A 144179-nucleotide genomic window follows, 5' to 3' on the forward strand; every position below is an offset into this window, starting at 1 on the left:
ATAAGGTTTCCCATCTTTGTTCACAATCTTGTATGGTACCAGTTTCATATCCCTCTGAACTTCTTTGCCTTCAAACCTATATAAAACAAATGTTTTCATTTAATTGTGCTCATCAAGTAAAAGTTTGAAATCATTTTCTTGATGTTTGGACAGGGCAGAAATCAAATCCTGATCTGACCCCAACTAGAATGTTGCTCGACCCCTAACTTAACATGCCAATCTCATGATTGGCATCCTTGTGGGTTCAATATCAAGGCAAGAATTGGACTTGCAATAAATATAATTGTCCAATGAATGAGAAAATCAGAGATCAGAGTACTTACTTTCTCCCAATGAGTCTCTTGACATCAAAGATGGTTTGTTCGGCATCGCTCAAAACAAAGAAGCAGAATTTAAACCAAAATGAGGGGAAAGAAAACAGGATCTGCGACTCAGAAATTGCAATGAGCTCCTTGCTGAGCCACTTCTGGTTCGAAGGCGGCGTAAGCAAGCTGGCACACTGTTGGAGATCCCTGGTATCCTTGTGCATACTCTTGGCAGCGTTCTTCCTGGCCAGCGCAAATACGACAGCATCCATACCATCCTCATTCACATAAACCTCAATATTTACCTCATCCCTACAAGGCACTATAGAATTATACATCCTCGAGATCAAATCATGCCTGCTCTAAAGCTCCATGGTCGCCAACAAGCCCTGGCAATATCGGCGCCCACTGGCATAAAACTTGAAGACATTCTGTCCTTCTTTCAGCAGCAAGGGAGTATCGTTTCCATCCCCGGTACCTAATAAACTAAAATTTTTCTCAAAGACCCCGTCCTTCGTTGCAAATTACGTTGCCCAGGCTAAGGTGATTTGCTCGTTTTGCCGTCGGCCCACGAAGTCACGAAGTAATGGACAACAAAGGCGATCAGGAAAGTGACACAAAGGAACTCTATGTAGTAACACTGAGGGCCTTCAAGGGATCATAGTTTTTGTGTAATAGGGCCAGGTTCAATGCACCGCATAACTCGGAGGTGAAAAGAAGGCAACTCAACCAATATTTGGAAAAAGCATTCGAAGTATAGTGCATGCTTGCCAGATGACACTTCAAATCAACGGTTGAAAGTGTCTCACTTGATCGAACGACGCAAAGTAAAAATGTTGACAATTGTTGATGCATAAAAAGACTTATCGGCTAAATAAACTAATAATAAATCTAAACTACACTAATAAGTTTGATAAATCTGTATAGCTTTCGAGATAATCCTCAGCTCTTATAATCTATGCGATGGTTTCAAGTCAAATTAAAGTAGTAAATAATTTTTGTGTACTACCCTCTTTCCCTGAACGTTCTTTCCATTAGGCAAGGGCTAACCAGCTTGCCATAGGGCATTAAATGCCCAGGTATATGCATGCTCTATAACAAAATAACACAGAGTCCTTGGTGGCTACATAAATTAAAAGTAAAGACTGGGTGTTATTTTGTTATAGAGCATGCATATTCCTGGGCATTTAATGCCCTATGGCAGGCTAGTTAGCCCTTGCCTTATGAAGTATCCTGAAACCACCTCTTCCCATGTACAGCTGGGTACACATCGCTTTTTGGTTTGGCTAAGTACACCCAACACTTTTGCTGGTAGGACGTCGCGCACCCCTACCTATTTATCCGCAGTCCTTATTGTTTAGCGCTACTCCAGGGCCCCCCTATTTCCTGTAGGTCATTGTTTTGTCGGAAATATCCCTCCCTCCAACCTAGGCGATACTCTTAAAGGTATCGGATGTCTTAAGTATATTCTGACATATTTCACAAAATTCTGAAGACCGTGTCATGTAAAAAGTTGTACAATTGCCAGCAATATAGAGTACAAAAAAGGAGCTATTCCATTTGTTTGAAAATATGGATTTTGTCAGAAAGTGGACTGCTTGTTTTCAAGAATGGGCTTCAGATACAACTAGTCTCTTAAAGGTCTAATAATGAGTTTGGCATATATGACGCTGCCATTAGAAATTGGGAGGGAAAGATTCTCCTTGTGTCTTCCATGGGCAAGTGTGACTGTGGTAAAGAATGTATCAATTTTCAAAGAGAAGGTTATAAACTTTTGAATTTTATTAATTTTAGATTTTTTAGAAAGATACAATTAGTTTTTTTCATCTTCCTGAATGGAATAATCTGTTCTAAATGCAATTATAATGAATCTAACAATATTTAACAAGAAGGTTATAAGCTTTTGAATCCTATTCAATATGAAACCACTCTCTAAACTAAGATTTGGGCAAAGAAACATAGACCGTTTTGACTTCTTCCAGAATGGAATGGGAACAACCCTTTTAAGGGGACATTGAAAATTCGTACCTGGAAGATTTGAAGCACGAATATGACGAAAATACTGTGTCTAACATTTTTCCATGCTCTCTCTAACATTTCCGTTTCTCCTCTCTGCACTAAGCATTGTAGATATTCATAAGCAAATGATAATACAAATTTTTGTTCACTACATCACTGAGGCGGATTGGAAGTGTTCTATTACTTAAAAAAACACACAAATAAATTTTAGTGGTAAATAACTCAAATATAAATTATCTTTCTGCATCTATGATTAGTTGCTTTAAACTCATTACTACAATAAATAAATTATAAAATTGATTAAAAAATTCATGGATAATAACCATAACATTTATAAAGACAACCAAACCTATCAATTATCTTGAGAAATAACAATAATCCATTGTATAGTCTCCATCCATCATCCACTATCCTAATAGAAAAAGAAAAAAAATACATACAAGTCCAAAGGCTGTGAATGAAATTGTGCATATATGAAATTAGTAATTCGTTAGGCTAAGGAGCAACGTCCATATCCATCTAGACAGCTTTGATGCTCTTGACATAACCAAGAACAATCCCCGATAGAAAATATATTTTCTTAATGCAGACCTTTTAGTATCTGTTTTTAACATAATCATAAGCATATTTCAGAGTCTTCAATAAAAAGGTTCTAAGTTTTTGAATTCTATTCAAAATGAAATTAGTTCTTTTTTAAACTAAGATTTACAGAGACACAGGTAGGCAGGTAGTTTTTGACCTCTTCCAGAATAGAATGAGATTAGCCTTGTTAAGCAAGGTGAGACATTGACAGATAGCTACCAACCAGAAAATAAAAATATTAAAGACTATCCATCATCTTGAACATAAAACAATAATTCAATGCATATAGTGTTTGATCCATTATCTTTATGGAAAACAAGTTTCAGAAATCCCTGCATGTGCATGTCTAAAGGCTATGAATGAAGTTGTGCACCTATAAAAGAAGAAGTAACATGGATATCAATCCTGACATCTAAATAAATATAAGATTTATCCAAAAAGCAGATAGCTACCAGCTAGAATTTAAAAATATTAAAAGCTATCCATTATCTTGAACATAAAACAATAATTCACTGCATATAGTGTTCGATCCATTATTATAATTATTATTATTATTTTAATGGAAAACAAGTTTTAGAAATACCTGAGGCGGTGAACGAAGTTGTGCACCTATGAAAGCAATAAGGCATAGCGAGAAGCAGCAACCATATCCATCTTGATATCTACCAGTGAGCGTTGCTTCCTCTTTTTCCCGGAAAAAGAGAAGAGAGAGGAAAAAATATATATATATATATATATATATTCTACAATCCTCTATATATATAAAAAATCTAACGATTTTCACAAACAAAAAAAAATCTAACGATTTTCACACAAAAAGTTATAAGATTTTGAATTCTATTTAATTTTAAACTAGTACAGAAACACACAGGTAGCTTTTGACTTCTTCCAGAGTGGAATGGCTTCAGTCAAGACATTGACAATTCATACACGGAATATTTGCAACAGGATTTCCCAAGACATGCTACTATCGGTTCTTATTGCAGCTGTAAAGGATCCAACAATTTTCAGTAACGTTATAAGCTCTTGAATTCTATTCAATATGGAACTGCTCTATTTAAACTAAGATTTGGACAAAGACACAGGTAGTTTTGACCTCTTCAGAATGGAATTGAATCAGAAAGAAGTGGTGACAAGGATGGACCACCATATTGATGTATTCATGTCGGTTGTTTTGAGGGGACAGAGCTATGATCTGCCTTTAAGGAAAATCTGCTGAATACAGTTATAAAGAATTTATCAATTTTCAGCAAGAAAGTTATAAACTTTTGAATTCCTATTCAATTTGAAACTATTTTTATTAACGTAATATTTTTACAAAGATACAGAGTGGAATAAAAGCAGCCATGTAAATCAAGACAAATTTGAAACACGCTTCCCAAGACCTGTTACTATCTGTTCTAAATGCAATTATAATGAATCTAACCGTCTTTAACAAAAAGGTTATAAGTTTTTGAATCCTATTCAATATGAAACCACTCTTTTTAAACTATGATTTGGGCAGAGATACACAGGCAGTCTTTTACCGACTATAAAAAATTCAATCAACCCGTCTATAAGAAGAAAACCCCGTCATTCGAATTGGATTTGTTATGGAATCATCAGATGCAAATGCTAATAAAGTCCCAAGTTCCAACTGCAACAACTCTCGAGAAACTCGTCCTAGCACTATTACATTTTTCCCTTTCAGTTTTCTTAATAAAAAATTTAAACGCTTTTCAAGAAGGGCAAAAGGAACTCTATGCAACCGAATCCTGATGAAGATGCTACCTACAGTATTAATATTCACTTTCCGACAAATAGAACAAAAATGATATAAGCTTTAGCATCCGCTTCTGTTCTGGAAAAACATTAACAAAGATCAACAAAGACCAGCGTAATAGCATTTCAATCTAACATTTTTCTATGAAACAGTATCTTTATTAGAGGCCATCCGTGAAGCTACCATTAAAAGTTGTTTGAGGACCAATTTCATGCATAAATCGAGATTTCATCGATAACAGCCCAGCCCGATGGAAGTGGCGTTGAAATCAAATGCAGAATATATGATAGTCACATTCAGTGATAAGCTGTGCCTAAATCGGTAAATTTTGTCCAGCTTCGTCAAATAAAATTTTAAAAATAAATAAATATATAAAATTAAAGAAGGTAAAAATAAATATCTGGCCAGAACCAAAAGCACAGAACATATTTCCAAGAAATCTTCCAACCTTTACTCAAAGATCTTAAGCGTGTATTTAGATTTCCTCTAAGTAAATGCTTTGAATCCGGTTCCTTCTGCGTAGTCTTTTCTTCAAATTAACATTTGCATGCAGGTAAAACAGTCAAACAGGTTCAGTTGCTCAAAAGCCTAAATTTTCAAGCATTTTCATCCACTGGAACACAATTCTTCCAGAGTATTTCCAGGAAATTTTCAATATCAAACCTTTAAACACATGATCGTAATCGTGCATTTAAATTTTCTATAACTAAGTGATTTAAATGCATCTTCTGGTTCATAATATCTTGAACAGGGCATTTGCATGCTGTTAAAACTGTCAAAGTAAAAGCTTCAACAGGCGAAGCTGCTCGAAAGCCTTCACCTTTGCTCCGACAGGCGCAGCTGCCAGAAAGCCTTCCATTTTACAAGGACTTTCATCCACTGGAGTGCATTTTCTTCCAGAAATCATAAAACAGAAAATAAAGAAATATTTCCTCATTATGCGGAGTTTTAAACCAGTCAGAAGCATATTGAGAGGTGTAGAGAAGAGTTTTTGGCTAATCGAAAACATATGGAGAGGTGTAAAGAAGATCATACCTGCAGTGTTGTTGGCCTTGCAATGTTTCTGAGATTGTCTGGCAAGCATTTACAGCTACTCCTGGATCTGAAAGTCCACCATCCAGCCAAAAAGCAAAACAAATATTTTATTTAACAAAAAAAATAGCGCAAACTCTGAGTTACAGACCTATATTCATAAGTATCATCAGTGTATTTATCTGAGTACTGAATTTGAGGCATCCTGGTCGAGCGAAGGACCAGCGCGCAATAAGTGTATTTATCTGAGTACTGAATTTGAGGCATCCTGGTCGAGCGAAGGACCAGCGCGCAAGGGCAGAAGGAAGGAATACAAACAGGAGAATGACAAGAAAACTGCTTTTGATTGTTCGGCTTCCCACGATATTCGGCTTCCCAGATCAACAATCAAACTTTGTTCGATCGTCTAACACCACAAATCAACGGCTAACAATAGGACACCGTGTCAGCTGGGTCAATTCATTCCAAAGCGAAACGCCTTACGGCGTAAAAATAACAAATTTAATTTAAAAATCATTCATTTCAACACCCTTTAAACCCATGTTAACATCTTCCTGTACGTTGCAGTGAAGAGTTTTTCCTATCTATGTATCTGCACGCAACTTTAACGAGTCGACTAAAATTGATATTTACATCGAAAATCTCTATAAATACCTGCGCATCCCTATAGTCGATCCACAATTCAAGCCCTTCTCGGTAGTCTTCCCTTTGTTAACAGAATATGGAATTAGGGCAATCAGTTTCAGTTGATGAGCAGCGCCCCCGCCATGCCCTGTTATTTCCATTTCCCTTGCAGGGCCACATAAAGCCTTTCATGAACTTGGCCAAAGTTTTGTCCTCACGCGGTTCTTATATCACTTTTGTGAACACCGAATTTGTTTAGGAGCGCCTGGCAGAGTCTGGTGGATCTGTGACCTACGATTCTTCGATGAATATAAGATTCGAAACCGTGCCCGACGGCCTGCCTTCCCAACACGGCCGTACTCATGATATTACCGACGTGGCCAAATCCATGGAACATAACGCTCATATTCACTTGCGTGAGTTAATGAAGAAGCTCCAGAATCGTCCCGACATTCCTCCGGTCAGCTTTATAGTGTCGGATGGGGTTTTTATCAAAGTTGCAAAATATTGCCAACGATTATGGTGTTCCCAGAATAGCCTTCTGGACGACCAGTGCCTGCGGGTTCATGCTTCATTTCTTCATGCCTCAACTCATAGAAGAAGGATATCTTCCCCTCAAAGGTAACTTCATGCTTTATTTCTGTCTATATACATGTGCTCATATATATTATTCTTGAACGATATATATTCGTGTCCTCACATAGGAAGGATCTTCCGCTCAAAGGTCATCGGTGATTTTTATACCTATAGTAAATTTTCATCATTAAAGTAGTCTGGAGAAAACGCACCCAGTATGGAGTAAAGGTAACGATTTGTTCATATTGCCAGTTACGTTAACACAAAATTTACAATTAACATAAACTAACACAATCTCTAATCCAGATAAACTTGAGTAAAAAAATAAAAGGCAAGTGAGAATATTTGATCGTTCTCATCGGTAAAACATAACCCTTTTTCATCCTACAACCAGTTGGCCAATGAGTTGCCTAACTTTAAGTTCTGCGGGTGTTTGAAGTCCTGCGGGTGTTTGAAGTCTGATCTGTGATGTGGGTTTAATAGATAAATCAAGATGGTGTGGGTTTGATAATAGATAAATCAACATGGACTTTTTTTTATTATATAATTTTAATTAATTTTATTTGAAGTTGTAGAGGATTTGTTTGATAATAGATAAATCAACATGGACTTTTTTTTTATATAATTTTAATTAATTTTATTTGAAGTTGTAGAGGATTTGTTATAGTTATAAGTTTGAATGGTGTAGTTTTTATAATTTAAATATTTTATGATTTTTTAAAATATTGAATTTATTAATATATTTAATTTGTTTTGTAAGTTTGGTCATATTTTTTTATTCATTCGTTCATTTCAAAGCATCAAGCAGGTTATAATTATAAAAAAAATGATTGGGAAATTTGGCCATCTAATGACATTGTATGCCATTCAAAACTTAAATAGTTTGAGTTTATCTATTATAGCTTTATAGACTTTAACACCTAGAAACCATCTACATACCATATAGCTATAAATGGAAATTTGAGTCCACATATACATCATAAAACAAAATCAAAATTGATATCACACATTGTCATTTAGTGATCTATTCATTAGATGACTCCATTGGAGCAGGGTATTTTGTGCTTGAGCCTGGCACTTAAGATTGAGGCTGGCAAGGAATGTGACGCTCAATTTGACCAAGGCGAGCATTCTGCTGTTGGATTTGAAGTTGGATCAATTGAAGTTCTTTTTGAATAACCTAAAGACTCGGGTTGGAATTTGCAGAAATAGCTGGAGAGGACATAATGACTTTGGCGATGATGCTTTTCATAAGACATAAGAGATGAAATGATTGCATGTACAAAGTAATATGGTCATGATTATGACCTGGATCTAGAATCAACCCACTCCAATCCTCTATTGTGACCTCAATTTCTGCCTTATGGTTCAATTCTTCCTCCCAAGAAGAAATGAATTGCTTCACCTGGGTCAGAGTCCCACAATGATAGGCCTGGATGGTTCCCTGTAAAATTTGGGCACCAGATTTTATTCCTTGTTGTCTTGGAGGCTTTCTTGAAGTCGATCCCCTACTCTTTCCTTTACTAGCCTGAGAATTCCTCCACATCCAAAGGCCCCAGCAGCCGGATAAGACTTGACCATAGTGAAAGAGGATAGACGACCCTTCGTCCAATTCCTCAACCCTCCACCTGCCCATGACCCAACCAGTAGTGCAAAGGACGGCGAGATAAATTGTTTATGCAAACCTGGTGCAACAATATGACATGAAAGCAACATCAATTCACATTAATCCTAAGCCTAAGAAGAGGACCGTAAAACTGGAATGACACCATCCTGTGCTGCACGACACCAAGCAGCGATAGCCCGAACCGATATACAGAGGAAAGCATGAAATTTCCAAGAGCGAAAGATCTCCACAGCGAATTGAATATTGCCCCCATTCTCGCATTCACTCCGATGGTATCACAAAATTCACAGACACGGCTCAACAAAGCTTCCCTTACTCTTCCCTTTCACAGGGTTGGCCATATTATATTACTCCCAAACACATATAAACCGTATCAAGAATACAGATTACCTAAAACCCATAACATACGAAACAATCCAATATGAGATAATAGAGTGTTGTAAAAAACTGAAATCGGTGTAATGTGAACGAGAGTGCCATTATAGATAGTCACAGAAACTTTCCAATCCACCATTAACCCTTTTCCCCTCCTTAGCAAGGCACATAGAAAATGGCAGTCCTCAACCTAGGGAAAAGGATAAGGATAAGGACATACCAGGCCGAGTTCACCATCCGCTTCTGCTTGCAAAGACTAGCCGCAATTGAGGTTCCTCCCCACAGTACAGACTCCTCGAACTCGAGCACAACTATCTAAGACCACTGAATACCAAAACACTAAATACCACTGAAACCATGACTTTCAAGCCAGGCTAAATACCAGACAAATGGGTTCATGAATACCCCAAATCTCACCACCTGGTATGCTAAATCGTTGCTAGACCTCACTTCATTGTTCTGCTGAAGGTTGCGGTCGTCCCTTCCCTTAAGGTGACAAATTGTGTGAGGACATGGGTGATGCCGCTCACTAGACCTTTCATAAATGTGATTAAACATGTCAACAATCCCTAGACGGATCCTTAGGTGGCTCTCACCCCGATCGAGGATATTTAAAATAAATTTTGAAATAACTAAAAAACACAATTTAACTAACAATTATATACTTAAGACAATTAGATTTCATCTATAAATGAGATATTACATAATTAAAAAAGATAAAAATTCTTAATCATATTTAATAGAACTTGACAACATAGAAGATGAACATTTGACACTTGAGAAGATGAAGATTCTAGAACATATTTAGAAGAACTTACTTGATAATGGATGTACTTTTCTTTTATTATAATTTTTTTTCAACTTAAATTATATATATATATATATATATATATATATATATATATATATATATTTATTTATTTATTGAAACTTACATATGTAAAAGTAAGGTAAGGAAAAATAATTAATTTTAGTTATTTATTTATATAATTGATTATGAAAGTGTAGATAAAAAAAATAGAAAATATGAGGAAATCTATTTAGTGAGGAGAATAATTTGTTTTTAATAATTTTGTTATGTTTTTATACAAATTTATTCAAAGATATCTTCTTTTTATTGTACTTTATTTTTTTATGGGTATATTCTCTATTTTTTTAATTATTTTTTTTCCAAAATTTTATAATAATTTTTGAAATTGTAAATTTAAGTTAGGTAAGTTATACAATTTGAATGCGATAAATTTTATTTTCAAGTATTTCATGATTACTCACATTTACATGAGTATGGCTCATAGATGTACCACACTTGCTGGTTGGTCATATGAGTAATCGTGACATATTTGAACATAATCACTCTTCTCACAAAAACATAAGATCTGAAGTGATATTTCAAAATAAATAAATCAATTTTATATTTTAAATAGAAAAATAAAAAATAGTTAGGTACAACATTTTATTTAATTAAAATAAGGATAGAAATAAAATTTATTAATAAAAGTAAAAGCATAAAATAGATATTAAAATTAAATAGAAAAGCATTTGTGTATTTCCTCTTTCTTTATTATCATTAGAGGTTAAGTAAAAGTTAGGATATGGATTTAACCTCCACTAAATATTTAAAAATATTCTTAGTAGTACTTACAAAAGTATTTATGCTCTTTCTACCCTTTTAATAGAATTGATTAATTAAAAAAGAATAATGATATGAACATGAATCATGGTTTTTTTTGGGCATGCCGTAATAGTAAACTATGGTACTGATCCATAGTATTACAACAACCTCTAATTGAATCTCCATAATGAATTTAAATGTAGATTTTAATGACTAAAAATCTTGTTACATTTTTTCTCAATATATAGATTTAATTTATATATTATTTTTTTGTAATTAATTATAACAATAATAATTTAAAATATATTATAATTTAGCTAATTTTTATATTTTTTAAAATTAAGATAAAGTGAGATATATTATGATATGGGTGTTTTGTTACTTATAAGTGTTTATCAACCATTTAATTTATCTATTTACATTAACATTAATATATAATAAAAAATTAATTTTTTTTTTTTTTTTTTTAAATTTCTTTAAAATTAATAAATTCTTTCCCGGTTTATCTGTTTTAGGGATATATTTTCTATTTTTTTAATTAATTTTGATTATTTTTAAATATTTAAGTTATTACACTTGTACCATTTGAATTTGATAAAAAAATTCATATTCCTATATTTTCCAACAAATAAAGACATTTATTTTTGAAATAGAAAAATAAAAATTATTTAATTAAAACATTTTATTTAACAAAAATGAGAATAGGAGTAAAAATTATTAATAAAAGAAAAAACATAGATATAAATATTAAAAATAAATAGAAAACTATTTTTTACATTATCATTATTATTATTTCTAAAAGTTTAATTCAATTACTAATAATTATTAAGTAGATATTAGGGTATGGACTTAATCTTCACTAAATATTTCAGAATATTTTGAATAGCAATTACAAATCAAATGTTCAAATTATCTTAGAAATAGATTATACTCTTTCTACTTTTTTAATTAAATTGATTAATTAAAAAAATTACCCATGAATCATGATTTTTTTAAGTATGTAATAGTAGTAAACTATAATATTAATCTTAATCTGTAGTATTATAATAGAGTCAATTTATAAATACAAAATCTTCCTCATAAAACTAAAAATAAATAAATCTTAATAGTTAAAAATTTTGATTATATATATATATTAAGTTTTTAAATTAATAATGATATTTTAAAACAAAATTAGTAGTTTATATCCATGTGTTTTAAAGAATTTGTTTGGGTTAAATTTATTTTTAAATGATAAATTTATATTACTCAGATTTGAACACTGTACTTGCAAATCTATTCTAAACACCGGGCCCAAATTGGCTATTGACTTGCTTTTTATTATTTAAAAGGAGAAAAAAAAAAAAACTTTGTTCTGTTTTTTCTAATTTTCCATGGTGCTCCATGAGATACTGTCAAAACTTCAATGAGGTCTTTCTCATATTTCTCGATCCATTGAACATGGAGGCGGGGAAGAACGATGTGCAGAACCTTTACTACTAACGCAGACTGTAAACCTATTCGTATTCAGCTTCATTTTTATTAAGAACAATATGCTCGCTTGTGTACTGGAATAGAAGATTGCTTATGTTTAGTTTATATTGAGAGAGAATATTGTTCATATTTTACAGATGAGAGCTGCCTCACTGAGGAATCTCTTGACGAAGTGATAATAACTTGCATCCCGGGAATGCCCCCGCTTCGGTTGAAGGAGCTGCCCAGTTTCCGCCTAGTTACTGATCCTTCGGATTTCTTCTTTCAAAATGCAATAAATCAAGCCCAAGGCACGTTAGCAGCAGATGGGTTAATACTCAACACTTTCGATAAGCTCGAAGGCCCAGTCTTGGAGGCACTCTCACTTCACTTCCCTGTCTGTGCCATTGGCCCTCTGCTGCTCTCTCAGTCGTTACATTGTAAGGCTAAGGATGGGTTCCCAGATGAATTGAGTATGTGGAAAGAAGAAAGGAGCTGCCTCACATGGTTGGATACTCGGAAGCCATGCTCCGTCATGTATGTTTGTTTGGGGAGCCTGACAGTTTTGTCTAATGAACAACTCCTGGAATTTGCATGGGGACTGGCCTCCAGCAACCAATCCTTCTTGTGGGTTATCAGGCCAGATATAGTTCATGGTGAATCTGCCATTTTACCCGAGGAATCCCTGGAGGAAACAAAGGATAGAGGTCTGCTGGTGGAGTGGGCGCCCCAGATAAAGGTATTATCACACCAATCTGTTGGGGGGTTTCTAACTCACAGTGGTTGGAACTCCACGTTGGAGAGCATAAGCGCAGGGGTGCCGATGATATGCTGGCCCCTCTTTGCGGAACAACAAACAAATGCGAAATTCGTTTGTGAAGAGTGGGGAATTGGAATGCACTTGAAAAAGACGGTGAGGAAAAAAGAGTTAGCGTTGTTGGTGAGGAATTTCATAAAAGGAGAGGGAGCAAATGAAATCATAAGGAGAAGAATAGGACAACTGAAGGAAATTGCCAAGCGAGCAGTGCAGGAAAAAGGATCTTCTCATAACAATTTAGACAAGTTACTAAGCCATATATGCATCAAAAGGATCCAGAAAAATGACAGTACTCGAGCAGACCGTTTTTACTGAACAAGTTGAATTGACTGTGGATAGATAGCAGTATCATGTGAAAGGCTTGTAGTTCATTGCATTTCTCGTTGAATTTACTTCGTCTGTAACATTTCCAGCACATCTGTAAATTGTGGTTGTAACTTGTAAACTCAATGCAGCTTAAATTTTCTAGCGTTTAAGCTCATTTTCATTTTCAGCTCAGTCGACATCTAATTTCTTGTTGGTCTTGGTCCGAAACGCAATTAATGGTTCGTGAGTATCACCGAATGGCTTGAGGAATAATATTAAACTTGAGCGTAAGGTGATTGTGGATTTCCAAATATGTTAACCTTATTGGAGATTTGAAAATATTAGGAAAAGAAGGAGATTTGGAAATATTCGGAAGATCAAGTGGAATAGTTTATTTTTCTCTTTCATATTTTTAAAATATTTGAAAATCTATTAAATTCCCTGAAAATAACCCAATAAAAATACTAATAATAAATTTAAACATTAATCAAATCCGTTAATTCAATCCACATTAAATTAACTTAAACTTGATTAGGCTTTAAGTCAATCCTTATATCAGGTAATTGAGGTTCCCAATCCATATGGCATGGCAATGCAGGCTTGAAGTTCAAAATGATTTTTGGGTTTTGAAATAAAAATGATAGCTTTACGGTATTTTGCCTTTTAAATCAATTTTTAAATACTAAGAAAAATGGTAGTGTCTAAAACACTATTACTAAGATTCCATTTGTAATTCAAACCAATTAACATGCAGCTTTTCTCTTTTTAAATATGCTATATTAAGATGAATACTATTGAATAAATCATGGGTTTTCATAATCCTAAAACAAAAAACCTATTACTAAATTTACAAAGTCAAGTCTAAGAAGGTTTAAATATGCTATATTAAAGATGAATACTATTGAACAAATTATGGGTTCTCATGATCCTAAAACTAAAAACCTATTGATAAATTTACAAATTCAATTTTGAGAGGGCCATTGTGAGGGTGCCATAACTTCTCTCAATATTTCATGATCCTAACATGATTAGCAATTTGGCCTTCACATTCTAGTTGTGAGAGCATGTTAGAGATGTTAATATATTTTGGAAGAAAAGTGAGATGTATAGTTGTCTAATAATACCAATATAGATCCATCTTAAATACTGATCTAACATGAACTGAGAGGGATCCAATTTCTTCACGTGTAAATTTTTTTATAAACTGACATTATTTAAATATTTTGTACAGTTATTTATTTAATTTTTTTTTAGGTCAACATGAGTAAAATTTCAACTTTGATGACACAAAATTACACATTATACTGAGCTGTAAAATAAGAATAATTTTTTCTCAACCAAATTATGATTTTGAATTAAATATATTTTATTCAAATATTTTTTTTAATATTAATTTTTTTTATTATTTTAATATTTTTATTAATAAATATTTGAAAAAAAATTATAAATTAAATTATAAAAATATTTCACTACTATTTCTTTCTTTATATTAATAAATTAATAAAGCTATATTTTCCAATTAAAAATATATGATCATATTTAATAATCCTATTAACAAAGTGTTTGTCTATGCCTTAGTGGTGTCTATGCCTTAGTGGTGTGTCATATTCAAGGAAATGCGTTAAGGATTGCATTACAAAATGTTCATCCACCATGCATTTGTTTAAGAATGTCATGTTAAAATACTAGGATGTCCAATAAGAGAAAAAAATCAAATAATACAATATAGAAATCACTCAAATTCATAACAATTAGAAAGAATATAGCAATTCATAACCATTAGAAAGATTTTCTAATAGTAGTAAAGAAAATTGTGTAGTATTATCTCTTCTATATAACAAAATTTTAATCATATAATAATATGTTATATAGATATGGATATTCCTTTGTATTAAAATGAAGATATTACATACACCACATAATTTTGTTAAATGATTAGATATAATTAAATTTGTATAATAGATACTAAAAATTCAATTCACATCAATACATTATAAGCACAAGGAGCTATGTCTCGAGCTAATCTATTTTGGACATATAATCTCTTGATTGAGTGAATATCTCAATCACACACCAATTTAGGAGGCTAACTATTTGGAGAGAATCTATCTACCAACTAGGCCTTAATAAACTCCTAAAAACTAAGAAGAAACTCATGTATATAGAAAACATCACAACCAAGACAAGTAGGAGATATATTTTCCAAGTCCACCCCTTAATGACTATTTGCCTCGATCTCAATCAGCAAAGTCTAGGTGTGGTCCCGATGTTTACAAACATGAAAAAAAAGAATATTTTGATGTCCATATAAAAGAACAACCATCTATGAGAATGCATGGGTACCAACCATTGCAATCGCCACTCTACTGGGATGTCCTTCATGTACATGGTTCAGTCAACCATTATATATTCATTCTTGTACATGTACTTATAAGTCCTTCTCCATCATGATCAACTTTGGTTTCCTTGGATTACCCATAACCATGCACTAGGTTTTATCGTCTTACGTTAAACCATGCCCACGGTTTTTTCGGCTGACCCTAAACCATGCATGTAGTTTTCTCGATTGAGCCTAAACCATGCTACAAGAATCCCTGCCTACTTCACTCTCACACTTGTGGTTTCTGGGCTACCACAAACCTACACTACAAAGTGGTTTCTGACTTACCACAAACCTGCACTAACATACACTCTCTAAAGTGGTTTATGGCTTAGCACAAACTTACACTTCCAAAGTGGCTTTAAGATTACCACGAACTTCATAGGGGCACACACAATTATAGCTACATAATATTACGAAGTTTGAATGAGCACTACAAAACATCATAAACTTTCTTATTAACACATGAATGTGACAAATAATAGATTTTAATCGCGAATCTATTCCACAAACTCACCAACTTTCAGTTGGTTGTCCATCATCCTTTAATTGTTGTTGCTTCTCATAAATTATTCATATCACTCACAACATTATCTTTGACATCTTCAACATGATTTTCAGTAATTATCTTAGATTTCGATATTCACATATGTGTAATTTGCTAAATTAACCAACCCTAACAAAATCACTACACTTCGAATTTGTTAAACTCAATAAAATTATCTTCCATAATCCAAAATGCTTACCATAAATCCATTAGTAGGCAACGACATTACCAATCACTTATTCTCTAACATAGCCATTAAAGAGATTGTATGCTTAATTGGTTACCACACCTCAAAAGAATACCACATCGAATAAAGCACTCCCATTAAAATGTCGTAATACCTTGTAAAGAATACCACATCGAATAAAGCACTCCCATTAAATATTGTAATACCTTGTAAATTCTCTTTTATATCCAATACCTTGTAAATTCTCTTTTATATCCAATGAGGTATTCACCTTCATACCGTCGAAGGTTTTTTTTTCCATGCACACAGGTTACCACAGATCCACGACCACACGAACTCAACAACGCTGGTTCGCCTCTTCCACATACGTCTTCCAACACTTCAGCAATAATCATCCATGACACCACTGACAGTGTCTCCATAGAGACGTATGCCAAGCTCAGCCTCCTTATGCGCACAACTCTCCACCTAAGGTTGTAGTTGAAAATGGGTCTTCCGCATACCACAACCTCCTTTGCATGTAGACTCCTCTAGACAGACTGGTGTGCTTATGTGCTTCTCCCAACAACTGTTAAAAACACACCAGATTCAGTACCTGCCTGATAACTGCACCATGGAAAGCAACAACTACAGCCATATTGGCTCTCCTCATGAGCATTAGTAGCTCGAGTTGTCCACACCAGATTCAGTACCTGCCTGATAACTGCACCATGGAAAGCAACAACTACAGCCATATTGGCTCTCCTCATGAGCATTAGTAGCTCGAGTTGTCCACATTGCAGGTTTATTTTATGGACAACAAACTCAAATAAAAACACATTAAGGATACATCTCAAAACAAATACATATGCTTTCTATTTCCTTGGCCCCGTAGCTCGAGTTGTCCACAATGCAGGTTTATTTTAGGGACATCAAACTCAAATAAAAACACGTTACGATTACATCTCAAAACAGATACATACGCTTTCTATTTTTTTTGGCCCGGTAAGGGCGAAGGCCCACGGTAGGGATAGAATTTGATGGGTAAATTGTTCATTATGAGGTGATTTGTCGGTCAAATAGAGTCAGAATTTTTTCATAACTATTAACATTTTTTTTTAAATGATTAGAATAAGTGTTATAATTTCTTAAACTCTCAAATTTAATGAGTGATTCAGATTTGAAATTTTTACCCTGCCTAGGCTCATATAGATTTTGATAATAAATTAAAATAAAAAGACATACATATGCTTTCCATTTCCTTGGCTGGGTTAGTGCCAAGTCCCAAAACCATATGGGTTTTGATAGCAAATTAAAATTGGAAAACAAACTCTTAAGAGATAAAATCTAAATATTAAAAAAATACACAATCAAAACAACCAAGTGATATAAATAGTAACATATAGTGGAAACATTTTCCAGTAACCCAAGATTAATGAGTTGTTAAGCATGAACATATTCAATGTAAATGTTTCAACATCATTAATATTATACAATTCTATTGGGTGATTCAATTCTTAATTTGTTCCGTTTGATAATGATCATGTCCGATATTTATGTTGCAAACAAATTGAAGTGTTCTACTATTTCTTGGCTTCTCTCAATGGATTTGTAACTCACCTACAAGTGAGGGAATTATAATTGACTTACTTCACTAGTATGGATCCTTTTCAAAATTATAAATTCAATATTTGTCCTTAGAATTATATAAAAACATTTTTGTTTAGAATAGACTTTAAGCTTATAAATTTTTTTTTTATATAATTTTTTTTTGTTTATAATTACTTGAAACAATGTCCAATGGACTTGATTCTTCTCCTACTCGTTTGAGAACTATTAAGTTGAGACTATTTTGTGTGAAAACATTAAGCATTCCAACTCTCATTATTCAATGGTATAAGTAATGATGCATGTTAACTATGATGTACATATATTTAAGTCATAATTGTCATGAAATTGTGAATATTGGGTTTACTAAATTTTTCATCGAAAGAAAATTATATATATATATATATATATATAGGGATGCGTTTGCTATGAATTATGGAATCTAAATATTCATGCTTCTCACAATAAGTTTTTTTAAACAATTAAGAAATGTTTAATATAACTTACTCAATCTAATATCTAACAAAAATGCTCATGCTCTTCTATATATATATATTTTTATGGCATCTTTGTACATATGTATATTAATTATTTCATTTTGTTATAATGTTATGATAATTAACAATAATATCTTTTTTAATTTTACCAAGAGGAATTGTTCCAATTTCTTATCATTATTAATCAACCAAAAAATATAATAATTTTCTGCAACATCAATAAAGAATTTTAGTGATCCCCTCTATATCAATTTGACCCATCACTAAAACATATATAATTTTAATTTTAAGCCAACATCCAATTACTATTACTAATCTAGAAATAAATGAATAATTATGAGAATGAGACTAACTAATAGTGTGCCAAAAGTTTTCTACAATAAAACCAAAGAGACAACCAAAATGTAAGTTTTAGAGATGTAACATTGATAAAGTGTTAATTAATGAATTTGTAGGTTAATGAGCCAATTTAATTGATGTCTTTAACCAAAAATTCAATGTAGAAACAAAGGGAGAGATTGCATACATTTCATAGTAGAGATTAAGAACCCTAGGATGTATATGGCCTTCATATAGCTTAGGCACCAAGAAAATGTTGCAACCAAGTTGGAATGTTGTAACCAACAGATATTTCCCAACACTTCCTTTGCGTGCACACTAAAAATACTATGGGCTTATACTTCCAATACAGTATAATATGGTGTCATCAACCTGCTCATTTGTTTGAGCATAATATCAAATTCATGGGGGTATGTCCGTCGGGCCAGGCTGTAGTGTGGTCCTTGCTTATGGCCAATAGAAAACCTTCCTGCTGCTTTGTTGTCACTATAAGTCAGCCTTGTACATCTTTTTGCCACTCCTCCACCATTTCTGCTGAGTTTGGATGTGATGCCAAAAATGGTTCCCAACCTCTTCTAACTCTCCTATTTGACTTTGGGAGTACTGCAATTTTGACTGGCTCTATCTTTCAAACTAGGAGGCCATTTTGAGACTTCTGCATATCAATGGAAATACTTTTCTAAGCTCTTTCGATCAAGTTGGGTTTCATCTGTATTTGAGATGAACTACTTCTCCAAAACTGGCACCAAAGTCTTTTCATCATCCTAATCCATGCTACTCGTTGAATCTTCTTCTTGTGCTTGGAATTTAATCAACTGAGTCCCTCTTTGATACCCTTGTCATGTGTTGACATCAATGACAACATATTTCCAAAAATTAGTTTTGTTGGGTGTGCGTTATATTCTTTCCACGATTAGTCACACATGCGGGGGGATCACAGGGGGGTGAAAGTCACTCGTGTTCATTGCGTTTGGCACAACCCTTCCCATCAAGGGGTTTCACCGGGTCTGAGGCAACATCCCGGGAATTTTTTTTTTGGACCCTATATTAGTTGGGCGAACCTACCTATGGTTTCGTGCATGCATTATGCACATGGTTTTGGGCATGATGGTTTTCTACCAAATGTATTGTGTAGATCTGGTCAAGGGAACTACAATAATGTTCTAAGCTAGGGCTAATGGATTGAGGTTTATAAATGCTTCGTCATGTATATATATATATATATATATATATATATATATATATATATATATATATATATATATATATATATGTATTGTAACATTGAGAGGAACATAATGAAAAATCAATCTGGTAGTCCTGGTTTTGAGATCCAGGGGAAAAATCTCTGTGTAATTGTGTTGTGTTTCTCACCATTGTATATGTTTTGATTTTAAGAATTTGTTTGAAAGTAATTAATATACAAGGTTAAAACCTACATTTGGTACCAGAGTTATTTCGACTTCAAGGAGACACCTTTGTTTCTAAGGGTTTTTTTCAGGCCTGTGGTAAACCCTGTTCAGTGGGCAATCTACGAAATCGATTCTTGCGGTGAAAGAAGATGGAAAGTAGTGGAAAGATATAGATCAATAAATTTAATGGTCAGAGTTTTGAGTTGTGGAAAATCTAGATGGAGGATCTACTAGTGGATAAAGGTCAATGGATTGTTATAAATCCATGTATTAAACCAATGATAATGTTAGCTGAAGACTGGGAGAATTTGGATCAGAAAGCAAAGAGCATAATACAGTTCTATATCTTAGATTCAGTATTGTTGAATGTATCAGGGGAAGCTAGGGAAAAGGCTTTGTGGGAAAAGTCAAGAACTTTGTACCAATACAAGTCTCAGGTGAACAAACTGTTCCTACGGAAAAATTTGTATAACCCAAGGATGAAGGATGGGGACTCGATGAGAAATCATTTCAATGCACTTAATACTGTGGTAAGCCAGTTGTTATCTTTTGGTATTAAAATTCCAGATGAAGATAAGTGCATCAGTTTTCTATGTTCTCTACGAGATTCATGGAATAGTCTTGTTGTTGCAATATGCAGCAATACAACTACCTTGAAGTTTGATGAAATAGTCTCATCCTTGCTGTCGGAGGATATGAGATGGACAAATATGGATAGTTATAATGGAGATGCCTTGTTTGTACAAGAATGGTCCCATAACATAAATAAAAATAAGTCCTCAAGTGGGAGATCTAAATCTCTAAGAAAACCTGTAAAGGTGTATTGGAAATGCAGAAAGGAATAGAACTTCAAAAAGGATTGTAGATCTAAATCTTCTGAGAAAGGAAAGGGATCTGATTATGCTCCTTCTTTAGAGGCGAAAACCACCTCACATGAATGTGGAGGTGTGTACTTGGCTTCTTCTTCTTCAAGTACATCATCAAGCATCGTTGATTGACTGGGGTGCATCCTTTCACTTCACTCCCCATAGAGAGTGGTTCTAGGAGTATGAGAAATATGATGGTGGTGATGTCTTCTTAGGGGATGATAGGAAGGCTAGAATCGTTGAATGTGTAAAATTCAAGCTAAATTTGCAAGGTGGAAGGATTAGAATACCTAAGGGTGTTTTGCATATTCCTTCATTGGCCATAAAATTGATTTTTGTAAGAAAGATGGATGATGCATGTGTAAAAACAATGTTCAAGAAAGATACATGCAAGATTGTTCGGGGAGCACTAGTATTGATTTAGGGAGTTTGAGTGGAATCTATCCTTAAACCTTTACAAAGTGAAATATGTTATTGTTTATACTTACATTTTAGTTGTAACTCATTACTCGTGTATCTATTTTATTATAGTGCAGAGGTGTTCTTAATGTCAGAACCAATTTCTTTTGTTGGGCTATGTGAGTGTCGAAAATGATTTTTTTTTTGTCAAAATAAGTTAAACAAAACATGATATATATATATATATATATATATATATATATATATATATAATATATTATATATATATATATATATATATATATATAAGTTTGTAATATTTTATCATTAATATATATATATATATAATTAGAAATATTTTAATGATAAAATATTACAATAACTTAATGCGAAGAAGATGTGTAGTTTTTTTTTCAACATAAAGTTGAAATCTGCTAATAAAAAATATTAATTAAAAAATCAATGTGGACTATAAATAAAATATTTTAATAACCATCTTAAGTAATATATATATATATAGAATTAAAAAAATTTATAACTTCTAAAGGTGTTAGAAAAAGTTACAACACAATAAAATATAAAGTTATTTAGTTTCATTATTATTATTATCATTATTATATATATATATATATATATATATATATATATATATATATATATATCATAATGATAATAATAATAATGAAACTAAAAAACTTTATATTTTATTGTGTTGTAACTTTTTCTAACACCTTTAGAAGTTATAAATTTTTTTAATTCTGTCAGTTTGTTCCGGGGCATAATTATGAGGAATAAAAGTGCCGATACTACTTCATGACTTATTCTAATATTGAGTTATATATATATATGTATATATATATATATATATATATAGAATTAATATTTTTATTATTATTTAAAATATTAATTTGTGTAAAATTATTGGGTTCCTAACCCATCTCTAAGTCAGACTCATGTTACATATGCCTTCGAAGTCTACAAAAGCCAAGTCAAAGCCCAACATATCAAGTGCTCGACTATGGGAGCATGGAAGCATATATGTGCACTGCGCATCAGAATAGAATGGAGGTCTTGGTGCATATAAACACCAATGAACCCTTTGCTAAATTGATGTGGGATATTTTATTGTAGGCAAATTAATGAATACCAGTGGGTCCCATTTAGTGGTCATCAAGCGATTGATGTAATTTCCAATCCATCCATTCTATTATGAATCCCTCTTCGTAAGAGTTCTGTTATAGTTTATCATTTTTCCGTCTTTTTATCAAATTATCAAATCGAGTAGAATTTCATTAAAAAAATAGGTATTGTCTAGCTTAGATCCTGCAAGGGATTCTCTTTTGTCTTCTCCCCATTTCACACTCTCCACTGGTAGTATGGTCAAGTTGGGCTTGAAAATATTATGAATAACATAAACCCTGGTGAGAAGTGAAACTATGACTACCACAAATCATGCAATAATGCCAATGAAGGAGTCCATGTTACCTGCCTACCACCGAAACTTGGCTCGTTCATTTTACACCCTCTCAATTTGTAGACAGTCAAGTTGCAAGACAATCTTAGCATTCAACAAAAGTGCCAAATCATGCAAAGGGCCATGAGGAGTGTATAATGGTGTAAAACGTGTTGGTCATGCTTGTGTAATTGCCAATATATAAATATGAATGCAGGTATTTATGTGACAAATGTAGGATGATTTCCCATAATGGAAAGTAAAATATAAAAGTGCCTAAGTATATACAGTTAAGTATTTAAAAACAATTTATATAAGCACTAATTAAAGAACATAGAGTCACCTGCAAGTGCCATTATTAAGCGAATTTCAAATTTGCTAAAGGAGAAGTTCACTGATGATATGATGTGCTTCAAATGTTGAAACAATATATAATGTGGATAAATCAAAGGGGTGCACAAAGGTCAAATAAATTTTCAAATATAGAGAGGTGGATAGTGAAAGTAATCATAATCACCAATTGTATTGCTTACTACCAGGTTCCTTATAATTTCAATGGAAGCATGTTTTTTACTTAAAAGTGGAAAGGAATTGATTTAAATATTTCAATTCTATTATCTAATTTATGTGAAGAAAACGCTTGGGTGCTATTGGACAAAGGAAGTTGAAGAAGTTATGGTTTTTAATATTATGAAGCAGGAAGAAATTTATGGCTCAACCATTCGATGGGAAATACTCCCTTGAAGTGAAAGATCCTCTAGTACATAGCACCTTCAATAGATATGAACCAGGGTTTCAAAATAATTAAAACGCTATTAGTTTTCAAGAGATGGCATTGGCTCAGCCCCATGGGGGTAGGCAAGTTGGTAATCACAATGCGGTGAAGTTCGTTAGAAAGGCAGGCCCCGTACTAAAGGTCACGAGTTCAATTCCCCTGGACTAACCTGACGTTGTGGAGAGGGGCGGGCACAGCTCCCAGTGGTTATAGAGGTAGCAGTCAGGATCGATCCCGTGTAATGCGAGTTGCGAGACTGCCCCTGTTGCTGATTCCACTGTATACAAAAAAAGAAAGAGATGGCATTGGCTCTTGAAAATCAACTATCATGATTCAATTGCGCAATCCCCGCAATAGTATTTTCCCAAAACCACCATGTTATATGTGGCATACATATGTGAATTGTAGTACCCCCTAGTAAAAACCCACTTACAACTATGTACCCCCCACAAATCCACTCATGGGTCCAACACGATAGCATAGAGACTAATTTTGCTAGACATGGCAACCAGTGGTTATAGCTCTATCATGGTTTGATTACAAGAATATATATTGAAGACAATAAGGTTATTCACTTTACTCGAGGAAGTGACGACAAAGTGGAAATTAGCACTTTTCTAGGTTTAAGCTCATTAAGCACAAGGTGTTCTAGCAGTACTCGTGCATGGGAGATATGCTGCAATCAAAAAGACAAAAATGGAGTAATTTCTTCGTGCCTTAATTGTTTCCTTAATGGAGGAGAATTGTACCATTTTGAATATGCTGTCAACAGAGGATGAAACTTTCTAAGCTCAATGGTAAGCATCAGCTGACTATGAAGTTTATGTTTCACATTGTAAATATTTTTCAAGTTTTCAACTTCATACAAGGTGATCTGTCAGTTAATCCACTTCTCAAATGATTACACTAGAAGTTTGTCTACACTTAACAGTGTAAAGTTTTAGTTTAGTAAAGTAGGAGTGTGTGCAGTAGATCAGTGAATTTGCAGTTTATGGATTAATGTAGTAGATGAAGAATTATTTCAATTTGTGTTTCAACTTTGCAGTATGAAGTTTGGTTTGGCTGAGTGTAATGACTTGAAGGGGATTGAAATAAGTGAATTCATTATTGATTGATTGATTGACTCCATAGCCCAACGAATTAGGCATTGTTGTGCTTATTTCCACTTGCAGTGCCAGTTGTTTCACTTCAATAATTTTTAGTTTTCATTTTTTAGTGTGAAATAGTCTCTAGATTAGTGTAGGTAGTATGGTTTCATATTTTCAAATTAAAAGTTTATGAACTAAATCCATGCCCAATAGATTCAAGGCAGATGGTCTACTAGGTTCTCTATGTCCCACAAGGAGAAGCAGTCCTAGTTGGAGTCGATGTCGTAACTTTTTCTGACAGCTTTAAAAGTTACAATTTTTTTGAAATCTATCAGTTTGTTCCCCGGAATAATCCTAAGGCATAAAGGTGCATATACTACTTCTTGGGTTATTTTAATATTGAGTTTAATTTTTAAATACATTTAATTTTATAAAAAAATAAAATGTTGGACACCTAATCCTCTAAGGGTTGTTGTGGAAGCTGAACAGCTAAAAGGTGTCCAAGGGACCACTTGGAATATGAAACCAAGGGTCACTCCTATGTATTATAAATATGTATTATTGTGAATAAGAAAAGTAATCTAATGTTTATCTTTCATATTGCCTCCACCATGTATGTGTTTAACATGGTATCAGAGCTGCAGAAGAATTCTGGCCTGCTCTAATTTGAGCCACTTGTTTTGTGGACTCTCTAATGTCAGTTCTGCTTTCCTGCCGCCTTCCTGTGTGTTAGAACTGCCATTATTATTCTTGCTACACACTGTCCTACTGACCTCTCAGCTAGATTCATATTAGGTTCACTATTCTACTACTTCTTTGTGCTACTAAGTGTAACTCCTATGGTGTGCATTGAAAGGAGAATTACTTCTTGATGAACTATTACAAGATTGCTACTGTGAAAATAATTCATTAGTAAACGCTGCTTCTCATCTATCTGAATATTAGGGCGTTGGATTAGCTTATACAAGCTTCCTCTTGGAAGAAACTCAGTCAAAATAGAGAGATTTAGAGGCCGAGTGAGAGCTCCCATAAAAAGAACAATATTTGGGTTACGCAATCTTCGCACTTCACTACGAAATTTCTCTAATGCATCTCCTGAAAAATCTTGCTCAAGAAACTTCTTAACTGCAACTTCCGTTCCATTCTAGTATGCATGATAAACTTCTCCATAAGAACCTAGTCCAATGTGTTCACCTATTTGCATATATTCCAATCAGATTTCACATTCAGCAACATCGTTCATTATAGGGTGTAGATTATGCGTATTAGATGAAGACACAGGTCCTCTTTTCCCTCTGTTGTGGGCACACTTATAATTTGCATCCCTCATATTTATGCTAATGGCCTTAGATACAATACACTTTTCCTTTGTAGTGTGAAGTGGGGAATGGCAAGTGGCGGTGGTGGATAGAGTCTAAGTGTTTCTCACCACAGCTTGTAAATAAGGGAGGCGATGAATATTAGATTCATGCACCATGCACCCCATTCCAACAACACGTTGCAGCTCGTCCTTAAGCTTCTGGATCGCCGATGGGTTCCTCAACAATGTGTACATTGCCAACTCTATTCCTACAGTCGACGTGTCCATGCTAGCCATGAAAATGCAGACTCGTGCTCATTCATTTCACAAATAGCATTCACTACAATATTGTAAGTAAGCATACTTGCTGATATACCAAAGATATCTATATCTTTATAGATTTCATAAGCCAATTTTGGGCATTTAGATTCAACGACGGAATTTAGTAGGGCATTGAAAGACCTGAAATTCGGAGAAATATTAAGACTTTTCATTCGATTGAAGCTTCTAATGGCATGTTGAGGCATTCCTGCTACACCATAGAGCATATAATGCTATTCGATTACCTACAATGAGTGCTCCAGTATTTCTTCAATGGCGTCAAACTGCTTGGCGAATGCTAATTTTTTCACAGTACCTTCATATGGAGATCTGAGGTGGTGGAATTTCGGCTGCTCTAATGCTTGCTTGAAGAAAAACATCTACTAGATCTCGTGTGACATTGGGGTCTTTCTGGGCAACGTGTTCGTCTACTATTTTCTCGAGGAACTCATCTTGTACGCGATGTATTTTCTTGATGTGTATCCAAGCCAAGTATTTTCCAATTAATTCCTAAGTAGAAGCAGCGGACTGCGACCAAAATGAGGGTGAAGGAGTTGCTGAGTCAAGGCTTTGTGACCCAAAATTCAGATGCCATTTTGGAGTTTGAGAGTAGGATTTACGCATTGATATTAAATTCCCATGGAGAATTTTAATCTTTCATTGAAGTTATTATATGCATTGGCGTGTCCCTCAATTATTTAAAATTTCGGCATATGAATTGGTTAGTTGATGTTTTGTTTTTAGTGGCATACTCACTGCACAGTTTGTGTAGCGGTATTTAAAGTGTTGTTAGTTGCAACGATAATCCAACAAATTTTGTGCAATTTCTAGCCTAAGGTATTAAGATTGAAGAAAATGGCTAGGATTGATAGAGTTATTGTTGGTGTAAAATAGTTCTTTTTGGATTATTGATAGCTTTAAAGGGCTATTTCACACTGGTTATTTGTTGCACATTTACAAAATATTTTGCAGTGACATTGTATTGCGAATGAGTGTTAGTTCTTCTTTACAGGTTCATAATTGTGATAGGTTTTAAGTGTAATTTCAACCATGGATAAAATAACCAAAACGGGTGAGGTATTAGAGTTCTTAAAAACTTTGATACATTCCTTCGATCATGACACAGTAAGAATCAACAAAGCTTCTCTTGTTGACATTAGAACCTGTTTGCAAAATGCACAAGAGAAGATATAATTTTTGGAGCTTCAATCTCAACTTCAACAAAAGGAATTAAAATAGAGGAGTCATCATTCTGAACCTATTTTTGTTTAGAAAAATGAAATAGACTCCCATAAGCAGTAAGTTAATTCAGATCCAGTGCCCAATGAAGTAGCAAAATTGCGTGCAGACTCAGAAATTAAGCCAACACTTCCCAAGCCAATCATCAGACCTTGGGAAAAGCTTGTCCATAACAAGCACATAACAGGTCTTGGATATGAGAAGGACGTGTCCTTCCATATTCCATATTACTCAAAGCCCATTTAGTTTCAGAGTGCTGGATTCCTTCATGACAGTTCAACTTCAGCTTTTCCCCTATTCCACAGAAACAACAACAGATTGTGAAATGCCAACACTGTGACCAAGTTGGCCATATGAAAGATCATTGTTTTGATCTTCATCCATGTAAGCACTGTCATAAAACCAGTCATTCTTCAAATAGATGCTTCAGAAACAAACATCCTGCAAGACCAATGATTCATATTGGATGGATCTCTTCTTGGAAATGGGCTTCAACAGCTTGTTGACATGGCGAATATTCACTATACAAACAATGGGAACTAACCCGATTGCAGGCCCCAATTAGATCTGCTTTCGTTTGGAGTGGCTAGTTCCAATGGGTTTTAAAGGATCCCGTAAACTGTTAAAGGTGTTGAAGGATGGCTTCCGGGAGGAAGACTTCAATTAAATCAGCAAAAGGAAACATCTAACCTATATGTATCAAATCCTATCTAAACTACTTAAGCTAGTCCTAACTATCCTAATCTATCCTGTAGGAGCATAGCAAAAAGAGATTAAACATCATCTATAAATTCCAAGTCTAAATGAATCAATTACTTGTTCACATAAGAACAAGGCTGCATTAAATCTAAATTGCAATCCAATTGCTCATATAGGAATACACATTTCTTTTCATACAAATAAAGCTTGCAACTGGTGTTTAACATAGTTTCAAATCAAGGACTACTCATGAGTTAACTATGATGAAGAATTACATTCAAACAACCAAGGTTAATCACAAGCTGTATCATTATCAATATGCACAAAAACAAAACACATTTGTATTTATGCCAGCAACAACACCCTGTTTCAAAACACATAAAAGCAAAGGAAAATAAATCAGAAACCAAAGGCTCCTTCTTGAACCAAACAATCTTCTTTATTCATAATAAATCAAAGCTATTCTCTCCAAACAAAAATCCCCACCCTCATCTACAGAGGTAATATTTATACCTCTGGAGATGACCTTCGGTATTCTCTTTCACTTTCCCCCTTCCCCTTGATGTTTTCAGTATACAAATCAAAATATATAGAGATAGAATTGTCAGTCTAACTGCTGACACGTAAAAGGAATATCTGCTGGAGCGCTTCATTTCCTGGGGAAATGGATATATGTTAATTAAAGGCGGTGACTGTGTGTCATCTCCCCATGATGAAACATGGGACAACTTTGACTTTAGAATAAAAAGGCTATGTGTGGAACCCCAATCGAGAACGCCCAAGGCTGGATCTTTAAATAGAAGATACCCACATACCTGAACTCTTCGGATTCGCTCAAGCGTCTTTTACTCCTCACCTACAGAGATGATTAACATTAGCTTTATGATTATGAACATATGATAGAAACGCCCAAGAACAACTCTTTCCATCATTGAAACTTTAAAAATGATAAGGCATAATGAAATCAAAAGGAGCAAGTGCGAAAGAATTGGCCCCTAGCTCAGACAAAGTTGTGCTGCGACTGAGTCGCAATCGCACATCTCAATGGGAAATCATATGCATCATCATACCTATCAGATTTCCTTTGAAAACTCAGACCACAACATTTCATCGAATGCACAGGCAAACATGGGAAAACCGCGGTTGGACCCTAAGGTAGACTTCAAAAATTATGTACTAGATCTATAACCATCATCAGGTCTGCCATATCGCATATTGCAATATGCATAGGCCTAGGGCTCCGCAGATCGCGATATGTGATTAGGCCAGACCTGATATATATATATATATATATATATATATATATATATATATTATTTAATAACACGGAAGGTCTGCCAAATCACATTGTATTTTATATATGATTCCTGGGTTCTGCCGATTGTGATAAGCAATTGGGGAGGCGGACCCGAAATACATATGTGCTAAGGTTAATAGCCTCGACGAGTCCGCCATATCGGACTGCGCTTTATGTTTATGCCATGGACACCACCGATTGTGATATGTGACGGGCTCTGGATCCGCAATATATAAATTATGGTTTATAATGCCGTCGGGTCCGATACCTCATGGTACACGTTGTGCGCCAATGTTGAATGCGATAAGCGAAAAGGAATGTTATGTGTATTTTGTGAAGTATTCCCATTATAAGGAGTTATAACGAGAATAAAAATGCGATGGAAGATTTTGTGGGTTAAGCACACAAACGATTATAATAGGGGTGGGGGTGATTATATGTGCAGGCATAAATGTACCATGAATGCTTATGAAGATTGAAAAGTCCCGATGAAGGGAATGAATGAAGGGCTAGGCCCGGTCATGAATGAACCATGCAACAAAGATTTATTCAAGGGGCTTAGCCATTAGGCACTGAAAATTTGACTCAGCAAAGAGTTAAAATCCCTGGGATAAAACAGATCATTTGGAAAGATGAAATATCAAACTTCTAGGGGACCCATTCAAAATTTGCTACCAGAGCACGTTTTAATAGGGTGGTGGTTGTGGCCACAACAAATGGAAAACCGCTGAGCGAACCAATTATCTCTGTTTCCAAATAAACTTTGGATCAATAAAACATCATGGTGTTAAGATAAACTTGAAATGCAAACTGTATAGATGAACAAGCATGGGTTCCACTTCAACATTAATTTTTTTAGGCGGGATAAAGAAAAATAGCTTCTTCTTACTGATAAGGTTTTGATAGGCATTCTCCAATGGTCATATTATGGGGTTTATTGACATTCTTTTACTTATTTTCTACTTTCAAATTCCTTTCAAGGCCATCACTGGTCTGTCAATACCTATTCAGGTGTGTACCTTAGCTCTTTATTGCTCATCAAACTTGATGTAGATATGTTCATCTACACTTTATATGAGAATTTCAGTGTTATATTTTTATGATTGGATGGGGCGTAGTCATGGATCATGCCATATTTTTAAACCGCTTAAGCAAGGTTGGGCTTACCATGTCAACCGGTACTCTAAGCCAAACAACAGTCCCTACTCTAACCTGATTCCCAAACAACATGTCCTTCTAGAGTTGGCACAAGGACTTCACATTTCATTTTCTTTTAAATAACTCCTTCCAGATTCAGGCACAAGGAGTAGAGCACAATTGGATTTGCCACAGGGTATATGATAGTGAGCTTAGCCCATGAAATAAGGTTTACTTGTAGCTGACAGGTATTGGATAATTTAGTGTGGTGGATGGGACCAATGGAGAATAACTGCAAACGTTACAAGCAAGTATAGGTTAGGTCTGAGTGGGATTTGTTTAAAAATGCAGTGTTCCTCCATGCCAATCCAGTTGTAGTTACAAATTTTTTGTTTTATAAAGACGCCCCTACATGCTCCAAATATCTAAGTTATCAACAGATCTTACCTAGTTCCCAACAGATGCCAATGAGTGGCTTTGGTTTGAATTCCACAGCTGATTTTCAAGTTCTCATGGGCTTATTGAAAATTTGTTTGATTTGCAAGGTAACGATGGATTTAGAATTAGCAGACTCATTAGCAGGTTAATGAGGGGTGAAAAAGCTGAAGGTGGTGGATGAGGGCAATCTGAAAAAGGTAAAAACGAGTCTAGAGAATGAGAATCGGTTGGCTAAAAAGGGTTGAAATTCAAAACATAAGGAAAATAAGCTTTGCGGAAAAACAAGAACGGAAAAGATGGAAATATAACTAAACTAACAGAAAAAATGAAATGAAATCTAACCTATTTAGGAGGTAACCACCACGTGGTGGCTACTGGAAGTATCTCTTCAGATGTTGGCCATTAACAGGGAGTTTTTTAGTTTCTCCCTGTAAAGTTTTCAATCTATAAGTTCCCTGACCAATTTTTTCCACAACTTGGAATGTGCCCAACCATAAGTCTTGGAATTTTGTTTGTTTCCCTTTTGGCTCATTCAACTTGTCCCATTTCAAGACTAGCTCTCCTACTTGGTAATCTTTATCTCTTGCCAGATGGCGATCAATCCATCTCTTCCCAATCATTTGGTGATTTCTGAATTTATTTCTCGCTTTATCTCTCAATTCCTCCAACCTCATCAGTTGGTTGATCCTTTCTTGAAGTAAGGCTGAAGGGGTCCCTCTTGAGACTTGGGAGAGTTGTAGAGAGGAAAGGGTAATGTTGGGAGGCAAGTTGGCTTCCTATCTGTAGACAAGAAAGTATGGGGAGTTTCCTAAGGCCACTTTTGGGGTGACCCTATCAGCCCAAAGGGCATTTTTTAGAGTGTTGTGCTAGTTCCTCTAGTTGTTAGCGACAAATTTATGGATTATGCATATGAGGTTATTATTTGAGGACTCTCCAACTCCATTTCCCTGGGGGTAATAGTTTGATGCATACCTTACGTGAATTGATTTATCAATAGCAAATTCAGTCAATTTCATTAATGAAAAGTAAGAAGCATTATCAAATATGAAAGTGTCAGGGATGCCATAACTGTTGATGATGAATTTCTCAATAAATGATATTACCTCATCTTCGTTTACCTTCCGAAGCGGGATGGATTTGGTCCATCTGGTGAAGTAGTCGATTGCTGTGAGTATATACTTATGCTGTTGTGAAGAGTTTGGAGTGATCTCGCCTATGATATCTAGGCCCCATTGTTGGAATGGGCGACAAATCATAACGGGCCCAAGGGGAACAACTGGCTTTCTTTCTCGTCCTGCGGCAGTTTGACACACCTTGCATTTGCGAGCGTAGGCATGCGAGTCTCTGAACACTGTGGGCCAATGATATCCATCTCTCAATATTTTGTCAGTAGTGGTCTCTCCGTCGTAGTGACCATCTACTGGGCCATCGTGCATTTCTTTCAAGACACGATCAACATCACCATTTTCCGAACACCTCAGCCAGATTCCATCATAATTTTTTCTGTATAATGTGTCATTGGCCAAGTGATACTGATTAGATTTCAATCTGATCACTCTCCTTTGCAATGCATCCATGTGGTCAGGGAATGCTCCCCGTGTGAGATAGAAGCGTATGTCATAATACCACGACTCAGGATCCAAAAGGGCTTCCGATGTTTCGTACTCACACATCAGCATCTCATTAATCCATAGGGGCTCCTCCCTGAGTTCTACTTATTCATTTCACAAGCTCCACGCTTTTGGTTCTTCAAATGCCCCTTCTTTATCTGCAAAGGCTTCTGATGCTAGCCTGCACAATCCTTGCCCTCGAGCTATCTTTGCCATCTTGATCTCAAGGTAGAACTCTTGAAGTTCGGTTATCCAATTTCCTCTCCGCTCACCCATTTCTTTCTACATGAAGAGGGCTCTTACGGCAGGATGGAGAACGATTACTTTAGTCCTGGCCTTTAATAAATAAGGTTGGAAGTGTTTTATGGCTTTAAACACTGTAAAGCCTTGTTTCTCCACGTCTTGGTAGTTCAGTTCTGCTCTCTGAATATTGGAGCTCATATAAGAAATCGGGACATCATTGCCATCATCCTTTTTTTGAGTGAGGACTGCGGCATATGAAACATCAGAAGCGAAAGTGTATAGGAGGAATTCCTTGTTGAAATCGGGACTGACTAACACAGGGGCTTCTGAGATGGCCTCTTTAATTTACTGAAATGATTTCTTGGCTTCACCACTCCACTTATATACAACATATTTCTTCATCATTAGCTGCATGGGGCACACTATTTCTACGAAACCAGAGACAAATTTCCTAACGAAATTGATCTTCTCGAAGAAAGATTGCATTGCACTTTTATTTGCAGGGAGCTATATTCTCATGATGGTCTCTATTCTTTCAGGATCAATAACAATCCCTTCTTTAGAGAGGATATGACCCAATAGTTTCTCTTCTGTAACTGCGAAGACGCTCTTCTTGGGATTCAACGATATTCCATACCTTTGACATCTTTCAAAAATCTGTTTTTGGTGATAAATGTGATCCCTTTTGTGATATGAATACACAATAATGTCATCCATGTAAACCACTGCTGATCTATTAATCAACCCTCTAAAATCTATGTCCATAGCTCTCTGGAATGTGGCGCCCGCATTGATAAGTCCAAAAGGCATTTGACGATATGCGTAAGTGCCCCATTTAGTGTTGAAGGTTGTCTTAAGCTGATCCCCATTAGATACCAACACTTGATTATATCCTGAAAACCCATCTAATAGGTACAACATTTCAGACCCAGAAATGTACTGAAGAATGTGATCCATAGAAGGGACATGATAGTTATCCTTTTGCGATGCTTTGTTCAGGTTTCTGAAATCGATAGACAGCCTGATGTCTCCATTTTTCTTTCTTACTGGCACGAGATTGACTACCCAACGGGTGTGTATGATTGGAAAAATGATTTTAGCATCCAACATTTTGTTTAATTCTTTCTTCACCAATGGTTCTAGGCTGGGATGCATCTTGCGAAGCTTTTGTTGGTAGGTCTTAGCCTCCTTTTCCAGAGGAATTACATGCTACATAATGCTAGTATCAAAGGTTTTTAAGTCACTATATGTCCATGCAAAGACGTCCTTATAATCTTTAAATAACTTAACAAATGCAGCCTTCTCTTGTGGAGAGCACCCCAGGCCTAAATTGACACTTTTTGGGTCTTCGTTTGTTGCAAGGTTGACCGATTCATACTTCATGGATGAGCTATGCATTTTGCAGGTAGTCGGCTTCTTGAATTTATCATGCAGGTCATACAAGTGCTCCATCTTGAAAACTGACTTGGGAATCATATTGGACTAATCTTTTTCCTCATCTTCCCTCTCATTCATAAGCCTGTCATACTCCTTTTCATCAATGATTGCATTCTTGAATGTCTTCTCGCAGTGCAAGAACTCAAGGGTTTGCTCGTCATCTTTAAACACCTGCCAATTTGAGGTGTTATTAGGCACGGATGGTCTGAAAATCAATTCAACATAACATTTATTCTTCTTTAATCTAAAATCAAGAAAAATCCTCACCGCCATACCAGCCATCAGATCGGTATCTTGGTTTTGTCCTTGAGGTATGTATGTGATATTAAAAGAATCAAAAATGTCAATTAAGCTCCATACCTCATGCTAGTACCTTACCAGGTGTGGCGAATTGTAGTGTATCCTCTTCCTTACTTGATCCACAATTATATGTGAGTCACCAAAAACTTTAAGGTTTTTTACCTTCATATCGATGGCTTTCTTCGGGCCCTGCAGCAAGCCTTCATATTCTGCCGTGTTGTTGGTGCACGCAAACTCCAACAGGTTGGCCATCAGATGTTGGTTCCCTTGTGGGTCAATGAGAATGGTCCCAACACCTGCACCTTCAAGGCAGTTAGAGCCATCAAAATAGAGTGTCCAAAATATAGCATCTAATGTTACATCAATTGAACTACTATCTATGAGATTAGTCCGATCACCTACTATAATACATGATAATTCATCTATTGGATTATGAGGGAGAGCTTCTAACTGTGTGTTTGTCAAAATTTCTTCAACTGTCTCTGCATGGAATTCTCCAAAACAGGTTTCCATGGCACAAACATTGAAACTATAATTCCCAAGGATAGAATTGGTAAACATTATAGGTTCATTGGGGCTGTTTAATTCTGTCACCACATACTTGATGTATCTTTCTAGATCAACTCTCAACATATCACCCTTCCCCTTCTAAGGCAGTAAGAGATGGGATCAATCAATTGAGAAATATCCATTCAGTTTTGCTGACCAGTCCCTACTAAGCAACATTCCATAAGTCTCTGGTATATCGACTACCACTATATCAATGACTTGTGTATATTGTGGTTTAGCAGCCATCCGAATCAACACATCTTTGAATTCCCCAATTACATTCAAATTTGTCCTGTCCAATTGCATAATTCGAGTCCCAGTTTTCTCGGGTATCACATGCAGTCTTTTAGCAAGAGCATAAGGCATCATAGTGGACGAGGCACTGGAATCTACCAAGCAATTGTGTATGTTCATGTTGAGGATTTCAAATGTGATAAGGAAAGGTGGAGTCATGGATTTTGATTTTCTCCCTATCATGGCTGCACTGACATCTTGGGGTTTTCGATTCATTTTAGACAGAGTGGCTTCCATAGCTAATGGTATTTGGGCTATAATGGAGATGTTGACAGGTTTGGACACTAACTTCTTGGTTTGGTAGCTTGGGATGGTGGGAATTTTGCAGTTCTGCTCATTCATAGCTTTCAAGAGCAGATCTCTTTGTTGCGTTAATTTTAGCAAATGAAAGTATGTGATATTAGCCCTAGATTTCTTAAGATCATCCACAATATTGTAATGAATGTTATAAACAGGATAGGGCAGAGTAAACATACCAAATTTTCCATTCTTAGGTGGGAGATTACCATTTTGAGTTGCCTTCGTTGTAGTGGGAGATGTATTATCTTTCTCTGGATGGTTTGCAACTGGGGTATTCTTGGACTGATGACTAGGTCTACCCTTCTCAATAGGAACTTTAGGATTGGGTGCCTTCAAAGGGTGAACATCTTTCTTTTTCTGGTCTATAGGCTTCATCACACCCACAAGTGGCCCTTTACTTCATGTGTGGATTTATGTCGTGCTATCGTCCTCGTCGTCATCATTCTCTTTTGCATAGAAATACCATTGTACATTGATTTGAGATTCTTCCTCCAAGGGTTCTTCAACTTGGTATTCTTCCTCATTGTCTTGTTCTAGCTCCAACTCCACTATAGGTTCTTCTTTGCTAAGAAGTGGTCCGATAAGAGCCAACTCTTCCATATTTAGATTCCCTTCATTGGGTGGAGTAAGCAATGAAAGTTGACCTTGAACACCTTCTGTCTTCTTATGATAGAAAGGTTTGAAGGATTTTCTATTGTAGTACTCTCCTCCACTCTCTTTAGAATTCCTTTTCATATCAATGACTTTGTTTGTCAGTTTCTTAATGATCTGATGCAAACCTTCCACATCTGTGGTGTCCCTTTCTTTGCCCTTGGCCTCTTTGTTATCACTCCCATTATTCTTCTTAGATGACTAAGCATCTTTCTTCCCTTCGGTTGTATGATGACATGTTGTGAGACTGATCATTTCATTATCGACTTTTATCGCTTCATCGATAGCACCTTGTAAGGTTTGTGCGTTAATTCTCTTGACCCATATCGCAGTAGGGATAGGTAGAGCGGTGATATAAAATTCCATGGGCACCTCATCAGTAGGTCTATCGTTAACCGGGATTCTATCGAACAAAGTGTTGAACCGGATGTTGAAATCCTTGAACATTTCTTTGGATTCCATTTCTAAACGAGATAGTTCTAAAACTAAGGCCGGAGGTGTTTTGTCCTCGCCAAACTTTTCTAAAAGGGCCTGCTAAAAGGCACCCCATGAGGTGATTGATCCTATCCTCAAGCTACAGTACCATGTGGAGGCCACACCAATTAGAGTGAAAGGGAATAACCGACATACCACATCCTCGTCAGCTACCCCTAACATGTGCACGGCTAGGAAGGAAGAGTGAATATGGTTATCAGTAGTATCTCCTCACTCAGGGTCGAATTTAGGTAATACTATATCTACATTCTTGGGTAAGGGATGCTGCTACCTAGGTACTGCTACAACATCCTGTGCAAGCCAAGGAGGGAGTGCTCCTGGAGGAGGTGGAGGTTGATTCCCACCCGGAGAGGGAAGTAGAGGTTGATTCCCACCTAGAGGAGGAATGTTAGCCATGTTGTGGATATGAAGGTTCTGGTTGAGGGTTTCTTCATTAGGATTTTCCAAATCAGTCTAGGGATTGCCTTCAAAAAGGGAATCCTTAGGAATTTCTTCCCAAGGATATTCGATACTTTACAAATCATCTAGCACAATATCTTCAAGAGAAGGGGTTGTAGATGTCTCTTCATTTATATGATAGACCCTTGGATTTCTTTTTGCTGTCAGAGGTAAAGACTAAAAGATAGGGATCTGTGATAGGGAACGAGTGTAAGGCCAAGTAAGTCTTCTGATTGGTTTCTCCTGGGTGACAGGATACTCCCACAATCTCTCTTCTTTGGGTGACCCGGACACGGGACTGAGAGGGATCTCTATTTCTTAGAAATGAGGCTTTTCCCAATGGGCGGAATGGTCTTTTCAACCTTTAAAATCCATACATTAATCTTTTTGAATCCATGCATGGCATTTATAGATGAATCTTGAGAATCTATGGACGACATTTCAGGCCCTCCTTCTAGCACCAATTTGTTGACATGGAAAATGTTCGCTATACCAATAAGGGGAACTAACCCAATTGCAGGCCCCATTTAGATCTGATTTCGTTTTGAGTGCCTAGTTCCAATGGGTTTTAAAGGACCCCATAAACTGTTAAAGGTGTTGAAGGATGGCTTCCGGGAGGAAGACTTCAATTAAATCAACAAAAGGAAACAACTAACCTATATGTATCAAATCCTATCTAAACTACTTAAGCTAGTCCTAACTATCCTAATCTATCCTGTAGGAGCATAGCAAAAAGAGGTTAAACATCATATATAAATTCCAAGTCCAAATGAATCAATTACTGGTTCACATAAGAACAAGGCTGCATTAAATCTGAATTGCAATCTGATTACTCATACAGGAATACACATTCCTTTTCATACAAATAAAGCTTGCAACTGATGTCTAACATAGTTTCAAATCAAGGACTGCTCATGAGTTAACTATGATGAAGAATTACATTCAAACAACCAAGGTTAATCACAAGCTGTATCGTTATCAATATGCACAAAAACAAAACACATCTGTATTTATGCTAGCAACAACACCCTGTTTCAAAACACATAAAAGCAAAGCAAAATAAATCAGAAATCAAAGGCTCCTTCTTGAACCAAACATTCTTCTTTATTCATAATAAATCAAAGTTGTTCTCTCCAAAAAAAAATCCCCTCCCTCATCTACGGAGGTAATATTTATGCCTCTGGAGATGACCTTCGGTATTCTCTTTCACTTTTCCCCTTTCCCCTGGTGTTTTTGGTATACAAATCAAAATATACAGAGATAGAACCGTCAGTGTAACCGCTGACACGTAGAAGGCATATCTGCTAGAGCACTTCATTTCCTGGGGAAATGGACATACGCTAATTAAAGGGGGTGACTATGTGTCATCTCCCCATCATGAAACTCAGGACAACTTTGTATTTAGAATACACAGGCTACGTGTGGAACCCCAATCGAGAACGCCCAAGGTCGGATCTTTAAACAGAACATACCCACATACTTGAACTCTTCGGATCCGCTCAAGCATCTTTTACTCCTCGCCTGCAGAGACGATTAACATTAGCTTTATTGCTATAAACATATAATAGAAACACCCAAGAACAACTCTTTCCATCATTGAAACTTTAAAAATGATAAGGCATAATGAAATCAAAAGGAGCGAGTGCGAAAGAATCAACGCCTGGCTCAGCCAAAGTTGTGCTGCGACCGTGTCGCAATCACACATCTCAACGGGAAATCATATGCAACATCACCCCTATCGGATTTCCTTTGAAAACCTGGACCATAACATTTCATTGAATGCACAGGAAAACATGGCAAAACTGTGGCTGGACCCTAAGGCGAACTTAAAATATTATGCATTAGATCTATAGCCATCATTGGGTCTGCCATATGGTGTTGTACCTTATGCATAAGTGCTAGACTTCACCAATAGTGATTTGCGATGGGGTGGGGGCGGACCCGATAATATATATATTATGTTTAATAGGATCGACAGGTCTTCCATACCGCATATCGCAATATGCATAGGCGTAGGGCTCTGCCGATTGCAATATGCGATTAGGCTGGACCCAATATATATATATATATATATATATATATATATATATATATATATATATATATATATATATATATATATATATATATATATGTTATATTTAATAACACAGTGGGTCCGCCAAATCGCATTGTATTTTATATATGATCCCCGGGTTCCGTCGATTGCGATAAAAGATTGGGGAGGCGGACCCGAAATACATATGTGCTGAGGTTAATAGTCCCGGCGGGTGCGCCATATTGGATTACGCTTTATGTTTATGCCATGGACACTACTGATTGTGATATGCAATGGGCTCCGAACCCGAAATATATAAATTATGGTTTATAATGTCGTTAGGTTCAGTGTGTCATGTTACACATTGCGTGCCAATGTTGAATGTGATAAGCAAAAAGGAGTGTTATGTGTATTTTGTGAAGTATTCCCATTATAAGGAGTTGTAATGGGAATAAAGAAGTGATGGAAGATTTTGTGGGTTAAGCACGCAAACGATTATAATAAGGGTGGGGGTGATTATATGTGCGGGCTAAAATGTACCATGAATTCTTATGAATATTGAAAAGTCCCGATGAAGGGAATGAATGAAGGGCTAAGCTGGGTCATGAATGAACCATGCAGCAGAGATTTATTCAAGGGGCTTAGCCATTAGACATGGAAATTTTGACTCTATGAAGAGTTAAAATCCCTTTGATAAAACAGATCATTTAGAAATATGAAAGATCAAACTTCTTGGGGGCCCATTCAAAATTTTCTACCAGAGCATGTCTTAATAGGGTGGTGGTTGTGGCAACAACATAGCTAAGAAGATATTTAGCTCATACAACAAGATTTGTTCTCGAAAATTGAAAAGTCTTGTAGTTGAGATCTCTTCATCTTCTCGCCTCGTATGTGACATGGGGGGAAATGATGGTCATCTACAAGCTTCAAAGCCATATCAAGTGAGCCCCACAACCTACCATACCAGATTTAGATTTGTAGCCAGAGACAAAGATGCCCCTAAGCATACATTCAGTCAGTGATACCTCTTCAAAGAATTGGGGACACTTCATCTAGCAGAAGACTTCAGCTTCTTGCCAGTTTCGGAAGAGTTCCAAGAATTGCATTAAGCATTCCAGAGTTGTTGGTCATCCTTAAACCATCACAGGTTGAGACCTCCCTTTTCAGGTTGAGGTTCTCCCTTTTATGCGGGGTGAGAACTCCCTTTCAAGGTTGAAGTTTTCCCTCTTCAAAACATGAGGAGCCCTTCCTCTAGCAGAAGACCTGAAATTCATGCCAGACTTGGAAGAGTTCTGAGAACTGCACTAAGAATTCCAGTGTTGGTGGTCATCCTTAAACCACCTGCCTTATACCAACATTTCAGAGAGCACATTCAACCTAGTTCTTCCATGCATTTTTGCACATTTTTTATTAGAGGTCTCTTCTTGGACTCATACATAACCCTTCAGATTAAGGGGGGGAATGTTGGACACCTAATCCTCTAAGGGTTGGTGTGGAAGCTGAACAACCAAAAGGAATCCAAGGGACCACTTGGAATATGAAACCAAGCATCACTCCTATGTGTTATAAATATGTATCATTGTGAATAAGAAAAGTAATCTGATATTTATCTTTCACATTGCCTCAGCCATGTATGTTTTTAACATAAAAAGTATATATTTTATTTAAAATATGAATTTTGTCATCTGCCTGGGGTAGCTCAAGTGGCATTGGCCATGAAAATGAAGTCTCACCGAACTGGAAGTCTTGGTTTAAAATATCATGCTACCCTCCCCTTGTAGCTGGGTGAATGATGGACATATAAAAACACAAAAAGAGGAATTCTACCAAGCTTACAATATCTATATATATATATATATATATATATATTATATATATAATATTAATGTGGGTTCATAACCCATCTCTAAGGAAAACTCATGTTACCTATGCCTTCGAAGTCTACAAACTCATCAAAATCACAAGCCAAGTCAAAGGCCAACATATCAAGCGGTCAACCAAGAGAGCAGGGAAGTATATATGTGCACTACGTGTCGGAATATGTTAAACACACATGGGCAACAAGAGAATCTTAAGGATAAAACATGAGAGTATATTTTTATTAACAAGAGATATACATTTATATTACATGATTTGACCGTTGGGTTCCACATCCCAAGGTCTCTTGGACTCCTTTTGTCTATTTGACTTCCACACTAACCCATTGAGGATTAGGTGTCCAACATTCCCCACCTTAATCCAAAGGGTTATGTATGAGTCCAAGAAGAGAGTTGTAATACAAAATGTGCAAAAATGCATGGCAACACTAGGCTGAATGTGCTCTCTAAAATGTTGGTATAAAGGGTGGTGGTTTAAGGATGACCACCAACACTGGAACGCTTAGTGCAGTTCCCAGAACTCTTCCAAAACTAGCAAGAAGCTAAAGTCTTCTACTAGAGGAAGTGCTCCTATTATTTTGAAGAGGGAAAACTTCAACCAATAAAGGGAGGTCTCACCCCGCATAAAAGGGAGAACTTCAACCTGAAAAGAGAAGTCTCAACTTATGATGGTTTAAGGATGACCAAAAACTCTGGAATGCTTAACGCAATTCCGGGAACTCTTCCAAAACTGGCAAGAAGATGAAGTCTTTTGCTAGAGGAAGTGTTCTCAATTTTGTTCCTGGAATTCTTCCAAAACTGGAAAGAAGCTGAAGTATTCTTCTAGAGGAAGTGTCCCAGATTACCAACTAAAGGCATGCTTAGGGGCATATTTGTTTATGGCTACAACTCTGAAACTGGTGTGGTAAGTTGTGGCTCAAGCTCGCTTGATGTGACTTTGAAGCTTGCAGATGACCATCATTTCCCCCCCTGTCAGATACAAGGTGAGATGATGGAGAAAATGCAACTGCAAGACTATTCAATACTGTGGAACAAGTTCTAACATGTGATTGGAATATCTTCTTGGCTATTGATCCCCATTGCCAAGAAGCGATCCATCCAAGATAAATCTTTGTTCTTGTAGGATGTTTGTTTTTGAAGCATCTATGTGAAGAATGGGTGGTTTTATGATAGTTCTTACATGAATGAAGATAAAAACAGTGATATTTCAAATGGCCAACTCGGTCACAGTGTTGGGATTTCACAATCTGTTGTTGTTGTTGTGGAAGAGGACCATAATCTATAACAGCTGGAGGTGAACTGTCATGAATGAATCGAGCACTCTGAAACTGAATGGGCTCTGAGTAGTCTAAAATATGAAAGGACAAGTCCTTGTCATATCCAAGACCAGTTCTGTGCTTGTTGTGGATAAGCTGTTCCCAAGGTATGCTGATGGGCTTGGGAAGTGCAGACTGAGTTTCTGCATCTGCATGTACAACTGCTTCTTTATTGGGTACTAAATTTGAACCAACTGTAACATTATTGACTTGATTCTGATGGGTTGCAGTCTCAATGTTTTGAACAGAAACATGTTTAGAGTGACTCCTCTGTTTTAGTTCTTCTCCCTATAGCTGAGATTCGAGCTGCAAAAGATCAATTTTCTCTTGTGCATTTCGTAGACAGACCTGAATGTTTGTGAGAGAAACTTTGCTGACTTTTAATGTATCATGATTAGTAGACAATATGAGAGTTTTGAGGAACTCTAATACTTCATTGATTCTAGCCATTTTTTCTTCAATGTCAGATTTACACCTTAAAAACTGATCACAACAACTACTCAATGCAGAAAAGTAATACCCACTCACAGTACACAGCAATATCCTTTATAAATGTCAGCAAATTATCAGTGTGCAACCAAAAAACACCAATTACAATCCATTACATAAAAAATAATAGTTTACTCATGACCAACATTATGTTTTGACAATACAACCGACAAAAATTGTCTCCATAAAAGATTACAATAAGCGCACCAAACTCTTTATGTAGCAGCGGAATCAAGGAATCAATGCACTATAATGAGTTTTAAATACAATGCCACAATGGGGAAACAATAACTACAAACTTGCTTGGATCCTTCAAATACTCCTTCACTTTCAAAGCAGAAATGGTGGCTATCAAAACTTCAACAACTATAGCACCATGTCATGAACAGTACTTGAATGCTCATATATAAATGCTTTGACTAGGGTATGAACAAATATTCTCTGATCTAGCCACTTTCTTCAAAGAAAACAATAGTCCACTGTAAGAAACCCAACCGGAATAACTAAGAGAACAACACAAAGAGTCCTAAGTTTGTATGGTTTGGTCCACTGTAGTATTTTAACAAACAATTTGTGTATCAAATGATATAGGTGCATTCCTTGTTGCTGGCTTATGTAAATACATAATATGCTGGAACAAATACTTGTGGAAGAACTTCAAAATATTAATTTAATATCAACTTTAGACCCAGCAAGTATAAATAATACTAATAACAAGTGTAGCAACCACAAACTTCTTCACTCTTCACTGAAATACATGTTCAAAATTTACACAATGATGTTGTAGATGCTAGCAGCGATTTGATACCACGAGCAAGAACTACTAGTGCTCAAATAAACACAGGGTTTGAATTTACAAATCACCATGACAACGAATAGGGGCAACGTTCCAATGGACCATCTGGCACAGCTCTTGAAGACTGTGAACACATTCTGGGATTATCTTCAGTAAGGAGGCTCTGATATATCATCCATACAAATAAGATATTCCAGCAAGGCACTCTTCAAAAGCATAAGCTCCAAATATTTGGGTACTCATCTTCCTTTTTCCATAGTGAATGTATAGTGTTTTCTTGACAAGTAGCTAATGGTATTTTACCACTGCCCAGCAAATGATGGCAATGATTTACACATTCACTGATATGAGAAGCCAGAAATGAGAAAGCAACATAAGATGGGCCATATCACTATTGTAGGTCTTTCCATGGATGTAGTTAGAGCACGCATTAAATCAATAATTGATGGAAATAGATGGGTTGTAATTTCTGGCAATACAAATACAAGGTATCCAGAATCATTAGAAAGTTCAAGAAGAGATTGGTCCGTTGGCTCTGGAAATGATAATTCAGATCATGCCATAAATCGGGGGGCACATCTGATTTTCCACGTTAAAGTGACAACATTCTTAATGGTTGGAGCAAAGGAATGTGCTCTACCTATGTTTACAAATATAATAAAATTTGTGACATTGAAGTTCTAGATTTTATGGTATTTGAAGAGCAGAAACGTCCCCGAGGTTGGTAGAAAAAGGCATTTCACATGTTGGAGGTAGGCTCTTTGAACTTCCTTCACTTAACAGAGAATAAACATGAAATTAAGGTCAACTAAATCGAATGAGGAGATGTATGCCATAACGATATTTACATGAGTAGAACATTCTCTAAAAATGCGTACTTTATGGTCCACCTAGGATAGCATTTTCAAGATCTTCCCTACTCAATGCATAACTGAACTCTCTTTAAATATATCTCTCAATATTTCCATGTCCACTCTTTAAATACCTGATATAAAGGTCTGTAATGTCCAGAGAAAGCTAAGCATGCCATTCAGGTTTCTGGATATGCCAAATTGCATGGTCTTCTTTGCTAGGTGACAGTCAGAAGAGAGTTCAACCTTGGAAAGCCGGTCGCTTCGAGGTCAGCTTCAATTCTGTCTATCACCTTACTAGTGTTCAATACCAGTGTTCAATATACCAGCATTCAACGTTTACTTAAAAACGCATATGTCAAAGGGTGCAGTCTTGACAGAAAAACTCATATATGACACTGCCACAGAAGGCACAGACTTGACAGAGAAACAGTCAAAGGTAGTGGAAGCAGAATACGTTATAGTAGATGTGCATGAATTTCGATTAGGCACAATAGAGAGATAATCAACGAATTGACAGAGTAGAAGCATCAAATTTTTGACTGTCAGTGAATTAATGGAATGCTATGGACATTGAACATAAATGTCATAACTGATATGCACATAGAGGCCACAAAAGAAATGGATCAAATTTGAGTAGGGTAGGAGATCGTCCGCTCTGATACCATGTTAAACACACATGGGAAGCAAGAGAATCAAAAGGAAAAAAATGAGAGTATATTTTTATTAACAAGAGATATATATTTATAGTACATGATTTGACTATTGGGTTCCACATCCCAAGGTGTCTTGGACTCCTTTTGTCTATTCGGCTTCCACACTAACCCATTGAGGATTAGGTGTCCAACGGAATAGAATGAAGGGCTTGGTGCATATAAATACCAATGGAACCTTTGCTAAATCGATGTGGGATAATTTATGGTAGTTAACTTAATGAATACCAATGGGTTCCATTTAATGGTCATCGAGTGATTGATGTAATTTCCAATCCAACGATTCTATTATGAATCCCTCCTCGTTAGAGTTCTGTTATAGTTTATCATTTGCCCAACATTTTACCAAATAGAATTTCATTCAAAAATTAGGTATTCTCTGCCTTAGATCCTGCAAGGGATTCTTTTTTTTCTTCTGCCCTTTTCACACTCTCCACTAGTGGTATGGTTAGGTCAGGCTTGAAAATATTATGAATAATAGAATCCCTGATGAGAAGAAAAAATATGACTACGACAAATAATGTGATAATGCCAATGAAGGCATCCCATTACCTACCTGCCACGAAAACTTGGCCCATTCATTTTACACCCTCTCATTTTGCAGACAGTCAAGTTGCAAGCCAATCTTAGCTTTCAACAAAAGTGCCAAATCATGTGAAGATCTGTGAGGAGTTTATAATGGTGTATAATGCATCGGTCATGTTGGTGTAATTACTAATATATAAAGATGAATGAAGGTATTTATGTTACAAATGTAGGATGATTTCCCATAATGGAAAGTAAAATATAACAATGCCAAAGTATATAAAAGTTAATTTTTTAAAAATTATTTAAGCCAACACTAATTAAATAACACAGAGGCACCTGCATGTTTCATTATGAAGTGAATTCCTAATATGCTAAAGGAGAAGTTGATTGATCATATGATGTTCTTCAGATGTTGAAATAATACATAATGTGGATAAATAAAAGGGGCGCACAAATGTCAAATTAATAATTCTTCAAATATGCAGAGGTGGACAATGCTAATCATAATCACCAAGTGTATTGTTTACTGCTAGGTTTCTTATAATTTCGGCAGAAGCGTGATTTTTTATTAAAGCTGGAAAGGAATCGATTTAAATATTTCAATTTTATTATCTACTTTATGTGAAGAAAATGCTTGGGCACTATTGCATAGAGGAAGTTGAAGAAGTTCTTCTTTTTAATAGGAAGAAATCTATGGCTCGACCATTCGATGGGCAATACTCTATTGAAGTGAAATATCCTCCAGTACAGAGCACCTTTAGTAGATATGAACTAGGGTTTCAAAATAATTAAAATGCTACCAATTTTCAACAGATGACATTGGCTCTTCAAAATAAACCACCATGATTCAATTGCAAAACTCATGCTTTCTGACATTTAACAGGGAGGGGGGTCTGCAATAGTCATTTTCCCAAAACCACTATGTTAGACATGGCATACTTCTGTGAATTGTGGGACACCCCTAGTAAAAAACCACTTACAGCTATCTACCCCCTTGCAAATCTGCTCATGGATCCAACCTGACACCATAGAGACTAATTTTTCTAGACAATGCAATGGGTGGCTATATTGCTATCATGGTTTTATTATAGGAATGTATATTGAAGACAATACAGCCATTCACTTTGCTCAAGGAAGTGATGAAAAGGTGGAAACTAACACTTTTATTGGTTTAATTTCATTAAGCACAAGGCGTTATAACATTACTCGTGCATGGGAGATATGCTACTATCAAAAAGTAAAAAATGGAGTAATTTTTTTGTGCCTTAATTGTTTCCTTGATGGAGGAGAGTTGTACCATTTTGAATATGTTATCAATCCTACCCTACTTCTTGCAAAAGTTTGAGGCAGTACTTGCATACTCACTAATGAAGATATATATTTCAAGTAGATATGAATGACTGAGATGGTGGAGAAAACAAAATTATTTCAAATATCTTACCTTTGAATTTTGATACAGATAATACTTCATTAAATAACCCTCACATTCTAGCAAAATCACTCCTTTGTGAGACTGATAAATGCAACACTCTATCAAGATTGTTATTTGTAAGTTTGGAATATTCTACAGAAAGATCAAGCCATTATCTCACCCCTAATTTGGCATCATCTAGGGAATTGAAGAGGGAGTTGGAAAATAGAAAAGATGTTTCGGGATTCTCTTTTAACATGAATTTTACAGTTGGTAAGAACAAATCATTGCCTATTCAACTTGATACTCTGTAGCATTGTGATAACCCATGAACATTTTTACTATGTTACAATTTTGTATTCAAGGAATGATTGACATCTTATTTAAATTGATTGTATTTTGAACGAGGGGAATCAACGTTTGTTTTCATCTTTCATCCTGAGAATACTTATTTTGGGCACAAGCTTGGTTGCATAGGGATGGAAAATGTAGTAGCATTTGGTGGTCATAGTACGAAAAATAATGATGTGGATCATTTCATTTCCCTTGATAGTAATTATGGGTGATTAGTTTCAAGGTGGAACAAGTATTTATGAATATCACAGGAAAAAATGTTGTAGTGTATAATCAACAACAATACAACATAAAGTCTTCAATTTTCAAACGTTAAAATTCGATATGATTGTTAACCTCTTATGAAAACTATAGTCAAACTTCTTTAACTTGAAGTCGACAGAGGCACATTCTTTACCCTCTCTTGGAGTAGTAGTTTGTTTTTCTATTAATTATCATAAGAACATTCTTATTTTCAAATCGAATACAACACATAATGATATAAATTTGAAGGAGATAACTTGTGCACACATTAGAAAAGTGGTAGAAAATCAATGTCAAAGGGAATACAGATAACAACTCCAGTTTTGAAGGGATTAACATGAGATTTCATTCACTATTTTTGGCAAAGGAAAAATTAGTAGTTCAAGATTCAAACGAGGAGATTCAGTACTCATTCAACTAATTTCCATATATCAAACCACAATAGTTACAAACAGTTCCAAGTTTCTGGAAGGCTATCGAGAGATCCTTTTTAATTTTTAGTATATTTTTTAGGATTTTATTCCAGAAATATTGTAACAATTTAGAAGAAGTTTATTCTATATATTTCATCAATTGTAATAAACAAAGGTTTACTTTTGATACTAGAACCTTGCCGTTTTTGTAAATACTTTTATTCCAAGAATTAATTAAAGTATTCTAGCTCTATTTCATGAAAAATATTGTTTTTCCTCTATATGTTTTTCCAGTGCTTTCATACTTTATTTTTGCATATGTTCAGGGTAACATAGGAGCTAGGGCAAGGGTAGGTTAGAGAATCGACCTCCCTTCCAGCCCACTGCAAACTTATTATCATTAGGGAGATTAGATTATTGAACATTTTGTTTGAAATAAGCTCCTCTGCATATTTCATTGTCACCTTATGTCATCTCTCGAATATATATTTGTTTGTTTGTAAAAGTCTTCTACATGCATCTACATATTTGACATATTTGATTGATTAAGTATTCAATATGATTACTTAATTATTTGATTTCTCTTATTTTCCTCCACCAAACTTTTGAAGCTATGTTTTCTGTCGGAATTAGACGTTGGCACTTTGATCAAGTTTCAAGAAGAGAGGGCTTTATTTATGAGCAGAGATTAGATACTCATAAGTAACTACCTACAACAAATAATATATTTGGCTATTGTGATTCAAAGGCTGATGTCCAGTGACATTGAATAGCATTAAAAAAAGCCTTGTAACACTTGAGGGAGCCCCCTCTAGTTCAAGGGTCAACTTGAACCTAAAGACTGGTCGAGTTGGTTTCTCGGTGCGTTTTCACAACCAAGAATTGCCTTCGAGAAACATGTACAATAGATTGATTAATACTTTTGTGCCTACAAAAATGAAAGGGAGGTGTAATTATTTGAGTATTTAACATGAAGTTGACACATAATGATTAAAAAAAAATTAATAATAAAAAATATTTTAGATTTATTTATATATCTACTTTTATATATTAGTTATAAATAATTATTTTCCTATGAGAAATTTCTTTTGATAAAACCACATTTATAATTTTTTCTCAACATCAACCGTGGTTCATCCTCAACACTAAGATTAAGAGTCTAATCTAACAATGAAGATATATAATATAGAGGAGAAATTCAAACAATCCAAAAATTAATGATAATAATTCAAAATGAATAAAAATAATTTAATTTAACATTTAAATATAACTTATAAGAACAAGAAATAAAATAATTAATATAATTAGAAAATATAAATAAAGAGAAAATCAATAAAAAAGAAATAGAGCATTAATTAAATAATAAATATGGAGAATACAAAAATTAAATACCAAATAATATAATAAAATAAAGAATAAAAAAAATGAAATAGAAAACAAGGGTCAAGAAGAAAATATTTTAATATTAAAAATAGTGAGAAAAGTATATATATATATATATATATATATATATATATATATATATATATATATATATAAAGAAAAAATATAGAAAAATATAGAAAAATTAAAAGAAAATAACTTATAGCTAAAGGGACTAAGATAAACATTATAGTAAAAATTTAAATATATATGAATATTTGTAAAAATAAAAAGATAGTTTTATATGTGAATGAGTAAAAATTAATATTTGTAAACTTAGTAATAACTTAAAAAGAAAAAAAAGGAAAAAAATATTATTAGATGAGAAACTATTAATTTAGATATAAAAATCAACATGTGTAACCTTTTATATATATATATATATATATATATATATATAGAAAACAAGATTGGTAAAGAAGATGATTTTATTAAACAAAATAATAAAAGCATTATTATATCAGTAACAAGATTAAAAGCATTATTATATCAGTAACAAGATTGATAAAGAAGAGGATTTTATTAGATAAAGAATAAAAGCACTACTATTATTTAACAATTAATATTCAAAAAATTGAAAAGAGAATCTAAAAATTTCAAAAATTAAAAAAAAAAAAAAACCACATTAAGAAAAAGAAAATAGAAAACAAAAGAGAAAGGCCACAAATCAAAGCCACAAAGAGTAAAGATCAAATGAAAGGAAGAAATTTAAGAGAAAAAGGTGATTCCACATCTTCTAATTTTTCATCTATCCTTTTCAATTCAGAGTATTTATCAAATAAATAGAGAAAATCAATATCCTCACTCAAACGTTTTCCTACAATTAAAACATTTTAATAATATTTAAAATTAATAGTGTATACTTAGTTTTTGAGAGATATAATTTATTTTATATTCAATATGAAATTGAATATTTTATATATTATATATAATTAATACAAATTTAATTAATTTCAATAAAATAAATTTTTAAAATTATTTTCCTAAAGAAAATTGTAATTCAAAAATATTATACATAATATATTTCAAACTAGCACTATATTTTTTTATATAATATATCTCGTATTAAATTATATATAATATATTTCAAATTTACACTATATTTTTTATATATAATATATCTTGCATTAAATTATACATAACATATTTTAAATTAACACTATATTTTATATATATAAAATATCTGGCATTAATAATATATTTAAAATAAAAATAAATTTATATCGATTAATATTATACCACAAAAACCTATTTAACTAAAACGTTGCTAATAAAGTTTAACTAAAACGTTGCTAATAAAGAAAACCATTTAACCAAAATATTGTTAAAAGAGAAAAAACCAGAGTGACAAAGTTGATGTTAGCCAAAAGAGATAGGATATCTTCTATGTTTAAATAAGTCGAAGTTTGTGAAAATTAGTTCTATATTGTTAAAAATTAAAATTAAATATATGTAGGAGAAGAATTAATAAATGAATATATTTAAATTAGCGAGGAAATTTGTGAAATTTTTTTTTATATTATTAAATTTATTATATATATATATATATATATATATGTGCGGAAGAATTAATGAATGAGTATATTTAAATTAATGATGAATCGACTTATTTTTAAATTATTATTGGTTTACCTTTGATCGGGGTGTGAAACGCATGATGAAGTAAATGAAGGAGAGGTAGGCCTTAGGAAATCGTGGGCCGAGGGGGATCAATCACCCAGCTGGCTCGGAGGGCAGAGGGAGAAGAGGTCAGCATGAGGCCACGAGAGAAGGTAAAGGGCAATGGGGCAGAAGACAGTACAGGGAAAAGACAGATGGGGATGAGGGCAGAGGGGAGAGAAGAAGGCCAAATGTCAAGTGTGCCAGTGGGAGGAAGGCAATGGCAGCTAGCAAGTGGCAATGTAGATGGAGTAAACTCGTGGTAGGAGTAGCCGACGGTAGGAGAGGATTAATGAAGGGAAATAATGGAGATGTTAGGGAAACCCCATTCCAAGAAAATCGTGCGGGAGAAAGGGTGGTGGATGGAGGACGAAGGCACATGGTGAGTCCTTTGGGCGGTAGGTGGGGCAGGTGGCTAGGAAAACAAAAAGGGAAGATAGTTAGCCTAAGAGGCATTTGCACGTAGAGAGATAAGATAGGACGTTCAAGTGAAGGTGGTGGAAGTGGAGACCTGGAAGACGTCGGGTGTGATCAGTTTTCATCTGCAAGAATTGGTATGTCCTCTCAGCTCTCACTTGAGACTGCTTGGCAAACATGTTTTTAGAAGATGAATGTTGGTTAATGAAAATCATACCCCCGGATGTGACAACTGTGAAGACCTTCTGTTTCTCTTGGGGTTCTCGTTCGTTATCGTGGAGAGAATTTGTCAGGATTGTCAACTAGGGAAGGGCGTTTGGGAACCCCGGTCTTCGTCTCGGGGTAGATAGGTCTCGGGGTATTGTGGCCTGCTGGGACATCCTTTGGGGTTTCCACAATGGAGGTAGGAACAAACCTATCAAGCTGCTTTGGTTGAGAATGTGGCTTGGGAAGGAAGGTGTCCTAGTTAAGTGCGTTGGGTTAGAAGCGTTCTTTGATTTGGTGACAAGGGTGATAATCCTCCATCCTGAGCTGAGCCTAGACCTTGATAAGGGCCGCGAGAACAGAGGTAGTAATTCAGGTTGCAATCAGGGTAGGAATATAGCTCTGAGAAAATTCTTGTTCAACTCCTTTGTCGAGACCCATGGTAGGGTTGCAATTACATCCATCCATCCTGAGAAGTATTCCCTTGGCCGCTGGGGTGGCGATACACAGGGTAGGGCTACAATTATAGTCGGGTGGAGAAGTAGAGAAGCCTCGTGGGCACTGGGTAACTGGGCTCTTCAAAATCCAACAAGAAATCACGGAAAATATGAGGACGTCATTAGTCTACAATTCTGTGAGGAAGGAGGGGGGAATTCAATTGTTAATGGAGGTTATCATAGTTCTACAGGGAGGGAGTGACTGAAAAAAGCTCGTGCCAGAGAAGCCCCACTCGGAAGGGGGGAAGCTTGAGGTTACCCTGTTTAAAATGATGTTAACTTACAAGGTTATTTTCCTAGTTTCTGTTTTGTGTAATATAACAAGTAGAGTGCACAAAATTTTGGAGTCTCGGAACTCAATTCGTGCTCCAACCCAAGAACAGGTGCGCCGCTCGGAAAAGGGGGAAGAAAGCCGGAAGGAGTTTAATATGGCAAAGGAAGGTAACCAATCGGGAAAGAAAGTAAATAGAGGAATGGGAAAGGCCGGAAAAAAGATGAAAGGATTGGAACTGACTTCCAGCAGAAGACTGAGTAAAAGAGGCAGGAAAACTGGGAAGGAGAGTATGTAGAACTTGATTAATGCATACATTGTAGGAACACTGCTAAAGGTGAAAGAAGTAATATTTGAATGGGAAAGAGAGCTAAACAATAACATAGCAGATCAAGAGATCGAGGTAGAAGATTGGGAAACAATGGTTAAAGACCCCGAGAATACCAAAGGATGGCAAACACTATTATGGTAAACAATTCAACAGTACTGGGTCATGAAAAACATCCTGGCCCACTCTGACAACCTATAAGGAAAGAGAAGAACCAGAGGAAGGTAGACCAATTGAGCCAAGCATGAAGGATTTGCAAAGGGAGATCCAATCTGTCCAATTGCAACTGTATTACAACAATCTCACGGTGAACAGGATTGAACAGAACCTTTAGGATATGAAGAGAAGTGAAATCTCGAGTTGAAGTGCCAGCGTTAGTGGACTCATTAGATGATTGAAGCTACCCTTTCAGTAGAATTTTGTCTATATGACGGTTAGTATTTACTGTTTTATTCAGAATTATATAGTAGATAAAGCTGTCAACATAGCTTAGATGGTAAGGAAAGCTCTTTTTAAATTCTGAACAACGTTCGATGCAGACAGGTAGCCAACAAACCTGATTTCCTACGGGCAGGTTGAGGCTGCCTGCAATTTTTGTTGAAGACATACTTATTTTCATGAAATATCAATAGAAAAAATAAGTACCAAGCTTACAAAAAAATTACTATTAATTTAACCTAAGAAACCTAAACTAAAAATTATAAAAATTATAAGAATAAGAATGGAAATGGTAAGAATCTACCTTTCCCACCCCACCTAAATTAAAAATTTAAAAAGTAAAAGTGGTAGTTGTGGGAATCTATCTTTCCCACTTAGCGATTTCATATTTAATAATTAAATAACTTTTAAAGATGTGTTACTCTTTTGTATTTTGTAGATATTCTATTTACAATTTCATACTTGGTTAAATAAATTTTGAAGATGTATTACTCTTTTGTATTTTGTAGATATTGTATGTAAGATGTGAATGAATATTATTAAAAAATATTTTCTATTTTTGTATTTTGTTGGCTTTCTACAAAAATTCCAACTTTGACTGAATAAATTTACGATATGTCCTCTTTTGTATTTTGTTAGATATTTTATCTAACATGTGAACGACTCTTATTAAGAAATGCTTTTTATTTGTCCTACGTAGGTTTTATGAATAGTACCGACAAGAGAATGTCACATGAGACATTGAAGTTTTTGTTGGTTTTCCCAATAAGCCAACGGGAGTGTGTCCGTAAAGACTTTGATATTCACACATGAATTGGTATAAAGAATTATGCAATCTGATATTTGAAATTTAAGAAACGTAAATCATTATGCAATCTGATACTTCAAGATTAAGAAGACGAGACAGCTTGATCAATCGTCAAAAGTTGATTGTTGATCACGTTAACCTTGACTGAAACGTCCTCTCAAAAATTTGACAACACCTTTCCCATAGAATAACCTAAATCACAAACGCAGGCATCGCCTTGAGATAATTTAAGATTGGTGGACCTTTCAATTTGCTCGTCAAACATCGACGCATATGGATCACTAATCTTCGAACGTCATTCTAGGGCATTGCGACAGGCTCGTGCTGCAAACTTTCAAACATTCATATCTGTTTCAAGATTTTAAAAAAAAAATATGAAAACATAAAATAAAATCTGCAACTTCATTTCAATTTTCAATACAGTCCATTTCAATTTTCAATACAAGATGATATCAGATTTTGGAAACAAGTATTAAGCACTAAATGGTGGTCTACTTTTCTTTACCTCTTGTCTATTCTCAAGAATATTACGTTTTGTGTCCTTTTTACTTAATTAACATTACATCTGGTCTATTCTTTACTTAATTAATATTACATTTGTCTGGTATTGAATAGGTAACATGTAAAAGTTAGTATTGACCTATTAGATTATTATGCCTTAGTTTAGTTGGTATTGAATAGGTAATATGTAAAAGTTAGTACTGACCTATTAGATTATTATGCCTTAGTTTAGTTTATATTGGAATTGGGTTTAAAGAACTTTGATTTTTACATAAATGAGTGAACAATATTTGATTTAAAAAGAATATTTTTCTTCTAATACATCATTCTAAAAAATAATATTGAATAGATAATATGTAAAAATAGTAAAGTAATTATTGATTTATAATATGGTTATGCCTTAGCCTAATCTATATTGGAATTAGGCTTAAAAAAATTTGTTTTTTACAAAAATAAATAAACAGTATTTGATTCAAAAAATATTCTTCTTCTAATACATCATCACCTGATAATATGAAAATAATTAAACAAATTTTTAGTTTCAAATAAAAAAATAACAAATTTAATTTAAAAATTATTCATTTCACCACCTTTTTAAACACACCTGTTAATGTCCTTTTAATTTTACACGGAAAAACACGACATAGCTTTTTATGGTCGGCCAAACGTTTCAAAGATGATAGGAGTGATGAGGTGATCGCGACGACAAACATCAAATTATTTTATTTATCTTTTTTAGAGCTAGCTCGAGACCAAACATCACTTGAAATTCAGCTGGCATACAGATAAGTTGGCGGTGTTAAACTAAAGTACATAGATACCTTTAGAGAGGTGCCTGGTCAAATATTACTCTGATTACCTTCAGAGAGGTCCCTGGTCAAATATTACTTTGATCATAGGCATTTACATAGAATTATTTATTCTAATGTTGTTGGGTCAAATATTAAGATGACAGTGTAGAGATTTATGACAGTTTGATGTTACATGTTCATAGAAAATGAAAACAAAGAATCATTCCAATATAATTATAATTATATGGTTAATTAATTAATTTTGAGTGAGTTATTTTGTATCTTTTAGTCTTGCAGGGTAGAATTTTAAATAAATTATTTTATAATTTGATTGATTTATAAATGATTTATAAATGATCGTCAGTTCTAAGATGTATCGAAAACCTTTTTTATAAATATTTTATTTACTATTTATTGTATTAGAAATGAATTTATTATTTTATTGTAGTTAGAAATGAATTTATATTATTTCTAATATATAGAAGAAGAACAATGAAGTTAGTGTTTACAATGAAACTAGTGCTTACTTTGTAGGTATAATTTCATTTTTAACTTTTTAAATCAAGTGCAGAATTAGGGTTTTCATTTACATATTTATGTAAAGACTTTCATCATGATAAGATACAAGTTTAACATTATAATTGTGATATAATTTCACATTCTAATACTTAATATACTTTTTAAACTTGGGGATGGAGGTATGCATTCACTCTTCCCCTCCTCACATCCACCTCTCATAGTGTCACGTCCCCAGGCCTATGGTAGTTTTTCAACCGTACTTGGCGAAGTGCGACACCACCGAACACTTTTTTCTCACCAATACTTATGTTTATGGACTACGTCGAACCACTTGTCCTACTTAGTTTGTGTTTCTCAACCAAGTAATTATTATGTTTCCTTTATACCAATGAACACCTATACATATTCATTATTATCGGCAATTATACAAAAGAATGCAATTGCACAATATAAAGGGAGGGGCAACTCCTTGAACAATGAGCCTACGCGAATACAATTATACAAAGCTTTACAAGTATACTTGGAAACACGAAGTTTCATACTTAGCCAAATTTACAACTTGCCACACCTTCATGTGCCAACCAAAGTTCCTTGCCCGAGTTGGGCGGGCAAGCCCTCACATGAGCTGCCAATCAACTCCTCAACCGAACTTTGCTTCGACGGGCCGGGCGACCTACCCAAGTCACCCTTCACACCTTCACACGGCGGGCGGGTGACCTCACCCGAGTCCCCGTTCACCACCACACATTTCGCTTTGCACGTCGGGCGGGTGACTCACCCGAGTTGCCGCCCGCACTCCTTATCCGAACGACGGGCGCCTTCACCCGTGCCCTCAGCCAAGAACCCAGTCCTGTGCATTATCTTTGTGTGGCCTTGCCCAAGGATGGGCGCATAAGAGTTGTGCCTTACCTTACTATGGCTTCACCTTTATCTTGCACTTCTCCTTGCTCGAGTTGTGATGTTCGAATTCGTTGGTGCTAAATGAACTAACATCGCATATAATATATATGCTTGATTGTGTGGTCATGCCACCCCTTGGTTGACCTTTGTTTATCTCCAACCGGCACCTTTGTTTGTTCCTTTGGTTGGTCAGCCCATCGACCAATGCCCCAATCAACAATCCTTCATCGTCGGCTTGTCAAGATTGAACACCCTTGTCCATCCTTTATAAATATGTGACTTGCTCCTCACTTGTACGCGTGGATAAGTGACCGATCTGTCATTTTGTCCAACTTGTGTGCTCAACCAAGTCGCACTTCATCTCGGCGGTGATGAAATCATTGTTGTCCTCGACAATCATGCCACCTTTGTAACCATCCTATTATCAATATTTTCATATTCAAACAGTCTTATCCATGATATCAACTCTTCCACATACTGCAAACATCCCTGTAACATATGTAGAACTACCATTTCCATCATGTCTCATCCCTGCAACCATCTGTCACCAAGCTCACCATACCAAGGTATTCACCACATCGGTATGTCATACATCGGAAATCATCTCAATCCATGACCATCAACCATCTCGTCGCAATCTCCACATGCTGCTCTCCATTGTGGAAGGCTAGCCCTTCCATCTCAAGCTACATGCTCCCTGCAACATATCGTGTCAACCTCATCATGTGTCATCCTCGAGTGAACTGCTGCCATGATACTCCAACACAATGCTAACACATCTCTCCACATTGAGCTTCCTCATGATTGAACTAGTCGAGTGATCAGTCCAACTGTCACGCTCAAACCATGAGAATGCACATTCTCATGTCACCATCAGTCGTTTCTCAGAACATCCTGTCACATCCTCAACTCGATCAAGAATCCATCTCCATATAAGTGTAATCCATGCTCAGGTTCATGAAGTAGTCCTCATCTCATCTGCAACATGTTGTCCATGATGTTTGGTACTAAGGTGTTGCATGAAATCAGCCACATCTACCCCAACATCATCACCTATCTGCAAAACATCCATCTCCTCAAAGTGAAGAGATCATCTCATCAACCAGACTCTCGATGTGCTACATCCAGGTCCACGAAGCAACCTCCATAATATCTATAATGTGCCATCCCTCAAGTCTGCCATAGAAACAAGTATATACTTGTCTCATCTATCCATGTGCTACCCATGATCATAGATCAATCAGCTCCCATGTGTCAAAAGTGGTTAAGTCTCAGCTCAACCCATGCCCAAGTGTTGCCACCAAGGCATCGTCATCGTTGTAACTCCATCACTCCAAAGTGTCTCATATCGATCCTCCACATCAAGTCACTATTCCATGCGACACCCATACATGTACTAGGAAGTATGCATCCAATTCTCCATCAAAGTCTCCGACCTCAACTCCTCAATGCATCAGATCCTCCAAGTCCACCATATATGAAGTCTCCCTGAAAGTCACAACCTCATGTCATCATGAGCTCGATGAGTTATCTCCAACTAACATCTCAGCAAGCATACAAGTCTCAGCCCAAAGGTCTCTACAAGATGCCTCAGCTCTCCATGTAGTAGGAATGCTCCATAGTCTGCTTAAAATTCCATCCAATTCCATGGCCTTGTTGTACAAAAGTGCACAACATCCCCACCAGCTTATAAGTAAAACATCTCCATGTCACACTAGCAAATCTACCTGCACAACATCCCTGCCTCGACACTCCTATTTGGATTCCCATAAGTGACATCTCTACAAGTGCTCCTGCATAATGTCCCTGCATAAGACTGCCATGCTCCATGCCTCCAACTTGATGTCCATGACTAAGTTGCCCATGTAGTCCAACCAAGTAGACTCATCACAACAATCGGTCATCCCCATCCAAGTCTGTAATCCTCGGTCTAGTGAACTCGGTCACCTAACCATATCATCATCATCACAAGTCCCTTCCATCATAACTCCCCCACTGAAGGTTCCACCAAGACTTGCTCTTGGTCTCGACCATGAGAAGTCCACCAATGCATCATCATACCTCAAGTGTGTGCCCTCCTCCAATCTGTCAATGAGTCATGCCGGGCACTTAGCCAATTCTCCATATGGCTAAAGCTTCACCCATTCCTCCGCAATGATCATCATGTTCCTCCCTTGTCACGGGCCTTTTCAGCTTCTACCATAAGGTCACAAACAACACCAACAAGTCCTGCAACAATCAACAATCCTTGCTTCTCCATACAAGGTCTCATCATAGACATCCATGGTAAGATGCTCCCTAGCATCCACAAACTGGCTTTGCCCTTCCTTGCATATGGCTCATCTCCCAAATGCTCAAATGAAACACAAGTATCAATGGTACTTACATCATCATCATGAGGCTCCTCCGTGTGAGTATCCCCATCCATCCATGTCTGCAAACTGCACGATCCTGGTCCAACTTGATCAACCTCAAGTTTATCCTCCATCGTTGTCACATCTGCAACATCCTCATTCATCACGGCTTCCTCTTCCTTGTCAGCATAATCTACAACTTCATCTTGCTCCATTGTTTAACCAAGTTGAAGAAGTTCGTTTTCAACATTCTTTTCCAAGACTTCAAGTTCCTTTCGAATCCGGGGGTTCTATTCTTTCAACCGCTTTAACCTGTATAAGGTAAGCAAGAGCTTCCCTTTGCATTCTTCCAAACCTGCCATGTCTTGTTGTTCAGTTTGGCCTAAGCACTAAGCTTTACCTCTGCTAAACCTGTTTCACATTCACCTGAATCACCTTGATACCACTTGTCAGCTGCAAAACTTGAACTTCCTTTCAAGTCTTTGGTCTTCATAGAATCAGCTCCTTGATTCAGTTCACCAAGTTTCCTGCAACCATGAACCAGCCCTTGTTCCACTTGTATGTGAAACCAACTTCCTTCACCTGCAAGTACCTGCTTCCACTGTCATCAACTATCAAGTGCGTATGCACTTGCTCCACTTAGCTTCCTACAAGACTTCTCCAAGTCTTCAGTCTTGCTTTGATACCAACTGCCACAGTGCAGTGGGATCAACACTTCATCGTCAACCTGATTAGCTTCCTGATCATCAACTCTAATACCACCTGTCAAGGTGTGTATCAGCTCTTCACTATACATCGGCTTTACCTACTGTGAACCTGCTCTGATACCACCTATCACACCCCTAGGCCTACGGTAGTCTTTCAACCGTACTTGGCGAGGTGTGGCACCACTAAACACTTTCTTTTCACCAATACTTATGTTCATGGACTACGCTTAACCACTTGTCCTACTTAGTTTGTGTTTCTCAACAAAGTAATTATTATGTTTCCTTTATATCAATGAACACCCATACAAAATCATTATTATCAGCAATTATACAAGAGAACGCAATTGCACAGTATAAAGGGAGGGGCAACTCCCTGAACAATGAGCTTGCCCGAATACAATATATTATTCAACTTTACAATGTTTACAAAGCTTTACAAGTATACTTGGAAACACCAAGTTTCATACTCAGCCAAATTTACAACTTGCCACACCTTCGTGTGCCAACCAAAGTTCCTTGCCCGAGTTGGGCGGGCGCGCCCTCACACGAGCTGCCAACCGACTCCTCAACCGAACTTTGTTTCGACAGGCGGACGACCCACCCGAGTCACCCTTCACACCTTCGCACGGTGGGCAGGCAACCTCACCCGAGTCCCCATTCACTAGCACCATGTTTCGCTTTGCAAGTCAGGCGGGTGACTCACTCGAGTCACCACCCACGCTCCTTGTCCAAATGATGGGCGCCTTCACCCACGCCCTCACCCAAGAACCGAGACCTGTGCGTTATCTTTGTGTGGCCTTGCCCAAGGATGGGCGCATAAGAGCTGTGCCTCACCTTGCTGTGGCTTCACCTCTATCTTGCACTTCTCCTTGCTCGAGTTGTGATGTTCGAATTCGTTGGTGCTAAATGAACCAACATCGCATATAATATATATGCTTGCTTGTGTGGTCATGCCACCCCTTGGCCGACCTTCGTTTATCTCCAACCGGTGCCTTCGTTTGTTCCTTTGGTTGGTTGGCCCATCGACCAACGCCCCAATCAACAATCCTTCATCGTCGGCTTGATGAGATTGAACGCCCTCGTCCATCCTTTATAAATATGTGACTCGCTCCTCACTTGTACGCACGCATAAGTGACCGCTCTGTCATTTTGTCCAACTTGTGCACTCAACCAAGTCGCACTTCATCTTGGTGGTGATGCCTTTGAACCGCAGGTCGTTACACATAGGGAGGTGTCAATGTAAGAGTGATTGTTTCTATCTTCATAAAATAAGATAAATAAAATAAGAATATAAATGTTAAAATAAATTTAAACTTATTGAATATATCAACTACATTTATTATTATACTAAGTTTTATATTTAGAGTTTAATATTTTAAGATACACATTTAGAGTTTAATATTTAAAGATACACATGAATCATTCAACTCTTGACCATGGTGTTAGGATTATTCATTATGTGAAGAGTTTTTCCTATCTATTTATCTGCACGCAACTTTAACGACTCGACTAAAATTGATATTTACATCGAAAATCTCTATAAATACCTGCGCATCCCTATAATCGATCCACAATTCAAGCCCTTCTCGGTAGTCTTCCCTTTGTTAACAGAATATGGAATTAGGGCAATCAGTTTCAGTTGATGAGCAGCGCCCCCGCCATGCCCTGTTATTTCCATTTCCCTTGCAGGGCCACATAAAGCCTTTGATGAACTTGGCCAAAGTTTTGTCCTCACGCGGTTTTTATATCACTTTTGTGAATACCGAATTTGTTCAGGAGCGCCTGGCAGAGACTGGTGGGCTAATGACCGACGATTCTTCGATGAATATAAGATTCGAAACAGTGCCCGACGGCCTGCCTGCCCAACACGGCCGTACTCATGATATTACCGACGTGGCCAAATCCATGGAACATAACGCTCATATTCACTTGCGCGAGTTAATGAAGAAGCTCCACAATCGTCCCGACATTACTCCGGTCAGCTTTATAGTGTCGGATGGGGTTTTATCGAAGTTGCAAAATATTGCCAACGATTATGGTGTTCCAAGAATAGCCTTCTGGACGACCAGTGCTTGCGGGTTCATGCTTTATTTCTTCATGCCTGAACTCATAGAAGAAGGATGTCTTCCCCTCAAAGGTAGGTTCATGCTTTATTTCATGTCTATATACCTGTGCTAATATATATTATTCTTGAAGGATATATATCCGTGTCCTCACATAGGAAGGATCTTCCGCTCAAAGGTCATGGGTGATTTTTATACCTATAGTAAATTTTCATCATCAAAGTAGCCTGGAGAAAAGGCATCCACTATGGAGTAAAGGTAACGATTTGGTCATATTGCCAGTTACGTTAACACAAAATTTACAATTAACATAAACTAACACAAAATCTGTAATCCAGATAAATTTAGAGTAAAAAAATAAAAGGCTAGTGAGAATATTTGATCCTTCTCATCGGTAAAACATAACACTTTTTCATCCTACAACCAGTTTGCCAATGAGTTGCCTAACTTTAAGTTTTGCGGGTGTTTGAAGTCTAATATGTGATGTGGGTTTAATAGATAAATCAAGATGGTGTGGGTTTAATAATAGATAAATCAACGCGGACATTTTTTTATATATAATTTTAATTAATATAATTTAAAGTTGAAGAGGATTTGTTATAGTTATAAGTTTGAATGGTGTCGTTTGTATAATTTAAATGTTTCATGATTTTTTAAAATATTGAATTTATTAATATATTTAAATTATTTTGCAAGTTTGGTTGTATTTTTTTATTTATTTGTTCATTTCAAATCATCAAGCAAGTTACAATTGTAAAAAAAATGTTTCAGAAATTTGGCCATGCAATGGTATTGTATGCCATTCAAAACTTAAACAGTCTAAGTTTATCTATCATAGCCTTATAGACCTTAATGCCTAGAAACCATCTACATACCAGATAGTTATAAATAGAAATTTGAATTGACATATACATCATAAAACAAAATCAAAATTGATATGAAACATTGTCATTTAGCCATCTAATGACTCCATCGGAGCGGGGTCTTTTGCGCTTGAGCCTGACACTTCAGCTTGAGGCTAACAAGGATTGTGATGCTCAATTTGACCAAAGTGAGCATTCTGCAATTGGATTTGAAGTTGGAACAACTGAAGTTCTTTTTGAATAACCTAAAGACCGGGTCAGAATTTGCAGAAATAGCTTGAAAGGACATATTGGCTTTGGCGATGATGCTCTTCATAAGACATAAGAGATGAATTGATTGCTTGTAAAAAGTAAGATGGTCGCGGTTATGATTGGGATCTAGAATCAGCCCATTCCAATCCTCTGTTGGGACCTCAATTTGTGCCTGCTGGTTCAATTCTTCCTCCCAAGACGAAATCAATTGCTTCACCTCGGCGGGAGTCCCACAATGATAGGCCTAGACAATTCTCTATAAATTTGGGCATCAAATTTTATGTCTCACTGTCTTGGGGCTTTCTTGAAGTCAATCCCCTACTCTTTCCTTTACTAGCCTCAGAATTCCTCCACATCTAGAGGCCCCAACAGTCGCATAAGACTTGACCATAGTGAAAGAGGACAAACAACCGTTCGTCTAGTTCCTCAACCCTCCACCCGCCCATGACCCAACCAGTAGTGCAGAGGATGGAGAGAGAAATTGTTTATGCAAACTTGGTGCAACAATATGACATGAAAGCAACATGCAATTGACATTAAGCCTAAGCCTAAGAAGAGGAACGTAAAACTGGAGCGACACCTTCTTGCGTTGCACCACACCAAGCAACAATAGCCCGAACCCATATATAAAGGAAAACATGAAATTTCCACGACTGAAAGATCTCCACAGAGAATTAATAACACCCCCTCTTCTCTCATTCACTTGGATGCTCTCACAAAATTCATAGACACGGCTCGATAAAGCTGCACTTGCCCTTCCCTTTTGTAGGGTTGGCCATGTTATATTACCCCCAAACACATATAACCCGAATGCAGAATACAGATTACATAAAACCCAGAACATACGAAACAATCCCATATGGGATAATAAAGTGTCGTAAAAAACTGAAATCGGTGTAATGTGAATGAGAGTGCCATTATAGACCACCACAGAAAGTTTCCAATCCACCAGTAAGCCTTTTCCCCTCCATACACAAGGCACATAGAAAATGGCAGTCCCAACCTAAGGAAAATGATCAGGATAAGGACATACTAGGCCGAGTTCACCATCCGCTTGCAACGACTAGCCACAGCTAAGGTTCCTCCCCACAGCCAAGACTCCTCAAACCCGAGCACAATTATCTGAGACCAATCAATACTGGAACATTGAATACCACTAACATCGTGACTTTCAAGCTAGACTAAATACTGGACAAATGGGTTCATGAATACCCCAACTCTCACCACCTAGTATGTTAAATCGCTGCTAGACCTCATTTTGTTGTTCTCCTGAAGGCTGCGGTTGTCCCTTCACTTAAGGTGACAAATTGTGTGAGGGCATGGGTGAGGCTGCTCACTAGACCTTTCATAAATATGATTAAACATGTCAACGATCCCTAGACGAATCCTTAGGTGGCTCACACCCGGATCGAGGATATTTAAAATAAATTTTGAAAGAACTAAAAATCATAATTTAACTAAAAATTATATACTTGAAACAATAAATTTCATCTATAAATGAGATATTATAGTAAAAAAGATAAAAGTTCTTGACAATTGAGAAGATAAATATTTGATGCATGAGAAGATGAAGATTCCAGAACATATTTAGAAGAACTTATTTGATAATGGAACTATAATTTTTTTTCAACTTAAATTTTATATATATATATATATATATATATATATATAGATAGATAGATAGATATTGAAACTTATAGATGTAAAAGTTAAGTAAGGAAAAAAGTATTTAATTTTAGTTATTTATTTATATAATTGATTATGAAGGTGTAGATGCAAATAATAGAAAATATGAGGAAATCTATTTATTGATGAGAATAATAGTTTTTAATAATTTTGTTATGGTTTTATACAAACTTATTCAAAGATAACTTTTTTTTTTGTGTACTTTATTTTTTTATGGGTATATTTTAATAGAAAATATGAAGAAATCTATTTAGTGATGAGAATAATAGTTTTTAATAATTTTGTTATGTTTTCATACAAACTTATTCAAAGATAGATTTTTTTGTGTACTTTATTTTTTTTATGGTTATATTTTCTATTTTTTTAATTATTTTTTTTCAAAATTTTATAACAATTTTTTGGAATTGTAAATTTAAGTTAGGTAATTTATACAATTTGAATGCCATAAATTTTATTTTCAAGTATTTCATGATTACTCACATTTACATGAGTATGGCTCATAGATGTACTACACTTGTTTGGTGGTCATATGAGTAATCCTGACATATTTGAACATAATTACTCTTCTCACAAAAACCTCAAATATTTCATGATTACTCATATTTACATGAGTATGGCTCATAGATGTACTACACTTGTTGGGTGGTCATATGAGTAATTGTGACATATTTGAACATAATCACTCTTCTCACAAAAACCTCAGATCTGAAGTGATAATTTTTTTAATATTTCAAAATTTTCAAAATAAATAAATAAATTTTATATTTTAAATAGAAAAATAAAAAATAGTTAGGTACAACATTTTATTTAATCAAAATGAAGATAGAAATAAAATTTATTAATAAAAGTAAAAACATAAAATAGATATTAAAAATAAATAAAAAAGTATTTGTGTAATTCCTCTTTCTTTACTATCGTTAGAGGTTAAGTACAAGTTAAGATATGGATTTAACCTCCACTGAATATTTAGGAATATTCTTAGTAGTAATTATAAAAGTATTTATGCTCTTTCTACCTTTTTAATGAAATTGATTAATTAAAAAAGAATAATCACATAAACATGACTCATGCGTTTTTTTGGGGATGCTGTAATAGTAAACTATGGTATTGGTCCATGGTATTACAGCAACCTCTAATTGAATCTCCATACCAAATCTAAATGTAGATTTTAATGGTTAAAAATCTTGTTACATTTTTTCTGAATATGTAGACTTAATTAATATATTATTTTATTAAATTAATTATAATAATAATAATTCAAAATATATTATAATTTAGTTAATTTGTTATATTTTTAAAAATTAAGATAAAGTGAGATATATTATGATATTAGTGTTTTATTATTTATAAGCGTTTATCAACCATTTAAATTATCTATTTACATTAACATTAATATATAATAAAAAAATTCAAAAAATTAAATTTTTCTTTTTAAATTAATAATATCTCTACATTTCTATCTTTTTTTTAATCTTTTTTAGGGATATATTTTCTATTTTTTTTTTTAATTAATTTTTATTTTTTTAAAGATATAAGTTATTACATCTATACCATTTGAATTTGATAAAAAAAATTCATATTCCTATATTCCCCAAATAAATAAATACAATTATTTTTCAAATAGAAAAATAAAAATTATTTAATTAAAACATTTTATTTAATAAAATGGAGGATAGAAACAAAAATTATTAATAAAAGAAAAAACATATATATAATATTAAAAATAAATAGAAAACAATTTTTTCCATTATCATCATCATTATTTCTAAAATTTTAATTTAATTATCAATAATTATTAAGTAAATGTTAGGGTATAGACTTAATCTCTACTTAAATATTTCAGAATATTTTTTTGCAGTCAGAAATAAAACGTTCAAATTTATCTTAAAAATAAATTATGTTTTTTCTACTCTTTTAATTAAATTGATTAATTAAAAAAAATTAACCAGGAATCATGATTTTTGTAGATATTTTTTTTTCGATGTGGTTCACGGGGGCACCGGAGGTGGCCGCTACGTCCACGTAGAGCTGCACGGCCATCAGGCCTACCCCGAGGGCATCGAGGAGATTTGATGACCTCTCAAACCGGAGAGTACTATCAGGGAACTCGACCATTTGAGCTAACCCTCTTTTTTTTTTTTTTATAGATATGTAATAAGAGTAAACTATAATATTAATCTATAGTATTATAATAGAATTTATTTATAAATTCAAAATTTCCATAATAAAACTGAAAATAAATCTTAATAATTAATAATTTTTTATTTCATATATATATAGATATATATTTAGTTTTTTAATTAATAATAATATTTTAAAATAAAATTACTATTTAATTTAATTTTATAAATTCTTAAAATTACCATGATTTATAACTTATTATGATATAAGTATTTTGTTATTTATAAGGGTTTATTAACCCTTTAATTCATCCATTAACATTAATATATAATATTAGATATAACATTAATATACAATAATAAATATAAAAACAAAAAACCAATAAGTTTTTGTAATTTATCTCAATGTTTTTTAAAGATTTTTTTTGGGTCCAAATTTTTTTAAAATGATAAATTAATATTACAAATAAAAAACCAAAAAGTTTTAGTAATTTATATCCATGTTTTAAAAAAAAGAGTTTGGTGTCAAAACTCTTTTAAATGATAAATTTAAATTACTTGAATTTGAACAGGAACATTGGTCTTTCACTTGTAAATCTATTCTAAACACCAGGGCCCAAATTAGGATGTTCTTTCACTTGTAAATCTATTCTAAACACCAGGGCCCAAATTAGGTATTGACTTGGTTTTTATTATTGGTCTTTTACTTGCAAATCTATTCCAAACACCGGGGCCCAAGTTGGGTATTGACTTCTTTTTTATTATTTAAAAGGAGAAAAAAACAAAAAAACATACACTTAAATTTGTTTTTTCTAATTTGCTTCATGAGGTACTGTCAAAACTTCAATGAGGTCTTTCTCATATTTCTCGACCCATTGAACATGGAGGCGGTGAAGAACGATGTGCAGAACATGTACTACTAACGCAGATTGTAAACCTCTTCGTATTCAGCTTCATTTTTATTAACAACAATATGCTCGGTTGTGTACTGGAATATAAGATTGCTTATGTTTGGTTCATATTGAGACAGAATATTGTCCATATTTCACAGATGAGAGCTGCCTCACTGAGGAATCTCTTGATCAAGTGATAATAACTTGCATCCCGGGAATGCCCCCGCTGCGGTTGAAGGAGCTGCCCAGTTTCTGCCCCTTCGGATTTCTTCTTTCAAAATGCAATAAATCAAGCCCAGGGCACGTTAGCAGCAGATGGATTAATACTCAACACTTTCGTTGAGCTCGAAGGCCCAGTTTTGGAGGCGCTCTCACTTCACTTCCCTGTCTGTGCCATTGGCCCTTTGCTGCTCTCTCAGTCGTTACATTGTAAGGCTAAGGATGGGTTCCCAGATGAATTGAGTATGTGGAAAGAAGAAAGGAGCTGCCTCACATGGTTGGATACTCGGAAGCCATGCTCCGTCATGTATGTTTGTTTGGGGAGCTTGACAGTTTTGTCTAATGAACAACTCCTGGAATTTGCATGGGGACTGGCCTCCAGCAGCCAATCCTTCTTGTGGGTTATCAGGCCAGATATAGTTCATGGTGAATCTGCCATTTTACACGAGGAATTCCTGGAGGAAACAAAGGATAGAGGTCTGCTGGTGGAGTGGGCGCCCCAGATAAAGGTATTATCACACCAATCTGTTGGGGGATTTCTAACTCACAGTGGGTGGAACTCCACGTTGGAAAGCATAAGCGCAGGGTTGCCGATGATATGCTGGCCCTTCTTTGCGGAACAACAAACAAATGCGAAATTCGTTTGTGAAGAGTGGGGAATTGGATGCACTTGAAAAATACGGTGAGGAAAAAGGAGTTAGCGTTGTTGGTGAGGAATTTCATAAAAGCAGAGGGAGCAGATGAAATTATAAGAAGAATAGGGCAACTGAAGGAAATTGCCAAGCGAGCAATCCAGGAAAAAGGATCTTCTCATAACAATTTAGACAAGTTACTAAGCCATATATGCATCAAAAGGATCCAGCAAAATGATAGTACTCAAGCAGACAGTTTTTACTGAGCAAGTTGAGTTGACTGTGGATAGATAGCAGTATGTGAAGGGCTTGTATTTCATTGCATTTCTAGTTGAATTTACTTTAAATTGTAATTTCAATTAAATATATTTTATTCAAATTATTTTTTTTTAATATTAAATTTTTATTTTTATTTTTTTAATATTTTTATTAATAAATATTTGAAAAACAATTATAAAAACATTTCGCAACTATTTCTTTCTTTATATTAATAATTAAAAAATATATATTTTTCAATTAAAAATATATGATCATATGTAATAATCCTATCAACAAAGTGTTTGTCTATGCCTTAGTGGTGTGTCATATTTAGGGAAATGCATTGAGGATTGCATTACAAAATGTTCATCCACTATGCATTTGTTCAAGAATGTCATGTTAAATAGGATGTCGAATAAGAGACAAAATCAAATAATACAATAAAAAAAATCACTTAAATTCATAACAATTAGAAAGATTTGCTAATAGTAAGTAAAGAAAATGGTGTAGTATTATCTATTTTATATAACATAATTTTAATCATAGAATAATATGTTATATAGCTATGGAGATTTCTGTGCATTAAAATGAAGATATCACATGTACATCACACAGATACTAAAAACTCAATTCACATTAATATATTATAAGCATAAGGAACTATGTCTCGAGCTAATCTATTTTGGACATACAATCTCTTGATTGAGTGAATATCTCAAACACACACCAATTTAGGAGGCTAATTAGTTGGAGAGAATCTATCCACCAACTAGACCTTACCAAACTCCTAAACACTAGGAACTAACTCTTGCACATAGAAAGCATCACAACCAAGACAAGTAGGAAATATATTTTCCAAGTCACCCCCTTAATGGCTATTTGTCTCAATCTCAATCAACAAAGTCTAGTTGTGGCACGGGTGTTTACAAACATGAACAAAAAGAATATTTTGATGTCCATATAAAAGAAAAACCAGCAATCGCTAGTCTATAGGATTTCCTTCATGTACATGGTTTAGTCAACCATTATATATTCATTCTTGTACATGTACTTATAAGTCCTCCTCCATCATGACCAACTTGGGTTTCCTTGGATTACCCATAACCGTGCACTAGTTTTTATGGTCTTACGTTAAACCATGCCCATGGTTTTGTCGGCTAACCCTAAACCATGGTTGTAGTTTTCTTTATTGACCCTAAACCATGTTAAAAGAATCCCTTCCTACTTCACTCTCACACTCGTGGCTTCTAGGTTACCACAAACCTATGATACAAAGTGGTTTTCAACTTACCATAAACCTGCACTTACACAGTTTCTCAAGTGGTTTCTAGCTTACCGCAAACCTGCACTTCCAAAGTGGTTTTAAGATTATTGGGAATTTCATGGGGTACACACAGTTATAGCTAAAGAATGTTACAAAATTTTGAATGACCACTACAAAACATCATAAACTTGCCTATTAATACAATAATGTGACAAATAATAGACTTTAATCAGGTATCTATTCCACAAACTCACAAACTTTCATTTAGTTGTCCATCATCCTTTAATTGCTATTGCTTCGTATTTACCTCCTCCTCTAAAATTGTTCATATCACCCACAACATTATCTTTAACATCATTGTTCAATAATTATCCTAGATTTCCATATTCACATATATGTAATTTGCTAAATTAATTAACTCTAATAAAATCATCATTGTTCAATAATTATCCTAGATTTCCATATTCACATATATGTAATTTGCTAAATTAATTAACTCTAATAAAATCATTATACTTTGAATTAACTAAACTCAATAAAATTATCTTCCATAATCCAAAATTCTTACCATAAATCTGTTAGTAGACAACCACATTACCAATAACTTATTCTTTACCATGCATGCTCAATAATTATCCTAGATTACCAGATTCACATATATGTCATTTGCTAAATTAACAGACTCATTAAAGAGATTGTATGCTCAATAACTATCTTGGATTTCCATATTCACATATATGTAATTTGCTAAATTAACCAACATAATTTGCTAAATTAACCAACTCTAATAAAATCACTACACTTTGAATTAGCTAAACTCAATAGAATTATCTTCGAAAATCCAAAATTCTTACCCTAAATCCATTAGTAGGCAACCACATTACCAATCACTTATTCTTTACCATAGCCATTAAAGAGATCGTATACTTAATTGGTTACCACACGTCAAAAGAATACCAGATCGAATAAAGCACTCCCATTAAAATATCGTAATACCTTGTAAATTCTCTTGTATATCCAACGAGGTATTCACCTTCATACCGTCAAAGGGTTTTTTTTTTTTTCTACGCACAGGTTACCGCAGATCCACGACCACACAAACTCAACAACGCTGGTTCCCCTCTTCCGCATAAAACTTCCAACACACCAGCAATAATCATCCATGACACCACCGACAGTGTCTCCACAAAGACGTATGCCAAGCTCGGCCTCCTTATGCGCACAACTCTCCACGTAAGGTTGCAGCTGAAAATGGGTCTTCCACGCACCACAGACTCCTTTGCATGCAGACTCCTCTGGACAGACTGGTGGGCTTTTGTGCTTCTCCCAACTGTTAAAAACACAGCAAAGCAACAACTACAGCCAATACGGCTCTCCTCATGAGCATTAGTAGCTCGAGTGGTCCACAATGCAGGTTTATTTTATGGACAACAAACTCAAATAAAAACACATTAAGAATACATCTCAAAACAGATACATATGCTTTCTATTTCCTTGGCTCCGTAACTCGAGTTGTCCACACTGGAGGTTTATTTTATGGACAACAAATTCAAATAAAATTACATTACGAATACATCTCAAAACAGATACATATGCTTTCTATTTCCTTGGCCCTGTAAGGACCACGGCCCATGCCCATATGGGTTTTGATAGCAAATTGAAATGGGAAGACACATACATACGCTTTCTATTTCCTTGCCCGGGTAAGGGCCAGGGCCATATGGGTTTTGATAGGGCCAGGGCCATATGGGTTTTGATACCAAATTCATACGCTTTCTATTTCCTTGCCCGGGTAAGGGCCAGGGCCATATGGGTTTTTGATACCAAAGAAAACAAAATCTTTAGAAATAAAATATAAGTATTAAAAAAATACACAATCAAAACAATCAAACAATTGTTTTCTCCAATTATTTCGCAGTGATATAAATAGCAACATATAGTGGAAAACATTTTCTAATAACCCAAAATTAATGAGTTATTAACCAGGAACGTATCCTATGTAAATGTTTCAACATCATTAATATTATACAATTTTTCTGGGTGATTTAATTCTTAATTTTTTCCGTTTGATAATAATAATGTCGGATATTTATGTTGCAACATCATTAATATTATACAATTTTTCTGGGTCATTCAATTCTTAATTTTTTCTGTTTGATAATAATAATGTCGGATATTTATGTTGCAAACAAATTGAAGTGTTCTGCTATTTCTTAGCTTCTCTCAATTGATTTGTAACTCATCTATAAATGAGGGAATTATAATTAACTTATGGATTCTTTGTAAATTTATAAATTCAATCTTTGTCCTTAGAATTATATAAAAATATTTTTGTTTAGAATAGACTTTAAGACTTATATTTTGTTTTGTATATAGTTTTTTTTGTTATATAATTACTTGAAGCAATGTCCAATGGACTTGATTCTTTTCTCACTCGTTTGAGAACTATTAAGTTGAGACTATTTTGTGCCAAAAGATTCAAGCATTCGAATACACATTATTCAAAGTTATAAGTAATGATGCATGTTAATTATGATGTAAATATATTTTAATTTATAATTGTCATGAAATTGTGAATGTTGGGCTCAATGGACTTTTCATTGAAAGAAAATATTAGATATATATGTGGGATGCATTTGTTATGAATTATGGAATCCAATTATTCATGTTTCTCACAATAAGATTTTTTAAACAATTAAGAAACACTTAATATAATTTAGTGAAGTTAATACCTAACAAAGATGCTCTCTCTCTCTCTCTCTCTCTCTCTCTCTCTATATATATATATATATGGCATTTCTGTATAGATGTATATAAATTATTTCTTTTATTATAATGCTATGATAATCAACAATAATATCCTCTTCAATTTTACTAAGAGAGGAATTGTTTCAATTTCTTATCATTATCAATCAACAAAAAAATATAACAACTTTTTGCAACATTAATAAATAATTTTAGTGATCTCCTCTATGTCAATTTGATCCATCATTAAAACATATATAAATTTAATTTTAAACCAACATCCAATTACTATTACTAATTTAGAAATAAATGAATAATTGTGAGAATGAGACTAACTAATGGTATGTCAAAAGTTTTCTACAAGAAAACCAAAATGTATCTTTTGGAGATGTAACATTGACAAAGTGATAATTAATGAATTTGTAGTTTAATGAGCCAATTTAATTGATGTTTTTAACCAACAATTCAATGTAGAAACAAAGGGAGAGAATGCATACATTTCATAGTAGAGATTAAGAACCCTAGGATGTATATGGCCTTTATATATATTAGGCACCAAGAAAATGTTGCAGCCAAGTTGGAATGTTGTAACTAATGGATGTGTAGTGGCCAATCTAGGGTGCTAGATTAGACTAGATTTAATATCAACCAAGGTAGGTAAACTTAGAGGCACGTGTCTAAAGTCTATAGACCTAAAATGATCTCATCTACCTAACTAAGTGTTTACTGTGACAGGCTGCAGAACTCCTTTACAGGAGATTGAAATATGTTTCCTCTCACACTTTAGCACTCAGATCATCTAATTTAGTTAACTGTTCTAAAGAAACAATGTGTTACTAATCTGAGTTTTCAACCCTCTTACAAGGATATAATTCAAAAAAGCTCTTTCCAGCTAACACACTAAGCATTCATGAAAACCAAAAACTCTTTTAAGCACATTAAAACTCAGATGCATGAAAACAGAGTCCACACAGATACTTCAAAATTCAATGGTCGATCAAATCTTTTACAAGATATTGTTCAATAATCTAGCAATCGAATTCTCAAACTATCACCATGAATAATACTTGCAAGAACTTCTAATCGAATCAATAAACTCATAGGCAAGAAAATAACATTAAATGCTATTCAACACTATTCATATTCAAAAACGCTATGGAAATGAAAATAAAAGTATATCAATCTCCACGTAGGGCCCGTCCACGCTTCAATGGCACACTTAGGAAACTTCAAGTGATGAAAATTTTAACGTATAAGCACTATAATGGTAAAACAATGCCTGTAATTAAGTTTTGGAAATCAAATCACATGCAAGAGCAATGTTCTGGAAACAATAAACAAGAACAACAACGTTCTGGACAATGCAATACGCAGTCCTTTTATCTGCTTGTCTCCTATCCTCGTTCACTAACTTTCCCTTCTAGTGTATAATTGGATGTACATACATTATCATGCAGATGTTTCTGCTTTTACAAGAAAGGTGATTTTTGTCTTTTCTAATCTTAACTAATTTCCAAAGCAAAACAAAATCAGTTTAGGCAACTCTCGCTTTTTGCTGCTTTTGTGACCAAAAAGGCTGGGTTTGACCAGCATTGACCATGTATCCAGGGGTTTTAGATTCGCTGTTGAATAGATCTTTCACCATGTATGTACTTTCGAGGTCATGTTCCTATCATTTGTTTTGATTTTCCTGCCATGCCACGTGTCACATCATAAACCATTTACAGGAAGTCATGACATCCTGTAATTTTGTTGAAAATTTCTAATTTTTAACATAAAAATTCACAAATTAAATTTAAAGTAAAATAACAACTATAATGCTTTGATTAATCAATTTCAATGGACTATGAGGGGTTTATGGGAGAAAAATATAGACAAATGATGGATTTCTAGAAGAAAAGGATGGCAATGAAATGGTACCAACATTTCCCCCAAGCTTAATGATTTAGCATGTCCTCATGCTAATCCTGATGTGCTCCCTTTATACTCTGTTCCTGCGTGTGCCTCTGTCACTTGTAGCAATGCATCTATATTCTTCTGAGCTTGGGAATTTTTCTGGACGTGGAGCTCATGTTTCATATTCTTGTATTTTTCTTTGAGAGCTTTCTTTTGAGTTTACCATTTGGTTGCCCATTTGCAAATGTCGGTTTGTTCAGTCTTAAGTTCTTTGATTTTCTCCTTTAGCTTCTCATTTTTCTGCTGATTCTTCTTGCTCTGAGCTCTCAACATTTCATTCTCCTTCTTGATGACTTTCTCTAGCATGTTTGTCTCCATCAATTCCTCTTTTAGCTTTTCAATTTGTTTTTCTAACCTCCTTTGTTTCTTGTTTGTAGGTGCTGGTTCTTTCCCTTGTCCATTGTTACTCTCGACATCCATTTCTGCTTCCGATCCTGGCTGTGAATCAGCACCGCTCTCAATGTCCATTGGTGCATCTAAATTTGACTCTGGTTGATCATCTTGTGTTTGGGTCTTTTGTATTCTCCTTGATCTTCTTGTATATGTAGTGAAGATTTTGTCTTGCTCAATTTTCTGGGCAGCTTCTTGCCTCATCCTTCTTTTCCTTACACTACTACTGTGTGGAGGAACATTTCTTGACTTACGCTCAGGGATTTCCTCATCAATATCAAGCATAAACTCTAAGCGCTCTTGTTGTTCCTGTTCATCTTCTCCATCTTTTATTTGATTAGCAACCAAAAATTCTTTCCATGTTTTCCCCCTCCTCTACACTTCAAATTCAATTAGAATTTTATCAACCTAAAATGATACAAACTTTTATCTTAATTACCCTTTTGTTTCTAAATAGCTTTTGACATCTTAGTAAAACTCTGTAAGAGGAAATAGGGTAGGCTGATGGTGCATTGCCCTTTTAAGTGCAACAGGAGTTTGATGTGATATAGATATACTATGCTGTAACGACCTTCACATGTAACAAATTTCTAAATAATGTACACCATTTCATCCCATGGGTGCATCGGCCAGCTTCTAGGGACACCCTTTTTCCAGTTGACAGAGGAAACCCTAGACCTAGACATAAACTCAGTCCATGATTTTTCTTTAAATTGTTTTGTTTTGAAATATTTTGCCCCTTCTGGACTAATTCCCAAGGTTTGTGCTATGGTATCCTCTGAAATCCTAAAAGAGAAGTTGCCTATCAATGCTTTCTCTCCATTAAATGTGAATGAAAACTACTTAGTCACTTCTTTATTGTTCCCATTAAATTTCTCTAAGAAGGATAACCATTGCTTTTCCCTTAAAATCGTAATACAGTCATCATGATATTGGGAACTATCAAATGTCTCAGGCTCTGCTCTATTGGTCATTTTGAAAAAGAAACTCCTGTTCTAACCCTTTTTGTTTATGCTCAACAATTCAACAAGGCTCTCTCGATTTGTTACCTCTGTTCTGCGCTCCGCTTAACCGACCTGGTAGCGCCCTCAGTTCTCGGGGTCTCCTTCAATTTCTTGGGCAGCGACTGGATTCATGTCCTTAGATTATGGGCGGAGGTAGAAACTCCTGGTGAGACTATTTACTATGCTCTCCCTTTGTAGCTCCTGCTGTCTCGGCCTTCTTTGAAATCACAGAGTTTGAATCACTAATATGGTAACGCCCTTTACGAACTGAGAGTTTTATGAAATGAAACTTAACAACCGACCTTACCCAAATTACTATAATGATAATGCAGAGCGCATTCAGATCATAAAGATAGAGGAGCTGTACTGGTTTGCATAGGTACAATCATGAGAACAATTGTTTCATGAGTCGACTTGGGTCAAATAATCGTTTTATAACTTGGCCGATTCAAAAATGAATGAAATCATTGAACACTTGTCTTTCCAATGATTCACCACTTGTCCATTACTTTTTGGTGCTTGGCCGATTGGAAAGATGATGGATCGATGACAAGGTTTGATGGCCGATTCAAAAATGAGGAGTTAATGACAAGGTTTGAAGGGTGGTGGGTATAGGGGTGTGTGAAATTGATAACAAGCAATCATAATCATCATATTTAACACTAAAATAATTCAAGAATTTTAAATGTTAAAAACAAAAATTACAACAATACATTACACTTGTTGGTTGACCAAAAGTTGAGTTTGCATGCACAGGTAGGACTGATCTTCACTGTCCATAACAGGTCCCTTTTGAGATGAAATTGGATATAACAGGTCCCTCTGAAATCTGAAGAATGTTTGTGCAGCTTCCTTTATCCTTGGTGTTGATGTAGCCTTGATGATGAGAAACCTTTGAAACTCTGTTGAAACTTTGTTGAAGTAGCTTGATGTATCTTGAATGCAATCTTTAACAGGTCCCTTTGATGTTTGTTGAACATGTCCCTTAATATTGGTACTGGTAACATAGTCTTTTGAACAGGTCCCACTGCATATTACTTGAACAGGTCCCTCTGATTAGAAAAAAAACAAAAACAACTCCTTTATTGAAATACTCGAGTGCTGAAACAAATTCTTTGAAGATTTACAAATGAGGAGATGAGATAAGGAAAACAAAATGTTGATGCTTCTCCCCCACTAAAGCTGTGACTTGTACTCAAGTCATTATTGAAGTGATGAACCAAATAGTAAACAAACAGAACAAGGAATTCTTACCAGCCAAAGGATTGGTTTTCAAGTAAGAATTCTGGGTTAGAGTGTGCAGAGTCTGGTTTTCACATCTAAACCATTATTATTTATTATTTATTTTATTATTTATTTATTTATTTATTTTTATTTTTTTAGTAAAAATGAAATGAAATGAACTAAGGTAAAGAAATCATAGCTAAAGGCTACAATATCTCAACCTCCCTTTGTTGAGATACAGTTTGAAGAAAATCCTCCTTGTTGATGGGCTTATGATAGAGTTTCAACCTATGGCCATTGACAAGAAAGGGGTTGCCTTCTCCATCAATGGTAGTAAGCTTGACTGATCCATTTTCATAAACTTGAACTATTTCATATGGGCCCATCCAATGTGTGGTAAATTTGGCTTTATGATCTTTGAATTTAGAGTCAAAGAGTAAAGCCCAGTCTCCTTCTTTGAACTGTTTCTTTTTGATGTGTGCATCATGCCACTACTTCCTTTGTTTTTGCATTAGGAGTGTTGTCTCCTCTGCTTGCTGCCTCATTTCATCTAGCTGGTTCAATTGCTGAATCCTCTCTTGTTGGGCTTCATTGAGATCAATTCCTAAATTTGTAGCCATCTTATAAGTGTGTATTTGAAATTCAATAGGAAGCATTACCTCTTTGCCATACACCAACTGATATGGTGTAAATCCTGTAGTGTTCTTCCACGTGATTCTGTAAGCCCAGAGTGCATCTTTGAGCTTCTCTTCCCAATTCTTTCTGTTCATTTCTACTATCTTAGTGATAATTCCTTCCAATGTTTTATTGGTAGATTCCACCTGGCCATTGGCCTGTGGATGGTAAGGTCTACTTTTCCTTTGCTTGATTTTATATTTTTATGTGATGTCTTTGACTAGCTTTGAGGTAAACTGAGTACCTTGATCGGTCACTATCTCCCTTGGTACTCCATACCTTACAAAAATTTCTTTAAAAAGGAAGTTTACCACTGTCTGTTGAGTTGCTCGGACTAGTGCTTTGGCTTCAGCCCATTTTTTCATGTAATCAATACATACTAAGATGTACTTTTTACCTTTAGAAGTTGGATTGATGGGTCCTATGAAGTCTAGAGCCCTGATTTCTGTTTATCCTCTAATGTTTGTATGGTAACTCTCCCAACTGGTGTTGTGTGTTCAAATTTTCCTAAAGGGTCTGCTCCGAGTGGTAAATTAGCATTTGAATGGGGGGTTTTTATGAATCTACCTTTATCATCTCTAGATCTAGACATAAGTAAACATGACTTCTAAAATGATGAATTAAAATTAAATATATGTTTTTGCTTGTTTTTGTTTTTGTTTTTGTTTTTTTTGTTTTTGTTTTTAGAAATCCTCTAGCTGCGCCTCCCTGGCAACGGCACCAAAATGTAGTGGCCAATCTAGGGTGCTAGATTAGACTAGATTTAATATCAACTAAGGTAGGTAAACTTAGAGGCACGTGTCTAAAGTCTATAGACCTAAAAGGATCTCATCTACCTAGCTAAGTATTTACTGTGACAGGCTACAACACTCCTTTACAGGAGTTTGAAATATGTTTCCTCTCACACTTTAGCACTCAGATAATCTAATTTAGTTAACTGTTCTAAAGAAACAACGTGTTACTAGTCTGAGTTTTCAACCCTCTTACAAGGATATCATTCACAAAATCTCTTTCCAGATAACACACTAACCATTCACGAAAACCAAAAACTCTTTTAAGCACATTAAAACTCAGATGCATGAAAACAGAGTCCACGAAGATACTTCAAAATTCAATGGTCGATTAAATATTTTACAAGATATTGTTCAATAATCTAGCAATCGAATTCTCAAACTATCACCATGAATAATACTTGCAAGAACTTCTAATTGAATCAATAAACTCAGCAAGAAAATAACATTAAACACTATTCAACACTATTCAGATTTGAAAACGCTTTGGAAATGAAAATAAAAGTATACCATTCTCCACGTAGGGCCCGTCCACGCTTCAATGGCACACTTAGGAAACTTCAAATGATGAAAACGTTAATGCATAAGCACTGTAATGGTAAAACGATGCCTGTAATTAAGTTCTAGAAATCAAATCACATGCAAGAGCAATGTTTTGGAAACAATACACAAGAACAACAATGTTCTAGACAATACAATACACAGTCCTTTTATCTACTTGTCTCCTATCCTCATTCACTAACTTTCCCTTCTAGTCGATAATCGGATGCACATACATTATGATGCAGATGTTTCTGCTTTCACAAGAAAGGTGATTTTTGTCTTTTCTAATCTTAACTGATTTCCAAAGCAAAACGAAATCAGTTTAGGCAACTATGGCTTTTTGCTGCTTTTGTGACCAAAAAGGCGGGGTTTGACCAGCATTGACCATGTATCCAGGAGCTTTAGATTCGCTGTTGAATAGATCTTTCACCATATATGTACATTTGAGATCATGTTCCTATCCTTTGTTTTGATTTTCCTGCCATGCCACGTGTCATTATGTTCCTTTCAATGTTACAATACATATTTATACATTCGGAAGCATCCAATACCATGGACCAAAAGCCATCACGTCCAATACCGTGGATCAAAAACCACCACGTCCAACAAACATGTGCGAAAATCATGCACAAAACAATAGGTGGGTCTGCCCAACCTAACATAGGTTCCAAAACCAAAATTTTCCGGGGCGCTGCCTCGGACCCCATAAAGTGGGGTTACGGGTACACCTCAAACCCCATGTGACCCCCCTCTAACCCCCCGGTTAACTACGTGGGCTAGTCATGGAAAGAATATAACACAACCCAACATTCTCCCACTTGTTGTTTTCTTTCCATAGGGGGCCACAAGAGAGCTTAGTCATTTTTCTAGCCCTGAAACACCCATTGTCTCTCTACACCAAGAGAACTTCTTAGAGCTCATAGCTTTTGTCAATGCATCTACAGTATTCTTTAAAGTGTCCACCTTTACCAGCAACAATTTTTTTTCTTCTATCATGTCCCTCACAAAGTGATACTGAACATCAATGTGCTTTGTCTTTGAATGATATACGGGGTTCTTTGCCAAGAAAATTGCACTTTGGCTGTCACAGTCTATCCTTATAGCTTCCTGTACTAACCCCATAATTGAACACAATCTCTGCAACCAAACTGCTTCCTTGCTTGCATGAGTGGCTGCCATGTATTCTGCCTCTGTAGTTGATAGTGCCACTACAAATTGTTTCTTACACATCCAACTAACTGCACCTCCAAATAGGTTAAACACATACCCACTTGTAGATCTTCTCTGATCCAGATCTCCAGCCCAGTCTGCATCAAGAAAGCCACGAATATCCAACACTCTGTCCAATCCTAGTCTTCCTTGGTAGGACAAACCATAATCACTAGTGCCATGCAAATGCCTGAAAACTCGCTTCACTGCGGTCCAATGCTCCTTCCCTGGTTTTGACATAAACCTGCTCAATACTCCCACTGCATGTGCATTGTCTGGTTTAGTATAGACCATTCCATACATTAGGCTACCGACTGCACTTGCATATGGAACACAGGACATGTCGTCTTCCTCTTCTTGTGTCTTGGGACACTGTTTAGCAAATAACCTCACACCTATAGGAATAGGAACCTTCACCGGTTTACTATCCTGCATATTAAACCTCTGCAATATTGTCTCGACATACTTCCTCTGGTTTAACTAGAGCTTCCTCTTTTCCTGATCTCTTTTAATTTCCACGCCCAAAATATATTTTGCAGCACCAAGATCTTTCATGTCGAATTTGAAGGAAAATTGGGTCTTCAAATCCTGGATAATTTCTTTGTCATTTCCAACCAGCAACATATCATCCACATACAAGACCAGATAAATAACACGGTCACCAATTAATTTAAAATACACACAATGATCTGCTTTGCTTTTGATGAATCTAATTCCCCGTATAAATGTATCAAATTTCTGATACCACATCCTTGGTGACTGTTTTAACCCATACAGAGACTTCTTTAGCTTGCATAATATTTCTTTCTTACCCTTCACCACAAAACCTTCAGGTTGCTTCATGTAGATCTCCTCTTCCAGATCCCCATGAAGAAATGTTGTCTTCAAATCCATCCGTTTTACCTCAAAATCAAAAGTAGCAGCAACAGATAAAAGTAATATAATAGAAGTTACCTTGGCAACAGGAGAAAAAATGTCCCCAAAATCAATTTCCGGCACCTAGGAATAACCTTTTGCTACCAACCGAGTTTTGTGTTTCTCGACTTTTCTGCATTTGTCTTCTTTTTTAACACCCATTGGCTACCAATGGGTTTCCTTCTAGCTAGTAACTCTACCAGATCCCAAGCCTCATTTTTGTGCAAAGATGCCATTTCATCAACCATGGCCTCTTTCCAGAGTTTTCCATACTCTAAATCCACTGCTTCCTTCACAGTTCTAGGATCATTATCAGTAAAGAAACAAAGAAAAATTTGAACAGAAAGCAGATGGACTATACCTTTCTAGCTGCCTTCTTTCTCGAACCGATCTTCTCACAGCCGAAGTTTGTGGCTCTTCATTTTTTGATTCTTCCTCTACTGTAGAGTCTGATTCTTCCTCATTTAGCTCAAACTCTATCTTCTCAGGTTCCTTTGTTTGGACTTCATGTTTAATAACATTTTTCACCTCTCTGAACACCACATTTCGGCTATACACAACCTTCCTTGTTACTGGGTTCCAAAGCTTATAACCGTATAAACCATCCTTATACCCAATATAGATGCACTTTTTAGATTTACTATCCAGCTTGGTTCATTTGTCCTTTGGAACATGTACATATGCATCACATCCAAATACCCTTAGATGTGAAAGAGAGGGTTTCTTACCAGTCCATACCTCTTATGGAGTCTTATCCTCCAACACTGATGAAGGTGACCTGTTGACTAGGTAACATGCAGTATCCACCGCCTCTGCCCAGAATTCCTCTCCTAACCTAGCACCACTGAACATGCTTCCTGCCCTTTCCATCAACATGTTGTTCATTCCTTCTACAACTCCATTTTGCTGAGGTGTATATGGAGTAGTCTTCTTCCGTGATATACCACAATTCTTATAGAATTTTTCAAATTCCTTACTGCAAACTCTCCACTGTTATCTGTCCTCATCACCTTTATCTTCTTGTTTGTCTAGTTTTCCACTAGAGCCTTAAAGTCTTTAAACCTGTCAAATACTTCAGATTTCTTCTTAAGGAAATATATCCATCTATTCCTTGAGAAGTCATCTATAAATGATACATAGTACATAGAATTACCCAGTGATGGAACCTTCACAGGTCCAAACACATTACTATGCACAAGCTCTAATATTTGTTTCGCCCTCTTACCACCAGTGGGGAAACTCAGCCGATTTTGCTTCCCATATACACAATTTTCACAGAAATAAAAATCCAGAGAGCTATTACTCATACCTTCTACCATACCTTTACCATGAAGTATTCGAAGGCCTTTCTCTCCAATATGTCCAAGCCTTTAATACCATAGCATGGTCTTCTCTCCAGAGACCACTAGATTTTCTGCTCCACTTTCAAGAACCACAGAACTGTTGCACCCATCAATAACAGTGCTACCTTGTAGCTTGTATAGATTTTCAATCTAAACTCCTTGCATCAATACCAGTGCTCCCTGAACCATTTTGCAGGTATCCTTCTCGAACACTGTTTTTACACCTGCATCATCTAGCTTTCTTACAGAAATCAGATTTTTGGCTAATGCGGGAATATGTAGAACACCTGGAAGTGTTCTAACCCTTCCACCTTGCAACTTCAACTTTACTTTTCCACGACCAATGATTCTTACCTTCCTGTCATCCCCCAAGAAGACATCAGCACTATCATATTTCTCATACTCGTAGAACCACTCTTTATGGAGAGTGAAGTGAAAGGATGCACCTGAGTCAATCAACCATGCTTCATGATCTACATGTGTACTTGAAGAAGCCAAGTACACATCCCCACCTTCATTTGAGGTGGTTTTCGCCTCTGCAGAAGGAGCATCATCAGATCCCTTTCCTTTGTCAGGAGCTTTAGATTTATAGTCCCTTTTGAAGTGGCCTTCCTTTCAGCATTTCTAGCACACCACCTTTATAGGTTTTGCTAGAGATTTAGATCTCCCACTACATGACTTATTTTTGTTTTTGTGTCGGGAACGTACTTGTATAGACAATGTTAGGTCCCTACAATAATAGTGATTACCCCATTACTATTGTAGGTGTATCCCTTATTAATATTGTTGTGCCCCTATTGTCCCCATATTGTGATTACTGTGCCCCATAGAATCCCTCTATTGTTATTTTTGTGCCTTTATATTATTATTGTTAGGTCGTCTGGGTTATATTGTGACTCCTTAAACTCTTATATATAGAAATGAGGTTTTGTCATTTGAATCATCAGAGAATCATTCATTTGTGTAATGTAAAAGAGGTTGCCCCCTCGAAGAGGCTGAATTCTAAGGCATTGATCTATCTTTTCCATCTTTTTGTGAGCTGGTTTCATAACATTTGGTATCAGAGCTTTGGATTCTAGGGTTTTGCTACTCCAAATAGGTCATCATGGCATTTTCTCTATAATTTTTTTTTTTTGTGACATTTCAAAAGCAAAAAAATAAACCCATTTGAGACGAAATCATACTAAACCTCGGGTACGAATTTTAGAGCTTTTTGTGCTATATTTGCGGAGATATGATCTGAGGAAGTTGGTCTTTTTGCAAACTCATGAATTACATTCCAAACAGGTGACCTGAGGAAAATTGTCATAACTTTCTCTTTGAGGATCAGATTGAAATTTTGTAAGAAGGTATAAAAATAGGACGGACTGTAGTTTCTTGTATATATTTTTTAGAGCCAAAGGTTGAAACAGGGAAACGTGGCATGCCGTACAAGTTCGCTCTACTGAACTAGTCTATAATCAGGTCACTGTAGGAGATTTGGCATAACTCTTCCTTGGAGAATCCAATTTGCATCAGACTACTGGAATTGGAAAGAGGACAAAGAGGGCTACTGCAAGTCGCAATTTCAGAACTAGATGATCCAAAATTACAGAGAAACATCAGCAACAATATCGAGCTCCTACAAAGTGAAAAGAGGTGTGTAGATTTTTTTAAGTTTTTGCTTAAGCTTGGTTTGAACAATTATTTTGAAGGAATTCAAAGGGCATAGGCATTATTCTCGGTAACTGATGCCCCGAGGAAAGAAAATGAAAACACCTAGTAAGCAACCTGAAAGCTCTAGCATGACTCATGAAGAAGAGGAAGAAATGCTACATGATATATCAAAATTACAAGACCAAGTGCAACAAATGTCACTCTCACAAAAGCTAACAGAGGCTAAGTTAAATGGCATGGAATATAAGATAAAGGGCGTGGAAGCTGAGATGAATGATGTGGAAGCTAAGATGGATGATTTGAAGACAGATTTGAAGACAGACATGGATTTGAAGGCAGATTTGACAAATTTTCTACAAGAAATACTTACTAATGGTAAAGTGTAGTAAAGGAAAGTCATGATGAGAACAAAAAAAATGTTAATCTTGATTTCATAGACTCTAATTTTGGATCGAAGACCCACCATATTCCAAAAATCGATATGAGGAAGTTTGATGGCAAGGATCTCGCAACATGGATATTACAGATGGAGCAATTTTTCGATCTCAATAATGTGCAAAACACACAAAAGGTACGTACTGCAACTTTATATTTGGAACCAAATCAATTTGTATGGTATCAGTGGCTTTGCTCTCGTAAACAAATTATCACTTGGGCAATTTTTATGGAATATTTGACAGCACATTATGAGGATACAAAAAGCAACACTTTTTTTAGCCAATTGATAAGTCTCAAACAAAAGGGTTCAATAATGGAGCACATTGAGGAGTTCCAAAAATTGAACATAAGGGTAAAAAATATTCCAGAGGAGCATAGGATTGATGTGTTCATAGGGACTTTAAAGGATAATATCCAACATGATGTTTGCCTTTGGGAACCTGATTCATTAGAGAAGGCATTCAGGTTAGCAAGAAAAATGGAAAGAAAAATTATGGCGACCAGGAAGCATACCACTCACAACTATAAAGATGGAAGAGTTATTGCCCCTAGTCTTAGACAACCTATAAGGTTGACACCTCAACAAATGGAAGAAAAAAGAGCAAAAGGGCTTTGTTATAGTTGTGATAGCAAATACACTAAAGGTCATAAGTGTGCCGAGAAGAAATTATTCTACATAGATTGTGAAGAGGAAGACGAAAAGGAGAAAGAAAGGTCAAAAGAAGAGGATATACTCCAAGAACAAAGCCTAGATAAAGAAGAAATGAATCCGACCATATCTTGTAATGCATTCGCTAAAATTACCACTCCTCAAACCATCAAGATAGAAGGACAAATCAAGAAGAAAAAGCTAATAGTGTTGATTGATTCAGGAAGTACCCACAATTTTATTCATTGTAAGGTAGCAAAAGAATTGAATTGCTTCCTATTTCCAGCACCAGAGTGTCAAGTGATGGTTTCAAATGGAGGAATAATAAATTTATCTAGAAAGTGCCATAATATCAAGCTATGCATGGGATAATATGTATTGACTAGCCTAATGCTTTCCATTCCAATGGGAGGTGATGATGTTGTACTAGGAGTCCAATCGCTACAATCCTTGGGTACAATAGCTTTTAATTTTCAAGAACTTTTCATGAAATTTTCTGTGGAAGGAAAGGAATTTCAATGAAGGGGTATTTCAAGGAAACTGGAAAAGATAATTAGCTCTAACGGTATGACAAAGCTTCTAAAAAAGGAACAACGAGGTGTAATTGCACAATTATGTTCGCTAGATGTTTCCACATCGAAATCATCTATTTCTCCAGATCTCTAAAAAGTCTTGGACAATCATTCCAAGTTATTTGAGACTCCCAAAGGTCTCCCACCTATTCGTGATCATGATCATGTTATTCATCTGATTCCAGGAAGTGTTCCTCCAAACATCAGGTTGTACAAATATCCCTATGCCTAAAAGAGTGAAATTGAACGTATGGTTGCAAAAATGCTAGAGGCTGGTATAATTCAACCTAGTCAAAGTTCTTTCTCTGCTCCAGTAGTATTAGTGCACAAGAAGGATGGATCATGGTGCATGTGTCCGAATTATAGGGAGCTCAACAAGCTCACTATTAAAGATAAGTTTCCCATTCCTGTCATTGATGAATTACTGGATGAATTGCATGGATCAAATTACTTCACCAAGTTGGATCTTCGTTCAGGATATCATCAAATCAGAATGAAGACTGAAGGCATTCTGAAAACAACATTTAGAACTCATGAGGGTCATTATGAATTTTTGGTCATGTCTTTCGGCCTTACCAATGCACCTTCTACATTTCAAGGTTTGATGAATTCCATTTCAAACCCTTCCTTAGAAAATTTGTGTTAGTATTTTTTGATGATATGCTAATCTACAACACGTCTTGGAAGGATCATGTTGAACATGTTGACAGGGTGCTACAACTATTGGAGGAGAAACAATTATATGTAAAAAGATCCAAATGTTTCTTTGGAGTACAAGAGGTGGAATATCTAGGTCATATTGTATCTCATGAAGGAGTTAAGGTAGACCCTAGAAAAATTAAAGCAATTAAGGAATGGAAAATCCCCACATCCATAAAGCATATGTGAGGATTTCTTGGGTTGACAAGGTATTATCGCAAGCTTGTTAGGAATTATGGGAGAATAGCAGCACCTCTAACAACATTATTGAAAAAAAGATGCATTTTCATGGACTCCATAAGCAACAAAGGCCTTCGAACATCTTAAAGAGGCAATGTGCCAAGCACCGGTCTTAGCTACACCGGACTTCACAAAAACCTTTATTGTGGAATGTGATGCTTCAAGAAATGGAATTGGTGTTGTTTTAATGCAATATGAAAGACCCATTGCTTTTGAAAGTCGTCTAATCAAGGGAAAGCTTTTACACAAAGCTATTTATGAGAAGGAAATGTTGGCAATACTACATGCACTTAAGAAATGGCGACCCTACCTAATGGGAAGACACTTCAAGGTAAAAATGGATCATGATAGCCTTAAATATATTTTAGAACAAATATTATCCTATGAAGAGCAAAAAAAGTGGGTCACAAAGATGTTGGGTTATGACTTTGAAATCATCTACAAAAAAGGGAAGCAAAATGTGATGGCAGATGCACTCGCAAGAAAGGATGAGGATGTGGAAGCATTGTTGTGGAAGCTTGCCTCTGCTACCACTGCTGATACCTCTGGTGCTCTCAGTGATGCTACTTCATGTTGTTTTTCTAACCACTCCACAGCGAAGATGACCTGTTCATTGGGTCTGGAGAAACTGTAGAAATATCTCCATGGGTCCTCCTCGGCCCAATGACATGCCCCGTGGATTTAGTTGAACTGAACTCTCGTGTAGTGATCTTTCAATGTAATGTGGGTCATACGGATTGTAGCTTCAAAGGTCGAATGGGTACTTCTTCATCAGTTCTACTTCGAAATCCTCTTACTTGATACTTCAAATCTCATATAACCTAACCCACAACAAAAGAGCGAGCCAAGGTTCCTTCTTCTTCTGATGTAGTGTAGGTGTCAAACCTACCGAGATATGATATGCTACTTCTTGCATGACAAGCACGTCCAAGAAAAACTTTGGCAGAACATGTGGAGGCTTCTCTGCACTGAACATTCAGATGAAAGTGTCGGGCGGTGAGTCATACCAATCTGCAATGCCTATCAGTGCCTCCTTTGCTTCCTTTGACATGCAGAGTGGATTTTGTTCGAATATCATCTTGTACACTGGGGTGACAAAATGATTGGACAACCGTGTGATTACTCCTTTGAAGTTGCATTCGGACAATAACTTGAAATATGTGTTCACAACAGTCTTCACCGGTGACCATCTCCACTTCAAGTCCAGGAACTCCTATCGGGCACATACTCCATCTAAGATGTAGGAAAACATGTAAATTTTTGCATGCATACCTCTGAGTGACTGTCGAACCTTCATTACTTGTTCCTTTAGTTGATGAGCCAGTATGCCGGACTAGTTACATGGTTTTCCTTCTCTGGCCAATTGGTCCAGTGCAACTACCCAACTCTGTGGGAAGGTTTCCATGCTTGCTTAGCTCTACAATTGACAAGCAAATATGATCAAGTATTGGTACGCCTTCCTCAGTATCTTTGTCTTGTAGATTTGGTTGGGTGATAACCTGAATGGAGCTGGATCCTTTACCCAATTCTTTAGAATGTCTCTAGAGTTAGCACTGCTATTGAGAAAGCTGAATGGAGTCTCCATGATAGTCACAAGCTCTAAAATTTGATACATCTCATTAAAATGTCATTCCCAGAAGGTCACAAGCTTCGTCCCACTGACACTACTCAAGGTGATCATCTCGGGATTAGTATGAGAGATAATCCAGTGTATCATGATCGCACATGGGAACACGGGATATCTACATGCAATCCGATACAAGCCAGACTTTTGAATGTTCATGTACACTTGATGGTCTTTAGGGTATTCCCCAAAAGTGCCTGCAAATGTTTCATTGAACTCTTTCCACTTCAGTTTGATGTCCTTGTCTAGAGACAACTTTTTATCTTCATAGATTGGCAGACTAGAGGACACTTGCTCAATTGTTTCTCCAGCTGCATTTCCATATGTGATCCTGTGATCTTGTTCTCTTGGAAGCCATTGGGATAGATGAACACTTGAAAGATTTGGAGACAAGCAAAATGCATGACAAGAAATCTATCAGTGAAAACAAAGCAACTTTAGGGAATGGCACAAGACATACCTGGGAAACTAATGGGAAAGATTGCGCAATTTCTTCTAGGAGGATGGGTGACTGGATGCTAGATCTAAGAAAAAGGTAGTCTGGGTTGTTTGGGAGGCAATACTGGCTACTGGATCTGCGTAATGTGCAATCCAGACTGGATGCTGGCTACTGGGATTGCACAATGCGCAATTCCAGCTGGGAGTGATTGTAGGCTTAGGGACTGCATTACGCAAATTTCTGGGCCAACACTCACTGTCCCTCAGAAATGCACAAAGCAGTCCTGGAGGGCAATTCTGGGAAAAAATAAGCATTTTTGGAGAGGAAGGCAGAGCCTTCCTTCCCTAGATTGTGCAATGCAGTCCCAGTGAAGGCACAGTTTGTGCCAAGGTTGGCTCGACTCGCCGACAAGAAACTGAAAGAAAATAAGACAGTGAATGCATGGCGACACTAAGTGAAAGAAGAAGTGATTGACAGTGCATGCAAAACATGAATGAAAGAGTCAAAAAACAGATCAACATGCATGTGGGTGAAGTGATTCGTCAGTTCAACGAATGTTCGTGCAAAATAGTTTCATGCATGCGACAATAATGAGATAGCAACGAAAACTAAAACAGAGCTAAGACAAGATAGTATACATATAAACAACATCAGGCATTTAAAGAAATCAAGCAAACATCACTCACACAAGCCAATACACAAAAAGAGACAGAAATGCTGAAAAAGACATGTTGAGGCCACTTACCTGTGAATAGTTGAGCCGAATGTATTGAAGAGTCTTGGATGTGTTGTGGGATGTTAGAGCTCCAAGATCAATGTGAAAGAATTAGCTCTGATGCATTGAATAAATAAGTTTGGGCTCATGACGCGTATGCCACAAATCTAGGAAAAAGAGACACTCGGAGGGACGTTTCTAAAATAACTTTGCATGTAACCTTCGGCTGCTAAAAAAAGCTCCCTGAATCATGGGATGCCATTTGCATGTTTCCTTTTCCTATTCCGGGAAAAATAAATTGATGCATGCATTCAAGTCAATTTTCCTTTGTCCCGGGTGGGATTGGTCAACCGGACTGCTCATGCATGAAGCTGCTCAACTGCTTGAGAAAAATGTGCATTTCTGGCTGGGAGTTGTGCTGACTATCCAAGAGGTTTGTGGAATTTCTGGGCAGAGCAACTGACTACTGCCTATATTTGTGCAAATTCTAGGCTGAATAGCCCTGCTGGGGAATTTTGTGCAATTCCTATTGGGAGTGTTGACTAGAAGAATTGTGAAATTCTGGAGCCTAGTAGGCTTTCAGACATGATTGCATAATTTCTAGAGGGATGGCTAGTTTCCCTCCAAAAATGCGCAATTTTCTTGGGGAAGTTGTTTAGCCTGCAGCTGGACCAAGCCCCGGTGAACTGTCTATCAGGGGAATGCATCAAGCTATGATCAATAGGCTGCCTTTGTGCAAGAAAACGATGAAGCTTGTGTACTTGATGAAGCAAGACAAGGTGTTGTGAAAGGTTGGTAGAGAGGCTCCAAAATGGGGTAAGGCAAAATTTTTGAGGGTGGTTGTAGCCGCTACAACATGTGACTTTTCAATGCATATTATGATCTCTTTTGTGGCCCTTATACTAGTTACAATAGAGGGTGTTGTGTAAAATATATGAGAGAATAATGAAATAAGTAAATTATAAGTTACATTATTAAAGTTAACTTTGGAACAAATTTCCTTGAAGTGGGAGATTTTGTGAGGTCTCATAATAATAATAATAATAAAGTGAAAGATCATAATAAATAAATAAAACTAACTATTTTATTAAAAGATTAATGAGTAAAAATAAGTAAAGATAAATTAATAAGAAGTTGAGATCAAATAAATATGCATAATGACAAGTGGATTATTTGTATGGAGTTTTTCTTTCCATTTTTAGACAAAGGAATTCTATTTAATGGATGAGGACAATGATGTTAGGTGTCTTTTTCCTAGAGAATTATTGGGAAGTAGTGACTAAAAAATGCTAGAGATAGTTGAATATGGGTGTGAGGGTTGATAACTATAAATATATAGGTTTCGATTGAGCTTATGGTCGGGTGGAGAGTCATTCATCACATATTGGTTGCATTTAGTAGGATTAGAGACTAAAGCTCAAGGGTTCCATGTCCCTAGTTTTATAAGTAAACTAGGTTTTTTTTATCTGAAAGGTAAATTCTCATGACCCATTTAACTCATGGGTTATGTAATCATGAATAGAATATTCTTTATGTCATCAATCAATGGTTTTAATTTTTGTATGTAATCTTTGTAAAACTATGCTTAAAGTTTGGGCCATTACACATGTTATCATACTATCATATTCTTTATGATTATCAAACAATGATATTGAATTTATATACGTATTTTCTGTAAAAGTATGTTTAAATCTTGGGAACTTACACACTATATCATACTATCATGATATTTTTTACATTATTTTGGTCTAATGTATCATTCCACATGCACCTAAAATTAAGTCTTTGAAAATATGAGAAATCTACTTGCATCATCTTATGTATTTTTTGTTGTAAAATAAATTCCCTACCTTATTAGGTTTTGTTTATAATGGAAAACATAATTGAATTGGTTTAACTTTGAATTATTCTCCATATTCATGTTTAACATGTCCATCATTGAAATTCTCAGAGTGAAAATGATATCCAAATGCCTACATATATGGACAAATACACCTATAAAAATATGGATAAAGGACAATGGTATCATATGTCTTGTAATTGAAGAAATAAAAACAAATACATGTTATAATTCAAATTTGGATCACACAATGAATAAATGACATAGATAGATTATTATATGGCCATTACACATGATTCTCATCTTTAGTGAATCATTATCACCACAAATATAATCATTATACACGACATACTTTTTTCTAATATGGTTAACCATCCAATCATTGGGACATATCATTGTCATATATTCTCTTAAATGATCAAGGTATTCATCTATATGATTTCTTTACAATTCCCCATTTTCTTTTATTTTGTTTATGCAACATGAACCATGGTTACATTTTTTCCGCATTGTAAATACTAAATTTATTTATCTCATCAATTTCAAAATTTGTTAATGTATTTATGAAAAAAATAGTGCAAGATATCGTTGAGTCTAGTATAAATGATAATCTTGTAGAAAATTAACATAAATTACTTACTATTTATCATGTAAGTCATTCCAAACCACTTTTCTTACTGCATCATAATTTTGTTTGATGTACTCAATAGAATAATAAGACAACTCATATACTATCCCTTTCACCATAGACCCATTAATAATTTTTCCATTTATTGAACAAAACCCTTCAACTTTTCCATGTAGTTATCCAATAAGAAAATCCTTCCCTTGACATGAGACCACCCTAGATAATTCAACCTCATCAAATATGTGAATTAGGAGCTGGATTTTCGAGTCTATGAAACTTGTGGGTAGTTCATTTTTAAACATATAAAAAATCTCAAATTATCTTGATGACACCATGGAATGCTATCCATGTTGATCTCCTTTGATATAATCCAATGTACACATGTAGAGAAGATTGATATTATGTATTATAGGTCATGGGGGAGGTCATGGTTCAGAAAACCTTATAGAGGAAAAGGATAATGACAATACACAATAAACATATAAAGTAATAAATGGGATAATATTGTGAATACATACCATATGATATACATTATAGAAAAGTAATAATGTTCTCTCTCTCTCTCTCTCTCGCTCTATATATATATATATATATATATATATATAACATTACAAGGTTTAGGTGATCATGTGAGATCAATCTCAACAAATTCCTTTATATGGTGAAGCAATGACCTAGAATCAACTCATATAAATAAGGTATCTTTATGCGCAATATAAAATCCTTCTCTAGAGAAAATTTATCTTCCTTCAAAATAAATCAAACATCACTTTCTTTAATGATCAATCTATCCTCTACTTAATTATTATGGCTAGTGTTCCTTTTAGTCTTTGTGTTATTAGTCCTCTCCTTACACCTATGTGTTCCTCTTTCAATAATATATGCCTCCATAAAGAAGATGATTATTGTTCTTACTAGATGCATGTATTACAAGAAGTGAGAAATATTAGTATGATCCCAACATAGAAGCTCAAAAAATATAGACTTCCTATTCATCCTAATGAGTAGTTTCTCAAAGTAGGTGTCTAAAAATTCAATACCATTAAGAAAAGTTTCATTCAATATTATACAATTTCCTTTACCTTCTCTATGTCATTGTGTTAGGTATTCAATTTATCTCTCATTTAACAGTGAAAGCAAATAAAACTCTTCTACTAGGGTGGTACTTTTGGAGGAATACCCTTGAGTAGTCATATAATATATTTCTTAGGCCATGAGAGGAACTATCCTTTATAGAATGTCCACAATATTAACATCCTTGATAAAATTTTGTTATAATATTTGTGATTTTATTTCATATGGAACATGTTAACCTCAAAGATACAATTTCACAAAATTAAGTTTGCCAAATAATATTACAAAAAAAATATATTTCAATATGCTTACTAGAGAAAACTCCTAGTCTTGGATAATCATATGTGACGTAGGCACATATGCCATATACATTTTGGAGGTGATCTCCATTAGGAAATGTCTTGATACATCAAACATATGAATACTTTCCCATAATTGTTTCAATTCCTTAATCAATGGTTAGAGGTAGACATTAATTATCTTTACTTGTATTCAACCATGAATTGTAACATCTAACATCTAACATAATATGTTCATTCTTCACAAAAAACCATGTGGATATATTATTAATGATCACCATCACTTGCAGAAGAGAATAGTTGGTGTTTTAGATCCAATAGGGGTTAAGTCCACCCATGGATATGCTTAATAAAGGGCTTTGTACTTAAAATTTGAAATTATTGGGCCATGGTATTTTGTAGATTTCATGGCTATTGAATCCACTGGGATATGCATAACTCTTGGTTCACTTAAGTGTGAGGCATGCTATCCTTTCAATACAGGTAACTATTTATAATGAAATATCCTTTGAATCATTTAGATTATAGGAATCTATGAGGATTACCATTTTCACCCCTTTTAAAATGTTTCAAATACTTATCATGTGTATATTTTGGACATATCCATTGGTCATGTATTCACCTCTATGAAAAACACAATCATATAGATACATTTGATATTATATGCACTCAACACCTAATCCTTTTAGCAATTATTTTAAGTCTTTACAACTATTGAGGAGCACATCATCACTTGGAAATACAAAATCTTTTAATCGAAATTAAAAAATAATATAAATGTACGTTATCATTAAGCATGCATAAAATCCTTTTTGTTTTCTAATTGTACGACAATATCTATTACAGTGTATTGGAATTACTGGTTAGTTTACATGGTAACATCAAGAAGCATTAATTTAACATACCTTAGATTTATTTCATTTTGTATAACAACATGGTTGCTCCTAATAGGGTAGAGATTAACTCATGTCTAAATAGGAGGTGATGGAAGCATAGTTCATGCTTTGAAAGAAGGCATCAACAATATGAGCATCATGCTTGATCCCATCTTTTATGAATGATTTAAAAAAAAAGCCTCTCAAAGGCACATGAGTATACTATAAGGAATTATCCATAAGAACTTTTTTATCATTTTTTCATACCCAACATTTGAAGAATCAATGCTACTATACATATTATGAACTCATGACTTTGGACATCGCAGGAATTGAATAAGGAATTGATCCAACCATGCTTGACATGAACCCCCTTTAATCTATGTTCAATTAGTTTTTTTTCTCAAGTTAACATCATATTTTGGTGTTATAGTAGGTGATAGATATGTCACTCATTGTCCAAATCCTAATTGAAAATTTTTTGGGTATTAAATCAATGGTATTAATAAATATAACATATTTAATATGTTGATGAGCATTCACTAGTCTAACAAAGTTGTAGTTTTTTTCATATGAAGCATTTGAAGAAACAATTGTATTATAGATATTGTAATTCATGACTTAAGATATAGCCGAAATTGACATAGTCGAAATTGAATAGGCGATTGTTCCAAACATGCTTAGTATGCCTCCTCTTTGAGCTGCGCTTATTCAGTCAACTTGTATTGAGTCGACAACATAGCGGGGTGGAATAGTAGATAATAAACATGTCACTCATCATCTAAATCTTAATTGAAAAATTATTAAGTATTAAATCAATGGTATTAATAAATATAATGAATTTAGTATGTTGATTAGAATTCACTGGTCTACAAAAGTTTTAGTTCATCAGTAACATGTCAATACAAAAGATACTACATATGCATGTTCTACACCTATGCCTATTTATAAACCTTTCTATGCCTTCATGAATGTGTTAATGACCATTAATATATAAAAAATTCTTCCATCAAAATTCCAAGAAGAGTAATTGTTCGTGCACATATTAATACATGGAAATGCTACATTTTTATTTAACAATATTTATGGAATCAAACTTCCTATAAAATTGGAAAAAGTTAATTCCTACTTTCCTTTGTTGTGATCCATTCTATGTTTATGAGTCTGCTCCTAATATTTGGGAGTTTGGTGAGGTCTAGTTTGTTGAGAAATCGTCTCCATCTCGTTAGCTTCCTAGATTGGTCTGTGGTTGAGATATTCACTCATCCAAGAGATTGTATGTCCAAGAAAGACTAGTTATCTCGAGACATAGGCTCGTATTTTATATTGTATTATTATTTTCACGTGAATACAATTACGAGTGCATTTAAAAAGTATTTCTTGGTATTAGAGCTTGTACGGTCCTGAGCCTTAACCCTTCGTGGGCCGAGGGAAACAAGAGAGTGGCTATTCCAACAATAAACAAAGTTGTAGGTATTATTGATTACCAGATATGACGAAGACATGATACTAAAAATGGAATCAGAATATAGTGATTGGAGAAGCATGAGAGATTAAAGGATGATTGACAAACAAGGTAAAGTATTATGTGTTGAAATAAACAAGGTTGAATATTATGTTTTAATGTGAATCACACATGTATTAGTAAGCAAGTATGATGTTTTGTAGTGGTATTTGGAAAGTGTGTACCTGGTAATTCCATGAGTTGCAGTGTGTAATGTAAACCTGATGAGGCATATGTACCCCCATGAATTTCATGGTAATATTAAAACCACTTGTGAGAGTGTATGTAAGTGTAGGTTTGTGGTAAGACATAAACCACTTTGCTGTGTAGGATTGTGGTAAGCCAGAAATCATGTGTGAGAGTGAAGTGGATAGGGATTCCTGTAGGCATGGTTTAGGGTCAGCCGACGAAACCCTGGGCATGGTTTACTGTAAGCCGATAAAACCTAGAGCATGGTTATGGGTAATCTGAGAAAACCCATGATGATGATGATGGAGGGGGATTTACATGTATAGGTACATGTATGTAGATCATGGTTGACTAAACAATGTACATGAAGGACATCCTAGTAGACTGGCTCTTGCAGCTATTGATACTCATGCATTCTGGTAGATGGGTGTTCCTTTATATGGACATCAACATATTATTGTTTTATCATGTATGTAAACGACATGACCATAGTTATACTTTGCTGATTGAGATTGAGACAAGTAGGCATTAAGGGAGGGACTTGGAAAAATATAATTCCTACTTGTCTTTGTTGTGATTCATTCTATGTTCAGGAATCTGTTCCTAGTATTTGGGAGATTATTGAGGTCTAGTTGGCTAAGAGATTATCTCGAACTAGTTATCTTCCTAGATTGGTGTGTGGTTGAGATATTAACTCAACCAAGAGATTGTATGTCCAAGATAGACTAGCTATCTTGAGACATCGCCTCATGTATTTAGATTGTATTATTATTTTCATGTGAATATAATTATGAGTACATTTAAAAATCCTTTGTTATAATTATGAACACATAATGGAATTTGAGTGCTAATGTCTATTTAGGAAAAATGAACACATATGAAAGACCAAAAAATCTAAGATTTGCAACATCTACTCTAAACATGGAGATCATGTAACTATTACCACAAAAATAAGAATTTATTCCCAACATTAGTTGCATGAAATAATGATGATCAAATGTCGTAGAAAGCATGATTGCAAAGGGTTTCATATTTACCTTGCATTTGAATATGAAGAGAGAATTCATTTCTACCCTTTAATGATTAAGACAATCTTGATGTGTACGTGGAGATGGCTTCTAATCTCGTACAAATATTTGAACCTTATAATAAATATATAAGGGGTATTGTTAATATGATATTTTCATTCACTAAAGATATTAGTTCACACATGGGTTTGTCATTTTTCAATGAAACACAATTGTTTTTCTTTTTACTTAAAAAAAAAATAATAATATAGAAGTGTCCCTAAATGTTTATTCTATATCATCTATCATATCCTCAACACTAGAAAGAAGTATCCCAAAATAAACTTGGGTAATTGGTCATTAACATAGTATGGTGACATGATTCATGGAGTGTTCACCTTAAAATATTTATATTTTGAACAATCACATACTACTATGATGTCGTAAATAAGATCTAGTCCATGGTGAAGTACTACTTATCTAGGATGACTATTTGAAGATGTCATGTTATAGTTGGTAGGGTAAAATGAATTTGGATTTCATCTCTCACTAGTCTGTGACAACTTACTCTAAACAAGGGCTTGGAAAAATATTCCCTTGTATTTGAGTCAAATCCACAATTAATACGCATTTTCATTCTTAAATTAAAATGTTGGAAAGATGTAACATTCTAACTTCAAACAAAATTTAGAAAACCTCTTCCTAAGTAATTAGTGTACATATTTATATTAACCATGTCATTGCATTAACATAAGTGTACCATTACACTTTTTTTTACTGCAATACCACAAATTCTATCCTTAAACCTTTACAAAGTGAAATTTGTTATTTTTTATACTTACATTTTAGTTGTAACTCATTACTCATGTATCTATTTTCTTATAGTGCATAGGTGTGCTTAATGTCAGAACCAATTTCTTTTGTTGGGCTATGTGAGTGTCGAAAATTATTTTTTTGTTGTTGTCAAAATAAGTTAAACAAAACATGATATATATCTATATCTATATATATATTCTTCGTATTAATTTATTGTAATATTTTATCATTAAAATATATTACAATAACTTAATATATAGAAGATGTGTAGTTTCTTTTTTAACATCAAGTTGAAATCTGCTAATAAAAAATATTAATTTAAATATATATATTAATAACCATGTTAAGTAAAAACAAATTATGATGGAGGAACCAAGAATGAAATGGTTGGGAGCAGGGGATCGGGAGAGGATGAGCACAGGCGACCGGGTACAGCGTTAGGGTTTTGACAGAACCCTGCAAGCGGCAGGTCTGCAGAACCAGGTACCTGCGGCAGCGTTTGGAGAGGCCTGGTGCAGACGGACGGAACCATACGAGCAGGAACAATGATTCCCCCCCAGGGGGAGGGCCAGGAGCCTCCCCCGTCTCCAGGTACTAGCGCACGGCAAACAACGGATTGGGAGACCGCAAACAAGGTTAATGACAGCATAAGGGTAAGGGTATTGATTCAGAGAACAGAAATAAAGCAAGTTCCTCAACTTGCAAACTAGTTGCTACCAATAGACCAAAGGTCTACTTCCCAAGTGAGCGAATCAATGCCCGAATACAGTACATGCGGGATCATGCACTGATCGGCAAGTTTATAGGGATTTGGCCAACAGAAAGAGCTCTGCGAACTTGGATCAGCACCGTATGGCGCCCAAAAGGGGATATATCTCTGCATTTGGGGGCCAAGGGCTTCTTTACGGCGGTATTTAACTGTCTAGAGGATCGAACTAGAATTCTGGAGGGTGGTCCATATTTCTTTAACTCTGCAGGCCTATTTCTCAAAGGCTGGGTGGAAAGATTCAACCCCGATAAGGAGGATCTGAGTTGTGCGCCAGTGTGGATAAGGCTTTACTCATTGCCATGGGAATATTGGGAGGAAAAATCTCTGCAGGAGATCGGAAACGCCATTGGTGAATTTGTAAGGGTAGCAGAGGAAACAAAACTCTGCAAGCACACTTCATATGCGCGGATCTGTGTATACATGGATCTCAAGCAACCACTACCAGACACGGTAAGCTTCTTTCATGAAGATTCTGAATGGGTTCAAGTCATTGATTATGAACAGGTGCCATTTAGGTGTAGAAAATGTCATGATATAGGACATCTCTATAGAGACTGCCCGCTAAATAAGATACCCTCCTTTCTTGAAAAGTCTGATAACCATACCACAGATGGATTCACAAAGGTAGTCAATAGAAGGAGAGGAAACAAAAAAGCCACCCACAACCCCAAAGCAAATCCGAGCAATAAAGCAGCAACGAGCAATAGATTCGAAGCTCTATACAAAACTGATGTGAATGGTGTGGAAGAGGAACAAGAGAAAGATGAAGCAGAACAACAGAGGCAGCCAGGTGAAACATCAATGAAAGGAGGCTAGAAATCGACAAATCCAGAGCACTGGATATCACAAAACAAAAACATGTCAAAGCAACCGGAAAAAATGGATATGGAGTTCTCTCGGCCAGTCGAAAAAGCCTCAAACGAAACTGAGGACTCTTTTCAATCGCCCCAAGTAATGGAAGAAGACCAGGAGCCCATCGATATAGGGGAGCTGCACATTTTAGGTCTGGAACATGCTTGCCGCACAAAGAACTTTGAAAAAATTCCAGAACAGCAAGTAGACAACCTAGTAGAAGTGTTAAACAGAGCACAGAAGAAATACTCTCTAGGGGTCCAGATTGGCAGTCCATGGGATGGCAAATTTATCACCAAGGACAGCAAGAAGAGGGGCAGGAAAACAACCTTAGAAAGAACAATCAAGATAGGAGAAATTCTGGTAGAGTCAGGGAGGTATGCCAAACTGACTAAGTACTTCAATGCAAACCCCCACCCTTCTCAATGAAGCTAATTTCTTGGAATATCAGAGGGCTCAATAGCCCCAGGAAAGGAAGAATCTTAAAAAATATGCTGAAGCAAGAAAAACCCAGTATTCTCTTCTTGCAGGAGACGAAGTGTAGCTCCACCATTTTGGAAAAAATAGCTGCGAAGGCTTGGCCAGGAGGCCTAGTGACAGCGGTTGATGCACAAGGGGCCTCGGGAGGCCTAGCAATACTTTGGGATGCCCGGATCATCCATCTCAACAATATTCAAGCTCACAAAAATTTCATCCAAGCCACATTTCACCTCTCAGGTACGAATGCTCATGGACTGCTAACTAACGTTTATTTCCCTCAAGACTCAGCTCAAAAGAGTCAGCTTCTGAATACATTAGCAGAACTCAACAGAAATAGACCACTTCCTCTATGGATTACTGGAGGGGATTACAATATGATAGCCAGCATGGAAGAAAAGAGAGGAGGCAGAAGCAGCTCAAGCAATGATGACGGCCTTCTAAAGGAATTCATCAACAGCAACTGGTTAATGGACATCCCAACAAGCAATGGTATCTTCACCTGGACAAACAAGAGAGTAGGAGCGCAACAAATTGCATCACGCCTTGATCGGTTCCTAATCTCAGACAATGCCACTCATGTCGGCGGAGAATTTACAACTTCCATTCTCCCTTTCTCCGGATCGGATCATTGGCCCATCGAGCTCCAATGGAACAGGCCAGGTAACAATATTAGACGCCCTTTTTGTTTTCAAGAATTTTGGTTCTCTCATCCAGAATTTGAAAATCTGGTCAGATCAAGCTGGACAAGCTTCAATTCGACCGAGGGGACAAGAATGGCCAGATTCCAACAAAAGCTTAAATATCTGAAAAAGACCATCAAACAATGGAACCACAAGGTTTTTGGTAACATCTTCGCCGACCAAGCCCTGCTCAATACTAAAATGAAGAAAATACAACAATCCATTATAAATGAAGGGCGAACAGAGGAACTCTCTAAACAGGAGCAAGCCATAGAATCAAAAATTCTAGAAAGGGCCAAGCAGGAGGAAACATTATGGAGGCAGAAATCCCGAATTCGATGGCTGAAAAGTGGAGAAAAAAACACAAAATTCTTTCACAAAACCACTGTTCAGAGAAGAATGATAAACCAAATTACTCATGTTAACAATGAGCAGGGAGAGAAGATTGAAACGCATGAGGGCATTGAAAAGGAATTTATCAACTACTTCAAAAAAGCCCACAAAGAGCCCGACTTCAATAGAATACCAGCCATCAATCAACTTCTCCAGAACATACCCAAGGTCATAACGGAGGAGCATAACAGTTTACTGATCAAACCCATCAATCCGCAGGAAGTTGAAGAAGCCGTGCAACAAATGAAGGAGGGAAAGGCGCCAGGTCCGGACGGCTTCACAGCAAACTTCTTTCACAGATTCTGGGACCTAATAAAAAATGAAGTTTGGCAGGTTCTGGAGGAATCTAGAGAGCTCAAGTGGATGTACCTGGGACTAAATGCTACTTTCATTGCACTTGTGCCTAAAGGAGAAGACTCCAACACCCCCGACAAATACAGGCCCATAGCCCTCTGTAACATGATATATAAAATTGTTTCAAAGGTCATTGCAACCAGGCTTAAAATGCTTCTTCCTCTCATCATCTCGCCTGAGCAATCGGGCTATGTCGAAGGGCGCCAAATAACGGATGGAATCATTCTCACGCATGAGCTAATTCACTCCCTAAAGATGACCAAAAAGCCAGGTATGTTACTTAAACTAGACCTTTCTAAAGCATTCGACAGCCTCAGTTGGGTCTACATTCAAAAAATTCTTATTGCTTTTGGCTTTGCTCACTCTTGGGTTAGATGGATCTACAGTTTAATATCCTCAGCATTCTTCTCAGTGTTAATCAATGGCACCCCTTCAGCCACATTTCGACCTTCTAGAGGCATTAGGCAGGGGGATCCCTTATCTCCCTTTCTTTTTGTAATTATGGCTGAGGGTTTGGGTAGAAGCATCACAGCTGCTAAGCTCTCTAGGCGTCTCAAAGGGCTCTCATTTCACAATTCCCCGGTCCACACCCACCAGCAATTTGTAGATGATAATATGCTCTTTGCTCACCCTTCAGTACAGGAAGCTCGTCTTGTAAAATCCATTCTATCCACTTTCTCTGACGCCTCTGGTGCCCTTATCAATCGAGTCAAATCACAATTTTTTTTCTTCAATACCCCTGTTTCTACTCAAAAAGCCATTGAACGCATCCTAGGCTTCACCTCTGCTTCTCTGCCTTCCAAATATTTAGGAGCCCCGCTTATGAGCTCTGCTCTCAAGCATTCTTCCTGGAAACAGCTGTTAGAAAAATTAGAAGCACGACTATTCCTATGGACCAATCGAACTCTGAACATGGCCAGCCGAATAGTTCTCATAAAAGTTGTTCTTCACTCCATGCCTCTGTATCTCTTCTCCATTCTAGCTGCCCCCAAATGGGTCCTTAAAGCAATCAAGAATCTACAACGAAAATTTCTATGGGGAGGCTCTGGACAGAACCGAAAATGGGCGCTACTCAAATGGGAGAAAGTGTGTCTTCCCAAGAATGCAGGAGGCATAGGCCTTAGAGATCCTGAGCATAGTAACAAAGCGATGGGAGCTAAAATTTGGTGGTGGTGGCTGGCCCATCCTAATACTCCATGGGCTGCCCTTTGGACAACCAAGTACGCAAGTAACTATCCTATGGAGGAAAGACTGCGAATGACTGAGACAAGTTCGGGATCTGCAATCTGGAACGCAGCCCTACAACATAGATCTCTCATTCAAGAACACTGCTTCTGGGAAATCAAAAATGGTAACATAGCATGGTTTTGGGAAGATTCATGGCAGCAATTGCCAAAAATCAAGGACATTCTCCAAGAAATTCCAGCTGATGAGAGAGAGATACACAATCTGGCCAAAGTTAACCATTGCTGGACTTCCGCTGCCACTCAGGATTACCGGAAGTGGAAAGACATTCATCAGATACTACCGAATAGCTCAGAACAGACTCAACATCTATTAGAAACAGAGTTACAAAAGAGGCAGATAAGAGTCTCAGAAGAACCGGACATCTTAAGATGGGGCTACGGAGAAAAAGGAACTTTTACAACCAAGGAGGCTTACAATATAATCATACAAGGGCAGATACACAAAGACAGCTTATGGGAAAAAGTCTGGCATAAATCTAATTGGCCGAAAGTCTCCACATTTCTATGGCTTCTCAGTCACAACAGAATACTAACGTGGGACAATCTCAGAAAGAGGAGTTTCTCTGGACCATCCATATGTTACATGTGCCGACAGGAGGAAGAAACAGCACTTCACCTTATGCAGAATTGCCCAGAGGGGAAAAAATTATGGGAGAAGATCGCCTTCCGCTGTCAAATTGAAAGAAGGATGCAAGACGATCTCAAAGGAACTATCAGCAAAGGAAGCCAAACCCCTTTTCAAAGCTCTCTTCTCAATGCGTTATGGCAATTAATTCCAGGTTTACTAATGTGGAACCTCTGGAAAGAACGCAATCGAAGAATATTCAAAGATCAATTGATGCCGCTGGACAACCTATGGAATAATTTTCATCAAAACATAACAGAGACTCTTTCGCTCAAAGAATGGTATCCTGAGGATCTTCCTACTCTGCCACAGGAAAAAGCTGTTTGGGATAACTGGCAAATACAGATTAACCATAACTCAGCCAGCAGTAGGAATACCAACAAACACAGACAGGAAGCAAACTCTTGGATGCCTCCCCCAGTTGACATGATCCAACTAAACTTTGATGGGGCGTCTAAAGGAAACCCAGGACAAACAGGTTATGGAGGAGTTTTCAGAGATTATAAGGGCAATTCTCTCGACATCTACATGGGTTCGACAGGCTGGGACACTAACAACTCAGCGGAATTGGAAGGACTATGGCGAGGGCTCAAAATAGCACACAGAAAGCACTTCTTTCCCCTAGTCATAGAAGGAGACTCGCAAATCATCATCAGAATGGCCACAAAGCTTCAACATGGATCTCCTATTCATAAGGTAAGCAGCAGCTGGAGAATGAGCCAGAGACTTGAGCTTATCAATCGCTGGATCTCCCAACACCAAGCAATTACTTTCAAGCATACCAGAAGAGAAGGGAATAAGCTGGCTGACCTTCTAGCCAACCTTGGAGTGGAAGCAAAAGAAAACCACTTTGAAGGAACTATAGACAGCCTATCTTCCAGAGACCAAAGGGATAAGTTGAGAGCAACGATCTATCAGGACAAAGCTCTGATAGAGAATTCGCACCCGGATGCGGGTGCTTTTAATTGACATTAAGCATGACACACGCCACGCCACCTGGGCTGCGGACAGTTGAACGGCACCTGTACGCGGAGGCCGGCAGACGAGGTTATAAGTTAATGCGACTTGCAGACGGAGGCGATGTGAGACAGAGCCGAGGGGACGGCCCATTCAATTCGAGCATGAAAGCTCTGCAATCGATGCCAGCCTGGTTTATGGTTCGCCGCCATCCTCCCGCGATGCTAACGGATGCTCCTCCTTATATGAGGATAACCATGTCAATTCACAACCAGAATTGTCCAACTGCTGCTGGTGTGCCGAGCTGGGATACTCTGGTCTCTAGAACTCGAGGGGTAGAGGAGCGTTTGAGGTCTTTGGACTTAGACGCCATGCCGCGTAGCAGAGGTGTGCCTCGACGAGGAGGGAGGTCCGGCATTCGGGTTGCCCCTGATATTGCAGAATTGCATTCAATTTCTCCGATGGCTTCTGCTCCACCCTCATCCCCCAGCTCTGAGCAGGAAAGCCTTGTCCCGCAAGGCACATACCAGACGTTTCGACTCAGGTTCCCTAGTCGGCTCATCAGGCCAGAGGTGGTAATTAACCTCACGGTCTACATTTCTGAGGAGGAGCCTGGAGACCACACCTCGATCTCTCCTGCCTTTGCAAGCATCCAGGACAGTGAAATTCTACTGGGGGACATGAACAGCCTAGTGTATAAATCTCACCGCAACGGAGCACCTTCGGCTCAGCACGCCCTGGTACAGGAAGCCGCGGCTCAAGAGGTTTCGGGTCAAGCTATTTCGGTTCAGGAGGTTCTGCCGCCTCACAACTCAGTTATGGAAAGGGAAGCGCATGGGGGCCACACTCAGCCAAGCTTGGGAGAGCCATTTCTGGATGGGGAGGGGCTCGTCATCTGGCTTGACTCGCCCAGTCCGGACAAAGGAACACAGCCAGCGTCGCCAAATCGCCCAGCCTAAACTTCACCAGGTGCTCTGTCTTGTTTTTTGGCGCTTATGTCTATGTTTATGATGTTTTCTCCTTCAGTCTATTTCAGTCTAAGGTCTCAGTTCATCCACGTTTGTCAATCTCAAGCTATTATAGTCTGCTTTTTTTGTATCAGAGACAATAGTGTACACTGGTTATGTCTGGCCAGCATCATTAGTGGTTTTGTTAGTTCCAGTCCAGGCTGTCTGAAGCCCAGGAAAAATCATTGTGGACTGTATTTTGTTTCTCAGTTTCAGCAGTCAGATAGTAAGGTCCAGCTTCTGCTGTTTGAGGACTGGCCTCGGCCTCCTCGGAAGATGTAATTCATGTACATATTTTTACTTTTATTAATATAGAACTAGCCTTAACTTAGAAAAAAAATAAAATAAGTAAAAACAAATTATATCATTAATAATGATAATAATAATAATGAAACTAAAAAAAATTATATTTTATTGTGTTGTAACTTTTTCTAACACCTTTTAAAGTTACAAAATTTTTGAAATTTCTCAGTTTGTTCTTTGGCATAAGTTTGAGGCATAAAGGTGTCAATACTGCTTCTTGGGTTTTTTTGATATTGAGTTTAATTTTTAAATAAATTTAATTATATATATATATATATATAAATTTTTTTATTTAAAATCTTAATTTTGTGTAAAATTATTGGGTTCACAGCCCATCTCTAAGTTAGAGACATGTTACATATGCCTTTGAAGTCTACAAACTCATGAAAGTCATAATCCAAGTCAAAGCCCAACATATCAAACGCTCAACCATGGGAGCATGGAAGCATATATGTGCACTACACATCAGAATAAAATGGAGGGCTTGGTGCATATAAACACCAATGAACCCTATGCTAAATTGATGTGGGATAGTTTATTGTAGGAAATTTAATGAATATCAACGAGTTCCAATTAGCAATCATCAAGTGATTGATGTAATTTCCAATCCATCCATTCTATTATGAATCCCTCTTCGTAAGAGTTATGTTATAGTTTATCATTTTCCCAACTTTTTACCAAATTATAAAATCCAAGTTCCTTATAGTTTGGTTCATTATAATTCCGGTGGGAGAATGATTTTTACTTAAAGATGGAAAGGAATCGATTTAAATCTTTCAATTATATTATCTACTTTATGTGAAGAAAATGCTCGGGCATTATTGGACAAAGGAAGTTGAAGAAGTTTTGGTTTTTAATATTATGAAGCAAGAAGAAATTTTTGGTTCGACCATTCGATGGGAAATACTCCCTTGAAGTGAAAGATCCTCCAGTACATAGCTCCTTCAGTAGATATGAACTAGGGACTCAAAATAAATAAAATGCTCTGAGTTTTCAACGGATGACATTGGCTCTTGAAAATCAACTGTCGTGATTTAATTGCACAACCCTGTGATTTATGATATTTAACAAGGAAAGGGGGTCATGAAGAGTAGTTTTCCAAAAACCACCATGTTATACATGGCATACATCTATGAATTGTGGTATCCCCTTAGTAAAAAACCACTTACAACTATGTACCCGACCCCCTCCCCTCCCACAAATCCACTCATGGGTCCAACATGATAGCATAGAGACTACTTTTGCTAGACAAGACAACCAGTGGCTATTTTTCTATCATGATTTTATTACAGGAATCTATATCGAAGACAATAAGGTTATTCACTTTACTCAAGGAAGTGATTAAAAGGTGGAAACTAGCACTTTTCTATGCTTAATTTCACTAAGAACAAGGCGTTCTACCAATACTCATGCATGGGAGATACACTGCTATCAAAATGACAAAAATGGAGTAATTTTTTTGTGCTTAGTTGTTTCCTTTATGGAGGAGCATTGCACCATTTTGAATATGCTGTCAACAGAGGATGCAACATTCTAAGTTGAATGGTAAGTATTCCAATTATTCCACTTGTCAAAACACATTCAAAAAGAGATGAACAACTCTCTAAATGCCATGCCCTTAAATCTAGTAAAGCCCCAACTACCGTTGAGGAATCGAACAGATGAAGAAACGAAAGAGAGCATTTATATATACCTAATGGTAGTTGGGGAATCGAAAAGATGAAGAAACAGAAGAGAGCATTTATATACACTTGATCTTCCTTGAGAAACATAGTGATTTTAGTTCCTCTCCCCAGGGGCTCACCGTTCACATATCTTGTGACGGCAAATGACCCCCCAGCTTGAGATTCCCTAATGTATTGTCCATCATCATTGTGGAATTTATATTTCACATTGTAAATATCTTTCAAGTTTTCTTCTTCATACAAGGTGATCTATCAGTTAATCCACTTCTCAAATGGTTACACTGGAAGTTTCACTACACTTAATAGTGTAAAGTTTTAGTTCAGTAAGTTTGCAGTTTATGGATTAATGCAGTATATCAACAGTTGTTTCAATTTGTGTTTCAAGTTTGGAGTATGAAGTTTGGTTTGGTTGAGTGTAATGACTTGCAGGGGATTGAAAGGAGTAAATTTATTGTTGATTGACTAATTGACTCCACAACCCAATGAATTAGGCACTATTGTGCTTATTTCCACTTGCAGTGGCAGTTGTTTCACTTCAACAATTTTCAGTTTTTAGTGTGAAATCTAGTCTCTAAATGAGTGCAGGTAGTATGGTTTCAGATTTATAGACTGTAGGTTTATAAACTGAATCCATGCCCAATAAATTCAAGGCAGATGGTCTACTAGGTGCTCTACATCCCACAGGGGGAAACAATCCCAGTTGGAGCCGATGTTGTAACTTTTCTCTGACACCTTTAAAAGTTACAATTTTTTTGAAATCTATCAGTTTGTTCCCTGACATAATTCTAATGAATAAAGGTGTATATACTACTTCTTGGGTTATTTTAATATTGAGTTTAATTTTTAAATAAATTTAATTTTATAAAAAAAATATAAAAATATTTTTTTTTTTGATAAAATATTAATTTTGTGGTCTGTTTGGGGTAGCTCAAGTGGCATTGGCCGTGAAAATGAAGTCTCCCTGAACCGGAAGTCTTGGGTTCAAATTTTGTGCTACACTCCCCGTAGCGGGGTGAATAATGGACATGTAAAAAAATGAAAAGAAGAGTCCTACCAAGCTTGCAAAAAAGTTATAAAAAATTATATATATTAATTTTGTGTAAAATTATTGGATTCATAACCCATATCAAAGGCAAACTCATGTTACATATGCCATTATCTCTAAGTAAAACTCAAGTTACATATGCCTTCAAGGAAAACTCAGGTTACATATGCCTTTGAAGGCTACAAAATCACAAGCCAAGTCGAAGCCCAACATATCAAGTGCTCTTAAGGCAAACTCATGTTACATATGGCTTCGAAGTGCAAACTCATGTTACATATGTCTTCATGGACTTCCCAACATATCAAGTGCTCTTAAGGCAAACTCATGTTACATATACCTTCGAAGTCTACAAAATCAAGTTATATATGCCTTCAAAGTCTACAAAATCACAGGTTACATATGCCTTCGAAGTCTACAAAATCACAAGCCAAGTCGAAGCCCAACATATCAAGTGCTCTTAAGGAAAACTCATGTTACATATGCCTTCAAAGTGCAAACTCATGTTACATAATCACAGGTTACATATGCCTTCGAAGTCTACAAAATCAAAAACTCATGTTACATATGCATTAGAAGTGAAAACTCATGTTACATAATCATAGGTTACATATGCCTTCGAAGTCTACAAAATCACCTTCGAAGTTTGCAAACTCATGTTACATAATCACAGGTTACATATACCTTCAAAGTCTACAAAATTACCTTCGAAGCCTACAAACTCATGTTACATAATCACAAGTTACATATGCCTTTGAAGTCTACAAAATCAAGTCCAACATATCAAGTTCTCTTAAGGCAAACTCATGTTACATATGGCCTTCGAAGGGCAAAGGCATGTTAAATATACCAGTTAAGGAAAACTCATGTTACATATGGTCTTTGAAGTGCAAGAGCATGTTACATATACCTTCATAGAGTTCCGAGCATATCAAGTGCTCTTAAGGCAAACTAAAACTCATGTTATATAATCACTGGTTACATATACCTTCTTAAGGCGAACTCATGTTACATATGGCCTTCGAAGTGCAAAGACATGTTACATATGCCTTCATAGACTTCCCAATATATCAAGTGCTCTTAAGGCAAACTCAAACTCATGTTACATAATCACAGGTTACATATGCCTTCTTAAGGCAAACTCATGTTACATATGGCCTTCAAAGTGCAAAGGCATGTTACATATGCCTTCGTAAACTTCCAAAACTTCCCAACATATCAAGTGCTCTTAAGGAAAACTCAAACTCATGTTGCATAATCATAGGTTAAATATGCCTTCTTTAGGAAAACTCATACTCAGGTTACATATGGCCTTCGAAGTGCAAAGGCATGTTACATATGCCTTCAAGTGCTCTTAAGGCAAACTCAAACTCATGTTACATAATCACAGGTTAAATATGCCTTCTTAAGGAAAAATCATACTCATGTTACATATGCCTTCGTAGACAAACTCATACTCATGTTACATATGCCTTCGTAGACTTCCAAACATGTGAAGTGCAAAGGCATGTTACATATGCCTTCGTAGACTTCCAAACATATCAAGTGCAAACTCATGTTACATATGCCTTCACATATGCCTTCGTAGACTTCCCAACATATCAGTGCTCTTAACGCAAACTCATGACTTCCAAACATATCAAGTGCTCTTAAGGAAAACTCATGTTACATATGGCCTTCGTAATTAACTCATGTTACATATGGCCTTCGAAGTGCAAAGGCATGTTACATATACCTTCGTAGACTTCCCAACATATCAAGTGCTCTTAAGGAAAGCTCATGTTACATATGGCCTTTGAAGTGCAAAGGCATGTTACATATGCCTTCGTAACATTTCAAGTGTAAACTCAGGCAAACTCATGACTTCCCAACATATCAAGTTCTCTTAAGGAAAACTCTATCAAGTGCTCTTAAGGGAAACTCATGTTACATATGGCCTTCACACTTAACTCATGTTACATATGGCCTTCAAAGTGCAAAGGCATGTTACATATGCCTTCATAGACTTCGTAGACTTCCCAACATATTAAGTGTAAACTCATGTTACGTATGCCTTCGTAGACTTCCCAACATATCAAGTGTAAACTCATGTTACATATGCCTTCGTATACTTCCCAACATATCAAGTGTATGCCTTCATAGAATTCCCAACATATCAAGTGTAAACTCATGTTACGTAGACTTCCCAACATATCAGTTCCAAACATATCAAGTGTAAGCTCATGTTACATGTTACATATGCCTTCAACTCATGTTACATATATGAACATGCCTTCCCAACATATCAAGTGTAAACTCATGTCAAGTGTAAACTCATGTTACATGTTACATATGCCTTCAACTCATGTTACATATACAAACATGCCTTCGTAGACTTCCCAACATATCAAGTACTCATAAGGCAAACTCATATGCCTTCCCAACATATCAAGTGTAAACTCATGTTACATGTTACATATGCCTTCAACTCATGTTACATATACAAACATGCCTTCGTAGACTTCCCAACATATCAAGTACTCGTAAGGCAAACTCATATGCCTTCCCAACATATCAAGTGTAAACTCATGTTACATGTTACATATGCCTTCAACTCATGTTACATATATGAACATGCCTTCGCAGACTTCCCAACATATCAAGTGCTCTTAAGGCAAACTCATGTTACATATGCTTTCGTAGGCTTCCCAACATATCAAGTGCTCTTAAGGAAAACCCATGTTACATCCAACATATCAAGTGTAAACTCATGTTACATGTTACATATACCTTCAAATCATGTTAGATATACGAACATGCCTTCGTAGACTTCCCAACATATCAAGTGCCCTTAAGGAAAACTCATGTTACATATGCTTTCATAGACTTCCCAACATATCAAGTGCTGTTAAGGAAAACTTATGTTACATATGCCTTCTTAAGGAAAACTCATGTTACATATGTTACATATGGCCTTCGAAGTGCAAAGACATATTCCCAACAAAGTGCTCTTAAGGCAAACTCATGTTACATATGCTTTCATAGACTTCCCAACATATCAAGTTCTCTCAAGGAAAACTCATGTTACATCCAACATATCAAGTTTAAACTCATGTTACATGTCACATATGCCTTCAACTCATGTTACATATACGAACATGCCTTCGTAGACTTCCCAACATATCAAGTGCTCTTAAGGCAAACTCATGTTACATATGCTTTCGTAGACTTCTTAACATATCAAGTGCTCTTAAGGAAAACTCATGTTGCTGCCTTAGTAGACTTCCCAACATATCAAGTGCTCTTAAGGCAAACTCATGTTACATATGCCTTCATAGACTTCCCAACATATCAAGTGCTCTTAAGCAAAACTCATGTTACATATGCCTTCGCATATCAAGTGCTCTTAAGGCAAACTCATGTTACACATACTTTCGTATACTTCCCAACATATCAAGTACTCTTAAGGAAAACTCATGTTACATATGCCTTTAAACTCATGTTACATATGGCAAACTCATGTTACATATGCCTTCCTAAGGCAAACTCACGTTATATATGTTACGTATGGCATTCGAAGTGCAAAGGAATATTCCAAACAAAGTGCTCTTAAGGAAAACTCATGTTACATATGCCTTTGAAGTTTACAAAGGCATCAAAATCACAAGACAAGTCGAATCCCAACATATCAAGTGCTCATTCAAGAGAGAAGGGAAGCATATATGTGCAGTAAGCGTCGGAATAGAATGAAGGGATTGGTGCATATAAACACCAATGGACCCTTTGCTAAATCGATGTGTGATATTTTATCGTAGTTAAGTTAATGAATACCAACGAGTTCCATTTAGTGGTCATAAAGTGATTGGTGTAATTTCCAATCCACCCATTCTATTATGAATCCCTCCTCGTAAGAGTTCTGTTATAGTTTATCATTTGCTCGACCTTTTACCAAATTATAAAATCCAGTAGAATTTCATTCAAAAATTAGGTACTCTATGTCTGGCTTAGATCCTGCAAGGGCTTCTGTTTTTTCTTCTCCATGTTTCACACTCTCCACTGGTGGTATGGTCAGGTCAGGATTGAAAATACCCCATTACCTACCTGCCAACAAAACTTGGCCCGTTCATTTTAAACCCTCTCAGTTTGCAGACGGTCAAGTCGCAAGCCAATCTTAGCATTCAACAAAAGTACCAAATCATGCGAAGATACATGAGGAGTGTATAACGGTGTATAAAGCGTCGGTCATGCTGGTGTAATTGTTAATATATAAAGATGAATGGAGGTATTTATGTTACAAATGTAATGATTTCCATAATGGAAAGTAAAATATAAAAGCGCCAAAGTATATACAAGTTAAGTGTTTAAAAATGTGTTAAGCCAACACTAATTAAATAACACAGAGGGCCTTGCATGTGTCATTATTAAGTGAATTCTATATATGCGAAAGGAGAATTTCATTGATCATATGATGTGATTCAGATGTTGAAACAATACATAATGTGGATAAATCAAAGGGGTTCACAAATGTCAAATGAATAATTTTTCAAATATGCAGAGGTACAACGCTAATCATAACACCAAGTGTATTGTTTACCACCAGGTTACTTATAATTTCGACGGAAGCATGGTTTTTACTTAAAGCTGTAAAGGACTCGATTTGAATATTTCCATTCTATTATCTACTTTATGTGAAGAACACGCTTGGGCACTATTTCACAGAGGAAGTTGAAGAAGTTCTCCTTTTTAATAGGAAGAAATCTATGGGCCGACCATTGTTGGAAATTTCTACTAATTCAAAAACAAAAAAAATTGAACAGAAAATAATGCTCTGTTTTTGACACAGAGAAACTAAAAATTGTTTCCAGAGGACAGAGTTTTACACACACAAAAGACTTATATTCATTAATAAGACTGACTATTACAAAATTCTTCCTCTATCAGAGGGATTACAACAAGACTGCAGTTCAAAGTCTCCTGGCATCCATGCTTCTAAATAAAACTGAAAACCTTCGACCAACAAGTGAAACCCAAATCCTCAATCAAGTCACAATAGAGAGCTGTTAAATTCTTCCATGGGTAGATTGATAGTGGAGCTTAGTTGAGCTCACAGAAGCAGCAAATCAAAACCAAACATCAGAGCATGGCACGCCTGTGTAAAACTCCTACAACCACTGGAGCCCTCTGCCTCTGCATTGCTGTGCATTACAAAAACACTCTGTCTCTGCACTACTGTGCATTACATCAAAAAAGGGAAGGAGTGGTGGGAAACAAAACTGAACTAATACCGCCTTCTGGAATTAAAAACAAAAAAAAATTCTACCTACATTCAAAAACCGTAATAAATTACCACCATTCCGTAAATGACCACCATTCCATAATAAATCGTTGTTTAATGGTGGATTCAGGCAAGGACTGGCATTGTAGTTGAAAGTAATATTTCAACACTCCCCTTTAATTTCAACTGCTGGGTTATCAGTCATACCCAAACATTTCCTCAAAAACTCAAAACTTTTCTGCCCCAATGGTTTGGTCAGAATATCTGCGACCTTCTCCTGAGTTCTGTAGTGTTGTAAAACAATTTCTCCATTGTTTACCAATTCCCTGATGTAATGAATCTTTGTGTCAATGTGTTTCATTCTCTTATGAAACACAAAATTCTTGGATAATGCAATAGCTGAGCTACTGTCACAAAAAATCACAGTGCCTTTTGCTTGCTCTTGGCATAAACTCCTTAACATCCTTCTCATCGAAATTTCTTGACACTCTGCTGCTGTAGCTACCACATATTCTGCCTCTGCTGTAGAAAACGCTACAATAGGCTGTTTTTTAGAAGCCCATGAAATGGCTCCTGAGCCCATGTGAAAAACATAACCGGATGTGATTTTCCGATCATCTACACTTCCAGCCCAATCACTATCAATGTATCCAATTAAATCTGAACATTTTGAAATAGTATATAAAATGCCAAACCTTTTAGTACGTTTAACATACCTCAGAATCCTTTTTGCTGCCTTCCAATGTGTTTCTTTTGGCCTCTCCATGAATCTGGAGATCAAACTAACAACATACATTATATCCGGCCTAGTTGTAGTCAAATACATGAGGCTACCAACTATTCTCTTGTACAAACTAGGATCAAAATCCTTGCTGTTGTCCTTTTTGCTGAGTTTTAATCCCATCACTGTGGGAGTGATTGTTGCTTTGCTCTCCTGCATATTAAATCTTTCCAACACTTCATTAACATATTTAGCTTGTGAGATAAAAATCCCATTTCCATTTTGTTCTACTTCTATTCCTAAGAAGTATCTCAGCAAACTCATGTCAGTCATTTCAAATTATTCTTTCATGACTGTTTTGAAATTTTCAATAAGGTAATCATCATTACCTGTGAAAATAATATCATCAACATATAACACAACAATTAGTATTTTAACATCCCTTTCTTTGATGTAGAGGGTGGGTTCTCCCTCACACTTTTCAAATCCATTTTCCAGTAGATATGAATCTATCCTACTGTACCACGCCCTTGGTGCTTGCTTTAGCCCATAAAGAGCTTTCTTCAATCTGCACACTTTGTGCTCTTGGCCTTTCTTTTCATAGCCTAGAGGTTGTTCAATGTAAACCTCTTCCATTAACACTCCATTTAGGAATGCTGACTTCACATCCATTTGGTAAACTTTCCACTTGTTTTGTGGTGCTATGGACAGTACTGCTCTCACGGTTTCCATTCTAGCAACCGGTGATAAAGTTTCCTTATAGTCTCTCCCATACTGCTGCTTATATCCTTTGACAACAATTCTTGCCTTGTGTCTTTCTTTTTTGCCTTCAACATTACTCTTAGTCTTGTAGACCCATTTAACTCCAATGACTTCTTTTCCTTTTGGTAGTTTAACTAAATCCCATGTCTTGTTTCTTTCTATGGAATTGATCTCATCATCCACAGCTTCTATCCATTTCCTATCCTTAATTGCTTCTTCGAAATGAATAGGGTCATAAACATGACAATATAAAGCAAACAAAGAGTTCATACCTTCATTTGTTGCCTCTTTTTCATAAATTCCACTTAAATTTCTGAACTTCTTACCTCTTTCATTTGGTGTACAAGTGCTTGAAGAAGCACTTGAATTTCCTCCTTGTGGTGTGCTTGGAGAAGCACTTTCATTTCTCCTCAAGGGTGTCTCTTGCTGTCCTTGTGTTGGTGCTGCTATTTGGGGATGTATTTCAGCCATCTCCTCATCATCTTCATCATGAGACAAACAATTTTTAACATTTACTGTTTTCTATATGCTTCCACCCCAAGCTTCCTTCTTAATGAACTGAACATCTCTACTCAGAATAAGCTTCTTGGTGGATGGGTTATACAACCTATAAGCTTTGGATTCCTCACTGTATCCAATGAAAATACTTTTCTACCCTTTGTTGTCCAACTTCTTCCTTATTTAATCTGGAATGGGTGCATAAGCCACACATCCAAAAAATTTCATGTGGGTGACTCCTTGCTTTGTCCCACTCCATGTTTCTTCCGGCACTCTATTCATGACTGCCTTTGTAGGGAATATATTCAAAATGTACGCTACACAGTGTACAAATTCAACCCAATAATCATTTGGCAAATGCTTTTCCTTTAACATACTCCTCACCATATCCATGATTGTCCTATTCTTCCTTTCGGCAACTCCATTTTGTTGTGGAGTGTACCTAGTGGTAAACTGCTTATGAATTCCACTTTCTCTACAAAAACGTAGAAATTCTTTGGAGATATACTCACCTCCTCTATCAGTTCTTAGAACTTTGATATGCAGCCCACTTTGGTTTTCTACAAGTGCTTTGAAATTACAAAATCTTTCAAACACTTCACTTTTGTTCTTCAGGAAATAAACCTTAGTTTTTCTAGTAAAATCATCAATAAATGTTAGCATATAGTGGCTTCTTGCAAGTGATGGAGTTTGCATCGGTCCACATAAATCTGAGTGGACAATCTCTAAGGGTGCCTTTGCCCTTATGCTTTTCCCAGATGGAAAACTTTCTCTGTGTTGTTTTCCCAAGATATAACCTTCACAAAGGCTGTATGGTTTCTCTATCAATGGTAATCCTCTTACCATTCCTTTTCTATTCAACAAGTTAAGACCTCCAAAGTTGAGATGTCCAAATCTCAAGTGCCACAACCAATTTTCTTCTCTTGGTTCGCTTTGAACAATGTAAACTTTGAAACGGGAACTGATACTGTTACCCGTTTCGTAGAGATAGCAAAAAATGACCCGATTTTCAAAAGTGGTGATGCAGAATACACATGTTTTTTTTAGAACATGGTTTTTGGAACTTTAATTTTTTTCATGTGCATTAAGTTTTAGAATTGTAGTGATTTTCATGCTGATTTTAAAAAGTGAGTATTCTACATCACACCCTTTTTTTTAAAGACCTATTTTTTGACTTTAAATTTTCTACTGTGTGAAATGTAAATAATTATTTTGTAACCCTTTTTTTAAAAGACCTATTTTTTGACTTTAAATTTTCTAATGTATGAAATGTAAATAATTATTTCGTAAATTTAATAATTTTGGAAGTGATCTTCTTCTTCATATTTTCTAGTTTTTATTTTTTTTATTTTTGTTTTTGTTGTGGGGCTTTCATTGATTTGCATATTTAAAGAAGAAGGTCGATATTTTACATTTTTCGATATTCTACATATTTATACATCATTAATTAAATTTTCAGTGCACATGAAATAATTGTCTCTAAAAAACAAATATAAAAATATATATAAAAAAGACAAAAACAAACAATAAAAAATGTTAAAAAAAAAAATATATATATATATATATATATAAAATTAAGTAAGTAAATATTGAGAAATATATATATATATATATATATATATATATATATATATACTAACAAAAACTAGGAAAAAAAAATAGAAACAAACTAGTTTAAAGAAAAAAATAGAAAAATAACGGAAAAAATTTAAAAAATTAGTGAAATTAATATTTAAAAAAAAAATCTCACAAACCATAAAGAAGTTGGAAAAAATAAACAAAAGTATATATATATATATATATATATATATATATATATATATATATAAAAGTAGAAATAGAGAAATTAAAAAAAACATTAGAAAAAACTAGGAAAAAATATAAAAATAAAAACAAACTAGCTTAAAAAAAAAAGAAAATTAACGAAAAAGAAAAACTAGTAAAATTAATATTAAAAAAACAAAAATTAAATTAAATTATAAAAAAAATAAACTATTATTTTTTATTAAAAAAACAAAAATACAATTATCTTTTATTAAATATACGTATTTTATTTAAAACTAAATAAATAATTTTTTTTTTTAAACAATCTTGTCTTTTATTAAAAATAAAAATAAAAAATTAAACAATTTTTATTATTATTATTTTTTAATTTAAAAATTCAAATTATTAAAACTACATTTTATATTTTCAAAAAAAAAAAAAAAAATTAAACCTACATTTTATGTTTAAAAAAAAACTATAAATTTACATTTTTTTTAAACCATTTTTTTTTAATTAAAAAAAATTATAATGTTTTTTTTAAACAATATGTTATTTATCTCGAAATATAAATCATAATATATATATATATATATATATATATAACCAATGTGTTGTATTTGTTTGTGTATAATCATGAAATAGGAACACCATATTTCAGGGCTTTAATTGATTTACTATTAATTATACTTTTATGTCATAAACAGTTCATTTTGTTGTTAAAAAACATATTACTATATATTTTTCCAAGGAAAATTGTATTTATTAGCGTGTAATAATGGAATAGGATAATTATATTTCATTTTTTTATATTTTAAATAGTATATTGGTAATTAAAATTTTATAAACGAATTTATTAGATGAAAATTAGCTTGTAATTATAGAAGAAGATATTTATATTTCATTTTTTATATTGTAATTAGTATATTTGTAATTAAAATTTTATAAAAAAAGGTTATTCGATGTAATTTTATTTTAATTCACTAATGTATTAAGAAAAAAAATTAAGAATAAAATGACACCATTTAATATAAATTTATACTTTTTTAGAATATCTCTTCTCATTTATAATATTAGTAAAAAAAATTATAATACATCTTTTTAACCAATATTTTATCTTCTCATTTATAACATTAATCAAACTTACAAATTTACCATGAATCTTATCTTCATTGTCTTACTATTAATAATCATTCAAAAATTATATATATTATCTTATTATTGATAATCATACATCGCCCCCCTCGCCCCCTCCCCGGCCTCCTCCACCCGCGCAGGAATCGACCCGCCACCCGTCGGGCGGGGCAGGGCGGCCCGGCACCGCCACCCCCGGGCCGCCCCACCCCACCCGACGGGCGGCGGGTCGATTCCCGGAATCGACCCACCGCCAGTCGGGCGGGGCGGTGCGGCCCGGGGGTGGCCCTGCGCGGGTGGAGGAGACCGGGGAGGGGGCGGGTGGAGGAGGCCGGGTTGGGCGGGTGGAGGACGGGGCGGGGTACGCTCTTATATTCCCTTGTTCGGCCTCGATTCGTATGCTTCGGATTATAGAGGAGAGAAACCCTATTGCACTGAAAAGATAGCTTGAACACTGAGAAAGTGTTCCGTTGAAATGGCCAAAAGAAGAAATGGCAGGGAATCCGAAGCCGAGTTTATAAAGAAATATAGAATTTAACCTAACACTTTTCAAATATACTGAAAGCCAGTAAGGATAGAATTGTTTTCTAAGATTCGTCTCGGGTTTAACAGCTAAACCCGACCAAATTTTGTATCATGGGACCACTGCCACAGATGAGATCCTTTGCACCTGAAGCACAGGCTGTGCGTATGTACAAGTCGTATTTAATTATCTGTGGAATGTTTAAGGGCACGCGTGGCTTCTTATTCATACCCTTAAACATATTTGGAAGTGTTATACTCTTAAACATATTTGGAAGTGTTAGATCTAATTTTTCATGGTCCGCCCAAGTGTTGAAAATTTCTAAATGGTCACCTTCCTCATTCAATTTCAATTTCACATGAGTAATCCTCATTTCCAGTTAACTGCGATAACTTCCAACATTCTAATTACTATGGCCCAAAAACATTATAAAATAAAAAATAAAAAATATGTTTTAAAATTTTTACAACTTTTTAAATATAATTTAGTTTTTGCTCCACACTATTTGAATACAAAACTCACTATTTTCTACCACTACATTTTTTTTAAACTTATTGTTTTCAACGATTGCTATTTTTTAACCTGAAATTTCTATAATGTAAATTTAGATATTACTGTTTTTTTGCTCTTCTCAAAAATGTTTTAATGCAAAACTTCTGTTTTCTACCATTGTTATTTTCTATAACGTTTTCTATTTAGAAAATACTGTTTTCTGTTTTTCAAATATAGAAATTTTTGAGTAATCAAGAGTTCCGTACCGTATTAGAATTGACGAATAAATCGGCGAACCGAATCGTCTGGGCAAATTTCTGAATTGTTTGACCAATACGGTCAAACTTGGTAAGTATGTATTAAAGTAGTATAAGTTACTTTTTATATAATTATCTTATATGTTAGTAAATATAAACATGTTAATTAATTGTGTTTTTATAATTTGGGTGTACTATTTACATTAGCTTATATAAAAATTAGATATAGTTAGTTAAACAAGCAACCTTTTCAAATGTATTGATTTAGTAAATATAAACATGTAGCTTAATTATGTGTTTACAATTTGGGTGTACTATTCGCAATAGTTTATGTAGAAGTTAGATATAGTTGGTTAAACAAGCCAACCGATTTAAATGTATTGACTTTTTATTATTTTATGATTTTTCTACTCAGGCATTATCTTATTTTAAGATGCTTTTATCGTTAATATTTGTTCAATAGAAATAAAATAAGATGCTTTTATCGTTAATATTTGTTCAATAGAAATACGTTGGGGGTACATTTAGAAATATGTTGTGATATATTTATTCATTTCTTTAGTATTGTGTATTATTGTGTTAATAATACTTTGATACATTAAAATAGGTTTTTCCCACCTTTAATAATATCGGTATTAAAGATATTTTCATAAATATTCAACTCCAAACCATTTTGTATAAAAGTGTATTTATGAATACTAAATTTATTACTTTACATCAAAATAAAAATAGAGATAAAGAAAATTCATTTAATATAAAAGTGTATTTCTAAATAATAGAAACATGTTACTCTAAGTAAAAGTATAAATATAAATGAAAATAGTGAAAAATGCTAACAAAAATTTGAAAAAAAATCAGCATTCAATTTAAAATTGACTATTCAAATTTAATAGCAATTGTTGTTGTATACTATATTAAGGGTTTATTAATCATGAATGAATATAATGAGGAAAGTTCAAAGTCATATGCATCATTGTTGAATATATAGATTTGGTTAGTTTATTGAGTCTAGAGGCTCACTTTACAGCGCAGTATGATTTTATTTTTGATGTTTGATTTTTTTTGTTTTGTGTTTTTTATTTTATGTTTTGTTTTTAGTATATATTTTTATTTATGTTTTGTTATTTTTATTTTTTATTTTTTTGTTTTGTGTTTTTTCATTGTTTTAATTTTTATTTTTATTTTTATTTTTATTTTTATTTTTTAAAATTTTAATGTTTTTCGGGGTCATGATAAAATATTTTATGCTATTATTTTGAAATGTTGAAATTTCACCCTTGAAAAAAAAATTGTTATCCCAGCATCAACACTTTTCGTTTTGAGGGTGTTTTTTGCACAAAATTTACCATTGAGACAAAAAAAAATGTTATTCGAACATCAACACTTCGTTTTTTGGGCGTTTTTTGGACAATTTTTACACCAAAAATTGGTTTTCACCGTCATTTTTAAAACATGTTGAAAATTTAGCTTTGAAAAAAAAAAGTGTTATTCCAGCATCAACACTTTTCGTTTTTAGCACCGTTTTTGATGTTTTTTCGGGGTTTTTTGGCCAGAATTCCCGTTTTGAGTTTATAGTTCCCGTTTCAAAGTTTACATTGTTTTTGGAAAGCCTCTTGTGTCACTGCTGCTATTTCTTCTCCATTTTTTAAATCTGCTTTCATTCTGAGAGGGAACATCTTGTTCCATGTCATCTTCACTTCAACAATACATTGTTTGCTCGGTGTTTTATCCATAATGGTGCATACATCATCCACAAAGAAAACATTGTACCCTTTTTGAATAAGCTGTCCAATACTTCTGAGGTTACATTTCATTCCAGGAACATAATAAACATCTGCTATGGTTTTCTTTTCACCTTTCCTTACTAAGACATTTACTTCTCCTTTTCCCATAACAGAAATTTTATTATCAGTCCCTAATGTGACTTGTGACTTCACACTCTGATCTAACATAGAAAACAGGGCTATGTTTCCTGTCATATGGTTACTGCAACCGGAGTCTAGAAACCATACATCTTCACTCTTTTCTTCAGCCATATCATATGCCAAAAACAAATTATCTTGGCTGATATTTTCTCTAGTGAAATTTGCACTAGTTCTATTACTCATATCATGTTGCTTCTTCCTACATTCATTTGCATAATGCCCATATTTTTTACAATAGTGACATTGGACATTGGATTTATCATACGTTTGTCCTTGAGCATGATGTTGTCCACTTTGTTGGCTGCTACCTTGGCCTTGGTTCTGATTTGGGTTGTTGCCTCTTCCTTGAGCATCTGCTAGCCTGTTTCTTCCACCTCTGTTTTGGCTTCTGCCTCTTCCTCTCTTGTTTCCTCTGCCTTGACCTATTCCTCTTCCAAAGAACATATGGGTCTTAAAGGCATGCTCTAGAGATGAGTTTTCATTTCTACTCAATCTCTGCTCATGTGTCATTAGCGATGCATGTAGTTCATCAACTGAGAAGTTTGTGAGATCCTTTGTCTCTTCTATGGTGGTGACAATCACATCGAACCTTGAGGGTAGGATCCTTAATAGTTTCTCCACAATCCTCCTTTCTTCAAGAATCTCTTCATGAGACCTTATCTATGTGACCAGACCAATCACATGTGTGAAGAATGAGTCAATATTATCTGACTCCTTCATGCAGAGAGTCTCAAAATCTCTCCTCAGCAACTGTAGTTTTGTTGTCTTCACTTTCTCCATGCCTTGATAGGCTATCTTGAGAGTTTTCCATGCTTCTTTGGATCTCTTGGCTACTGCTATCCTTGGAAACACACTCTCATGCATTGCTTGATACAAAAAGTAGAGGGCTTTAGAATCCTTCTTCTTATTGCTCTTCAACAGTTCTTTCTCTGTCTGAGTCAAATTATTAAACTCATCTTCATCTGCTGGTTCTTCAAAACCATCCTCAACAAATTCCCATACGTCTTGGGAAGCAAGCAAAGCTCTCATAGTTATTTCCCAATAGTCATAGTTTTTCCCATTAAATTGTGGGAGTTGAGTATTAAAGATACCCATGCTAGTGCTGGCTCCAGCCATTCCTTGGATTCTTTCTTGACTGATTCTTCACACTGCTGGAGAAGCTGCTGCAACAAGAAATCCTTCCTTCAACTTCTTTGACACCTTCAAAGAGCCTGGACAAGCTCTGATACCATGTTGGAAACTTCTACTTATTCCAAAACAAAAAAAAAACTGAACAGAGAATAATGCTCTATTTTTAACATAGGGAAACTAAAAATTGTTTCCATAGGACAGATTTTTACACACACAAAATACTTCTATTCATTAATAATACTGACTGTTACAAAATTCTTCCTCTATCAGAGGGATTACAACAAGACTGCAGTTCGAAGTCTCCTGGCATCCATGCTTATAAATAAAACTGAAAACCTTCAACCAACAAGTGAAACCAAAATCCTCAATCAAGTCACAACAGAGAGCTGCTAAATTCTATCGTGGGTAGATTGATAGTGGAGCTTAGTTGAGCTCACAAAAGCGGTAAATCAAAACCAAACATCAGAGTGTGGAACTCCTGTGTAAAACTTCCTACAATCACTGGAGCCCTCTACCTCCGCACTGTTGTGCATTACAAAAACACTATGTCTCTGTATTGTTGTGCATTACATCAAAAAGGGAAGGAGTGGTGGGAAAAAAAACTGAACTAATACCACCTTCTGGAATTAAAAACAAAAAAAAGTTCTACCTACATTCAACAACCGTAATAAATTACCACCATTCCGTAAATGACCACCATTCCGTAATAAATCGTTGTTTAATGGTGGATTCAGGCAAGGATTGGCGCTGCAGTTGAAAGTAATATTTCAACAACCATTTTATGGGCAATACTCCATTGAAGTGAAAGATCCTCTAGTACACAACACCTTTAGCAGATATGAACTAGGGTATCAAAATAATTAAAATGCTCTCAATTTTCAACAAATGACATTGGCTCTTGATAATCAACCACCATGATTCAATTTCGAAACTTGTGTTTTTCGACATTTAACAGGGAGGGGGTTTGCAATAGTCATTTTCCCAATACCATTATGTTATACGTGGCATACTTTTGTGAATTGTGGGGCACCCTCAGTGAAAACCCGCTTACAACTATCTTCCTCCTGCAAATTCGCTAATGGGTCCAACATGACAGCATAGAGACTAATTTTTCTAGACAATTCAACGGGTGGCTATTTCGCTATCATTATTTTACTATAGGAGTATATATTGAAGACAGTAAGGTCATTCACTTTACTCGAGGAAGTGATGAAAAGGTGGAAACTAACACTTTTCTCGGTTTAATTTCATTAAGCACAAGGCGTTCTAACAATACTCGTGCATGGGAGATATGCTACTATCAAAAATAAAAAAATGGAGTAATTTGTTCATGCCTTAATTGTTTCCTTGATGGAGGAGAGTTGTACCATTTTGAATATGTTGTCAATCCTACCTTCTTTCTTGCAAAAGTTCAATGCAAAAATTGCATACTCACTAATGAAGATATATATTTCTATAAGTAGATATGAATAACTGAGATGGTGGAGAAAATAATATTATTTCAAATATCTTGTCTTTGAATTTTGATGCAGATAATACTTCATTAAATAACCCTCACATTCTAGCAAAATCACTCTCTTGTGAGACTCAGATTCTTATTTGCAAGGTCAAAAAATTCTACAAGCAAAATCACTCTTTTGTGAGACTAAGATTCTTATTTGCAAGGTCGAAAAATTCTATAGAAAGATCAAGCCATTATTTCACCCCTAATTTGTCATCATTTATGGAATTGCAAAGGGAGTTGGAAAATAGAAAAGATGTTTTGGGATGCTCTTTTAACATGAATTTTACAGTTGGTAAGAGCAAATAACTGCTCATTCAACTTGATACTCTATAGCATTGTGATAACCAATGAATATTTTGACTATGTTACAATTTTGTATTAAAGGAATGATTGGCATCTTGTTTAAATTGATTGTATTTTGAACAAGGGGAATCAATGTTTGTTTCATCTTTCATCCTGAGAATACTTATTCTAGGCACAAGATTAGTTGCATAGGGATGGAAAGTGTAATGTTGTATTGGACAATAATGTAGTAGAATTTGGTGATCATGGTACGACAAGTCATGAAGCAGATCATTTCATTTCCCCCGAAGATAATTATGGGTGATTAGTTTCAAGGTGGAACATGTATTTCTGAAGATCCCAAGCATAAATGTTACAATGTATAATCAACAACAATACAACATAAGGCCTTCAATTTGCAAATTTAAAAATTCAATATGATTGTTAAGCTCTTGTGAAAACTATGGTCAAACTTATTTAACTTGAAGTTGACAAAGGAACATTCTTTAACGTCTCTTGGACTAGTAGTTTTTTTTTCTATTAATTATCATAAGAACATTCTTATTTTCAAATCGAATACAATACATAATGATATAAATTTGAATGAGAGAACTTGTGCGCACATTAGAAAAGTGGCATAAAATCAAAGTCAAAGGGAATGCATATGACAACTCTAGTTTTGAAGGGATTAACATGAGATTTCTTTCACTATTTTTGGCAATGGAAAAATTATCAGTTCAAGATTCAAATGAGGAGACTTAGTACTCATTCAACTAGTTTCCAGATATCAAGGCACAATACTTACAAATAGTTCCAAGCTTCTGGAAGGCTATCTAGAGATTGTTTTTATTTTTAGTATATTGTTTAGGATTTTATTCCAGAAATATTGTAACAGTTTAGAAGAAGTTTATTCTATATATTCCATCATTTGTAATAAACAAAGGTTGACTTTTAACACCAGAATGTTTCCATTTTTGTAAAGACTTTTATCACATGAATTTAATTAAAGTATTGTAGCTCTAGTTCAAGAAAAAATTTGTTTTTCCTCTATATGTTTTTCCAGTGCTTTCATACTTTATTTTTGCATATGTTCAAGGTAACATAGGAGCTAGGGAAAGGCTAGGTTAGAGAATCGACCTCCTTGCCAGCCCACTACAAAGTTAATATCATTAGAAATATTAGCTTATTGAACATTTTGTTTGAAATAAGTTCCTCTGCATCTTTTATTGTTGCCTTTTGTCATCTCTTGAATGTATATTTGTTTGTTTGTAAAACTCTTCTACACACATCTACATATTTGATTGATTAAGTATTCAATATGATTACTTAATTATCTGATTTCTCTTATTTTCCTCCACCAAACTTTTTAAGCTATTTTTTATGTCGGAATTAGACGTTAACACTTTGATAAAGTTTCAACAAGAGAGGGCTTTGTTTCTGAGCAGAGATTGGATACTCATAAGTAACTCCCCACAACAAATAATAGATCTAACTATTATGATACAAATGTTGTTGTCTACTGAGAGTGAATAGTGTTATAAAAAGCCTCGTAACACTTGAGAGAGCCCCCTCTAGTTCAAGGGCCATCTTGAACCTAAAGACTGGTTAAGTTAGTTTTTCGACGTGTTTTCACAACCAAGAACTGCCTTTGAGAAACATATACAACATATTGATTAGTATTTTTCTACCTACAAAAATGAAAGAGAGGTGTAATTATTTGAGTATTTAACATGAAGTTGACACATAATGATTAAAAAAGGCAATAATAATAATAAAAATATTTTAGCATTATTTATTTATCTATTTTTATATATCAATTATAAATAATTATTTTCCTATGAAAGATTTCTTTTAGTAAAATTACATTTATAATTTTTGGTCAACATCAACCGTGGTTCATCCTTAGCACTAAGAGGAAGATTCTAATCTAACAATGAAGATATATAATATAGAGAGGAAATTCAAACGGCCAAAACATTAACGGTAACAATTCAAAATGAATAAAAATAATTTAATGTAACATTTAAATATAAATTTTAAGAACAAAAAATAAAATAATTAATATTATTAGAGAACATAAATAAAGAGAAAATCAATAACAATAAATAGACTATTAATTAAATAATAAATATGGAAAATACAAAAATTAAATACCAAATAATAGAATAAAAAGAATAAAATAAAAAACAAGGTTTAAGAAGAAAATATTTTAATATTGAAAATAGCGAGAAAAGAGTATATATATATAGATAAACAAAAATAGCTAGAAAAAATATAAAAAATGAATATAAAATAATATAGAAAAATTAAAAGAAAATAACTTATAGTTAAAAGGATTAGGATAAATATTATAGTAAAATGTTAAATATATATTAATATTTGTAAAAATAAATATGTAGCTTATATATATGAATGACTAAAAATTAAAAATTATAACCTTAGTAATAACTCAAGGAAAAAAATATTATTAGGTATTAATAGATCAGAAACTATTAATCTCTCTATATATAATCAATGTGTATGAGCATTTATATATATATTATTAAAATATTAGCAACAATACTGATAAGGAAGAGGAGAAATTTTAATAAACAAAAGAATAAAAGTATCATTATATAACAATTAATATTCAAAAAATTGAAAAGAAAATTTATGGATTTAAAAAATTATAAAAGAAAAACCCACATTAAAAAGGAAATAGAAAACAAAAAAGAAAAGTAACAAATCAAAGCCACAAAGAGAGGGGTTCAAACCAATAGAAGAAAATTAAGAGAAAAAGATGATTCAAACATCTTCTAATTTTTCATCCATCATTTCTATTCAGAGTACTTATCAAATGAATAGAAGAAATAATTAAAATATTCTAATAATATTTAAAATTAATAGTGTGTACTTACTTTTGAAAGATATAATTTCCTTTATATTCAATATGAAATTGAATATTTTATATATTATATATAATTAATATAAATTTAATTAACTTCAAAAAATAAAATTTTAAAATTATATTTAAAAGAAATAAAATTGTAATTCAAAAAAATTATACATAATCTATTTCAAAGATATAATTTCCTTTTTGAAAGATATAATTTCCTTTATATTCAATATAAAATTGAATATATTAAATATTATATATAATTAATATAAATTTAATTAACTAAAAAAATTAAAATTATATTTAAAAAAATAAAGTTGTAATTAAAAAAATTATACATAATATATTTCATAATTAACACTATTTTTTACATGTGTATAATATTTAAAGCATTAATAATATATTTAAAATGAAAATAGATTTATATTGATTAATATTATACTATAAAAACTTATTTAACTAAACTATTGTTAACAAAAAAACCATTTAACCAAAATATGGTTAAAAAAAAAACAAAAAACCATAGTGACAAAGTTGATGCTAGCGAAACCAAAGTTGTTAAATTTATTATTAAAATTATATATGTGTATGAGAAGAATTGTAAATTAGTATATTTAAACTTGTGATAAAATTTGTAAAAAATATTTTTATATTGTTAAATTTAGTATTAAAATTATATATATTTAAGGGAAGAATTAATAAATGAGTATATTGAAACCAATGATGAATGGATATATGGTGAATGGGTTTATTTTTAGGTTACTATGGGTCTAAGCTACTAAACTTAAACTAAAAATTATAAAAGTGTGGTAGTGGTGAGAATCTACCTTTCCCACTTAACCACAACTAAAAATTATAATAGTAAAGAGTGGTAGTTGTGAGAATCTACCTTTCCCACTCAGCCATTTCATATTTAATAATTAAGTAACTATTAAACATGTGCTATTTTTTAATAATTAACTATTAAACATGTGCCATTTTTTTGTATTTTGTAGATATTCTATTTAGAATTTCATACTTTGATTAATTAAATTTTGAAGTTGTATTACTCTTTTGTTTTTTATATTGTATTAAGATGTGAATGAATATTATTAAGAAATATTTTCTATTTTGTTGGTTTTCCAAGAAAGCCAACCGGAGTGTCACTGAAGACGTCGATATTCAATCGTCAAAAGTTGATTGTTGATCACGTTAACTGAAACGTCCACTCAAAAAATTGACAACAACATTCGGGGATTGACGCATTTAAAATTTAAAATTGACAACAACTTACCTTGACATAATTTAAAATTTCTGGGCCTTTTAATTTGCACGTCAAGCATTGACGCATATGGATCACTAATCTTCGAACGTGATTCTAGGGCATTGCGACAGCCTCGTGCTGAAAACTTTCAAACATTTCATATCTGTTTGAAGATTAAAAAAAATAAAATTGAAAACATAATGGTGGTCTATTTTTCTTTACATCTGGTCCATTCTCAAGAATATTACATTTGGTCTATTCTCTATTAATATTATATCTAGTCAATTCTAAAGAATAGTATTGAATACATCAATATCTATAAATACCTGCGCATCCCTATAATCGATCCACAATTCAAGGCCTTCTCGGTAGTCTTCCCTTTGTTAACGGAATATGGAATTAGGGCAATCAGTTTCAGTTGATGAGCAGCGCCCCCGCCATGCCCTGTTGTTTCCATTTCCCTTGCAGGGCCACATAAAGCCTTTCATGAACTTGGCCAAAGTTTTGTCCTCACGCGGTTTTTATATCACTTTTGTGAATACCGAATTTGTTCAGGAGCGCCTGGCAGAGTCTGGTGGGCCTATGACCGACGATTCTTCGATGAATATAAGATTCGAAACAGTGCCCGACGGCCTGCCTGCCCAACACGGCCGTACTCATGATATTACCGACGTGGCCAAATCCATGGAACATAACGCTCATATTCACTTGCGCCAGTTAATGAAGAAGCTCCAGAATCGTCCCGACATTCCTCCGGTCAGCTTTATAGTGTCGGATGGGGTTTTATCAAAGTTGCAAAATATTGCCATCGATTTTGGTGTTCCAAGAATAGCCTTCTGGACGACCAGTGCGTGCGGGTTCATGCTTTATTTCTTCATGCCTCAGCTCATAGAGGAAGGATATCTTCCCCTCAAAGGTAGCTTCATGCTTTATTTCACGTCTATATACCTGTGCTTATATATAGATATATTATTCATTATATACATAGATATATTATTCATGAAGGATATATTCGTGTCCACACATAGAAGGATCTTCCTCTCAAAGGTCCCCTTTATTTCTTCATGCCTCAACTCATAGAAGAAGGATATCTTCCCCTCAAAGGTAGCTTCATGCTTTATTTCATGTCTATATACCTGTGCTCATATATATTATGCTTGAAGGATATATATCCGTGTCCTCACATAGGAAGGATCTTCCGCTCAAAGGTCACGGGTGATTTTTATACCTATAGTAAATTGTCATCATCAAAGTAGCCTGGAGAAAAGGCACCCAGTATGGAGTAAAGGTAACGATTTGTTCATATCGCCAGTTACGTGAACACGAAAATCTGCAATCCAGATAAACATAGAGTAAAAAAATAAAAGGCAGTGAGAATATTTGATCGTTCTCATCGGTAAAGCATAACCCTTTTTCATCCTACAACCAGTTGGCCAATGAGTTGCCTAACTTTAAGTTTTGCGGGTGTTTGAAGTCTGATCTGTGATGTGGGTCTAATAGATAAATCAAGATGGTGTGGGTTTGATAATAGATATATCAACGTGGGCATTTTTTTATATATAATTTTAATTAATTTTATTTGAAGGTGTAGAGGATTTGTTAGAGTTATAAGTTTGAATCATGTAGTTTAAATGTTTTATGTTTTTTTAAATATTGAATTTATTAATATATTTAATTTTTGTTTTGGTGAAGTTTTCCACTTTAGCTGAGTATGTTGAGAAAACCAATCATCATGTTTCTTTTGAGGAAGCAAAGCATGCTCATAAAACCAATCATCATGTTTGTATTGAAGAAGCAAAGCATGCTGAGAAAACCAATCATCATGTTTGTATTGAGTAAGCTAGTGTTATTGCTAAGGTTTCGCACTTCCATCATCCGAAATTTAGGGAGGCGCTGGAGATTGAAAAGAGGCTGGATAAGATGATGGTTGGAAAATCAGTCGATGTTGGGTCCCACCACTCTCGACCTAGTAGCTTTTTTTTTTTCAATTAACTTTTTTTATTAATTTTTATTTTTATTTATTTATTTTATTTAATTTAATTTTTTTTTTTTTAAAGTTGACTTTTATAATAAAATATTTTTCATTCATACCTTCTCTTTCTTTTATTTATCTTTATAGTCCTGTTTTTAATTCATCTAATACTAATTTAACTTACTATTTTTAATTATTTATTTAACATAAAACTTTTATTTATTTATTAATAATTTTTAACTAACTATTATCATTAAATTATTTTTATTTTATTGCTCCCCTATGATAGTTTTTATTTTTTTTATTTTTTATTTTTATTTTTATTTTTTATTTTATTTTTTATATTTTATATTTTTTATATTTTTATATTTTTTTCCCTTAAATATAATTTTTAATTATTTATTTTAACTAACTATTATCATGAATTATTTTAATTACTAATTTAACATAGCATTTCAATTATTTAACTAACTATCATCATAAAATTATTTATTAATAATTTTTAATAAATTAATAATTATTTATTAATAATTTTATTCGTAAAGTTATTTTAGGGATTCGTCCCCCTAGCGTAATTTTCTCCCTTAAATATAATTTTTATTTATTTATTTTAACTAACTATTATCATGAATTAATTTTTTTTTTTTTTACATATTATTTTAATTATTTATTAATATTTTTAAGTAACTATTATCATAATATTATTTTTATTTATTTTATTTTAAGGGATTGGTCCCCCTAGGGTAACTTTTTCCTTAAATTACTAAAAAAGGGGTTTTGATCCCGGTACCTAGTCCAAAGTAGCTGTTGGTCTTTTTAGCCATTGGAGGCTCTGCTCTGTCTATTTAACTTGCTAAGCTGGATCTGTTTCTTCAACTTGTCCTAACGATGAACCACACTGGTTGGTTCCAAACGCGTCTACAAATGATGTTTCATGTGATCTTCCCCGAAAAAAATGATGTTTCATGTGATCTTCCCCGAAAAATCTTTTGTAAAGTTTGGTTGTATTTTTCATTTATTCGTTCATTTCAAATCATCAAATAGCTTACAATTATAAAAAGATGTTTGGGAAATTTGGCCACCAAATGGCATTGTATGCCATTCAAAACTTAAGCAGTCTGAGTTTATCTATCATAGTCTTATAAGCCTTAACACCTAGAAACCATGTACAGACCATATAGCTATAAATGGAAATTTGAATGACATATACATCACAAAACAAAATAAAAAATGATATCAGACATTGTCATTTAGCCATCTATTCATTAGATGACTCCATCAGAGTGGGGTCTTTTGTGCTTGAGCCTGGCACTTCAGATTGAGGCTGACAAGGAATGTGATGCTCAATTTGACCAAGGTGAGCATTTTGTTGTTGGATTTGAAGTTGGATCAACTGAAGTTATTTTTGAATAACCTAAAGACCGGGGCTGGAATTTGCAGAAATAGCTAGAGAGGACATAATGGCTTTGGTGATGATTCTCTTCATAAGACATAAGAGATGAACTGATTGCTTGTACAAAGTAAGATGGTCGGGGTTATGACAAGGATCCGGAATCAGCGCACTGCAATCCTTTGTCGGGACCTCAATTTCCTTCTTTTGGTTCAATTCTTCCTCCCAAGACGAAATGAATTGCTTCACCTGGGCCGGAGTCCCACGATAATAGGTCTGGATGGTTCCCTGTAAAATTTTGGCATCAAATTTTATTCCTCGCTGTCTTGGAGGCTTTCTTGAAGTTGATCCCCTACTATTTCCTTTACTAGCCTAAGAATTCCTCCACATCCAGAGGCCCCAACAACCAGATAAGACTTGACCATAGTGAAAGAGGACAGATGACCCTTCTTCTAGCTCCTCAACCCTACACTCGCCCATGACCCAACCAGTAGTGCGGAGGACAGAGAGAGAAATTGTTTATGCAAACCTGGTGCAATAATATGACATGAAAGAAACATGCAATTCACATTAAGCCTAAGCCTAAGAAGAGGACCGTAAAACTGGAACGACGCCTTCCTACGCTGCACACACCAAGCAATGATAGGCCGAACCCATATACAGAGGAAAGCATGAAATTTCCAAGGGTGAAAGATCTCTACAGAGAATTAATAACTGCCCCCTTCTCGCATTCACTCAGATGCTATCACAATATTCACAGACAAATTTTATTGGAGTTGTCTTTAAAGAGATTTTTTGGAAGCTTTTCCAGTGGGTTTTTTTGGTCAAAATCCGGCAGCAATTTATTGAAATTGCAAGTTTGATAGATAATTTCTGCACAATCAAAGAGTCCCAGGGGTTTTCAGTGTGCTGAATCCAAATATGCAGTTAAAAAACATTTTAAATAATACAAATCAAGATTTAACCTCAATTTTTTCTGCCGAATTCCGTCACCGGAATATCGAAAAACCATTTTAAATAATACAAATCAAGATTTAACCTCAATCTTTTCTGTCAGATTCCGTCACCGGAATCTCCAAAAAATCGCAGTAAAGACAACTCCAATTTTATTTCTATCCTCATTTTAATTAAATAAAATGTTGTACCTAACTATTTTTTATTTTTCTATTTAAATTATAAAATTTATTTATTTATTTTGAAAATTTTGAAATATCAAAAAAATTATCACTTCTGATGTTGAGTATTAACCCATCTGCTGCTAACGTGCCTTGGATTTGATTTATTGCATTTTGAGAGAAGAAATCTGAAAGATCAGTAACTAGGGGGTAGTTAAGAATATTTTTAGTAGTACTTACAGAAGTATTTATGTTCTTTCTACCTTTTTAAAAGAATTGATTAATTAAAAAAGAATAATCATATAGACATGAGTCATTGTTTTTTTGGGCATGGGGTAATAGTAAACTATGGTATTGGTCCATGGTATTACAAGAACCTCTAATTAAATCTCCATAATGAATCTAAATGTAAATTTTAATAGTTAAAAATCTTGTTACATTTTTTCTCAATATATAGATTTAATTCATATATTAATCTTTTTGTAATTAATTATAACAATAATAATTTAAAATATATTATAATTTAGTTAATTTTTTATATTTTTAAAAATTAAGATAAAGTGAAATATATTATGATATCAATGTTTTGTTATTTATAAGTGTTTATCAACCATTTAATTTATCTACTTAAATTAACATTAATATATAATGCCCACGAGGCTTTGGATTGACGGTGAATGGGTGTATTGGTAAGGCACTCCTTGCTATAGGTCATGGGTTTAAATATTAAAAATAAATAGAAAACTATTTTTTGTATTATCATTATCATTATTTCTAAAAGTTTAATTCAATTAGCAATAACTATTAAGTAGATGTTAGAGTATAGACTTAATCTCCACTAAATATTTCAGAATATTTTGAATGACAATCACAAATCAATCGTTCAAATTATCTTAAAAATAAGTTATGCTCTTTCTATTTTTTTTTTAATTAAATTGATTAATTAAAATGAATTAACCATGAGTCGTGATTTTTTTAAGTATGTAATAATAATAAACTATAATATTATGCTATAGTATTATAATAAAGTCTATTTATAAATTCAAAATCTTCGTAATATAACTGAAAATAAATCCTAAGAGTTAAAAATTTTGATTTTCTTATTTTTATAATAATATAATCATATATATATAAATTTAATTCATGTATTAAATTTTTTAATTAATAATGATATTTTAAAACAAAATTTAGTAATTTATATCCATGTTTTTTTTAGAATTTTTTTGGGTTCAATTCTTTGATAAATTTATATTACTTAGATTTGAAAAGTGTACTTTGCAAATCTATTCTAAACACCGGCGTCCAAATTGGCTATTGACTTGCTTTTTATTATTTAAAAGGAAAAAAAGCCAAAAAAAAACACACTTTAATCTGTTTTTTCTAATTTTCCATGGTGCTCCATGAGACACTGTCAAAACTTCAATGAGATCTTTCTCATATTTCTCGACCCATTGAGTATGGAGGCGGGGAAGAACGATGTGCAGAACATTTACCACTAACGCAGACTGTAAACCTATTCGTATTCAGCTTCATTTTCATTAACAACAATATGCTCGCTTGTGTACTGGAATAGAAGATTGCTTATGTTTGCTTTATATTGAGACAGAATATTGTTCATATTTTACAGATGAGGGCTGCCTCACTGAGGGATCTCTTGATGAAGTGATAATAACTTGCATCCCGGGAATGCCCCCGCTGCGGTTGAAGGAGCTGCCCAGTTTCTGCCTAGTTACTGATCCTTCGGATTTCTTCTTTCAAAATTCAATAAATCAAGCCCAAGGCACGTTAGCAGCAGATGGGTTAATACTCTAACACTTTCGATGAGCTCGAAGGCCCAGTCTTACAGGCACTCTCACTTCACTTCCCTGTCTGTGCCATTGGCCCTCTGCTGCTCTCTCAGTCGCTACATTGTAACGCTAAGGATGGGTTCTCAGATGAATTGAGTATGTGGAAAGAAGAAAGGAGCTGCCTCACATGGTTGGATACTCGGAAGCCATGCTCCGTCATGTATGTTTGTTTGGGGAGCTTGACAGTTTTGTCTAATGAACAACTCCTGGAATTTGCATGGGGACTGGCCTCCAGCAACCAATCCTTCTTGTGGGTTATCAGGCCAGATATAGTTCATGGTGAATCTGCCATTTTACCCAAGGAATTCTTGGAGGAAACAAAGGATAGAGGTCTGCTGGTGGAGTGGGCGCCCCAGATAAAGGTATTATCACACCAATCTGTTGGGGGATTTCTAACTCACAGTGGGTGGAACTCCACGTTGGAGAGCATAAGCGCAGGAGTGCCGATGATATGCTGGCCCTTCTTTGCGGAACAACAAACAAATGCGAAATTCGTTTGTGAAGAATGGGGAATTGGAATGCACTTGAAAAAGACGGTGAGGAAAAAAGAGTTAGCGTTGTTGGTGAGGAATTTCATAAAAGGAGAGGGAGCAAATGAAATTATAAGGAGAAGAATAGGACAACTGAAGGAAATTGCCAAGCGAGCAGTCCAGGAAAAAGGATCTTCTCATAACAATTTAGACAAGTTACTAAGCCATATATGCATCAAAAGGATCCAGCAAAATGATAGTACTCGAGCAGACCGTTTTTACTGAACAAGTTCTGTGGATAGATAGCAGTATCATGTGAAAGGCTTGTAGTTCATTGCATTTCTCGTTGAATTTACTTCGTCTGTAACATTTCCAGCACATCTGTAAATTGTGGTTGTATACTCAATGCAGCTTAAATTTTCCAGCGTTTAAGCTAATTTCTAATTTCTTGTAGGTCTTGGTCCAAAACGCAATTAATGGTTCGTGAGTATCACCGAATGGCTTGAGGAATAATATTAAACTTTAGTGTAAGGTGATTGTGGATTTCCAAATATGTTAAGCTTATTGTAGATTTGAAAATATTAGGAAAAGAAGGAGATTTGGAAATATTCGGAAGATCAAGTGGAATAATTTATTTTTCTCTTTCATATTTTTAAAATATTTGAAAATCAATTAAATTTCCTGAAAATGACCCAATAAAAATACTAATAATAAATTTAAACATTAACCAAATCCGTTACTTCAATCCACATTAAATTAACTTAAACTTGATTAGGCTTTAAGTCAATCCTTATATCAGGTAATTGAGGTTCCGATCCCATATGGCATGGCAATGCAGGTTTGAAGTTCAAAATGATATTTTGTATTTTGAAAAATAAAAATGATAGTTCTACGGTATTTTGGGTTTTAAATCATTTTTTGAATATTTTAGAATTTTTTTAACTATATTTAATAATCACATTGTTGAGTTCTTGGTTAGGATTTGGAAATACTAAGAATAATGGTAGTGTCTAAAACACTATTTCTAAGATTCTATTCGTCATTCAGACCAATTAACATGAAGTCTTTCTCTTTTTAAATATGCTATATTAAAGTTGAATACTATCGAACAAATCATGGGTTCTCATAATCCAAAACTAAAAACCTATTCATAAATTTATAGAGTCAAGTTTAAGAGGGTCATTGTGAGGGTGCCATAAGTTCTCTCAATATTTCATGATCTTAACATGACTAGCAATTTGGCCTTCACATTCTAGTTGCTAGAGCATGTTAGAGATGTTAATATATTTTGGAAGAAAGGTGAGATGTATAGTTGTCTAATAATACTAACATAGATCCATCTTAAATACTGATCTAACATGAGTTGAGAGGGATCCAATTTCTTCAAGTGTAAATTTTTTTATGAACCAACATTATTTAAATATTTTGTATAGTTATTTTTTCTTTTAAATTTTTATTTGGGTCAAGATGAATAAAATTTCAACTTTGATGATGAAAAAAATGACACATTATACTAGACTGTAGAATAAGCATAATTTTTTCTCAACCAAATTATGATTTGAATTAAATATTTTTTATTCAAATATTTTTTTTAATATTAAAAATTGTTTTAATTATTTTAATATTTTTATAAATAAATATTTAAAAAGACTAATATAAATTAAATTATAAAAATATTTCACTACTATTTTTTCTTTATATTAATAAATTAATAAAACTATATTTTCCAATTAAAAATATATGATCGTATTTAATAATCCCATCAACAAAGTGTTTGTCTATGCCCTAGTGAACAAAGTGTTTCTCTATGCCTTAGTGGTGTGTCATATTCAAGGAAATGCATTAAGGATTGCATTACAAAATGTTCATTCAAGAATGTCATGTTAAAATAGGATGTCGAATAAGAGACAAAATCAAATAATACAATATAGAAATCACTTAAACTCATAACCATTAGAAAGATTTGCTAATAGTAAATAAAGAAAATTGTGTAGTATTATCTATTTTATATAACACAATTTAAATCATAGAATAATATGTTATATATATGGAGATTCCTTTGCATTAAAATGAAGATATCACATACACCACATAATTTTGTTAAACGATTAGCTATAATTAAATTTATATAATAGATACTAAAAATTCAATTCACATCAATACATTATAAGCACAAGGAGTTATGTCTCGAGTTAATCTATCTTGGACATACAATCTCTTGATTGATTGAATATCTCAACCACACACCAATTTAGGAGGTTAAGTAGTTGGATAGAATCTATCCACCAACTAGACCTTAACAAACTCCTAAACACTAAGAACAAACTCCTGTACATAGAAAGCATCACAACCAAGACAAGTAGGAGATATATTTTCCAAGTCCCCCCTTAATGACTATTTGCCTCGATCTCAATCAACAAAGTCTAGGTGTGGCCCCGGGGTTTACAAACATGAACAAAAAGAATATTTGATGTCCACATAAAAGAACAACCATCTATGATAATGCATGGGTACCAACCGTTGCAATTGCAAGTCTACTAGGATGTCGTTCATGTATATGGTTCAGTCAACCATTATATATTCATCCTTGTACATGTACTTATAAGTCCTCCTCCATCCTGATCAACTTGGGTTCCCTCAGATTACCCATAACCATGCATTAGGTTTTATCATCTTACATTAAACCATGCTCGTAGTTTTCTCAATTGACCCTAAACCATGCTACAAGAATCCCTGCCTACTTCACTCTCACACTTGTGGTTTCTTGGTTACCACAAACCTACAATACAAAGTGGTTTCCGACTTACCACAACCTTGCACTTACATACACACTCTCAAGTGGTTTATGGCTTACCACAAACCTACACTTCCAAAGTGGTTTTAAGATTACCACGAACTTCATAGGGGCACACACAATTATAGCTACATAATATTACAAAATTTTGAATGACCACTACAAAACATCATAAAATTGCTTATTAATACATGAATTTGACAAATAATAGACTTTAATCGAGTCTATTCCACAAACTCACCAACTTTCAATTAGTTGTCCATCATCCTTTAATTGTTATTGCTTCTCATAAATTATTCATATCACCCACAACATTATCTTTGACATCTTCAACATGATTGTTGAATAATTATCTTCAATTTCGACATTCACATATGTGTAATTTGCTCAATTAACCAACTCTAACAAAATCACTACACTTTAAATTTGCTAAACTCAATAAAATTATCTTCGATAATCCAAAATGCTTACCATAAATCCATTAGTAGGCAATGACATTACCAATCACTTATTCCTTAACATAGCCATTAAAGAGATTGTATGCTTAATTGGTTACCACACCTCAAAAGAATACCACATCGAATAAAGCATTCCCATTAAAATATCGTAATACCTTAATACCGCATCGAATAAAGCACTCCCATTAAAATATCGTAATACCTTGTAAATTCTCTTTTATATCCAACGAGGTATTCACCTTCATACCGTCGAAGGTTTTTTTGTTTCTACACACAGGTTACCATAGATCCACGACCCCACGAACTCAACCATGCTGGTTCGCCACTTCCACATATGTCTTCCAACACTTCAGCAATAATCATCTATGACACCACTGACAGTGATGCAGGAGCATCTGGTCGACAGGGCGAAGACCGAGAAGGGACAGAGAAAGTTTCTGAAGAAGATTGGGGTTGATGAATATTTCGTTAATCTGGACAGCAAGCCTGTCAGAGTTATTGTTGTTTTTTTTTATTTTATTTTCAGGGTCAATTACAGCACCAAACAATGTTGTTTTAATTCATGTTTAGTTTGTCTTAATTATTGTAATAGGATTTAGTTAAAAATGCTAGATACAGAATAGTGTCAAAAGTATGTAAACAAACGAATAATAAAAGAAACATGTGCCTGAGCAACCGTATAAACTGCAAGAGCATAACTACCAGGCAGTTAACCAACTGTCCAAAACCATTGTACAAAAAGGCAAATGAAACGACCCAGAGGGGTTCAGTTGAGCAGCAGCATATGTAAAAGAGATTATCAGTAATACAGACAATATTCTTCCTTCATCAAATACAGTGCACAATTAAATATTTATTTCTATGAATTACGTCCTTTGAATTCAAATGTATTTTCATATTACTGTGTAGTAAATTCATTCCAGATAAGCCGAATAGCAGAGTTCTTTTTACAAGTCTAAGGAGTCTGTCAACCAGTCAAGACCGAGACCGAGCACCAGACATTAAGGCACAGAACCAATACAGTGGAACAACAAACAAACTACGGCCAAACCGGTAAGCAACCAAAAAGCCATTTACAACAAGTTTATATATTATAAAGTGTTACATTGTATGCCTGTACAAATTCAATAACATAGAAACCGTGCACGGAGGGTTCGTGGTCCCGAGCTATCCAAAGCTCACAGCAAAACCCAGTCACGGCCACGGGTTGGGAGAACCCAACACACAAACAGACTCATTTAAAGACACAAGTTGCAAACAGCAAACAAGCAGATTCAACCAAGAACCGTTGAGAGAAAGTAGAAGTGAAGACAGAGCTACCCGAAACAAGAAGGTTTGTAACCCTTGCGCATCCACGGGAGCGGCCACACCTGCAAAACCAGAGTAAGGCAGAGTTAGGGTTTGAAAACCATTTATAAAGACTGCACAGGAAATTAGGGCATGAATGTGCAAACGAACCCGCGAAACAGAGTATGAGGGCACAGAGGGTTCATACCTGAGATGAGCCGAGACCCAGGCCTACAGAATCCAAAATTATCCCTGCTCACAAAGGAGCTGAGTAACGTTAGTTCCGGAACAAATAGAGGGCGAAGACATAAAGCATAGAGTGAAACCTTACCTGATATACAGAGCTGAACGCCGGAGGGAAGCCGAACAGGGGAGCATTCGAACTGTGAACTCGACCCACGAGCGAAACCATAACCATTTTCGTTACTAGAAAACACCAATAAGATTAACGGAAAGGCCATACGAACGACTTAACCCAAGCACAGAACAAACAAGCTCATTCCATCATAAAACTCAGTCGAATGTACAGAGAGGAACCGAGACTTACCAGAAAAGCCCGAAGCAAACACGACAGTGCCCATGGTAATGTATTGACGGTGTTGGAAGACATAGTTTCACCATAAGGTAACAGCAAGAGTTCAACAGGGTTGCCTCACTAGCAGCATAACCAGAAGCGGCCGAGACCAAACAAACCACAGAGCCAGTTTCCAAGGGTAAAATGACCGAGCGGATGCGAAAAGGTGAATGTAAAGCGCGGTAAAGAGATTAGGGTTCGTCAATCACGAGGAGGGCAGGTGTCATAAGGAGGAGCCGGGAAGGTACAATGACATTAATACCAATCAACCACCAAACTTAAATCATTTGCAATCACATAACACAGTAAGGTTCAGTGTGAGTCCACGTAGTTTGAGTCAGCGTGGGACCACGTGGGCTGGCCCCATCAATTGGTATCAGAGCAGTTTTTTTTATTATTTAGAGGAAGATGGCAGAAGGACAAGTGCCAAGACGAGGACGTGGAAGAGGTGCACGTAGAGGAGCAGATGAAGGATTGCGGGAACAAATTAGAGTTCTTACAGCTCGCTTGGAAGCGGTAGAAGCGGGTAGACGAAGAGACCCAGAACTGGGAGACACCAGTGAAGAGGAGGTGATGACTGCTGCAGAAGGGTCTGATGAGGAAGCTCCAGAATTGAGGTTGCTGCGACAGGTTTTAATGGCCAGCAGCAAACCAAAAACAGAAATCTCTAATTATGATGGCAGTCTGTCTGCGGAAGTCCTGTTGGACTGGATAAGCGAACTGGATAAATATTTTGAAAATGAAGAAGTCAGTGAGGATAAAAGGGTTAAGTTCGCTGCCACTAAGTTGAAGGGACACGCACTACTATGGTGGGACAGTGTCCAAGCAGACAGAAAGAAAATGAACAAGTCGCCGATACGACTATGGTCCAGAATGATAGCGAAGTTGAAAGGCAGATTTCTGCCAAAAGATTACCAGGTGGAATTATATCGGCGAGTGCAGGGTTTAAGGCAAAAAGGAATGACAGTTAGGGAGTATACAGAAGAATTTTATAGAGTGAATTTACGTGCTGGTTATACTGATGATAACCCAGAAAAGACAGCAAGGTACGTAAATGGATTGAGGATGGAGATATTGGATGAAATCAGTATTCTTTCTCCCCGGAATATTGAAGAAGCCTTTCAGAGCGCTGTAAAGGCTGAGGAAAAGATTAATAGGAAACAAAACAGCAGAAGAGGGAGAGGAAGTAGCAGAGGACGGGGACAGTCCTACGGAAGAGGCAAGAGTGCTGCAAACAGCGAAGAAGGCAGCAGTTCAAAAACTTCAGGGATAGCCGAAAAAGGGGATAGCACCAGAGGAGGTCGGTCGTACCAGAGAGGACGAGGGAATGGCCGCGGAACAGGGGCGAATGTCCAGTGCTACAGGTGCCACAAATGGGGGCACAGAGCCTTTGAGTGTTCAGAAGTTGAACAGGCTGGTCAGAGGGGGACGCTGATGGCACAGCCTGAAGAAGCTGAAGCACAACCCCGGGAAGTGGAAGACATGGCGGAGACGGGGGAAGCTTTAATTTTGAATAAAGTATTGATAAAGCCAACCAAGGAAGTGGCCGAAACAACCCAGCGGAAAGCACTGTTCCGGACAGTCTGTAAATCGCATGGAAAGTGCTGTAAGGTCATCATAGACAGCGGGAGTACAGATAACTTGGTTGCCACAGAGATGGTGGAAAAGCTGGGATTGAAGCGGCTGAAGCACCCCACACCTTACAAGGTGTCGTGGCTGTAGAAAGGCCACCAGTTGTTGGTCGATGAACAATGCGAGGTGGAGTTCCGCATTGGCAAGTACCATGATACAGTGGTCTGTGATATCATGCCAATGGACGTGTGCCACATACTGCTCGGAAGACCATGGCAGTATGACAGGAAGGTGACACACGATGGAAAAACAAATTGTTATAAATTTACGAAGGATGGGGTCAAACATACACTTGTACCCATCAAGGAGGAAGATACAGCAGAATCAAGCGGGACAAAAGCGCTATTACTTGGAGGAAAACAGTACATAAAACAGATTGAAGAAAATGAGATTAATTTTGCAGTGGTGAGGAGGATGAAGCCAGTGTTACTGAGTTTAGAGAGATCAGAATTGCCCAAGGAGATCCAAGAGCTGTTAGAAGAATTTCAAGATATTGCGGCTGAGGAATTACCTGATAAGTTGCCTCCCAAGAGGAGCATCAGCCACCATATTGACTTTATACCAGGATCAAGTTTACCGAACAAGGCAGCGTACAGGATGAGTCCAAAGGACAATGAGGAAGTACGCAAACAAGTGCAGGAATTGTTAGATAAGGGACTGATCAGAGAGAGTTTAAGCCCCTGTGCGGTACCTACAGTCCTTGCACCCAAGAAAGGTGGAGAATGGCGAATGTGCACAGATTCGCGGGCTATAAACAAGATCACCATTCGATACAGGTTTCCCTTGCCTAGAATGGATGACATGATGGACTGTCTTAGTGGGGCAGCATATTTTACAAAGATAGATCTGAAAAGCGGGTACCATCAGATTAGGATTAGAGAGGGAGATGAGTGGAAGACAGCCTTCAAGACTAACGAAGGACTGTACGAATGGCTGGTCATGCCATTTGGGTTGAGTAATGCTCCAAGCACTTTTATGAGATTGATGAACGAGATGTTAAAGGAGTTTATTGGAAAGTTTGTAATAGTCTATCTGGATGACATTTTGATTTTCAGCAGGACGAAAAGAGAACACCTTCAGCATATCCGAAGGGTATTCGAAAAGCTGCAGCAGAACAAGCTGCTGATAAATTTAAAAAAATGCACTTTCTTGCAGAAGGAGTTGATTTATCTGGGATTTGTAGTGGCAGAGAATGAGCTGAAGATGGACCCAGAAAAGATTGAAGCGATCATGAGTTGGCCGTCACCTAAGAGTTTATTCGAGGTACGTAGTTTTCACGGTTTAGCAAGTTTTTATCGGAAGTTTATCAGGAATTTTAGTGAAATCTGCGCACCCATGTTGGAAACCATCAAGAAGGCCAGCC

At 35.3% G+C, this 144179-nt stretch overlaps 1 long non-coding RNA gene and 3 pseudogenes across 9 annotated transcripts; 3 read left to right on the top strand and 1 right to left on the bottom strand.

Annotated features, from left to right (window-relative positions):
* Positions 1-3789: 3789 nt before the first annotated feature.
* Positions 3790-61804, bottom strand: LOC149254291 (uncharacterized). Of its 7 annotated transcripts, none has more exons than XR_016267144.1 (4): positions 6355-6492; positions 6019-6126; positions 5704-5770; positions 3790-4121 (listed from the first exon to the last, which is right to left on the bottom strand). It is a non-coding gene; the product is annotated as an uncharacterized LOC149254291 (long non-coding RNA). The 7 variants fall into 7 exon arrangements; XR_016267143.1 differs by lacking the exon at positions 3790-4121 and adding an exon at positions 4370-5561; XR_016267139.1 differs by lacking the exons at positions 6019-6126; positions 6355-6492 and adding an exon at positions 5891-6012.
* On the top strand, positions 6422-13204 carry LOC149254292 (linamarin synthase 1-like; annotated as a pseudogene). Its single transcript, XR_016267137.1, has 2 exons — positions 6422-6945; positions 12125-13204. The product of XR_016267137.1 is annotated as a linamarin synthase 1-like (transcript).
* On the top strand, positions 61762-69241 carry LOC149254293 (linamarin synthase 1-like; annotated as a pseudogene).
* A 60376-nt stretch (positions 69242-129617) lies between these two features.
* On the top strand, positions 129618-136548 carry LOC149254294 (linamarin synthase 1-like; annotated as a pseudogene). Its single transcript, XR_016267136.1, has 2 exons — positions 129618-130193; positions 135382-136548. The product of XR_016267136.1 is annotated as a linamarin synthase 1-like (transcript).
* Positions 136549-144179: the final 7631 nt, after the last annotated feature.

Source organism: Pinus tabuliformis, chromosome 7 (assembly GCF_031772625.1).
Source record: "Pinus tabuliformis cultivar Carrire ecotype Pingquan chromosome 7, CPIR1, whole genome shotgun sequence".
Taxonomy (NCBI): Eukaryota; Viridiplantae; Streptophyta; class Pinopsida; order Pinales; family Pinaceae; genus Pinus; species Pinus tabuliformis.